The sequence below is a fragment of the Pongo abelii genome, chromosome 1, assembly GCF_028885655.2.
Source record: "Pongo abelii isolate AG06213 chromosome 1, NHGRI_mPonAbe1-v2.0_pri, whole genome shotgun sequence".
Lineage (NCBI taxonomy): Eukaryota > Metazoa > Chordata > Mammalia > Primates > Hominidae > Pongo > Pongo abelii.
In genome coordinates this window covers 176,318,967-176,437,850 of record NC_071985.2, presented here as the reverse complement: position 1 = coordinate 176,437,850, position 118,884 = coordinate 176,318,967, and the positions used below count along the sequence as shown (strand labels likewise).

Genomic DNA, 118,884 nt, shown 5'->3' with positions numbered 1-118,884 from the left:
ACTTCTTTCATGTTGCTTGACTTTATAAGTCACCTTGGTAAACATAACATTTGGCTACCTTCTCATGCTTTGTAAATGAATGCAATGAATGACAGTTTTTATATTTTAACCCTTTAAAAAGTTTGTCAAGGAAACATTTCAGAGCTAAGAACAAAATCTAACTTGGAATCAGTTTCTTCCTTTGGCTGCTGAAGCAGCAGCAAGTCACATAACCTCATTTAGTTTTTCCATTTACAAAATGTGGATAATAACCTACCTCACAGATGTGTGTGAGCAACTGTTTGAAAGCCCTTGTTTAAATACAGGGTTTGTATCCCCACATTCAATGTAAATTCCTTTTTTTTAAAAAAAAAAAAGTATCTTTGATACTGATAGGATGAGTATCTTGATTTTTAGGTAAGATCACAGTTTCACAAATTGTGGTGTTGTTAGGTGACATTTAATATTTCTTGAGACCTCAAGTATTCAAATATCAAACTTGTCCTGTGTTGTAACAAATATTCAGAATCTCTTAAAATGTTGGCTGAAGCTGCCTTAATGTACCAAATACAGCTCTCAAGACTGTTCACAAATATCTGTGGTGGTACAATGTTTTGAACATTTAATGTAAAGTTGTTATAGAACTGTGAACTCTAAGGATAGTATCTTTATTGTTTTAGGAAGAATGGTTGTGTTGTTTGTCATGTATGCTTAAATATACAGTGGATTTTGAGTGCAACAAATAAAACTGAAAATTAACAGCCATTTGGTTGTGTCATGACAATCATAATATAGGATATAATATTTACTTTTTTCAAAAACATCCTGCATTCATTCATTCTTAGCCTACCTTTGAAAAAGAAAAAAAATCCATAGGTTGATACATTGACTCACTGAAGTACTTCATTACATATTTATTGAAAATTTTTTTTAATTGCTGAAATTGGGACCACTTTTTATAATTGGTTTCAAGAAAAAAAATGAACAGACTTCCAGTGCTTTTCTGTTCAAATAAACTCTGAAATTTCAGTTTTGTTTGTTATATACTTTTTGTGAGTGTTAAATGATATGGGAAGGATTTGTCTTTCAGTAACCATATGGAAAAGATGTCTTCCTGAATTACATAGCATTTCATAGTTACAGATTCTTCCTAATTAATGTTTGCACCTTATGAAACTCATAGGTAACAAACACAAAAGAGAAAAGCAGCCTATCTGATTGCTTATAAGCTTTTTTCACAAAATCAAATTAAAGTCTCTGATTCATTTGAAAGCTATTTTTGTTTCTGCTCCATCATTATGCTGGTATTCTGCACGCCAACTAATAGTTACAGGAATGTTGTTAGTGGAAAAGATTGCCTATACTCATTGGCGATTTCACACCATCTTTTTTCATTTTTGTCATCTTAGTTGTACATTATAGTTTTTAACTTGAGTTATTGCATTGGTTTTCTACTGTTGCTGTAACAAGTTACTAGAAACTTAACGACTTAGAATACAAATTATCTTGTTCTATATGTCAGAAATCCAGCAGGCTTAGCTGGTTTTTCTGCCTCAAGTCACACAAGCTGAAAACCAAAGCATTGATAGGGCTGGGCTGTGGAGGAGAATCTGTTTCCAGTTGCATTGAGTTGTTGGCAGAATTTCGTTCCATGCTGCTGTAGGATTGAGGTCCCTGTTGCCTTTTTGGCTGTTGGCTAGGAATCATTTAAAGCTTCTAGAGGCCATCATCATTCCGTGGCCCATGGCTCCCTTCATCTTCAAAACCAGCAACAAGTGGCTTATGGTTTGGATGTCTTCTTCCTTCTCTTCAACTACATGTTTCTGACTTGCTGAGACTGACTTTACTGCCTTCCTTTTCAAATTTTAAGGGCTTATGTGATTAAGTTGGGCCCACCTGGACTATGTGCTTTTTGAAAAACATACTTTAGCCCTCATGAAAAAGAAAAATGCAAGCATATTAAAATCAGGATATACAGGTAAAGATTTCAATTTGCTTTTTCTAAACTTGAAGGAAAAGAATGGATTTGTTTTTATTAGTGAAAATATTTTTTGTTTCCTAAATTGCATAGATAATAGATGCCTCCTATAGGAAATTTGAAAAGTGAAGGAAATTTAAAGAATCTGAGAAAAATCTCACCCATAATAAGAGGCAGCCACTTGTTAGTTTTGTTATTGTATGTTCATATTTTTCCTCTTCCATTTCTTCCCCCTAGAATATACCTTTTAAAAGTTTTGAAGATTTGCAGGAGAGGGCCTGGTCAAGAAGGTTGCTATGACATCTTAGAAGAGTGAGTATATCACAGAGAAACTCAGAAATGGGAAGGGAGGTCTTGGGACATCTTAAGGTTGCTGGAGGGCCTGGCCTATATATCAATGAGTTTATGAGTAGGCCAGTGTTAAGCCTCTGTTACAGTAAAGTGCTTTATTATGCTGCCTTTTATCTGATGATGCCATTATCTTTACTATATTTTTATACAAAATTGAAAGTAAAAGGTAAACTTAGTCTTTCCATTGAAGCTTTATGCTCAATTAGGGTTTCTAGGAGACATATGACATCTGCTTAGAATATTACTGAAGTCTTAGTTACGGTGTTTACATTTTGAAACCTTGCAGATTAATAATGTGAAAAATACAGTTTTGATGCTTTGATTCCAAGAATGGAGGAAATGTGGCTGATAGTGAAATAGAAACATAACTGCATTAAGTATGGATAGAAAGGATAGAAAAACAGTCATTTTTTCTAAAAACCTATACCATATCAATAAATAATAGGTACTGGTTTATATTAGACAAAATCGTTTATACTTTAGTATATGCTATTTAATAGGCTTTTAACCCTGAACATTTTTCTGTCTATGCAAAAGAATTACTTAACAGCCATTCTTTCAAGTCTTACAATTTGAATTTTAAAAATATATTTTTGTTTTCAGCATCTTCCAACTTCAGAAAAAGCCAGGTACAAAAATGACACCACTTATACAGTAGTGGGTATTCAGGATTTTAGACTACTTTTATATTATTACATTATAGCATAACAACTACCCTGTGAAGTAGACAAGATGAGAGTTATTAGCTCTGTTTTTATTATTATTATTATTTATCTTTTTTTTAGACGGAGTCTCGCTCTTTCGCCCAGTCTGGAGTGCAGTGCGTGATTTCAGCTCACTGCAACCTCCACCTCCCAGGTTCAAGCGATTCTCCTGTCTCAGCCTCCTGAGTAGCTGGAATTACAGGCGTGCACCAGCACACCCAGCTAATTTTTGTATTTTTGGTAGAGACAGGGTTTCATCATATCGGCCAGGCTGGTATCGAACTCCTGACCTCAAGTGATCCACCCACCTCAGCCTCCCAAAGTACTGGGATTACAGGCGTGAGCCACTGCGCCTGGCCTAGCCCTGTTTTAATAACGAGGAAACTGAGATGCAAAGAGCTGAGTCAAATTAGAACAAGGGGCCATGTAATGAGGCGGAAAGTGCAGGTAACAAACCTATCTGAATTCAAATTTAGTCCCACTGTCACTCCAAGATTTAAAAGGCTTAATGGCTTGGTGAAGTGGCGAGAGTGATGTGTGGTATATGATTCTCTGTTGGACAGGATTACTGCATGAAAGATTTCTGCTCAACAGTCATATACTCTTCTTGCCCACAGACCATACTTAGCCTTGTCTTCTACAATGCCTACTCTAACAGTTATTGTCCTGGAGAGCAGGAGAGGGCTGCAATTGCCTCTCACTGGGTAGTAGATTTAGTTCAGGGGGTCCAAACAGAGTTTGGTCTCTAGTCTAAGCAGAAATATATTTCCAATCTTTGGTACCAGCCTTAATTTCATCTCCCAGAGAAGAAGTCTCAAAGCCATTCCCTAATTCTCCTTCTCTCTCACCGCTACATCTAATTAGTCACCAAGACATTCTGTTTTACCTCTGTAATACCTCTAATGGGGCTCCTATACCATATATTTCTGTTGCTGCTGTCTTAAGCTGTAATGCCCTTTTGCCTAGAATATTGCAAAAACAATTCATCTCTCTTCTATTATCCATATTGGTGATTGCTTCCTATCCCCCAAATATTTGGCATTTTCTTCCTGTCCCCCTAATAACTGGCATTTTCTTCCAGCTTAACCCTTAAATGACTCCTTACTCTCTAAAGGAAAAGGTACAAGTGAAGTCTGTTACATTCTAGCCCCACCTTACCCCATTCCAAACAAACAGCTCTTGCCATTTCCCACCAGACATTCTACACTCCATTTACTTTGAATTTCCTCATAATCAATCACCAGACAGAGCATGGATCTTCCATCATCTCTGTGCCTTGTCTAATAAATAAACATATTTAAAGACGAAGCTTCAGTGTTACCTTATGTGTAAAATATTTTTAATCCTTTAGCTGTTCCATTCATATATTGTTTAATTATGTTAGTTATTTGTAATAATCTCTGCAGATTTCCTTCTCTAAACTCTGAACTTTTTGAATATCTTTGATTCCTGTCTTTTAGAATAAGCTTGGCCTTTATTGACAAATGTCATTTGGAACATGAAAAGGAAGATAAAAGAACCTAGAAACTTAAAAAAAAAATGGCCTCAATATAAAGAACAAGGCCATGGAAACAAATTCCATCACACTTGTGAAGGCCAGAATAACCCTGCTTAAAGAACTGAGTGAAATTCTTCAGTTTTTCAGCGCCGAAAAAGCCACTTAAAAATTTGAAACTGTTAAATGCATATGTAGAATTTATTTCTCTTATTGACATGCAGTGCACCTCATTTAAAAAACAGAATAGATGTTACAGCTCAGCTTTTAAATTTTTATTTAATTCCATATAAATGAAAGTACATATGAATGCTATTATTTGAATAGTTATTTGGGCATAGACAAAATAATGACAAGCGTTCTTATTTTGGACAAAAAGGTGTTTTAAAGTAATACAGCATATATATTATTTTGTTAAGTACATTTGGGCACTTAAAATGATGGGTGAATTTAGGAATAAATTATTTTTCAGCAAACTATTCCCAAAATAAACAAATGTGGAACAGTATTCATATGAGTTTATTTTTGTGATAAAGTGAAAGGACATTTATACTTTTTTAAAGACTGAGCCATAATTAATTAAGATTATACCTTAAATTTGAGTATTTAAAAGACCTTGGTTACACTGTTTACTGTTCAGAATTAAATTATACCAAGTTTGAATGCACAACATCTAGAAATTACAAATGCTCATGTACTAATATTAGAAGCAAACTAACCATCTGCACAACTGACTAGGTGCCATAAGGCATGATTTCTAACTTTGGATATGGCTCATTAAATAAGTGCTCAAATGCTAACACATACTGTTTCACATTCTCTTGAACTGGCAGTGAAGTAGACACTGAAATAGACATTGAAAGATAACCTTTTAGGAGTAAAACCAACATCTAAATGTTGAGGATTTGTTTTTATTTTTCTCTTTTAAGTTCAGAACGAAAGTTTCCACAGATTCCACCATCTCAAAATTTTGACATGTAAACTGAAACTGATGTAACGCGGGACTAGGATCTTGGGACTAGTTCTGCCTTGTGCAGTCCATAGCATTTGATCTTGATCTTTCTAAGGTGACCAACTTTGATGCCTGAGAAAAAAGAAGAATATGCAAACATTTTAAAATATAGGACAATGAAACAGTTGAGTGCGAGATTTCTAGGGAATTTCTGATCTAGTTTAATATGTTTGTGTTCTTTTAAAATGTTTATAAAGCTGTGTAGAGAAGTTTGATAGCATACTCAGGAGAGACAATAATAAAGTCTCTTCCAGCATAATCCTTATAGAATAGGGCACTGCATGTCTAATTTTTAAAACTTATCCTGAATTTCAATAAATTCAGTAGTCTTCTCTTGAGACTAATGTGTACAACCATGTATTAGGAACTCATGATTTAAAGTATAAAATCGAACAGCTTACTTGAAATCTAGATGTTCAATGAGCACATATCCATCTATAGAAACAAAAGTCACTGTTAATTTGAAAGTTATAGAGAAAATGTTTTTTTAAAGCATTTTAAGATTTTTTAAAAAGAATGAAATGTTATGAAAGATAAGCAACTAAACTTACATTTGCCTTTAGAATTACGACATATCACTAGATTTTGTTCGGTGGTATCAATAACTTCCAATTCTTCTCCAGGACTTATTGGCAAATCAAATATTCCATTTCTTGAATTATTGGAACAGGCCACTGCTGTGTTGATGACAATAATCTCTTTGTCATACTGAAATGAGAAATTACTAATCAGACCATTCTTGCATAGTTGTTATTTTTCATACCAAAATTAATGGAGGATATAATATAGTAACTTCAAAATAAACTCAAGATACTATTGACTAGTTAAATAACACATATGGGAAGAGAAAATAGGAAAGTATACAGTTAAAGGAAAGTCGCTTAAGAAAATAATAGTAAAATGGTGCAATCTCACATTTGTTTGGTATGATTATACTTTCAAAGTGTTTTCACAACCATTATTATTATTTTTTTCTCTCAAGTCTTTTTTTTAAATTATTCTTTTTAGGTATGGGGTACATGTGCAGGATGTGCAGGTTACATAGGTAAATGTGTGCCATAGTGGTTTACTGCACCTGTCAACCCATCACCTAGGTATTAAGCCCAGCATGCATTAGCCATCCTTTCTAATACTCTCCCTCCCTGCACCCTATCCCCAGACAGACCCCAGTGTTTACACAACCATTATTTAATTGTACTAGAATGAGCCCTGCTAGATGAGGTTGTAACATAGGTATGAATTAAGCACCATAGATGGTAGTTAACTGTTCCATTACTAAAACCTCTGTGTAGTGCCTTAAAGCTTATAATATTCTTACATACCTATCATTTCTAGATGACACTCTTTCCATGCTTTTTTTCTGTGTGAGCTTGTGTATTCTTATGTATAGCTATACTACATGTTATTTTAAAGTAGTGGGAATTGGCTGTATCCAGTTGGGGGCAATTCCCAGTCTCCTTTTGTATTCACAGGCAGGCAGGCATTTTGTTAGAAACTCCTGAGAAATTCGATTCCTGACCTTGGGAATCTTTTCCTGACAAACTGACCTATACATCTACAGCACATCACTTTCTAATGCACTGAAATCTGTTGACCACAAATAAATAGTTCCAGAATATGCAGCTTAGATTACAGGTACCTACTTCTCCAAATTAGTGTGACCAAATACCTCCTTTTGCCCAGGATATTGTCTGTTTATAACTAATGTATCTATCTATAACCATTTATTATTATGATTAAGAGTGCCTCCTTCCACTCTTAGCAATGTCCTGTGTTTGGATCATAAATTACAAGATCAACCTATACCAAATGAGATCAGAAATACAAGATAGATTTTTCCTTTACTTAACAAAGTAATCACTTCCTTACTGGCTTTTTTATCCTTTACAGGCCATTGCTCACTGTGAATTCATAGTGATATATTTCTTAAAATACAAATCTAATTGGTCACCCTTCTATTTATAAAGTTCTAAAAACTCCTTATTGCTTTCAGGATGAGATCCGCACTGCTTAGCTTGACATTCGGGGTCCGTTGCATACTGTCATTCCCCATCCCTCTATCTTTGTCCCCTTTACTGAAGCTGCATCAAGCTACATGACAATCCTTGAATACATGCTGTTTACTTGAAATACTCTTATTTCTCTTAACCACTTCACATGAAGACTGTTATGACTGCCATATATAATTTACTGTCTTAACTATACTTTATATCTATTCCAGTTATAGAATTTAATAACATACTGTCTTATCAAATGAAAATAGTAGACAGTCTTATTCATCTTTGTACCCTCAGTGCCTGGCACAAGTGAGCTATCCAATGTTTTATGATTTGAGCTGGATAAAAATTATTGAAATGGCCTATCAAGGAAACCCACTACAGGTAATAAGAATGGAATTATACACATATACAGGAAATGGAATATCTTTCCCACATGAAACAATAAAAAACACACAGACAGGGAAAAAAGGATTGGATGGAATATAAGCGTCTTTCAACAAGTAATTGCCTCACTGTTGTTTTTCAATTAATCAAATAACATCAGGGTTGCAGTAGATAATAACGTATCATAATTTCTAGATATAGTAACCACAATCAGCTTTGGTTCAAACAGGAATTATGAGACAAACAAAATTATGAGAGATTTGTGTACATTCCTATTTTAGTTCATCTCAAAAAATATTTTATGCATGTTTACAAAATGCTAGGCAGCCTTATTCTGCTCTGCACATGGATATAAACATAAATAAAATAACCATTGTCCTCTAGGAGCTCATAATTTAATATGATGAACATGTAATTCCAATTACTTTAATGTGTGATAAGCTAGAGATTGCTCAAGTATATAGGTAAACGGAAGAAGAGTAATTTATTTAATTAGAAGATTTGGGCGAGTCTTCCTGGAGAAGAGGAGATGCCTCGACTGGGTCTTGATAAATGAACAAGAGCTAGTCAGATAGAGAAAAGTGCAAAGGTGTACCAGATTGTTGGAACAGACCAAGGAAGCACTTAGAGGGATGAAATAGCAAGACAAAGATAGAGGTGGAGGTTCATTCAAGGGACAGAACTATGAGAAGTTTGTTGCCAAAGCAGAAAGTGCAAGGCAAAGAGTGGCAAGAGATAAAGCCAGGAAGATATGCAAAGGTCAGGACATAAAGCACTTTCTATGCCATGTTAAGAAGCCTAAACTTTAACCATTTTGCAAGGGGGAATTTTTGAAAAATTTTAGGCAGCATAATGACTATGAGGAGGATGCACACTTTGTCTCTCTCAATCCAGTGTCTAGCACATGGAAGGTGCTCAGTATGTTTCATAGTTAATAATCCTCACTTTGACAATATATGAAATCAGGGAAGTTTGAGCTTTAGAATAATGAAAAAATGTCCCATGGACTCTTAATAACAGAATAAGAAGGCAGAGAGCTTTGGATGCTGCATCACTCATTTGTTCATTTTGTTATTCATTTGCTTGTTTATTTAGGCATTCATTTACCAAACACTGTGCTTACAGTTTTATGTCAGGCCCTGGGGAACAAACTTGAATGAGACAGGGTTTCTTTCTCAAAAAGGACTCAAGAGATTAATTAGTTCAAGATTCACAGACACACACACACACACACACTTTAATACAACTAATCAGTGTTATAAAAGACATGTGTAAAATAGATATATAAAATGTGCTGAAGGAGTAACTTAACCTGGACGAGTTAGGGAGGAGTGGGTGACATTTGAACAGAGCCTTCAAGAACAACTTAGGAGTTTTTCCAGGAAGAAGGAACAGCATGTACAGACATAACAATATAGAAATGTACCAGGAAAAAATAGGAATGAAATGCTGGCTTTTTGTGTCGAAGATCATGTCTGTATCTCAGAGAGGCAGAGGCACAGCATACTTACAGATTTTTTTTTTAAATGAAAGCTCCTAGCTGTTAATATTGCTAATTTTTACCTTCAGAAGAGAACGTACCTTAAACCTTTCTCTAAATAGTTTTTCTTCTCTTTTCATTCTGTTCTTTTCTAAGTTTTGCTTCTTGGTTTTGAAGAAATTTCTAGGAGAGAAACTAGCAAGAAATGTGCAGGTAGGGTAAAACATACTATAATAAAACTCTCAAGTTTCTGAGTCTACAAAGTCACTTCATTTCAGGATAAATTCAGGTATAATTTTCTGTGTGCATAATTTTATATAAAATAATACATACACAAAGTCATGCATCTGTATTTGTGTATATGTACACACACGTATGTAGGTTCACAATACAAATACACACACATATTTCCATTAAAGCAAATTGTCAAACAACTGATCAGGGTAATGCCAATTGCTTTTCCCTATAATTAAAAAAAATTTTTGATGGCAAGATAATAACTTGGAATAAAATCACATTGGTTAAACAAATGAAGGTAAACAAGAAACTTGTCTGAATGAGACTTAGAGATACAACTTTTTTTCTTTTTTTAGGTTTAGGAAATTTATAAATGTTCCCATTCACCTTCAGACTGTTTAATGGAAACCAGTAAGAATAAGTAAGCAGCTTACTTTGTGTGGTTTTCTAAGTTGTTAAACCTAATTTGGGATCACAAGTCTACATGGTTCAATCGAAGAGCTCTCCAGTTTGCTGAATGTTTTGGAGGATGAATACCATTAAGAAAATAAAGAAAGATGCCACAAAACGTGTGCAAGAATTTCAGCACATAAAAATAAATAACCCTACAGAAGAAGCTGATTATACTCTTAGTCCTCCCTCTTGCTCTTCAATTGAGATTTGGTTCTTCTTTTTAGCAGTTTAATGTATTGACAGAAGTAAAAAAGTCAACCAAGTCCTGTTAGTTTTGTTCCTAAGTGTCTCCTACATTTGTTTATTTCCAAGATTACAGCCACTGCCATATTTCAGATTATCACTACTTACTGCCTGAGATGCCATCTTCGCCTTACCTCTCCTTCCTCAAATTCACTGGCATATCTGCCTGCAGAGTCATTTTTCTAAAATTTAGTTATGTCACTCTCTTGCTTAAAACCTTTCAATTTCTCTCTATTGCCAGTAGGATAAAGTCTAAATTCATTAGCATTTTATAATCTGGCCTGATCATCTTTCCAGCTTCATCAGCTGCACATTTCCCTACACATTACAATGTCTACTTGGGTCATCTTAGAAAGTGGGTTATCCTTTTCATGCTGTTATACATGGGATACTGCTATGGTTTGGATATTTGACTCCTCCAACCCTCATGTTGACATTTGGTCCCTAATGTTGGAGGTGGGGCCTAATGGGAGATGTTTGGGTCATGGAGTTGTCTCCCTCATGAATGGCTTGCTGCTGTCCTCTTGGTAGTGAGTTACCACTCTCCTAGTTTCCTAGAACCTGGCATCTCATTTGTTAAAATGAGCCTGACACCTCACTTGTCTCTCTCTCTTACTTTATAGCCGTGTGATCTCTGCACATTCTCCTTCACCTTCTGCCATGAGTAGAAGCAGCCTGAGGCCTTCACCAGAAGCAGATGCCAATGTCATGCTTCTTGTACAGTCTACAGGACCATGAACTAAGTAAACCTCTTTTCTTTATAAATTACCCAGCCTCAGGTGTTCCTTTATAGCAACACAAACAGAGTAAGACAGATACCCTTACCCAACTTCTCTTTAAACTTGCCATCATCTTTGATTGATAAAAGAATAATAAAAGGTTGAACTAATACTTCTTACTTACTGGTAGAATACATTATGGTAGAAATCACTTTAAAAAGATCAAAGAGCACATAGAAATTGATACAGAAATAACTAGCCTTACAGTAACGTTTTCTAATTTACTTGGTTCAGAATAAAATTATACTGTTATATCACTCTGTTGTAAAAAAATAAAAAGGCACTGGAAAATTGTTTCCTAAGAAGACTTATTTGTAGTTATCAACATACTAAAAAGCTTTTTGGGGGGCAGATCAAAAATGTTACTAATAGTTCCTCTCTTGGAATTCTGTTTTGTTATCTGTGCAAATGTATGTAAAAGTATGAAGTTTAAGATGGAAAGGTGCTTTTCTAGTCTGTTAATACATCTTTCTAGCCTGAGAAAAATAAATTACATCAAGTCTAAACTTAAAGAAAATAAACTTACGAGAAGGGCCATCCAATGCCATCCTCTGAATCTCAGACACTAATATCTGGTTTCCTTTGGTGCACCCCAGTAGGACTTTTCTAACAGGTTTCTCAGAGCAGACAGACTACACAATGTTCACATGTCAGTGACTATTTAGACAAATATTTCCCCAAGTCATTTGTTGAGAAAGTACCTCATATCCTGCCCCATGTCCTAGCAATTGAGAAGATGGGATCAGAGAGCAGTAAGAAACCACCTGCCTCAGTAAAAACATCCTCTCACAACCACTTGGGAAATTTAATTACATGAATGCAGGTTAGATCTTGACTCAGTAAAACATTTCCTTTTAAAATTCTAACACTAATTGTAGTCATAACTAGAATTATATTTTAAGGAAATTAGTCTTACTATATGATACCTAGCTTTTTTTTTTCCTCAAAGTTACATTTAAGTTCTAATTGGTGTTTTATTTACGTTATATCTTAGAGAGGGAAGTTCTTACACCTAAAGGAAAACTGGAAATTTGTCATTGTTTGAAAATGGCTAACTTGAAATCTCTCACTTCCTATCCACCAAAAGTAGGGAGGAAGATGATGAAGATACATGTGTATGACACTTAATATTTTTATATTCTTTGTCCCTTTTAATCCTCTCAACTGTACTATGATGTAGGTGTTGTTATTCTCATCTTGTAGATGAAAAAGCTGAGAATCAAATTTCATTACTTATCTAAGGCCACACAGCTAGTAAGAGGTATAAATTGCAGCAGATAAGCTGTAATAGAAGTGCCTCTGTGTTCTCACCTTTCTGATTCTTCAGCACTGTTTTTCTCTTTTTTTCCCTTTGGTGTCAGAAACTTGGGCTTCCACATTTTCAGTTTATCTTCGTCTCTGAGGAGAAATATATTTTGAGCAAGTAAATTAAGACTGAATTATATATTCATGGAACCATCAACATTTCATGGGCAATTATGTTTTACAAAAAATTAAAAAGTCATCTAGAAATATATTTTGATAATCCATGGAAAGGCCATATAGTAAATATTTTAGGCTTTGCAGGCCATTTTATCTCTATGGCAACTCTTCAACTCTACTGTTGCAACTTTATACACAGAAACAAGTGGCAGGCCATATTTGGTCCTCAGGCCATAGTTTGCTGACCCCTGATGTGTGGTAATCCAAATTTGAAACCAGATGCAAGAGATCAGCCTGCTTATAATCACATTTCATCTCCTTTATGACCCTCAGGTTTTTTTTGTTTTTTTTTTTTGCCTCTAAAATGTGAATAATGTAACTGAACTCCATTGTGAAACAAGGCTAAGCCAACTAGCATGTAGCATTAGTGATTCCAGGCAAAAGAGGATTCAGGGAAGGGAGAAGGTATTTGTTATAGAAGGAACTAGTACTTTTTAGCATGTATGTGTCAGGTCTTATGCTAAGCATCTTACATATGTTAACTCATTTGGTTTTCTAAGTATTGCAACAATCCTTTAAACTGATCACTCAAAGTTTTACAGTACAAGGGAGGAAATGGGTGAGCAGAGAGAATGAAATGGATGGTCATAGTGGTATGACCACTTTGGAAAACAAGTTGGCATTTTCTTATGAATTTGCATTCCCTATAATTTGCACTTTTCCCCCTTCTAAGTATATCTTCTAGAAAAATTCCTGCACACATTCACAGGAGCCATAAGAATATCTATGGCAGTATTATTTGTAAGGGCCCCAAATTAGGAACTACCCCAATACTTATCGACAATCGAATGGATAAATGAATTATGGTATACACATACAATGGAATACTATAGAACATTAAAATGAAAGGAAAAATGAAAGATTATATTTGAATAAAAAAAGTTACAGAACTCTATATACAGTGTCTCACTTTCATAATGTTCAAATCCCGAATGAAACAATATTTGTATCATATGTTTGTTAAAACTATTTTTATTTTGAACAAGGAAATGAAAACACCAAATTTATGAGAACAGTTACCTTGAGGGAAAGGATGCATGATGTGTACAAGGGAAAGAGGCCAAGGTATCGGTTATGTTCTAGTTCTTAAGTCGAATGATAGGTTCAGGGCAATTTGTTTTACCATGCTTTACAACTTTTTGTTTTCTTTTGATTTTTACAAATGATTTTTTATGAAAAAGAATTTATCCAGATTCAGTGGTATGCACTTGTAGTTCCAGCTACTTGGAGGCTGAAGTGAGAGGATTGCTTGAGACAGGAGGTCAAAGTGCAGTGTGCTATGATCACGCCTGTGAATAGCCACTGCATTTCAACCTGGGCAACATAGCAAGACCCCATCTCAAACAAAAGAGAAAAAGAATTTATTCTTTACCCTAACTTAATATTTCAGGGTTCTCTTCCATCTTATGCCAATTACATTTCCTGCTTGTAACACCCCTTTCCTGATCATATATGCCTTATGGTCCAATAAAACTTCCCAAACACAAGTGTTTTCCATTTACAGTTATCTGCTCCCCTTCTTACCCCTCCCTTTTCTTTTGTCTTCTTTTGCTCCCAGTCTTCACCTGTCAAAATGTTACCTGTCTTTTCTGTTTCAGCTTGGTACAAAGATTTTTGATCCCCTAAATAACAGTAATGTGTACCTATTCTGAGCTTCCAGATTATCTTGCACATTTTTATAGCAGGTCCTTCTTTGTTAACTAATTTTATCAAATTATGTTTTGGTATCAGGCACATGATACAGATATGAAAGCCACAGTCCCTACCTCAAAGAGTTCCCAGTCTAGCAGATGAGAAAGTCAAGAAAACAGACCATTACAATTCTGAGAAAAATATCTTGATGAAAAAGGGAGTACCTAACTTAAATAGATAAAGTTAGAGAGGGCTTCTTGGAAAAAGTAAAATCTGAATTCAATTTTAAATAACGAGGGATAAAATAGCCAGGCAAAAAACATGGCAAAGTGTGTTACAGGTAGAACTATTCTTTTCTTCTTAAATTATCACCTTCTTGAAGAGGCTTTCCACCGCTATCCATACTTTAAAACCCCTACCAGCACACACCCTATATCCACTCTCTTTCAAAATATCCTGTTTCAAAGCAACCAAATTCCAGTGTGTAATTATAGACTTATTTTTTCATTTGTTTATTGATTTAGTCTCTCTAAGCCCACAGGAGTAGGAATTATATCTCTTTTGTTCACTGCTTTATACCCAACACCTAGCACAGTGCCTTGCACAAAGGACATGTTCAATAAATATTTGTTGAATGAATTGATGAAGTTGGAACAAATGTGAAGGTTTGGAAATGCTGGACAGCATATCCAGTCTAAGGAACTCCAAGTAGTACAGTATGGATGGAACACAGGAATAGTGGGTAAGCAGGAAGAACAGGCGAGGCTAAGAGGTTGCCAGGGGCTGGATTATGAATAAATTTTATGTCTTTCTAAGCAGTTTTGACTTCATTCTGAAAGTGACGGTTAACCACTAAACAGTTTTCAGCTGTTGGGTGGCAGGTGGTCATATTTGCACTTAAGAAAGTTTGGAGAATAAACTGAAATGGAGGTAAGATGGCCATTCAGGGAGTTGTAGTAATCTGATTGCGAAACAATAAGACTGAATTGTGGCTGTGCATTGGGAATGGGAAAAGTGGGAACAGTTTGAGTTATTGGAAGAGAGTGATGGGAAGGGAAAGGCACAAGAGGAAAAGGAATAACAGATAACCTAGGGTTTCAGCCTGAGCAACTGTGTGTCTATTGAAACAGTCACCAACACAGAGATCAAAAGGACCAGATTTGGGGCTCCATCTTCAGTGGATCCAACACTGGAGCACCCAGCTATATAAAGCAAATATTATTAGGTCAAAAGGGAGAGATACACCTCAATACAATAATAGTTGGGAGATTTCAACATCCCACTCTAAGCAGATTATCTAGAAAGAAAAACAGCAAACATCCTATTTAAACTGCACCATAGACCAAATGGACTTAACAGACATCTACAGAACTTAATAGACATCTACAAAACAAGTTACTCATGTTCTGTATAGTAAACATTCTTTTCATTATTAATGGAACATTCTCAAGAACTGTTCGTAAGTTAGGACACAAAACAAGTATCAACAAGTTTTTAAAAATCAAAATCATATCAAGTATCATTTGAGCACAGTAGATTAAAACTAAACATCAATAACGAGGAACATTTGAAACTATACAAATATATGGAAGTTAAACAACATGCTCCTGAACAGCCAATGGGTGAAGGAAGAAATTAAAGATAATACTTAAAAATTCTTTGAAACAAATGAAAATAGAAACACAACATACCAAACTTGTAGGACACAGCAAAAACAATATTAAGAGGCAAGTTTATAGCAATAAGTGCCTACATCAAAAACTAGAAACATTTCAAAAAACAATCTAATGATTTGTCTCAAAGAATTAGAAAAGGAAGAACAAACCAAATCCAAAGTTAGTAGAAGAAAAGAAATAATAAAGATCAAAGCTGACATAAACAAAATTTAGATAAAAAATACAAAACATCAATGAAACAAAAAGCTGGTGTTTTGAAAAGAAACAAAATTGACAAACCATTACCTAGACTAGAGAGAGAGATGGGGTGAGAAGGAGAGGGGAGGGGAGGGGGAGGGGGAGAGGGAAAGGTAAATGGGAGGAGGGGGGAAAGGTAAAGGGAAGGGGAGGGGAGGGGGAAGGAGGAGAGGGAGGGGAGGGGGAAGGAGGAGAGGGAGGGGAGGGGGGAAGGGGAAGAGGGAGGGGACAGCAAGTTCAAGTAAATAAAGTCAAAGTGAAAATAGAGATATTACTTAGAAACCACTGTGAGCAACTATCTGCTAACAAATGGGAAAACCTGGAGGAAATAGCTAAATTCATGGAAATATACAACCTACTTAGATTGAATCAAGAAAAAATTAGAAAACTTGAAAAGACCAATAAAAGTGATGAGATTGAATCAGTAATAAAGAGTCTCCCAAAAAAGAAAAGTCTAGGACTAGATGGCTTCCCTGCTGAATTCTATTGAACCTTTAAAAAAGAATTAATACCAAATCTTCTCAAACTATTCCAAAACATTGAAGTAGAATGAACTCTTCCTAACTCATTCTATGAGGCCAGCATAACCCTGATACCAAAAGCAGACAAGGATACAAAAAAGAAAATTACAGGTCGATATCCCTGATGAACATAGATACAAAAATCTTCAACAAAATATTAGCAAACTCAATACAACAACACATCAAAAAGATAATACACCGTGATGTAGTGTGATATATCCCAGAAATGCAAGGACATATTAGTGGGATATATCCCTGAGCCCAGGAGGTCAAGGCTGCAGTGAATCGTGATTGTGCCACTGCTGCACTCCAGCCTGAGTGACAGAGTGAGACCCTGTTACCAAAAAAAAAAAAAAAAAAACTGAACTCACTCCCAGGGCATCCTCCCTGCACACAACCAGGCTGCTGTTCCTCTGTAGCCTCACACACTGAACCCTGGGCTCACTTGGTGAGCACATCCCCAGAAAGAGGGTAGGTGGCAGGAAAGAGCGCTGGATTGGGGGCAGGCCACCTAGATCTCAGACCTACCTCTGTACTCAATAGCATGGGGAAGTTAGTTACCGTTAGCCTTGATGTTCTCATCTGAAACAATTTAAAATATTTTTTTAAATTATCAAAATAGAGATGGGGTCCCACTATGTTGCCCAGGCTGGTCTCAAACTCTTGAGCTCAAGCAATCCTCCCACTTCTGCCTCCCAAAGAGCTGGGTTTACAGGCATGAGCCATTGCACCTGGCCAACTGGGAACCATTCTAATCTATCATGGAGGGTTACTGTGATAGAAAGGGAAGTATCAGGCTGGGGAGATTTCAGCTCAGCTCATGAATCACTGGCTTCATCATGTGAAGCCGGAAATTCTCTAGCCATCACCCCCTCCATGGTCATATTGATGCCCATCAATCAGACCACCAGGAACATGCCTGCAGTCAACAAAGTTGGGTCATTCAACATAGGCAAGTCAATAAATGTGAAACATCATTGCAACACAATGAAGAACAAAACCATATGATAATTTCAATAGATGCAGAAAAAGCATTTGTCAAAATTCAACATCCTTTCATAATAAAAGCTCTCAATAAATTAGGCATAGAAGAAAAGTACCTCAACATAATAAAGGCCATATATAACAAACCCACAGCTAACATCTTACCTAACAGGGAAAAGCTGGAAGCTTTTCCTCTAAAAACTGGAATAAGACATGGATGCCCACTCTCTCCGTTCTTATTCAACAAAGTACTAGAAGTTCCAGCAGGATCAATAAGGCAAGAGAAAGAAATAAAGGACATCAAAATGGGAAAGGAGGAAGTAAAATTGCGCCTGTTTGCAGATGACATGATCTTATATCTAGAAAAATCTAACAACTTTACCAAGAGACTCTTAGAACTGATAAATTCAGTAAAGTTGTAGGATACAAAATCAACGTATAAAAATTAGTAGCATTTCTATACATGAACAACGAACTAGCTGAAAATGAGATCAAGAAGGCAATCTGGTTTATAATAGCTACAAAAAACAAAAATACATAGGAATAAATTTAGCCAAGGAGGTGAAAGACTTCTACAAAGAAAATGACAAAACACTGATGAAATAAATTGTAGATGATGTAAACAAATGGAAGGACATCTCATGCTCATAGATTGGAAGAATTAATATTGTTAAAATGACCATACTACCCAAGGCAATCTACAGATTCAATGCAATCCCCATCAAAATACCAATGCCTTTCTTCACAGAAATACAAAACACAATCTTAGAATTTGTATGGAATCACAAAAGACCCCAAGTAGCTGAAGCAATTCTGAGCAAAAAAACAAATCTGTATAAAGCACAGTACCAGACTTCAAAACATTCTACAAAGCTCTAGTAACCAAAACAGCATGGTATTGGCATAAAACAGACACACAAACCAATGGAACAGAATAGATAACCCAGAAATTAATCCATGTATCTACAGCCAACTGCTTTTGAGAAAGACTCCAAGAACACTCAATGGGGGAAGGACAGTCTTTTCAATAAATGGTGCTAGGAAAACTGGATATCCATATGCAGAAGAATAAAACTAGACCGCCCCCCACCTCTTACCCTATACAAAGATCAAACAAAAATAGATTAAAAGACTTAAAATGTAAGACCCAAACCTCTAAAACTATTAGAAGAAAACAGGGGAAACACTTCAGGACATTGGTCTAGGAAAAGGTTTTATGACTAAGACCTCAATAGCATAGGTAACAAAGCAAAAATCAACAAATGGGATTTCAGCAATCTAAAAAGCTTCTGCACAGTAAAAGAAACAATCAACAGAGTGAAAAGACAACTTACAGAATGGAGAAAAATATTTGCAAACTATTAATCTGACAGGTGATTAATACCCAGAATATACAAGGAACTCAAACAGCTAAACAGAAAAAAAATTCAATTAAAAATGGGCAAATGAACAGATATTTCTCAAAAGGTGACATGAAAATGACCAATAGTTTATTTGCGTAGAGGTGTTTATAGTATTCTGATGGTAGTTTGTATTTCTGTGGGATCGGTGGTGATATCCCTTGTATCATTTTTTATTGCGTCTATTTGATTCTTCTCTATTTTCTTGCTAGTGGTCTATCAATTTTGTTGATCTTTTCAAAAAACCAGCTCCTGGATTCTTTGATTTTTTGAAGGTTTTTTTGTGTGTCTCTATCTCCTTCAGTTCTGCTCTGATCTTAGTTTATTTCTTGCCTTTTGCTAGCTTTTGAATTTGTTTGTTCTTGCTTCTCTAGTTCTTTTAATTGTGAAGTTAGGGTGTCGATTTTAGATCTTTCCTGCTTTCTCTTGTGGGCATTTAGTGGTATAAATTTCCCTCTACACACTGCTTTAAATGTGTCCCAGAGATTCTGGTACGTTGTGTCTTTGTTCTCATTGGTTTCAAAGAAGATCTTTATTTCTGCCTTCATTTCATTATTTACCCAGTAATCATTCAGAAGCAAGTTGTTCGGTTTCCATATAGTTGTGCAGTTTTGAATGGGTTTCTTAATCCTGAGTTCTAATTTGATTGCACTGTGGTCTGAGAGGCAGTTTGTTATGATTTCTGTTCTTTCACATTTGCTGAGGAGTGCTTTACTTCCAATTATGTGGTCAATTTTAGAATAAGTGCATTGTGGTGCTGAGAATAATGTATATTCTGTTGATTTGGGGTGGAGAGTTCTGTAGATGTCTATTAGGTCAGCTTGGTGCAGAGCTGAGTTCAAGTCCTGGATATCTTTGTTAACTTTCTGTCTTGTTGATGTGTTTAATATTTAAAGTGGGGTGTTAAAGTCTCCCATTATTATTGTGTGGGAGTCTAAGTCTCTTTGTAGGTCTCTAAGGACTTGCTTTATGAACCTGGGTGCTCCTGTATTGGGTGCATATATATTTAGGAGAGCTAACTCTTCTTGTTGAATTGATCCCTTTACCATAATGTAATGGCCTTGTCTCTTTTGATCTTTGTTGGTTTAAAGTCTGTTTTATCTGAGGCTAGGATTGCAACCCCTGCTTTTTTTTTGCTTTCTGTTTGCTTGGTAGATCTTCCTCCATCCCTTTATTTTGAGCCTATGTGTGTCTTTGCACATGAGATGGGTCTCCTGAATACAGCACACTGATGGGTCTTGACTCTTTATCCAATTTGCCAGTCTGTGTCTTTTAAAAAGCAAAGACTTGGAAACAACCCAAATGTCCATCAATGATAGACTGGATTAAGAAAACGTGGCACATATACACCATGGAATACTATGCAGCCATAAAAAGGATGAGTTCATGTCCTTTGCAGGGACATGGAATGAAGCTGGAAACCATCATTCTCAGCAAACTATCACAAGGACAGGAAACCAAACACCGCATGTTCTCACTCATAGGTAGGAATTGAACAATGAGAACACTTGGACACAGGGTGGGGAGCATCACACACTGGGGCTTGTCGGGGGGTGAGGGGCTGGGGGAGGGATAGCATTAGGAGAAATACTTAATGTAAATGATGAGTTGATGGGTGCAGCAAACCAATATGGCACATGTATACATATGTAACAAACCTGCACATTGTGCACTTGTACCCTAGAACTTAAAGTATAGTAAAAAATAAATAAAATAAAATGACCAATAAACATATTTTAAAATGTTCAACATCACTAATCACCAGGGAAATGCAAATCAAAACCACAATGAGGTATCATTTCATCCCTGTTAGGATGGCAATCATCAAAAAGACAAAAAAAAAATCACATGCTAGCAAGGATGTGGAGAATAGGAAACTCTCTTCATTCTTAGTGGGAATATAAATAGTACAGCACCTATGAATAACAGTATGGAGGTTCCTAAAAAACTACAAATAGAACTATCATATGATTCAGCAGTTCCATTGCTGGGTATTAATCCAAAGGAAATGAAATCATTATATCAAAGAGACATCTATGCTCCCATGTTTATAGCAGCACTATATGCAATAGCCAACATATGGAATCAACTTAGGTATCCAACATCAAATGAATGGTAAAGAAAATGTGATAAACATACACACAGCAGAGCACTATTCAGCCATAAAAAAGAATGAAATCATGTCATTCACAGCAACATGGATAGAAGTGGATGACATTATGTTAAGTGAAATAAGCCAGGAATAGAAAGTTAAGCACCACATGTTCTCACTCATATATGAAAGCTAAAAAAGGTTGCTCTCATAGAAATAAAGAGTAGAACGGAGGATGTTAAAGGCTAGGAAAGTAGGGAATAGGGAGAGATTAGTTTAGGATAAAATATACAGTGAGGTATGAGGAATATGTTCTAGTGTTCTATACCACTGATATGGTCAGGCTTTGTGTCTCCACCTAAACCTCACCTTGAATTGTAATCCCCATGTGTCCAGGGAGGGAGGTGACTGGATTGTGCGGGCAGTTTCCCACATGGTGGTCTCATGATAGTGAATGAGTTCTCATGAGTTCTGATGGCTTTATAAGGGGTTCTTCCCCCTTCATTTTCTCTTCTCTCTCTTGCCTGCCACCATGTAATATGTGCCTCTTCCCCTTCTGCCATGATTGTAAGTTTCCTGAGGCCTCACCAGCCACTCAGAACTGCGAGTCAATTAAGCTTCTTTCCTTTATTAATTACCTAGTCTCAGGTATTTCTTTATAGCAGTGTAAAAATGGACTAATACAACTACCATAGGATGACTATAGTTAACAATAACATATTATATAGTTTTAAATAGTTAGAAGGGAGATATTGAATATTCTCAACACAAAGAGATGATAAATGTTTGATGATGAATATGCTAATTACCCTGATCTTATCACTATATATTTTATGTGTCAAAACATCACTATCTACCTGGAAAATATGTACAATTATTATATGTCAACTTAAAAATAACATCAAATAACAAAGAAATAATAACATACAAACCTAGGGAAAAACTAGTATTTTTTTTCCTTTGGAGGATGGCATAGTTCATAGTTTAAGATATAGAGAAGACAAATAAAGGCTTAAAAGTATCCATTGGATTTAACAAAGGAGTTATTAGTGACCTTACCAAAAATAAGTTCAATTGTATAATAGGAAACCTAACTGCAGTGAGCAAGGAAAGATGAATCAAACATGAACAGAGGAGACTTTTATTTTTAACCAATTGGTTAAGAGGGAAAGTATAAATAACAAGTGACTGGAGAGGGAGCATCAAAGTTAAGGATGGCTTTTTTTTTTTTTTTAAATAGAGCCTGGCTCCATTGTCCAGGCTGGAGTCTAGTGGTGTGATCCTGGCTCACTACAACCTCTGCCTCAAAGGCTCAAGCCATCCTCCCACCTCAGCCTCCTGAATAGCTGGGACTACAGGCACATGCCACCATGCCTGGCTAGTTTAGTAGAGATGGGATTTTGCCACGTTTCCCAGGCTGGCCTTGAACTCCTAGACTCAGGCAATCCACCTACCTCTGCCTCTCAAAGTGCTGGGATTACAGGCATGAGCCATTGCATTCAGCCATCTTTTTTGATAAATTATAGTTATTTAGTCCTTGAATACAGAGGTTCTGTCGCATAGTGCTTGCTATCCTCCATGTTGTCGTGTACATTGGAGATAATTTTAAAAATGTGGCATTTTTAAATGCCTTGACTTGAAATGAGTTTCAAGTCTAAATTCAAAAATAAAAAACAGAAACAGACTCAAAACCTCCAATGCCTTTTGTAGTCACCTACCACTTTTGGATCATATATGTTATTCAGTGTTTCCCCTCTTAGTGAGAAGACTATCTCAAGTTGACTTTTCATTCAATCTCCAAGGATCTGAAAAGATGGTTCTGTGATCATAATTAAGAAAGCATCAGGAAATGGGTCAAATATCAGCAGGGATGACCAATAAGGTAAATTACTTACTTCGACTCTTTTTCACTCAGGTCTACATCATCATAGATAATAACTTCCTGAGACTTAAGTTCTAGGGTCAAGACAGAATCAAAATAGTCCATTATTAAGCATGGTTTATATAAGCACTGACTTTCCAAATTATACCCAATTACCTAATTATCCAGGTGCATCTTCAGGTCTGTTTTAGCAAAATCTGATCATAGAATACAGATAGGCTAGAAGAATCAAAGAATAAAAATATTCTCTATTTGGGAAGAAATTCAACTGAAAGCTTAAAAAAAAAAGTGTGATGTCCCAGTATCTCAAAACATATATATTTATATTAATTTGCTTTTACATAGAGTTCCAGAAAAATATGAGTTGCTCAAAGAATCATTTTTAGACTAAGTTCCCATCTTTCTGGAATTGAACAAATATGCTATATACTGCTAGAATAGTGAGAGGTCTTTTCTTAACTCCTAGGGGGGAGAAACAGCTTAATAGAACAGTAATGTTGATTTTTCTTCCATGGTTTTTATTTCAAGTCATTGGCAATTGCTCCTATACAATAATCTTGCATAATGTTGAATCTGACCTTAGTGCATAATAATAATTAGGCATTTTCATTTTAGGATATTCACATTCCTTGGCACTCTACATAGAATTACATGATTTTCATTTGATTCACCACTGAACAAGTTTGAGACCTTCTAGTATAATTATTCATAATTATTCACTCCCTTATTTTATTAAATACCTTCAAATGTGGGTGGGGATACAATGCATGTCTATTCTAGGTCAGCTTTTTTCTTTTAAACACAGACCAACGATATGTTGAGATGTCGGATTTTATCAGGTGCATATAATTGTCATTTGTCTTTTAGTTCAGCAAACTCATATTTATGAAATATAATATACTTTTGAATTGTCAAGTTCGAGTGACAGCCAGGTAGCCACATAGCTAGAACCCCTAAACAAAAATTAACAAACAACAGAACACATGACCCTCTTTTATTGACAAATTCGATGTACTGAATGTGTATTGACAGCCTACTATGTGTCAAGCACCGTGCTAATTTATGCACTATTATTTTAATGGAAAAGCAAACAACACTCCAATGATCCATTCTCAGTTCAGTTAGTTTGCTGGTGGCAATGTGATCATATTCAGTTAGTGTCTTAATTAGGATGAAGGATATCAAGTCCTTCAAAAGGCAGTATGGCAGAATGCAAAATGCATGACTTTCATAGTCAGAGAGCCTGGAATACAAATCCTGGATCACTTAAATATGGTCCTACAGCTTCTCTGAAAAGGGTTGATAATATTTATTTTTCTGGGATTTTAAGAGGAACACATCTGCCCCAGGGCATGGTATATAGTAGGTACTTGAGAAACACTACTCATCTTCTCCAAAGTAAAAAAAATACTTCCATGTGAAACATCTTTGATTTTGGTAGAGCAATTTTTCATCAAATGTGTGAATGCAGGAAGGGTTACCATTTCTCTTTCCCTGCCTCTGAATATACAAAAGCTGAGTACTTTTGGTCTGCAATAACCAAATGGCACTTACCTAAATCAGGCAGCAAAATGGAAAATGCACTGTTGATTGACAAAAGACACAAAAGAGTTAAGGAAAAAAACCATGTTTGGAAAGATGAGCTGACGGATCTCCAATAACATATTGATGATGCTGGATTGCCCTTCTCGCCCTGGTATTCTCTGACTCCAAGAAAAATGGTTTCTCTGGTATTAACAGATGTCACAAGATGTGCACAAGGTGTTATGGGAACACAAAGGAAACATAGGTAATCCAGGTTTGGGAAGAGAAGTTCAGGGGAGGCATTCAAGAAGGGATAATATTTGATCGAATTTTAAGGGAAAACTAGAACTTTGAGAATAAAAGAAGGCTGGAGGAGGGCAGGTACATTCCAGACCATGGGAATGTCATGTTCAAAGCATGGAGGCATGAGACACCATGGCAGTCTGAGATCTATAGCTATGTGGATGGGATGGTAGTGAGAGTTAATTTTAGTGAGAGACAGAACTAGAGAAGTAGAATGGGGACAGCCATGAAGTATTTACTTGCCAGGGTAAGGAACTGGATATTTGTTCTAAACGTAGTATGTAGCCAATGAATAGTTTTGAGAGAAAGGTAATCAGATTTGCATATTGAAAACATTAGCATTCTCATCTGGATCAAATATTATGGGACTGCCGGTTATCATGCCAATAATTTTCTCTCAGAAAACATCTAATCTGCTAAGGCCAGGGTCTGCCTTTGTGCACAGGGTCTCGTTGACCACACTCCCTCTTCTTCCATATCAGGACTACAATTTATAAACCTCATGTTTTGTAGGGTCTCTTGGTAGATCTAGATCCAACTGACAGTTGAACTTAAAGCCTCAAAACTCTGAAGCTTTATAATCAAAAAGAACTTCAGGGTAGAACAACATAATTCCATCTCACTATAGGTAATTACCTTGGACAAATTATTTTAGCATCTTCTGCCCTCACAAAATACATCTCTATGTCTGTATATCTACACAGATGTTCCCAGCCTTACAATGGTTTGATTCCCAATTTTTCTGCTTTACAATGGTGTGAAAGCAATATGCATTCAGTAGAAACCTACTTCAAGTATCCTTAAGACCATTCTTTTTCCACTTTCAGTACAGTATTCAATAAATTACATGAGATAGTCAACACTTTTTATAGACAGGCTTTGTGTTAGATGCTTTTGCCCAACTGTAGGCTGAAGTAAATATTCCAAGCATGTTTAAGATGGGCTAGGCTAAGCGATGATATTTGGTAGATGTATTAAATGCACTTTTAACTTAACATATTTTAGAGTTGCAATGAGTTTATTGGGACACAACCCCATCATAAATTGAGGTGCACCTGAATATCTACATCTATATCTATCTATTGCCTGCAAAGTGTCTCCAGAGTCCCCCTTCCATTATATGCAGGAGAAAACTGGAATGCTGTGGGTGTACAAAGCAAGTGATATGCCCATGGTTGTACATGGAATAAATGGCAGAACTGGTACTAGAATCTAGAATCCAGGTCCCCTCACATCTCTTTCTAGTGCTAGTGAATTTGGAACCTCTCCCAAAACTGGCAGTTAGCCTAGGTTTTCTCAGATGGTCTTTTCCAGGTCTAAGACCTTGCAATACATGAACTGTTCAGCTGAGCAGCTCATCTCCCCCTTCCATATATTGCTGCTCTCAAGGGAGATAAATTAAATATGGAACAGCAGACAAATAAAAACTACTGGGGCTTGTATGGCCCAAAAAGCATAAAAGGACATGGTAAGTAATGCTTAGTGGTAACAACAGGAATAGGATGTTAAGGCTGATGAGGAAAGTTTCCTTTCTGGACTTTGCTTAAGATTTTCCCTCTACCCTCATTTTCAACCGTTTCTCTGCCATTTTTTCAAAGGAGCATGCCACTTTCTCATTAATTAGTCTCTGTGCATGTAGTTCAATCAAAAATTCACAAGAAAGGGGCAGATGATGGCCAGAGCCTTGGTTTTAGCTTCTGATATCCGCTTCACTATTTCCGAGACTGGATGGAGAACATCAACCTGTGTATCTACCAGGTTAATCCCCTCATGGAAAGGGATTTAAAGGGACTTTTTACCTTAAGTCTTCTTTTGACTTGGTTTTCTTTATTTTAAATCTATCCTTTTCTTTCTTGAAGAATTGCTGCAGTCTTTTGAGTGCTTCTTTTCCATCTAAACTAAGAGGAATCACAGGATATAAGTAACATGGCATTTAAGAGAGTACTAGAGATAGAAGGCTGTTGTATTATAAAATCAAATGCCACATGTTCTCACTTGTAAGTGGGAGCTAAACAATAGGTATAGATGGACATAAAGATGGAAATAACGGACACTGGGGACTCCAAAAAGCGGGAGGGTGGGAGGAAGAATGAGGGTTGGAAAGTTCCCTATTGGGTAAATGTTCACTATTTGGGTAATGGGTAGACTAGAAGCCCATACCTCATCATTAGGCAATATACCTATGTATCAAACCTGCACATGTACCCCTGAGTCTATAAAAAAAAAAAAGAACCAGAGGCTTTGTTTTCATGTCCAAAACACATCCCACTCAAGAAAGAGCAAGAAGATGCTTTATTGAATTCTATGCTTTTCTTTGTTTAGATGTGATATGAAGTAGCACACACCAGTCAACTATGAAGTGAGTAATTATATTTCAAGACAAACTACTGCAAGTAGTCTCTATTTTGCAGATTTTATGAAGCAGTCTTCCCTTTAGAGGAAAAGATAACTCAGGGAAATGCACTTTACAAACTGTACTAGAAATATGTTATAGAAAATCCTGGCTCTTGAAATTCTTATCATTGATTTTTAATTTACTGAATAATATAGCAATGATGGTACATTGATTACCCAGCTGATGATTACAATTCTGTCAAATGTCCTTTTGGGGCCTTTAGGGGATAGAGCAAGGGAATGATATACCCACATCATGCCAACCAGCATGCCCAGTTCAGGGTCTCCTTTTTCCCCTTGAACCCTTAAGCTCCTTGCTTTTGACCATTGCTGTTTTCTTTTCCACAACATGTCCTTAATAACTAAACTTGTAGAATAATACCCATCTGAACAAATTTTATTCTTGATAACACTGAATCATACTACATGTTATATTAAGCCCAAATCCCAGAGATAGCCTTACTAACTTACAGAGACACAGGTAAGTCATAACCATTAATTTGTTCCTGGAAAAACAGCTAAAAAATTGAAGCAAGTTTTATTAATATTTACATCTCTTTTATTACTTATTTTCTAACCCAATATCAAAATCATTTACTCTGGGAAATGGGTATTTCTCAAAAGCAAGAACAATGTGATTTAATATGTATAGTATATGATTGTACACAATTACAAGTATCCTATTGATCACAATTGTAATATTACAATAGGTTATCATAACTCTCAGTGTGAATCTTTCCTGAAAGATGATGATGGGAGTTGGGGGTGGTGGTGGGGCGGAGGTGAGGTGGGTCCTCACTTAAACTGTGGCTTTACTAGACTAACAGGAAGTATCATTAGCCTACAAAGCCAAGAAGGAGAGAAACTCACTCTATCTTTGGGTAGTTGTTCATTGTTTTGTAGACATCTTCATACATTTCTTTTCTATTTTCTTCTGAAATTAAAAAAAAAACCCTACTTATATTCATTATAATAGCAATAGTTCAGATTCATATTTAACAAAAAGTATTAGATACTTACTAGATGCTAGGTACTTTGATCTTTCTTTTGTTAAATAGTTTTTACTGAAACTCACCCACATGTTTTTAAAAGCATATGGTAAAAATACTTAAACCTCTATAAAAGTATGTATAAATGAAAATTAAGACTCATTTCCACCTGATTCCAAATTTGAACTGATTTCGTCAAAGAAAGTTGGTTCTTCAATAGATTCCTTCCTTCCACCCTCCCTCCTTCCTGTATTTAATACCTAACAACCAGAATTTACTAAGCATCAGGCATTGCGCTGAATGCTGGGGCAACCATGGAAAATGAGATATATCTTGAATAATCTCTCCCTTCACAGCATGGCTTTCGCCTAGCCCAACACATAAGCTTAACATACACAGATACGCTTTAATTCAATCCTGAAACAGAGTCTAATGGAAAGAACTTTGAATATAAGGGTCAGGATTTTTAGGTTCAAAACTCAACTTTAACACACAATGATCTTAGAGGAGTCACTTCTCTATGTTTCAATTTTCTTTTTAAAATGAGTGTACTGGGTTTAATGATATTTAAGGTTGTTTTTCCCTCTAAACTTCTGAGATTCTAAGAAGATCAATCAGAGTAACATTTGTTTCTCTCCACTCCATTGCTTTTTCTTTTTCTAAAATTTATTTTAAAATCGACAAATAATAATTATATATACTTACGATGTATAACATGTTTTGATAATTGTATATATAGTGGAATGACTAAGTCAAGCCAGTTAACATATTCATTACCTCACATACTTTTTTGTGGTGAGAATTTTAAAATCTACTCTCAGCAATTTTCAAGTATATAATACTTTGTTATTAACTATAATCACTATGTTGTACTATAAACCTCCTGAAGGTACTTCTCCTAATTGAAATTTTGTATCCTTTGACCAATACCTCCCCATTACTTTTTCATTCATGAATTCCTTCATTCAACATATTTTTTTGAATATCTAACATGTACTTGGCATTATGCTAGGGGCTGGAGAAAATGGTATGTATAAAGAAGGTAATAATCTAGGAGGGGAGACATTAATTAAAAAGTCACATAAGTATAAAATTACAACTGTGACAAGTACTATGAAAAAGAAGTCCATGGTACTATGAGATTGTACACCAAGGAGAATATTCCTTGTGGAAATAATGATTGAGCTAAGATTAGAAGGTTAAGAGTTAGTGAAACAAAGGGACCCAGGGGAGGAAAGAGCATTCCGGAAAGGGAGGGAAAAGCATATGAAAATATCCTGCTGTGGGAGCTTGGCAAATTATAGAAGCTAAAAGAAGGTCAGCATAACTGGGTCTCAAAGATGACGATTGAGTATAGTGTGAGATGAGGCTCCAGAGGTCTGTAGGGGTAGGTTAGTCAAGGACTCTAGATCATGTCAGAAGCCAATCTTAAAAGTACTGAAAAGCCAAGAAAGTGTTTTAAGTAAAAACAGTCCTATAATCAGACTTACATTGTGAAAAGATCAGGAAGGAAGTAAATTCACTTTTACCATAAAAATGCTCTTACCAGCATCTTCACGTTCCCGATTCTAAATGCATTTATTAGCACATACCTTGGTATTGCTGTTAGCACATACCTCGGTATTGCTTCTCTTAGCTTCCCACAAATTGGTATTATTAAAATATGAATAATTAAAAGACATCTTATCACTAATCAGCTATAGAAGGAATTCTGCAATTCCTACTGGCAGCTTCAGAAATGTCTTCCTATACTTACCACTATTTGAGGCAAATGAGCTAGAGTAGTTCAGCTTCGGTCTACGGGAGAAAATAACAAAGACCATTTTTGTACCTTTAAAGTCTCATCATATTCATCTTGCTGAAAGACTGGAATGTTACTTACACCTCTTTCCTGGAGTACTCGACATCATCATATATCTCCTCCGAGATGGAACTTGTCTTAGAGACCCCTAGGTCTGGAGTTTCTTTAGCCGACTCCAAAACTTCCAGATACCCACCTGAAAGGAAACTAGAAAACCCCCCTGAAAAACATCTCATCAGCTGCCATCATAAAGTCATTCACACACATCACTGGCAATGGAGGCAAGCATAAGAAAAGGCAGATTAAATGGGCTAAAATTGGATTACAATCTTGGTATGTATGATCCTTGGGCAAGCCACCTCACTTTGTAGAGCCTCAGTTATGATTCTCTGAAGTTGAGGATAATGATGCTAACACTGAATCATGTGGTTCTGGCAAGGATTAAATACATACTTATGAAGGGTGCTGGTTACCTGGTAAACTAGTAACTCCCTTCTTTGATGGTTCTTCCTTTAATCCCTGACCTCAAACTTTGAAGTCTACCAGGGTACATCCCTGGGGCTTATCTCTCTACATCTAGATGATCTTATCCAGTCATGGCATTTCTTAAAGCAAAATTTCTCAGACAAGTTGATTGAGCACATATCAATATATATTATTCATTAATTCATTCTGGAGTTAGCCAGAAGATAGTGTGCCAGGTTAACAAATGTATAGGGATTGTTTGCACAAGTAGATGCTGGCTTACTTCACAGAGTTGTAAACTTGTCATAACCATAAAACTGCCACCTCTTTATCTGTTGGCATAGGTTAATATTTAGGGTATGGGTAATTCATAGCCATATTCAGATATGAACTATTAATCAGAAATAGAAAGTAATATACTTGAGAAATAAACAACAAGCACATTAACTGGTATCTATTAATTAAATGAACCAAGCAATAAGATTTTATCCTCTGACAAGAAGTCAGTGAGTGTGTAGGCCCCAAACCCTCTCAATGAATGTCAGCTCTCAGAGGCATAAGGTCCTGCTTTTTCTCAAGGAGTTATCGGTAAATTTCTCCAATACAGAATAAAGATGCTGAACACACAGTTGCTTCTTAGTCTGCAGCATTTATTTCCTTCCTCAATCCTTCCTTTTGGCTGAAGCAAATGCAAAAGTTTATGGCTTCATTTTAAAAACACTGACGACTCTCAAATTTACATCTCCAATTTAGACATCTCTCATGAATTCCAGATACTTTATCAGCCTTCACACCATTTCCTTTTGGTTGTCTAAACATATTACATTCCAAACCAAACTCATAATTTCTCTCTGCAAGTTTGCTCTTCCTGAAGTTTATTCAATCTCATAAAAGGGGCAATTCCATCCTTTATGTTGCTCAGGCCCAAAACCTTGGAGATATCCTTGATTCATTTCTCTCTGATTTCTCACTTCCAATCCAAAGCCATCTGTCCACTATAGTTTCAAATTATATTCCGATTTCAAACACATCTCAGCAATTCTACCATAGAATCCTCCTCCAAGCTACCACCATTTCTCACCTAAATTATTGCAATAACCTCCTAACCGGTCTCCCCGATTTATCTCAGATTCTATTTTCAAGACAGAAGCCAGATGATTTTTTAAAATGCAAATCAGGTCATGCCTTTCTTGTACTTTCAAAAGCTTTCAGTGGTTTTAAAAATCTCATTTATGGTAAATGCTAAAGTTCTTGCAATGATCTACAGAAGTCCCTTGTTATTTCTGTGACCCCATCTCCTACTATACTCTTCCTCAGTTACTGTGTTCTAGCCACACTGGCCTCCTTTCAGCTCCTCCAACACATCTGGCCAACTTCCGCCTCAGGGATTTGCACTTTTTTTTCTCTTCCTAGGTCATTCATATCCTAGATACACATATGGCTCTCTTCAACTACTTAAGGTCTTTGAAGTCATCTATAAGCACTTTAAAATGGCAACCTTTATCACCTCCACCTGCTTCCTTAATTCTCTTAGCTTGCTTTATTTTTTCATAATATTTACTATTAATACCATTCAATATAGATCTTTTATTATTTATTGTCCATCTCCTCTGATCCGAAAGTAACCTCTGTGAGAAAAGGAATTTTTGCCTGTTTACTGCTCTACACCCCCATTTCCTCAAACGGTGCTGGGCACATAAAAAGCACTTAATATATTTGAATTTCGAATGATTTGAATGCATGTGTCTTCTCACTAGTGAATTTAGTGTATTACATTTATAGTGTTTACTGATATTTTAAAATTTATATCTACTATCTTAGTACATATTTTTATTTGTTCCATTTTTTTCTTATCTTCATCTGACTAAAGTTTCTTCTCTTTCTGCCATTCTGTTTTCTTTTCTATTTGTTTTCTTTCATTTGTTATCTTTTAATAGTTACCCACAAGACTGACCACTGTCCTGACTTCTAATACTAGCAGTACTTATTTTTGAATGTTTTAATAATGGAATAATTTAGTATGCACTCTATGGTGTCACCTACTTTCCTTTAATATTATGTTTGTGAGATTCATCGATATTGTTGCAAATAGTTTTTTTGCTCATTCCGATGACTTTATTCTATTGTGTGAATAGGTTACCATTTATCCATTCTGCTTTTTATGGGCATTTGGCCAGTTTCCAATTTGGGGCTATTACAAAAAGTTTTGCTATAAACATTTTGTATGTGTGTTTTGGTGCATTAAACTGTGCACTTATATTGGGATATATACATAATTGGGATATATACATAAGTACTGAATTGCTAGGTCATATGATATGCGTATGTTTCACCTTAGTACTGCCAAATAGTTTTCCAAAATGGTTGTCCCAGCTTACAATCTCCACAGAGAATGAGAGTTTTAGTTGCTCCATATCTTTACTAACACTTGATATTTTTAGTCTTTTTTATTGTAGCCAATTTGGTAGCAGAATTGAATTTTCATAGCGTATTTGCCTTTTGGATAGTCTCTTTGGGGAAGGGCCTGTTCAATATTTTTCTAATTTCACTATATTTCTTTTATAAAAAATTGATTTCTAGTTTATATTTTCTGAATACCAAGCATTCATAGATGTATATTCCAAATATGAGTCATTTATCAAATATGTATATATTTGAAATATAAACGGTATATGTAAATAATGGAAATATCTTCTCCTACCCAGTGACTTACCTTCTCACTCTTTTTTAACTTTTATTTTTTTTTATTTTACTTTAAGTTCTGGGATACATGTGCAGAATGTGCAGGTTTGTTGTGCTATGGTGGTTTGCTGCACTAGTCAACTCGTCATCTGGGTTTTAAGCCCCGCATGCACTAAGTATTTGTCCTAATGCTCTCTGTCCCCTTGCCTCCCACCCCTGACAGGCCCCAGTATGTGATGTTCCCTTCCCTGTGTACATGCGTTCCTCATTGTTCAACTCCCACTTATGAGTGAGAATGTGTGTTGTTTGGTTTTCTGTTCCTATATTAGTTTGCTGAGAATGATGGCTTCCAGCTTCATCCATGTCCTTGCAAAGGACATGAACTCATTCTTTTTTATGGCTGCATAGTATTCCATGGTATATATGTGCCACATTTCCTTTATCCAGTCTATCACTGACGGGTTGTTTCCAAGTCTTTGCTATTGTAAATAGTGCTGCAATAAACATATGTGTGCATGTATCTTTATAGTAGAATTATTTATAATCCTTTGGGTATATACCCAGTAATGAGATTGCTGGGTCAAATGGTATTTCTGGTTCTAGATCCTTGAGGAATCACCACTGTCTTCCACAATGGTTGAACTAATTTGCACTCTGACCAACAGTGTAAAAGCAGTCCTATTTCTCCAAAGCCTCACCAGCATCTGTTGTTTCCTGACTTTTTGATAACTATCATTCTAACTGGCATGAGATGCTATCTCATTGTGGTTTTGATTTGGATTTCTCTAATGACCAATGATGATGAGATTTTTTTCATATGTTTGTTGGCTACATAAATGTCTTCTTTTGAGAAGTGTCTGTTCATATCCTTTGCCCACTTTTTGATGGGGTTGTTTTATTCTTGTAAATTTGTTTAAGTTCCTTGTAGATTCTGGATATTAGACCTTTGTCAGATGGATAGATTCCAAAAATTCTCTCTCATTCTGAAGGTTGCCTGTTCACTCTGATGATAGTTGCTTTTGCTGTGCAGAAGCTCTTTAGTTTAATTAGATCCCATTGGTCAATTTTGGCTGTTGTTGCAATTGCTTTTGGTGTTTTAGTCATGAAGTCTTTGCCCATGCCTAAGTCCTGAATGGTATTGCCTAGGTTTTCTTCTTGGGTTTTTATGGTTTTAAGTTTTACATTTAAGTCTTTAATCCCTCTTGAGTTAATTTTTATGTAAGGTGTAAGGAAGGGGTCCATTTTCTGTTTTCTGCATATGGCTAGCCAGTTTTCCCAGCACCATTTATTAAACAGGAAATCCTTTCCTCATTGCTTGTTTTTGTCAGGTTTGTCAAAGATCAGATGGTTGTACATGTGTGATGTTACCTTCTCACTCTTTTAACGGTATATTTTAATGAATGTATCCTAGCTCTTCTAATTCTTTGAAGGCTAAAGCAAATTAATACCATTACTCTCTTCCCAAACAATTACCAACCTTAGGACACTTTAATCACATTCTCAATATAAGCACTATGAATGTTCAATATTTTATAATATTTTAATCCTTCCTCAATTTGACATTATTTTGTTGAATTAATGCTTTTGCTTAACTTTTTTTCTTGCATCCACAACTTTCTATCTTTGATTATTTTCCTTCTGCCTGAAGTACATGCTTTAGAATTTCCTTCAGTGCATTTTATCTGGACAATAAAATGTCCCAGTTTTTATTTGTTTAACAACATCTTTTTTTTCTTTCATTTGTGAAAGACATTTTTATGAGACATAAAATTTCAGGTAGACATTTAATCTCTTTCAGCAAAATCGTATTCTTGTTACACACTCTTGAGAACTCAGCAGTCAGAACTCAGTTGTGTTTTTTTTTTCTTTTTGTAGGTGATTGGTTTTTCCCCTTTGTCTGTTTTTAAGGTCTTTTAAGATATTTTCTTATTCTTTAATATTCTTCATTTTGCATGGCTAGGCATAGATTTGAGAACTTTAGGGTTCCTGGCTCTGCAAATTTATCTCTCTCAACAATTTTGGAAAATTCTCAGATAGTATTTGTTTTATCTACTATTTCCTCTTCCTCATTTTTCCAGTATCCTCTTATGGAATTCTGATTTTTCTGATTTTATTGCAATTTTAAGACTTTTCACTTTATCTTCCATGACTTTCATCCTCTCTTTTACTCTTTTTTAAAATCATTTTCCCCTATAGAATGAATTTGGGATAATTTCTTTGGATTTATCTTTTAGTTCACGAATTTTCTCTTCAACTATAGGTAATGTGATATAAAAAGTAATCATTGCATTTTATCAATTTATCAGTTATTTTTTCCTTTTCAAATATTTTTAAAATATGGCTATTCTCTATTCATATTATTCTGTATTTTAAAAATATATTAAACATCTTATGTGTTATACCTGATAATTCTAATGTCTGCAGTATCTCGTAGGTTGGTTCTGCTATCTGTTCCACTGGTTTTCCCTCACTGTGAGTTGTTTCCTTGTGTTTGGTTATTTTTGACTATCAATTGTTAATATTTAAATAATATTTTGAGGGAATTATTTGAAATCTGGGATAAAACTAAATAGGGATTTGGATCTCAGTAAAAATCATCACGGCAAAAGTTAGCTTTGGCATCCATCTCCCAGATTTCCTGGTTACTGCAGGTCTGTGGGTGCTTTTCTTTATAAATCAGTTCTGTGATACTTTATGAATGTTTTAAAAAATTTATTCTTCACTTTGTTTTAGTCAAGAGAGTCATTCATATTGTCTAGTCCACCATATTTTTAGACACTGAAGTTTGATTTATCTTTTCATTCTACAAAATTAAATTGGGTTTCTCCTGTGTGCTCGATACTGTACCAGGTTACAGAGATACAGAAAAAAATACCAAATGGTCTGTGATTTCAAGGTGCCCACAGTGTGCCATGGGAGATAACACATAAATCATGAATTGTAATGTAAGGCATGGTATAATTTTTCAAAATAAAAATAAATGGAAAAGACTAACATAGTGTTGGAAGTTCTGGCCAGGGCAATTAGTCAGGAGAAGGAAATAAAGGTATTCAATTAGGAAAAGAGGAAGTCAAATTGTCCCTGTTTGCATTTGACATGATTGTATATCTAGAAAACCCCATTGTCTCAGCCCAAAATCTCCTTAAGCTGATAAGCAACTTCAGCAAAGTCTCAGGATACAAAATCAATGTACAAAAATCACAAGCATTCTTATACACCAATAACAAACAGAGAGCCAAATCATGAGTGAACCCATTCACAATTGCTTCAAAGAGAATAAAATACTTAGGAATCCAACTTACAAGGGACGTGAAGGACCTCTTTAAGGAGAACTACAAACCACTGCTCAATGAAATAAAAGAGGATACAAAGAAATGGAAGAACATTACATGCTCATGGGTAGGAAGAATCAATATCGTGAAAATGGCCATACTGCCCAAGGTAATTTATAGATTCAGTGCCATCCCCATCAAGCTACCAATGACTTTCTTCACAGAATTGGAAAAAACTACTTTAAAGTTCATATGGAACCAAAAAAGAGCCCACATCACCAAGTCAATCCTAAGCCAAAAGAACAAAGCTGGAGGCATCACGCTACCTGACTTCAAACTATACTACAAGGCTACGGTAACCAAAACAGCATGGTACTGGTACCAAAACAGAGATATAGATCAATGGAACAGAACAGAGCCCTCAGAAATAACACCACATATCTACAACTATCTGATCTTTGACAAACCTGAGAAAAACAAGCAATGGGGAAAGGATTCCCTATTTAATAAATGGTGCTGGGAAAACTGGCTAGCCTTATGCAGAAAGCTGAAACTGGATCCCTTCCTCACACCTTATACAAAAATTAATTCAAGGTGGATTAAAGACTTAAACGTTAGACCTAAAACCATAAAAACCCTAGAAGAAAACCTAGGCATTACCATTCAGGACATAGGCATGGGCAAGGACTTCATGTCTAAAACACCAAAAGCAATGGCAAAAAAAGCCAAAATTGAGAAATGGGATCTAATTAAACTCAAGAGCTTCTGCACAGCAAAAGAAACTACCATCAGAGTGAACAGGCAACCTACAAAATGGGAGAAAATTCTCGCAACCTACTCATCTGACAAAAGGTTAATATCCAGAATCTACAATGAACTCCAACAAATTTACAAGAAAAAAACAAACCCATCAAAAAGTGGGCAAAGGATATGAACAGACACTTCTCAAAAGAAGACATTTATGCAGCCAACAGACACATGAAAAAATGCTCATCATCACTGGCCATCAGAGAAATGCAAATCAAAACCACAACGAGATACCATCTCACACCAGTTAGAATGGCAATCATTAAAAAGTCAGGAAATAACAGGTACTGGAGAGGATGTGGAGAAATAGGAACACTTTTACACTGTTGATGGGACTGTAAACTAGTTCAACCATTGTGGAAGTCAGTGTGGCGATTCCTCAGGGATCTAGAACTAGAAATACCATTTGACCCAGCCATCCCATGACTGGGTATATACCCAAAGGACTATAAATCATGCTGCTGTAAAGACACATGCACACGTATGTTTATTGTGGCACTATTCACAATAGCAAAGACTTGGAACCAACCCAAATGTCCAACAATGATAGACTGGATTAAGAAAATGTGGCACATATACACCATGGAATACTATGCAGCCATAAAAAAGGATGAGTTCATGTCCTTTGTAGGGACATGGATGAAATTGGAAATCATCATTCTCAGCCAACTATCGCAAGGACAAAAAACCAAACACCGCATGTTCTCACTCATAGATGGGAATTGAACAATGAGAACACATGGACACAGGAAGGGGAACATCACACTCTGGGGACTGTTGTGGTGGGGGGGGAGGGGAGAGGGATAGCATTAGGAGATATACCTAATGCTAAATGATGAGTTAATGGGTGCAGCACACCAGCATGGCACATGTATACATATGTAACTAACCTGCACATTGTGCACATGTACCCTAAAACTTAAAGTATAATAACAATTACAAAAAAAAGACTGATAGTTACTTAACGTATGATCCAGAAACTTTATATGCATTGACAAATAGCCTTAGGAAATTAGTAGCAGTATCACCACTTGCACATGAAAGTAAGTACATTTCCCAAAATCACAGGGTTAGTATAGAAATGCTTTATTCCGGATCCTATTACTGTGGTCGTTCTGTTGTTATTGAAGTGTCAACTGAAAGGGTAGCAAAACCAGGAGTGGAAAAAGTGATACCAAGTCACTATGATATTGTTTGTGTCCCTGGATCCAACCATGACTAGACTTTCTGCTAGGTGAACCGCCTTTTCTTTTTGTGTTTAACATAGTATGGTTTGATTACTGTTGCTTGCAATCAAGGGTCCTGACTAACATGCAGGTAAAATGCAACCCGAATAAAGTCAACAAATGATACCACAGTGTATCACCAGTACATGTCAATGATGAGGTGAGCCTAGACAACATGAGCTAGTATATATATAAAAAAAAGAACAAACATTTGCTGAGTACCTATCATATGATATACTGTCAGATTTGGTCCTCATAAAAGCCCTGTGAGGTCCATATTATGATGATCTCTTTTTATAAATGAAGAAATTGAGTTGCAGGAATATGAAGTCACTTACCACACAGCTTACTAAGTATTAGAGCTTAGGTTTGAACTCAAGACTTCTGCTTTTCAATTCAGTGTTTTTTTCCACTACTGCACAGCTTTGTCACTAGGGCAAGTTGCTTGGCACATAATAGATGTTCAATAAATATTGGTAAAATAAATTAAAATTTTGGCCATGCTCAGCTATAAAACAAATTGTAATGATGAAGAGGATCAGAAAGAAATGCAACTTACAGTGGCCTTGGGAGTGCCTGGCCAGCTTTGGGCCCTCAGGGCAGGGATTTGTCTGGATGACGTCAATCATGGCCTCTTGCTTTCCAGCCAACATGTTCCTTCTACCTGTGTGGATGTTGGCCATCTGAATTTTTTCAGGTGTCCCTTCACAGGCATCTACCTAAACATATGCAAAAGGGAGAGTACTGTAGGGCTCTGACTTACCTAATCAGTTCTTTGCTTACTTGTACAGTTTTTCATTCATTCCTCATGGCTAACAATTATTTATCATTTATTTAACATTGAATAATATCTTACTAGACTCTAAGTTTCCTGAAGGTGCATACTATATCCTTCATTACCTCTGAATGTTCAGTGAATGCCTGGCACAGAGGCAGCTCACAGGAAGCAGTCAGATTATAGGGTGTACTGACTATAGGGCAGGCTTTTTATATTCCATATAACTTAATCATCATGATACCTCACGAGAAAAGTATCATCAGTTCTCTTGATAAAGAGTTTAGAGAGGTCGAGTAACTGGTCACTGGTTCCACAGTTAGTAATCTACCTAGGCAGGACTTGACCCCAGAACCTTGTTCTAAGGGGTGCTATGTATTCCTTTTCATTTCCTTCTTTTTGCCTACATTTTGTCTTCCCACCCACCATTCTTCTGTTCCTTCTCACTTCTTTCTTCACTCCCTTTCTCTAGCATTTGTCAAGCACTTACAGAAGGCAAGACAACATGCTAAGCTCTAGAAGTAGAGACAGTTTCTTAACACATTGGTCTTGGAGATAATGCATGCAAATGATTAATTAGGGTATAATGTGATGAGTGTTATTTACAGCAGTATTGCTCACTGTCATGGAAACAGAGAGGATGAGGAGGTTGGTTCTCTTGGCTGGGAGATGGGTTAGAGAAGACCTCGAAAAGCAGATTTTATTAAATTGTATTTTCCAAATGTCAGTAGGAGATTGATAGAGTGGATAAAGGAGTATCTGGCAGATAAATCAGCACCAAAAAAAGGCACAGGGGATTTGGGGAAGTGTTCGTGTCCTTATAAGGGTAGCAAGGAGGCTGCGGTAAGGTAAGAGTTGAAGGAAAAAGATAAGGGAAGACAGCCTGGTGATGAGGTTGAAAAGGTAAATGAGAATGGGGCTGAGTTATGAAGGGTCTTGCATGCAAAGCAAAGAGTTAGGGCTTTATTTCTTAACCATTAGGAGTTAGGCCGGGGAAAACCCTGATCACATTTACATTTCAAAATGTTCTGGATAGACTGACAGGAAGAGACCCTGGAGAGAGAGAAAATTAGAGTATTTTTGGCCATCTAAGTGTTTTATAATTGTCCAATGAGAGAAAGGTTATTGTCCTTCTGACTACAACAGAGTAGACATGAGGATTGACTAAGATAATACATTTGAAAGTACTTGGGAAAAGCTAATGTAATTAATAGATATAAGGAGTGGATTATCCTGAGTTTTGGGTGGGATCTTAGGGAAACTGCCAGAAGAATAAGAGAAGGGGCATTCTTTTAGGTCATAGTACCAAGAATTAAATGTATAAATGGGGAAAAGTGACAAGAAAGTAATGAAGCCAATATTTTACAGAAACATAGTGACCACCATCCTTCAATGTTGTCCCATAATGAAGGCAGCCCCTCATTCACCTAACATATTCTAAATAACATATAACAAATTTTGGAACCCAAACTCACTCCATAAAAGAAGGACGTGACCCTTTGTTAGTAGTTTGAGCCTATATCTGGCTTACGCTACGTAGCCAGCATTGAAAAAGAGCAGAGCTTGCGATTTTTCATGGCTAATATCCTTAGTCATGTATCTATCCTGCCCTCTCATATGCTCCTGATCAAACCATTCCTGATCTCTAACTTGACAGTCATTGATGGCTTGGCTTTCACACCCAGTGCTTCTCCCCTGGCTCCGGACCTTGTCTTTCTTAATTAGCAACTTACTCCATCCTTTGAATTATGCTGTTTTCTGATGCTCTCTGAACACCCAACGTGGTCCAGCCCAGCCTCTGGACCTACACGCCAGTTCAGGCTCATACAGCCAACATGCTGTTTGACTTACCCTACCTCTGCAGATGGCACTGGGACAACTGCATATTAAAAGATAGACACATCTCAAACATGTATCTAATGTGAGCACTGGCAATAGCCCTGATGGTGTCTATTGTTTAAGCCTCCTGCCACCCAACTGCTTTGAAGCAGATGGGGTCAGTTGGATATGGATATACACACATTCATCATATTTAATATTAATGAAAGCAACAAGAATACATTTCATTTTTATGGTAGCTTATGGCTTACGAAACACTTTCTTGCACATTATTTTATCACCACAAACAAGGCAGAATTGGCATGGGAATGGGGATGGTAATTGGGTAGGAATCATTTATTTTCATTTTATAGATGAGGTAACCAAGCTCAGAGAAAAGTCACTCTTCTAAGCAGGGCCTTGGCGCACAATGTTTAGGGAAAATCTCACTCCAGGGTAGTGCAAGGGCAGGGATGGCACCTGAGAGTGGGTACTGCCTTATAGTTTGCACCCTGGGTTTCTTGTTGGACTTAATCTAGTCCCAGCCCTGCTTCTAAGGCCAGCTTCATGGCTAAAAAGTGGAAAATTAGGGGCTGGAGCTTAGTGTCATTGTTACATTTATTTCCTTGATACAATGTCAAATGCCCATTGCCTTTTCTAACTCTGTCTCTCTGAAGAGCTCTCTCAGGCCACATAAAGTCACCCCCATGAATTGATCTGTTATATGTCTAAACTGCAGGAACCGTAGAACATCGGTACCTTGAAAACATGGTTTGAATGTGGTTCCTTTTCTGTGTTTTTAGGTTCCAATTCACATGGCTCTTTTTCCTTCATTTTTTTATCTTCATGTTTAGCACTGAAATGTGAAGAGATACCAGGAAAAAAATGAAGCTTAGAGTATTTAAATGATACTGTACTGTCCAATCCTAAATGAAATGAATGGGAAAAATAGATTTGAACAAATATGAATCATTTATCTTAGATGAAGGGACTAGGATCAGATCAATTATATACACAGGTTCCTTGAGTTTCTGCCTGTTGCAATTAATGCCACAGTGTCAATTCCTGCTTAAAATCTTCTAACTCCGTATTGCCTGTAGGATAAAACTTAAGTTTCATCGTGATCTGGCTCCTACCTTCCTTTCCAAACTCATCTCCTGCTGCTTTTTACCTCCACTTTGGCTTGAGTCTAGACTCTCGTAATTCCTCAAACCCACCACCCTATTTGAGCAACTCTCCATTTTTATTATTTTTCTTTAGACATGCCTTCCACATCTTATACTGCTGGTAAACACAATGCCCTTCATGATATAGCTAAATCATCTTACCTCTGAGAATGCTTCCCTGATTCTCCCAAGCAGTCATACCTTCTCTACTCTTCTAACACTTTGTTCTTCCATATTGTCTTACAATACGTCTATCTATGGATCTATCTCCAGTACCTCCACTTTGCCTTGTCAACCACTAAAAATCAAGGCAGAACTATCTTATTCACATGGGTAACTCCAGCATTAATGCTGTGTAATCCATGGTAGGAATAGCTGGTTTTCGCGCCTCACTTCTGTGTTGTTAAACTTCCATAGCAGTGATAATATTTTATTGTGATTTCCTATTTATTTGGTCATTTTACCCTCCAAGTAGCCCCTCACTCCCAACTACTCTGGCTTCCCCTCCCATCTTGGATCAAGGGTAGAAAATATATTCTATTCAGTTTTGTACCTCAGAATCTAGCAGTGTCTGAAGAGTAAATCTCAATAAATGTTGAACTAAATAATTAATCATTTGACCTGTGCCTTACCATGTGACCAGCACTGTGTTAGTGCTACAAGGTGTTTATGAGAGTCACAAATTTAGGGACAGGCAGGAAGTCAGGGAGAGAGAGGAAGGTAGCCCATCCAGCTAAAGCAGGTTTTCTCCATGATTCAGCACACGTTTTTAGACTCAACCGGGAAATTTTGATATTTGCTTCTCCAGAGCTCATCAACCATGCTTTTAAAAAATATATTAGAATAACTCCAGGGAGAAGGGCTAGAAACAGACTCAAAAGAGGCAGGTAAGAGCACTACTATGTGCCAGGGCATTCCTTTGGACCCAACAAGTGTGAGAGGTACCAGGAACACCAAAAACATTAAAACATTGGCCCTACATACAAGGAGCCCCCAGACAAGAAGGGGAGTAGGGAGGGGAGGATGAATTCGCATGTTAGCAAACTACATACAGTGGCATTTGTGCAAACATACTGTGCAAACAGACCTTACAGTGGTACCACAGGCAAGGGATTGGTCACTTCTCTCTGAGGGAGTGGAATGAAGGAAGGGTTCACACATGAGGCGTGCTTGATGGATTAGTAGAAGCTTGCCAGACTGTTAAACTGGGGTGAATCAATGACTTCAAAGAGCAAAGGCAAAGAGACTTCAAACAGCATAGTGCATTTCAGAAATTGTCAGTTCTTTGGAATTCATGTTATTATTATTTTCCTGTTTGAGTGTGTGACTCTCCCACTAATTCAGGAGATCCTGAAAGCAATAGCAAGGTCTCCATCACTGCCACAGCCCCACTGGTGAGCACATATCTGGCACATGTTGGGTACTCAGTAAATGTTTGCTGAGTGCAGCATGGGCTAGAACAAGATGAGAGGGGGAGGCAAGGCAGGATCATGGATCACTTCCTCTGTACTAGGTACCTTGCAAGGTGCCGGGGAAACTGAACCAGGCTAGCTCAGTTTGGAAACATAGCTGGCCCATAGAGGAAAACTAGTTCAGTCATCAGAAAGTCAGTGGTTGGACAGGTGCTTTTCTTTTTGAAGATAAAACTCACCTAGGTTCTGGATAGGGAAAATTCTTCCAAGGCTGAAAGTAAAGAGGAAAATGGTTATTTTCATAGATCAACCTGAATCAGGCTCTGTTGTTTGGTTACAGATCATTAGAGACTACACCAAAAGGTGAGGGGGATGAAGCCTCAGTAGAGAGCAAAGGCAGACACTGACCACAGAAAGTTCCAGGAACTGTGCAGTGGGGCTGAAGATCAATCAGAAATGAAAACAAGCATTTCTGAAGTTACAGGGCATGCCCAAAGGAATGTATGATGTGACTCAGAAAAATTGTTGTATGCACACCTTTCCCGAAATGCATCAGAAACGTAAATAACTTCTAAATCCTATGAGAAAATATGAATTTGTGGGATTTAAGCAATATTTTACTGGGCAAATTGGTATTCACAAGTGCACAAGTAATGCTGGAATTTCTCCCTTACTCGCTGATCATGTGCCCTGTGATCACTGCTCAAATCTTGCAGGATCTATATTTGGCTCCATTAAAATTACGTCCCAATGATCACAATGTAGCCCCTTATTTATTCAGTGATTATAGATCTGGTGCCATTCATTATTTGGAATCTGTCTAAGAACGCTGAAAAGAATAGAAAATATCTAAGCATCTAAAATGCCATCACAAAATCCAGGTATCATAGCTCATTATACTCTCCTTTGAGGGCAGCCCTACAAACCATTATTCAGAGACTATTGGTTCTTATTTTACACATAATTCTAGCAAATTAGATGCAGCACTGGTAGAATGACAAGTCCGACAGACCTTGTTTTATATCTTTGTTACATGATTTACAGGTTACTAAACCTCTCTGGGCCTTAATGTCATCTGTAATATGGGAGCAGTGATATCCGCTCACAGGGTAACTATGAGGGTTAAGCGCTACTGTCTATGAACAAGTGCTATCACACCAGAGGGACTTGGTACATGTTTGACCACACGAAAAACTCATTGCTAGACATAAAGATTATGACAGTAGAAAAAAAGGGAAAAAAATACAAAAAACTGACTTGTGGTTGTTTGTTGTGAAGGGAACTAGTTCTTCTGCAAAGGCTCAAGAGCATCTCAAAAGAAGAGCATAAATTAGTTGACTCAGTCCCTTATAGTCAAGAATATTCCAAGTCATTAAGAAAGGAAGAGATCAGATTCCACTCACTGAGCTTAAAAATACAGAGATAAACACAAAACATGTATGAGAGTTAAAAGATTTAAAAATTAAAAATAATTGTATGTTTTACTTAAAACAAAATTGGGATAAAATGGGATAAAATTCATTTACTTGGCAAGTTCATTTGTGTAGAACAGTTTATTAGTTGTTGATGTTGCCAGGTACATGAAGCATTTTAACAGGCTATTTCTACTCCCATTAATAGAAATAATAATCATTCATATTTTTCTAGTGACAAAGTGTATCCACAAATGAATAATCCTTACCAGCAAGCATATGAAAACTAAAACAGAGAGATGAAGGATCTAGACTAAATGTACCCAGTAAGAAAAGAGTAGAACCTTAACTGATCCCATTAAAACACTAGGTAAGGGCCTTCTATGAGCTTACACAGTGCTTACATACTGTGTTTGCCTTACTTCTCCCAGATATTCAGTGAAACAAGTATTGGTCCCTTTATTTATTGAGCATCTACTACTGCAGATACAGTCACCACAAGACATATGCTTCCTGTCCTCATGGAAAATACTCTTTCTTTCTTTCTGTGTTTTTTTTTTTTTTTTTTTTTTTTGATACAGGGTCTCAGTCTGTCTACCGCCCAGGCTAAAGTGTAGTGGTACAATATCGGCTCACTGCAACCTCCACCTCCTGGGCTCAAACAGTGCTCCTGCCTCAGCCTCCCAAGTAGCTGGGACTACAGGCATATACCACCACTCCTGGCTAATTTTTGTGTTTTTTTTGGTAGGGACAGTGTTTCACCATGTTGCCCAGGCTGGTCTTGAACTCCTGGGCTCAAGTGATCTGTCTGCCTTGGCCTCCCAAAGTGCTAGGCTTATAGGCATGAGCCACTATGCCTGGCCAAGAATACACCATTTTATAGAGGACACATCTGAGTCTCAGAGAGGTGAAATGCTCTGTTTCAAGCACTTAATAATAAGCTGTTTACCTTCATTTATCTAATTTTCATTCTCACAAGGACCTCAGATGTGAGTGCTTTATTATCCCCATTTTGCAGATGAGGAAATGGACATTCAAGATCACATAGCCAGGAGATGGGATTGAGGCCAGCAGTGATTCTGCTTGGGCCCTAATCAGGTTGCTATGCTGCCTCTAGGTGGCACCTGGCACCATGTCTAGCAGGAGCCCAGAAAGCATGCCCTAAGTGGTCTGAAAGTCAGAATATACAAACCTGGATTGTGCCATAGAACTCTTCTCGCTGGAAGTCACAGTTATTAAAAGCTAGTTAGTTGTCACTGCCCACCACAGAAAAGGGCTATGGATGAATTGGGACCATTTCCTCCCATCCTATCACACATTTTTGTCTCTGACAGTAACAGGCCTCAAAGTGCAGACTCTTAGAAGCTGGAGTCTGGAAAAGCCTCAGAAATAGGAGGAAAAATGAAAACAAAGACCTTTCTTCCCTCTAAAAGATATTACTTTAGAATCAACCCTGCATGCTTATTTTACTTTTAGTTATAATGTTGGTAAGGAGAAACAATACCTTTTGGAGTTCTTCAATTCCAACTTCATAAGTTGCTAAAATAAACATAAAAAATTATTTCAAGGCAGTTTATCCACCCATTTCTTATAGTACCCAGGATTAAAGCAGTTATAAAAGATTCCAGAATTCAGTTTTCTCACCTTTAAGAACATCAGACTATGTAAAGCTCTATCTACAAAGTTTGGGAAATTATGCGGTCAGTGATCATGGTCTTAATTTCTGTGGGGATTTCCAGAATGGAATTTACAGTCGATGAAGCATGTGAAACCATTTCAGTTTCCTGTTTTGGCAAACAGATACACACTCCATGCTTAAAAGAAAGCACTAAAATTTAGTGGCAGCTCAGAAGGCAAACATGAAAGGAAAGGAAAAGGAAAAAGCCTAAATCCCACTTCAACAAAATGAATTCTCTATCATGCCCCAAAGTGCTCTGTTCCACAGCCATTTTTATTTCCTTAAATACAGTTTGAAAACACGAGCACACCAACTAAGGTTGACCTATCTTTTGACTTTTCCAATAGTTCTGTGGATTTTATTTAATGACATGATGCCAATCTTAATTACAGTCACGCATCGCTTAACAATGGGCATCTGTTCTGAGAAATGCATCCTTAGGTGATTTCATCATCATGTGAATATCATAGAACATACTTATACAAACCTAGACGGTATAGCCTACTACCTTCCTAGGATATAGGGTATGGCCTATTGCTCCCAGGCAACAAACCTGCATAGCATGTTACGGTACTGAATACTGTAGGCAATTGTAACACAATTATAAATAGTTGTGTATCTAAACATAGAAAAGGTACAGTAAAAATATAGTATTATCATCTTACGGCACCACTGCTGGATACACAATTCATTGTTAACTGAAACATTGTATAGCACATGACTGTATTAATAAATACAAGTAGTGACAAGAATTTGAGTTCAAACACTGTTCTGCTGCTCCTACATAGGGTACTTCAGACAAATTACTTCATTTCTTTGAGCCTCAGCTTGCTCATCTATAAAAATGGACCAATTGGTACCTGCCTTACAGGGTTAATGGGGAGATTCAAGGAAATAATGTAAGAAATTTGGCCAGGTGTGGTGGCTCATGCCTGTAATCCCAGCACTTAGGGAGGCCGAGGCAGTTGGATCACAAGGTCAGGAGTTCAAGACCAGCCTGGCCAAGATAGTGAAACACCATCTCTACTAAAAATACAAAAATTAGTTGGGCACAGTGGCAGGCCTATAATCCCAGCTACTCTGGAGGCTGAGGCAGGAGAATTGCTTTAACCAGGGAGGCGGAGGTTGCAGTGAGCCGAGATTGCGCTACTGTATTCCAGCCTGGGCAACAGAGTGAGACTCCATCACAAAAAATAAAAAAAGAAAGAAAGAAAAAAAAAAGGAAATTTAACACACCTAGCAGAACACCGGACATTGTATAGAAAATGGCAATGTTTTTTGATAAAATTGCTTGTTTGGTTTTCTTTGCTTAAAAGTTATTTACAAAAGTTTTATCCCTACTGTTAATGAACACATGTGCATAAAAGTAGGACTCCTCCCTCTGTTTTTCTCTTTCTTGCTGCTAAAGTCCTGAAGCTTTAGAAAACTGACTAAACAATATGTTGCATTTCCAAGCTTTTATTATTCTAAACATATAATACACTGATAAAATCAATGAAATGCTAGGTTTTGTTTAGGGACTATCAGCATATAATTGTTGACACAGACCTAAAATTCTACATGGATAATTAATAATATGTATTTCAACTTGGGTAATTGTACACATAATACTTTAAATTAGGTAACTGTACACTTATTAATACTTTAAAAAATACCTGTTTGATACAGTTTGCCCAATATCCATTCCTGATATGAATTTGCTTTCCAATTTTAAAAATAATAATCTCCTTCTTTCTACTCTAATTTATTTACTTGTCTATGCTTTTCAAAAATAAATCATGAGCTCATTTGCTTCTCCTAACCACCTTGGGATGGATATTATTACTTATTCTGTATTAGAAATGATGAAACCAAAGCCTGGAGAAGCCTTACTTGCCGTGGATAGTAAACAAAGATAATACACATTCAATTAATAATGTATTCATAATGTTGTTACTGCTTTTTAACAAAGTGGAGGTTCTTTCATGGTAAGCTAAGCTATCCAAACTTAGATAGGGATTCCAACATATATTCCAAGGTAGGAATATAGAGGATAAAGGGCTACATCCCAAAGGGTCAGAAATGGACTAGGAATTATGACAAGAGCATGTGATCCACAGCATGAGAGTCCTTGCTTACTTTCTGCACAGAGTTATATAACCCTCTCTCTACTGATTGGTTTTATTGTGTGGGCAGAGAAAGGACAAATATCTGAAGATGGTCCTCAGCAACCCTCAGCTGCTAGTGTCACAACACGGTCATGTCTTGGAGGCCTTTTATTCCTTCTCCTCATCCTGTCTATATGACCTTGGAAAAGTCCCATCACCTCTTTTACACCTGGAGGTGAAATGTTTATTACTAACATAATACAAATAATAATTTAAAAGAAACTAACATTTTTTATACTTATAGATAGCAGGCACTATGCCAAGCATTTAAATGCATTATTTCATTTAATTCTCATGACAATCACTACTAATATTCCAATTTTACTGACGAGGAAACAGCCAGCCGGACAAGTGAAGTAAATTGTCTGAGATCACTCAGGTAAGAAACAGCTTGCAAATTTTCTTCCATCCATGGCTTTATTAATTTAAACGGAATGTTATGCAGAAGTGTAAACAGAACTCTGAAGGTATCTCCAAGAATCTCCAAGACTCTTCAAAAAATTCTCTGGGGCCTAGAAGTACAGTCTGCAAAGCACTAGTCTATATGACCTCTGAGGACAATTCTGCAGAGCTTTTAGAACAGCCTGAATCATGTATGCCCAATGCCAAGTTCTGTATAAAAGAGATGAAACCTCACCAAAGGCACCAGTGCTGAGCTAAGCACTAAACAAGGATGGTCTTCCCTGTTTTCTTGGCCTTGTTCAAGGGACAGTCACCCAAAGGCAACAGCAAAAGCCAACCACCTTGACCTCTTTCTCCTTCCTTCCCTCTCTCTCCCTACCTCTTTGAAAGGTATCATTTAGATGTCTCACCTTTGGTGTACAAAAATCAAAGAGGAAAGATTCATTTTAAGTTAACTTTTGTATAAGGTGTGAGACTTAAGCCGAAGTTTATTTTCGTTTACCTATGGCAATTGGTCCAACACCATTTTTTAAAAGGCTGTCTTTCCTCTATGGAGCTGCCTTTACATCTTTGTTAAAAAAAAAAAAAAAATAACAACAACAGTTGGGCATATCTGTATAGGTCTATTTCTGAATTCTCAATTCTGTTCCATCGTTCTATGCGTCTCTCTTTGCCAATACCACATAGTCTTGATTATTATACTGATAATTCTTAAAACTGGTATACTAATGCCTCCCTTTTATTTTTCAAAATTGTTTTTAGGTATTCTAACTCCTTTGCCTTTCTGTATGCATTTTAGGATAATCTTGTCTATATCTGCAAAAGATCTTACTGGGATTTTTATAGGAATTCTATTAAACCTGTGTATCATTTTGAGATAATTGACACTTTTACTGTCAATTTTACTGTGTTGTGTCTTCCAATCCATAAACATGGTATGTCTCTCTACTTATTTAGATTTTCTTTGATTTAATCAGAATTTTATAGCTTTAAGCTTTTAGGCCTTATCATGCTTTGTAGGATTTTAATATAAATACATATCTATTTTTAAGCAATTATAAATGATATATTTTTCAGTTTCAGTATTTGTATGTTCATTCCTGATATACAGAAATATAGTTTTTTTTTGTATGTTTATTTCACATCCTACAATCTTTCTGAAATCACTTATTAGTTCTAGGAGGGTTTTTGTGTGCTTTTTTGGTAAATTCGTTGGGAATTTCTATCTAGATAATCACGCCACTGTGAATAAGATAGTTTTATTTATTCCTTTTCTATCTGTATACGTTTTATTTCCTTTGCTTGCCTTATTGCACTAGCTAGAACTTCTAGCACTGTGTTGAATAGCAATGGTAACAGCAGACATTCTTGCCTTGTTACCGGTAGTAGGGAAAAGCATTCAGTGTTTCAACATTAAGTATCATGATTAGCTGTAGGCTTCCTGTAAATGCTCTTTATCAAGTTGAGGAAGACAATAGAGTCCCCATCTATTCCTATTTTTATGACAGTTTTTTAAGTCATAAATGGAGGTTGAATTTTGTTAAATTATTTTCTGCACACATTGTCTGATTTTTCTTCTTTATCCTGCCAATATGGCGATTTTGTTGATTTTTGAATACTGAACCAGCTTTGCATCTCTGCACCCTTATATACCACGACCAAATGAAGAATAAACCACACTTGATCATGAAGAATAATTCATTTTCTATGTTGCTGAATCCTATTTGCTAATATTTTGTTGAGGATTTTTATGACTATACTAATTAAGGATATTAATCTGAAGTTTTCTTCTTTTGTACTGCCTTTGTCTAGTTTTGATATCATGGTAATACTAGCTTAAAAAAATGTGTTTTCTCCTTCTCCGTTTTTGGGAAAGATTGTATAAAATTGGTATTAATTCATCTTTAAATGCCTGATAGAATTTTTCAGTGAAATCACCTGACTTAGAGTTCATTTTGGGGGAGTTTTTAAACTATGCATTCAGTTTTTCTTGAGAGTTACAGGGGTTTTCAAATTATTTATTTTGGGTGTTGTGGTCATTTGTGCTTTTTGAGGAATTGTTCCTTTTTTTATATAAGTTGTTAAGTTTAAACATGGAGAGTTGTTCATAATATTCCCTTATTATTGTTTTGATATCTACAGGGTCTATAATGATATCCCTGCTTCAGTCTTAATATTATATCTTTTTTCTGTTTCTTTTTCAGCCTTGCTAGAAGTTTATCAATTTTTTCAGCCTTGCTAGACATTTATCAATTTTTTCAACCTTGCTAGAAGTTTGTCAATTTTATTGATTTTTTTTCAAAGAACACATTTTTGGTTCCATTGATTTTCTCTATTGTTTTTTGTTTTCATTTCATTTCATTTACTTCTAATCTTATCCTTATTGTTTCCTTCCTGCTACTTGCTTTCAAGAATTTTTCTCTGTCTTTAAGAAGTTTGATTATGATTCTTCGTGAGATTGCATTTCTTTTAGATTTGCTTGGTTTCTTGAATCTGTTGTCATATTATGTCTATTTTTTTTTTTTTTTTAGATGGAGTTTCGCTCTTAGTGCCCAGGCTGGAGTGCGATGGTGCAATCTCGGCTCACTGCAACCTCTGCCTCCTGGGTTCAAGAGGTTCTCCTGCCTCAGCCTCCCAAGTAGCTAGAATTACAGGTGTCCACCGCCACGCCCAGCTAATTTTTTTGTATTTTTAGTAGAGACGAGGTTTCACCATGTTGTCCAGGTTGGTCTTGAACTCCTGAGCTTAGGTGATCCACTCGCCTCGGCCTTCTAGAGTGCTGGGATTACAGGCATGAGCCACCACTCCTGACCCATATTATATCTTTTGCCAAACTGGGGGAGTTTTCAGTCACTATTTCTCCAAGTACTTCTTCAGTCATGCACTCCTTCTCTTCTCTTTCCAGAAGTCTAATGACATGAATGTTAAATCTTTTGTTATAGTCTCACAATTTTTTGAAGCTCTTTTCATTTTTTTTTTCAGTCTATTTTCTCCTTGTTCAGATTTGGTAGTTACTATTGTTTATTTTTAAGTCATTGACTCTTTTGTCCCTCCATTCTGCTGTTGAGCACATCCACTGACCTTTTTATTTTTTAGTTCTAACATTGCCATTTTTTTTTTATATTTCTCTTTCTCTATAGAGACATTTTATTTCTTTGATAAGACTTTCCTTCATTTGTTTCAAGCATGTCCATAACTATGCATGGGAAAATTTTATAAAAGCTGCTTTAAAGTCTTAGTCAGAAAATTCTAGTATTTCAGCCATTTCAATTTTGGTAGGTTTTTTTTTTTTTTTTTTTTTTTTTTTTTCAGCTTCAGCTGCCGTAACAAAATACCATAAATTGCATGGCTAATAAATAACAGAAATTTATTCCTCACAGTTCTGGAGGCTGGAAGTTCCAAGATCAAAGTGACAACAGACTCAGTTCTGGTGAGGGCCTGCTTCCTGGTTCATAGACAGCTGTCTTCTCACTGTGCGCTCATATGTAGAAGAAGAAAGCAATCTCTCTTGGGATGCTTGTAAAGACACTAATCCCATTCGAGAGGGCTCCACCCTCATGACCTCATGTAGTACTAACTACCTCCTAAAGATCTCACCTCCTAAATACCATCGCATTAGGGGGTAGGTTTTCAGCATTTTAGAGAGTAACAAGCAATCAGTTCATAACAATACCCAAGTGAGAAAACAGCACCTCATCACTGCTGGGCAGAAGTAGGAAGGAGTTTGGCTCTCCAGCAGGCTTCTGCTGATAACATCTTAGCTGGAAAGAGTAGGAGGGCCCTGTTATTACTTCCCACACGGCCTTTGCTGACACTCTAAGGAGAGGGTGGCCTTCTTACTGCTGGGTGGTTATGAAGATCCTTTCTACTAGGTCTCCCCTGACACCATCCTTTGAGGTAGGGAGAAGGGCATCTTGTCACTGCTGGAGGGGAGTGAAAGTCAAAGTTTCTCACATAATCTTTATGGACATTAAGTGGAATTTTATTACCACCTGGCAAGGGTGGAAATCCCAGCTCCCTACTTGGCCTTCTCTGACATCACTCCAGTGGAGGGGTTGAGTACATCATTGCAGCCTGCTGAGGGTAGATGTCCAGGCTCCCCATTCAGCATTGCTGTTGGTGGTGGGCCACATTTTTTTTATGATGTTTGGCTGGAGTAGAATAGTTTGTCTACTAGAAAAAACTAGTTTTGTCTACTAGACTAGAGGTTTTCTGTCTTTCTAGGCTGCCCTTTTCTTGGTCATTTGGCTAGAAAGAGCAGGCTTCAGCTGAAGCTGTTGTTGTGCCCACTGGTGTTTCTGGGTTGCTAACTTTTTTACCTCCAAAACTGACATATTCGAGGCAAGAAGAAAACCAGGGAACTCACCACCTTATCCTTCCCTGGGGCCTGATGTCCCTAGCTGGTCTACCTTCTTCTCTCTACCTTTCAGAGTCATGTAGTCTTCCTATGTTTGTTTTACATACATAATGCCTTGGGCTTTTAGCTGTACTTAGCAGGAGCAATAGGACAAAAGTACATCTGTTCCATCTTCCCAGAAACAGAGGTCCACTTCACTTGAAATAAGCTACTTGCAGTGGGGTGGATTCTAGGGGCCTCACGTGGTCCAGAGAGAGAAGGAGCAGGCTCTGATTGGAGCATCTATTTGGCTCTGTGAATTCTTAGCCTTGTAGAAGGGCATATAGTTGGAATGTGGCCCAAATGGTGCCCACTGCCTTTCTTTTTAAAGTGTGGTCTGTAGACCAGCAGCATTGATATCACCAAGGAACTTGTTAGAAATGCAGAATCTCAGGCCCCACACCGGAGCTGCTGAACCAGAATCTACATTTTAACAAGATCCCTGCATGACTTGTATGAATGCTAGAATTTGAGAAGCCCTGCTCTAAAGAAGGGGTACATATACTCTGAGTATGGGGCAGCACTGTATTTTGGGGGTGCTGGGCAGGGTCAAGAGTTGCTCTTCCTATGGTTAGTATTTTACAAGCCATTTAGGAGACTCTAGACTGCCCAGTCTAAAAGAAAGGCAGTTTTTCTAATAGTTCTCCAACCCCTTATTTCTATTTTTTTTTTTTTTTTTTGAGACAGAGTCTTGCTCTGTCGCCCAGGCTAGAGTGCAGTGGCGCAATCTCGGCTCATTGCAAGCTCCACCTCCCAGGTTCAAGCCATTCTCCTGCCTCAGCCTCCTGAGTAGCTGGGACCACAGTCTCCCACCACCACACCTGGCTAAATTTTTTGTATTTTTAGTAGAGATGGGGTTTTACCGTGTTAGCCAGGATGGTTTCGATCTCCTGATCTCCTGATCCGCCCATCTCGGCCTCCCAAAGTGCTGGGATTACAGGCATGAGCCACCGCGCCCGGCCCCAACCCCTTATTTCTTGAGGGAGAAGAGGGAAATTTCAATAGGTCCTGATCCTTACCTCATGAACTTCCTAAGTATGTATTCCCAGGGAAGTGACTTCCTTTCCCAGAACCTTGGGGTTCTTGTCTATACAATGAAGAAGTTGCACCGGATGATCTCTTTTTAGCCCTGCTTTTAGGGAAGCCAAACTTCCTTGAATAAGAAGTAGCATTAACTTGTGGAAAAAGCATAGAATTTAGAGGTAGCCTGAGCCTGTTTCACATTATAACTCTATTCCATGTTATATTTATGGCCTCGTGCAACTCAGTCTTTCCTGCAGGAAACATTTTCAGTTTCCTGTATCAAACATTAGGGGTGATCAAGCCACTCTATCAGCAGGGCTGTACACAGGGAACCTAACATAGAACTACAGTATCCTATAGTACAAGCTCACTAAATACTAGTGTTTATTCCAGCACTAAAATGTATGCCTTTTATAGAGAACTGGCTGATACTATAGCAGAACAAGGACATTGTAACTTGTAGAAATGCTATAATCTCTGCTCCCTCATCTTTTTACCTGAGAAGGTCTCTTTACTCACAAAAATGTCCCGAGCGTTGTCAGCAATGCCAGAGGCAGGAAGACGTAGCTCTGAGCCAGTGGTCAGATCCATTAAATAAATTCCCTGCTCCTATTCAGACTGAACACAGAGGCCTAATTCTCATGGTCTGTTATCTCACTCTCCACACACCAAGTAACCAGGGAACTTCAAGAAAGACACCAGGAGAAAAGAGATAAAGTTTCTATAGGAAGAGAAGGAAGAAAAATGAATCGTCATATCTTGATTTTCCCTCCCTCATATCTACAAAAGGCAAAGCAGCTGAGTCGATTGGTAAAGGGGAGAAAAGAAGAGGCTGGGAAGGCAGCAATAGCTATTGTGAGATAGCACTGATGCCCAGCTGGATTTGTTTATATTTTTAAGAGACCAGACACAGAAAAAAAAAGAAAAAGAAATAAGATGGTAGTGCAGGATGGCTGTGCATTTTTAAACTTACAGTTAGCTAAAGGGAAAATATCATTTTTGACACATTTTCATTCCACACAGGGTTACACTATTAATTGGCTTAGAAGACTTACGATCAGCAATTTCTTTTGCAGTGCACAGGTTAATGGAGTTGCCAGAGTGTCTCAGATATGAAATTGTTGCCTCATAATTATGTGGTTCTTCAAATTCTGCATTGAAAAGCCTGGAGAAAAAAGGATTACTTAAAATGTAACATTTTTAAAAACACACTTTGAAAGCTTTTTGTATTTTTTCCTCATTAGAGAAATAATATAAGTGTGTCTGGCCAATATGGTGACCTAAGCATATATGGGAGGCACACTACACCTACTCCAAATGCATAAGAATTCTGGATGAAAGATAGCAATGCAAAGACTTGTATAAAGATTATACGGTCCACATAGAAATCAATAAAGCAAAATCCCCAGGTGCCAGACATACAAAGGAAACTCACAATTAAAGATGCAAGCGAGAACTGCAGTCAAGGGACACAAAGGGAAATTGAGACCAGATAAAGAGAAATCTTAATGACTGGGCAGCTGGGGATTTAATGTCTGAGTCAGAAGGTAAGTCTGAACCATAAGCCTCATCTGAATGGGAAACTGAAATGGAGCTATCAGCATCAAGTCCAGAGTTACAGTATGCTGTTCCGTCTGTAAAACAAGTGCTAAACATATCCGTCCACCCTCCCAGGGAACGAGCTTGGAAGCTTGCTATCTGACTATGGCCATAGGAACTGAAAGAGTCACCAATGAGATATCAGAAACTTGAAAACCCAGCACCAAATACAGAGGTGGGGCTTAATAAACAATCTGCCCATTTCAGAGACACAAAGCCAAAATTGATGCTTGAAATTCAAATCCCTCTTGTAAAGGCAAATGTGAAATTATTCTGTAAAGATGCTTCCACAATCCATGACACCTGTAGTTTCCAAAGAAAACAAATTCCCACTCAAAATAAGCTGATAGTGAAAACTGAAAATCATACAAGGAGATGAGCTGCAGTAAGATAGTCAGAAGGTATAACTAATAGGGGACCTAAATAATAGAATAACATGAACGTTAATTTAAAATACATGTGTTTTTAGTATTCAAAGAAATAAAGTGAAGAATAAAAGTCATTAGATAAAAACAAGAGACTGAGGGAAAAGAATGCCCTATAGATTTGGAGAAGGGAGTTATAGAGATCATAAAATATAGTTCTTAAGACAAAAAATTTAATGTAGAGGCTGAAAAGTAGACTAGATGCAGCAGCAGAAGAATTGGTGAATTATTATTATTAGTATTATTATTATATATTTTTTGAGACAGGTTCTCACCCTGTCACCCAGGCTGGAGTACAGTGGCGCAATCTCAGCTCACTGCAGCCTCAACCTCCCAGGCTCAAGCAATCCACACACCTCAGCCTCCTGAACAGCTGGGACTACGGGTGTGTGCCACCACACCCGGATAATTTTTTTGTGTTTTTGTAGAAAGGAAGCCTCGCCACGTTGCCCAGGCTGGTCTCGAACTCCTAGGCTCAAGTGATCCACCTGCCTTGGCCTCCCAAAAGTACTAGGATTCCAGTCATGAGCCACTGGCCTAGAACTGGTGAATTATTTAGATATGAGTACGTTACCCAGAATGTAGCATAGAGAGATAAAGAGATAGAACATATTTAAAAAGAAGAGATAGGGAAGATAGAATGAGAAAGTCCAATATACATATATTAAGGATTATAAAAAGAAAGAAGAAAGAGAATGATGTAAAGGAGTCAATATTCAAATTATAATAGCTAAGACTATTATTTTCCATAATAATAATATGGAAAGTAGTAGAAGAGGGCTATGAAAATTATTCTCAAGTCTTTGCATTATTTACGAGCAGGATAGAGATTTTGATTAACATTAGACTTTGTAAATTATAGATGTCAAAATTTAATTGTAACTACTAAAAAAAATAGAAATAGAATATTTAACTTCTAAACTGGCAGAAGGGAAAAATGCAATGAGAAAGCTTAAATATTTTTTAAAAAGAAGGAAAGAAAAAATGCAATTATAGAAATTGCATAGTAAATCTTAATTGGGAAAAGTCCAAATAGGTCAAGGATTGCAATAAATGCACATAGATTAAGCTATTCCAATAAAGTAAAGAGTATCTGAATTGGTATATTTTTTAAAAGCAGCAGACAAGCCAAAGATTCAAGGTAAATGGATGGAAAAGACATACAAACCAAAGAGTACCAAAGAAAACTGAAGCAGGTATATTAATATTAGACCAACTTCAGTGTGACTGATGAAGAAAATGAGAAAGGGTACACATGAGTGCATATACACCGACACAAATTAGAGATAAGAAAGGAAACAAAACTAGAGATAGTTTCAGGCTTTCAGAAATCTAAGAAAGTGTTATGATCAGCTCTCTACCAGTAACTTTAAAAATTCAGAGAAAATTGGCAACTTTATGGGGAAGTAGAAAATTACCATACCGACTGAGAAAGAAACACAAAAACTAATAGGCCAATAAATCATTAAAGAACTTTTACCAGTAATACACACCTCCACTCTTCCCTGTACCTACCTCCACCCTAACTCACCTCTCTTTTTGTTCTCTACCAAATAGTGTTATAGACAAGTTTTAATGAACTGTTTTAGAGGATAGAAAAACAGGAAAAGCTATGCTACTAATTTTAAGATGATAATATAATTTTGATATTAAGACCACAAAATGATCAAAAAATAAGAGAAAATATAGGCCAATCTCACTTCAGAGATTTTAGCCCAAATTCACTAAATACTGAAAAATGAATTGATCAGTATTAAAAATAACTCAAGAATAACTAAAATTTATTCCAAGACTTCAAGGATGGCTTAACATCAGAAAATCTATCATTGTAATTAATCACATTGTTTCAATAAAAGTGAAAAAGTTATTTTAATATGCAAAAAGGCATTCCAGGGAGATAAACTTTCTTTACTAAATTACCCTCCAACAAATAACATACTTAATAGTAAAGTGTAACAAATAATATTTAGAGTCTATCAGGAACTTTAGCAATAAGAAAAAGACAAACCCATAGAAAATTGGACAAAAGTATATGCCAGTCATCACAGAAGAGTCAAATTGAATAGCTTATAAACTCCTAACCTCATAGTGAACAGGGAAATGGAAATCGAGATAATGAAAACTTAGTTCACATTCATCAGATTAGCTACAATCTCAGTTTGAACATAATACCTTATTTGGCAAGAATATGGAGAAACAGGAAATCTTTACACTGTTTTGAGAGTATGAATTGTCACAACCATTTTGGAGAATAATTTTTCAATATCTAGTAACACTGAAGTTGATTATTTAGTATTGTTTAGCAATTCTACTTCTATGTAAATAGCTTTGAGAAACCTGCTTATATTTACCAACAAATATAGGAGAATGATTACTGAAGCATTATTTGAAATGGTAAAAATTTACAACAATCTGCATGTTCCTTAGTGAGAAAATGCATAAACAAATTGGGATGTGTTCATATGAGGAAATACAATACAGCAATTACGATGAACAAATGACATATACATCAACATAGATAGAATATGAATACAGTGCTTTGTAAAAAAAAAGTTGCAGAAGGATAACATAAGGTGTCATTTATACAAAAATTTAAAAACTATATCCTTAACAGATATATGAATTTATAGCTCAAATGTAAGAATATACTAAATGGATACACTCACAAATTCATGATTGGAGTTGACTCTGCAAAGGGAGAAAGGGAAACGGAATTATAGAGTGAATTCATAATTTTTTCTCCTCTGTACTGTCCACATTTGGTATGAGGTAGTTCCATTTGCTATAGATGCAGTTGAAGGGAACTAGAGTTAGGGTTAGGGTTAGGGTTAAAGGTTAGGTTAGAGTTGAAGTGACTTCAGCTGCATCTAGAGCAAATGGAAAATAACAACTACATCACAGCAAATGTGGATAGTATCAAAGAGAAAAAATTACACATAAACTCTGAACCTTAATACAAATTAGTTCTTAGCATTTGGTAGTCTTCCTGGTTTTTCATTTACATGTGTATTCACATAGTTGTTATCATAGACAGTGAAAAAGTTGGAGTTCTCTCTTTTTTCCCCTCATTTATTATAATCATAAGCACATTCCACCCAATTGTTTTCTCTCCGTTGACTATTTTGCATATTTTCTAGTTTTCTTTTGTGTATATTCTCTGTAATAATTCTAAAGATGTAATAGTTCATTTTGCTGAAAAAGAAAAATTATAAACTCCAATGCATCAGTAACTTCTCCTCTTGTATTTTTGTTCCCTTCCGCCTTCATAAAGTAATCAAGAGAAACTTTCTTAAATTATAGGCTATGCCATAGAGCTCATGCCTCAATGGCCTAACAATCTCATTTGGTCTCTGGTAAATTAATTTTATTAATAAGAAACAATTTGGGGAAAAATTGAAAGATGTCTAATCAATTTCTTAGACTACTTTGGTCAAAAATGAATAAATATCTCATTTCAGATATTTATAAAGAAAATTTTACCAAAGTTTCCAAAAAGGCATCTTTAGGATCAATTGTCTTTACAGAGAATCAGTGCTGGGATTATTGTTAAGAGGAAAAAAGAAAGTTGCAGATGTATTTTAACCTCCTTTTTTGTTACCTGAGAATGTCTTTTACCTTTATCCCTGGTCCATTAAAACTAGATCTGAGATCCACCTTGATTTTATACAATATGGATCAATATAAAGAACTTGGATTGGAGGGAAGAAATAACTCTATGATTTAAATCTATGCTTCAACTTCTTTATTTCCACATTTATGAAAAATGTGTCTACAGGACTATAGACACTATTGGGAGGCAGCACAGAATATGAGACAGACCTGGAACATGGGGTCAGACAGATTTGAGTTTGAATCCTAGCTCTCTTCTACATTCTAGTTATAAAGTACTGGGTAAATACCTTAAGCCTCCATTTCCTGCTCTATAAAACAGTTATAATAAAATCTACTTTAAAGGTGTATTATGGATATTGAATGAAATATTTGCCCTCTGCACATACGCATTCCACAAAAGTGTGCTGGTAATATTAGTGTATTAGAGGACAGAAATATTGTATTTTAAAATAAGTTTTGAGGTTTACATCTTGTAAAATTTTTTATTAGTGGCATAGCATCAGGTTTCTAACTTTTCTTACTTCCTTACAGAAAACCTCCAGTTATTTATATACTACATTATAAAACATTAATGTTTCTTAGTGATATCTTCAACATTATCTGTGTTCAAGAAGCAAACACAGCTCCTTAAATGCAATACAAGTGTTAAAGATGATTTACAAAACCAGAAAATTTCTAATTTTGTTTGGACTCTTGGAAATCCTATCTTCAAAATAAATGTTTAAACAAATGGGATCTCTCTAGCTAAAGCATGGACAAGTGACCTTTCATGGTTGTTTCCACTTGCCATGTCTACCTCTGGTCCACAGCCCTGAAAGGTCCCTGCAGAATCCCTCATTGTCCATTGGAGAATAATTAGTTAACCTCTGTATTAGGCTGTATGCTCTAGAGAAGTGGCTCATGCACCTCATTCAAACATCTGTCCACTTGGTCAAACAGTGAGATTATTAATCACATTAATAGCTACTATTTCTTGAGGGTTTACCATGTGTTAGACACCGTACATAGATTCATTATATGCACCTCTCATTGGCTGTGTGGTCTTGAGCAGTCATTTAGGTTCTCAGAGCCTTCATTTCCTCATAGAGTCACTGTGAGGGTTTAGTGTGGGAATAACTGAATCACAATGTGGAAAATGCCTGACAGGCGAGTTTCCTTTCTTGTCTTCTCCTGTGCCACACTGCATGATGATGACTCGAAAAGTTTAATTGCAAGAAAGTTCCAGAAGATCTAAAGAAGAGCTGGCATTAAGTAGAAAGATTGAGACTTGAACAGCAAAACCTGTTAGCCATACTTCTATATTTATTTTGTTAGGTTGAAAACACAGTTTCTTCCACTTATTATTTCAATGGGCCATGCATTTTGGAGACAGGATGGATAGGAGTAGCTTAGTCAGCATTTGCTCTGTGTAACATTCTACAGGTTCCTGGTGACAAGGGAGTGTGACACCATCTGATTTCTCAATTGTCCAAAGTCCCAAACTGGACAGATTTCTATTTCCAATAAATAAAGTAAGAATACTCTACCCATAGCCCTTCACCCTAAGAAATCCTTCCCTTGAATGAAATGATCGGTGATTAAACTTTTAAAAGTGACATCCGTGCTAAATAAAATGGATCTCAAAATTCATTTGTGCCAGGTTCACAAAAATATATGATGAATTTGGAGTGATTTTTGTTCATAAGCTACTAAAACTTGTTTCGTATACATATTAGATAATGGTTAGAGATGAACAATCAATGAATCAGCAGAGCAGAATGATTCAGAGAAACATAGGCTTCAGAAAGACACAGGTAGCAGTGAATCTCAGCTCTACCAGGCTGTGACCTTGGGTGGGTGGTTCGACCGAAGTCTCTTCACCCTTTAATCCTCTTTATATGAGAATGAAATGATATAATTTATGCCGTGCTTAGTGTAGTGCTTGGCATAAAGCGTTTGCTACTTCTGCTTCTGCTACTACTACTTCCACTTTCACTTTTATACTATTTTCCCTTTTACAATTCTACTACTTGTCCTTCAAATTCTACCACCACCTCCACCACTAGTTCTCCTGCTTCTACCATTTTACAGAACACACACACATGTGTGCATACGTACACATCTTTTTATGTAATATATATTTTCATTTGTGTATATATGTGTTTACATATATATACATACATGTATACATACATACACACAATCCTACCACCACATGTACCATAACCTTACTGTGATGGTTAATATTGAGTGTCGACTTGATTGGATTGAAGGATGCAAAGTATTGTTCCAGGGTGTGTCTGTGAGGGTGTTGCCAAAGGGCATTAACATTTGAGTCAATGGACTGGGAGAGGCAGACCTACCCTCAATCTGGGTGGGCACCATCCAATCAGCTGCCAGTGCAACTAGAATAAAATAATAGACTGCCTGAGTCTTCTGGCCTCTAACTTTCTCCCATGCTGGATGCTTCCTGCCCTCAAACATTGGACTCCAAGTTCTTCAGCTTTTGGACTCTTGGACTTAAACTAGTGGTTTGCCAGGGCTCTCAGGCCTTCAGCCACTGACTGAAGGCTGCACTGTCAGCCTTCAAAAAGTAGGGATACTTTTGAGGTTTTGGAATTTGGGCTGGCTTTCTTGCTCCTCAGCTTGCAGATGGCCTATTGTGGGACTTCACCTTGTGACATTGTGAGTCAATACTCCTTAATAATCTCTCTTTTGTATATACATCTACCCTATTAGTCCTGTCCTTCTAGAGAACCCTGACTAATCCACTTACCAATTTTACTATGACTTCTACTACAACAACATACAACAAATAGAGCTTCTCTCAGCCCTGGGCACTAGGTATTTCTCTTTTCTATTCATGTATATATAACCCAGTTATTTCTACAAAGGACCACAAAACCATGATCACCAAGTAAATGTTATTAAAGTGCCACATAACCTTACAAAATATGCCATCCCCTCTGGCTTTAACTTAATTCTGAAGCTACATTGTCAAACCATTGATCTCCTTCATAAGGCAGGCATGGGAAGGCATGTAAATAATAATAACAGCTGATAATTATTACCTGCCAAGCACTGTTTCAATTACATGTATCAATCTTTGACTCTATGAAACAGATACTATTATTCTTTCCACAATCAGATGAAGAAACTGAAGCATGATCCAAACTCACGAAGTAGTTAGCAGCAGAGATAAGAAGCCAGATATTTGAATCCAGAATCTGAAGTCTTAACCATTATGCTGTATACCATCTTACACAGGGGATGTACCGGTTAAAGTCAAACATGGCATGAATAGATCACACCGTAATGGAAGTCATCAAAGAAAGAGGTCTTCAGAGTATACAGCAAGGAGGATTCCAAAGGACTGATCAGACTATTAGCTAGAGACATAATGGGAGAAAAGTATGTCTGCTAGTGGTATAAAAGAGAAGCCCTCAGATTTCTCATTCATTAAGTTACATGCTATTATTCACTCTTTGAACAAACTACATTCATGTTAATTTTATATACATTATCTCATATAATCCTCTCAGTAGCAGTATGAGGCATTCTACAGATGAGGAAACTGAGGCTTGGAGATATTCAGTAACTTGCCCAAGATAGCACTGCTAAGTAGCAGAGGTGGGCCTGGAAACCAGACCTTCTGATTCCTAGTCCATTGGTTCTCTCCTCTGCACTACAAGTCACTCTAGAACCGAGGGAAAACTGAAAAATGAAAATAATGAAGCACCAGATGATGGTGAAGGTCAAGGAGCTTTTGAGTGGGCTTTGGACGATATTTTTCCAACCTTTGTTAGGCTGACCCAAGAGTTCACAGATCAATTCTTTTATATACTAGTTATTTATATGGGGAAAATGTTATGGGTAAGTTCTTTTTCTTGTCTTTGCCTGACATTGTCACTTATAAAATGAAAAATATTACCATTTAACCTGTAATTTGAGGTTAAGGTGGAACCTGTGGATCAGGGTGAATTTGGGAATGACTTTCTAAAAGCACTTTGTCTTCTAAGTGTTTTAGGAAGTCACACAACAACTAAAGCAGACTCTTTTTTTTTTTCCCATTCATCTAGGAACAAGATCTGATAAAGCAGATTCCTAATAAACCAGTCGAAACTTCAGCAGCATGAAACAAAATGACCACAAGCCCTCATTTTGATCACTAGTCAAATTTTAAAATATCTTTGTTTCAAATTTCAGAGTGTCTTCTTTGAGGTGCACTATAATATCTGACCCCATTTGTTTTACAGAGAGGGAAGTGAGGTCACCCTCTGAACTAGTGGCAGGCTTTTAACTAGGAGCCTGGTCTCCCGACTGCCTGTTCTGCCACTTACAGCATTCGACCTTGATACAGACAAACCCTGCTATTACAAACAAACAACAAATCTCTGCCATTTATTAAGAGCTTACAACATTGGAATTCCACTTTGCTGAATTAGAGATATTTATCTCAATCCTCACAACATCCCTGGGGGAAGGATTTGATTTCACCATTTCCCATATTAGAAAATAGAAGGCCCAGAGATATCAAATAACTTTCCCAGGATCACACAGCTAGTGTGTGGAGCTCAAACTATGAATCCAAGGTTATCTGACTCCTAAATCAATGCCCTTAACTTCATGTAACATACTCCCTGGATCTTTTAATTTTTAATTCATTCAATTTAAACACATTTTAATTATGCAGCTGGTAAGAAAGAAATATTAGACCATTTCTCTGCTTTTGAAGAATTTATAATTTAGACAGGTAAATGAGATACACCCAGGGAAACAGAAAATCACAAAAATAGACTGGATATACTTGAGTCTTAAGCCGAGTGCCGTCTAAGTCCATTCTATTCTTCAGCCAACATTTATTGAATAACTATTAAATGCTGTATGCCCCCTTCCCCATATACACCTTACCACTACACACTCTAATCATGTCAAATTACCCATAGTTCTTGAACACATGAGGTTGTTTCCTGCCTCTTTGCTTTTGTCCACGTTTCATCCGCTTATAATGACCTTATCACCAACATCCTCTGTGCAAACTCATATTTTTTCTCGTAAAATTCTGATTGTCATTATACATGGCCCTTCTATAGTCTATTCTCCACACAGCAGCCAAGATGATCTTCTCAAAATATAATTCAGACCTTGTCACAATCCTGCTTAAGACTTTCCAGAGGCATCCTATGGTTTTTAATATTTTTTTTAAAAAAAGAACCACTAAGCTCCCCACCTTTATGATCTCATCCCTCTCCATGTCTCCAAGGTCCTGTACTACCATTCTCTTCGTCACTCATCACTCTCCAACCATACTGGCCTCCTGTTTACTTTACAAGGATGCAGTGCTCTCTACTACCTCGAAGACTTGGCAAAGGCTGCTCCTGCTATGTAGAATGGTTTCTGTATGACCAACTCTTTCTCAACCACCAGGTCTCACCTCTGTCCCCCTTGGCAAGGCCCTTCTTCAGCCAGCTTTCTCAAACAGCCCTCCTTCCCACCTATTTCTCTATACCACAATACTTGTTGTATACCCTTCTCAGTCACTGTCATAGTCTTGAAATTACTTTATTACTTTTTGAAACTAGTTTAATTTTCTCTCTCTTGCTCTGGGATCTTGAATATCACTTGCTGCTCAGTACCCATTGCCTACAATGTGTCTGGCACTCTTAGACAGGTAGATGATGTCACATCTTTAATTTTCCTCATTGAGCTCCCCTTCTCTGTCAGGTACTGTTCTAGAATATAAAAATAAATAGCAGTCAAGGTCCTTAAACACAGGGTTCTCATGGTCTAGAAAAACATAAAAAATAAATAAGTCAAATGAATATTATCAATCAAAGCATTCATAAAAAATAACAGGAAAATAAAGCAGAATCGTATATGAAATAGATAGCATCTTGGGTGAGGGAACATGTGCTATAGCCAGGAAAGCTGATATTTCAGCGTTTTCATTGCCTCATATCGTATTTGTTATTTGTTTTTCTTCCCAACTAAAATATATACTTGATGAGGACAGATACTTGGTGTTCACTTCCGGCCACATTTCCAGCATCTAGAAAAATGGCTGGCACATAGTTGGAGTTCAATAATTATTGAATGAATAAATAAAAAATGAATTCTGCATGATGAGAAGGAGCCATCAGGTGATGATCTGGGAGAAGATGACACACACAGGAAAATATAAGTACTTCTGATTGGTCAGGGAAGCTTGTTGTGTTTGATGATTAGCCAAAGGCCAGTCCATGGGTGGAAGACAGCAAACAAGGGTGAGAGGGCTTAGGAGAGGAGTTCGGAGAATAACCAGTGATCAAAACCCATAAGAAACCTATAAGAATATATATAGGTATAAAGAAGTATAAGGAAGGATATTCTTGGCCCTGGGAAAAGTACAACATTTTTGAATTTTATTCCAAATATAAAATGGATGCTAAGAAGCTCAATGATTAGTTTAATTAAATAAATATTTAATTCAAAAACTAATGAGTTCAAAGAAGAGGAGAGAAGAAAGGAGAGTGCCTCTCATGTGGGCTAATAAATCAGAACAAGCTTCTTGGTAGGGTGTCACTTTGAGCTGAACGCTAGACCAAGAAGCAGCAGAGGAAAAAGGATCTCACGTGAGTCCCCGCTCTCACATGGCAGTAGCCCTTACTGAATATGCAAGGGCAAAGGAAGTGCTCAGATTGTCCTAATTATTTAGCTTTAATATTAGAGGGATATAATATTGGACATGCAAACCAAGGCAAAATGTATAGAGAAGAGAATCTTGAAATGTTTTATTTACATAAAAGCTAGTGGAAGATGATATCATTCTGTCCATCCATCCTTCTCCCCATCATTTTGTTTATCTGTTATTCCACTGGCCCATCACTCAGTCATTCGATAATTATTGCTTGCATGCCCACTGTTTGCTAGGTCTTGTAAAAATAAAGGTGAAAAATATATATGATCCTTCTCTCATGGAATTTTCAGTCTAATAGGTATCTCCAAAAACACTTCATGGTGGAAAAATTCTGGCTGAGTCAGAATAACGTAGCTGAAAATCTTTAATTTGGTTCTGAGTTCATATCTCAAATAAACTCTGAAACAGGGCAAGCCATGGTTTCTCACCTATAAAATGACAATGCTAACATTGTGTATATTCAATATACTAATACTAATGTTCAATATTCAATATACTAATACTACTAATAATATTGCCATTTTACAGGTGGCAATTAGTATTGCCTCCTAAGATAGTCATTGGTCTAGAATGAGTCTAACAGATACAAAAGGGCCCAGCAATGCTCAGTATGTGGTCATACACAAACAGTAGTTTCTATTCAACCTTACTAAATAAACCTGTGTACAAAACTAGGCCCCAAGTCTGCAACTTGTGATTGTCTGTTTCTTTCTAAATCATGACTTTTCTGGCTTATGATCTGAATGCCACTGAAGAGAAAAAGCAAGGCTTAGTTCCAAAACCTTTCATATTTTAGCTCCACCCTAGGCCAGCCTCCCTCACACAGATCCCTCTGCACAGAAAATGAAATCCTAACGCAGGCGTTCAAGAACTCCTGCTCAAAGCATATCCAGGCTCGATGTGTAGAGCAAGCCATGAGTCTATTAAGCCTTGCCCTCTTTTGTTGTAGGTAAAGTGTTCTTTGAATCCTCAGTAAGGCAGCCTGGGGTGATAGTTGAGAGGCTGTGCTCTGGAGCCAGGCTGACCAGGTCAAGCCCTGGTGCTGCTGATCCAGTTGCATCACCCTGGATGACTTCACTTGACTCTCCGTGGTCAGAGAGTGCACAAAGCACTTACTGTACTTCATGGGTGGTTGTAGCTGGGAGTTCTAAAATGAGAGAGAGGACATAAGGTACAACTCTTTATCTATGGAAAGTGCTCAATAAATAGAAGTTATAGGTGAGAATTTTTTTTTAGGGAGGAATATTTGAAAACAAAAAAGAAGAGAAAAACTCAGTAAATTCACTGCTCCTTGAGAAAAACAGGCCAATCAGTGGCCCTGTTGTATCCCTGAAGTCCAATTAAAAAGGGATAATAAGAAATTATTGAAGTGGCTTAAGCTGAAACTACCTGAATGTTCTGAGTCTGAAACTCTACAGGCAGGACACAGGCTTCAGAAAATTCATTCTCTTCATTCTTTCCTGTAGCGATTAAATGTATCCCAGCATGCTGGGATTTCCTGGCCTGCTTTCACCTCTTGAATATCACTACAAGGAGGCTGTTTTGTTGTTCGTCGATCAGGTCAGGTCTGTACCAGTCTTAATTACCTGAAGTGCAACCATTCAGGAAAGAGCACTGTAGTTGCAAACAATTTTAAAACTAGCCTTAAGTGATTCTGTCGTACATGTACAAAGGTACAATGACATGCTTTTTGTTGTTGCTGTTATTAAGTAGAAAACAAGCTCAAAGTCCTTTCAGGAAGGATTCTTCTTGTCTTGCACTGATTGTGTGCCAAGCACTTCACCTGTGTTAATATCAACAATGATGGGAACAGCAAATAACCTCCATATTGTCCTAGATTCCTCTCTTTCCCTCACATCTCACTCCCCACAGCTGATCCAGCAATTGCTGTTTTCCTCCTAAACAAATCTTTCATCCATCAACTTTTTAATTTCATTTTGACTACCCTGTCCACGTTAAGTTACTTAACTTCTCTGTGACTCAGTGTCCTCATCTATAAAATGGGACAGTACTATCTGCTCCTTAAAATTGTCATAAATGAAATCATGTATAAAGTACTTAGAATAAACACTGAGTGTGTGTTGCTAGTTTTACGGTGGTTGTTGTTAATGGCTTTCTAGGACGTCTTTCTGTTTCCACCTATTTTCCCATGAAATTTATTATTTATACAGCATTCAGAATGATCTTTACAAAAGAAGTGTCAGCTCATGTCACTTCCTGGCTTAAAACTCTCCAATGTCTTCCCAATGTATTTAGAGCAAAATCCAAATTACTTCCACAGCTCACAAGATACTCCACCTCCATTTCCTGAGCTCACTGCGCTTTAGCCAAGATTCCAACCCCTTTCTCCTTTAAAATGTGCTAAGGGTGGTTCTCCCTTTAGTCTTTGTGCCAGTTATTTTCTTTCCTGGGATGTTCATCTCCTAGATCTTCCTTTAACTGGACTGGGTCCTTATTCAGTTCTCAACTCAGAGAGGTCTTTCTTTGATCGATTCATAGTAGATGTACATATTTTCAGGGTAATATGATATTTTAATACATTCATACGATGTGTAAAGTTCAAATCAGGGTGACTGAAATATCTATCACAATTTTCTTTATGTTAAGAACATTCAAATTACTCGCTTCTAGCTATTTTGAAATGTACAATAGATTATTGTTAATTATTGTCACCCTATGGATCTATCGAACACTAGTTCTTATTTCTTCTGTTTAACTGTATAATTGTACCTATTAATCAATCGGAGAGGCCTTTCTTGACCATCCTAAGCTTTATTTCACTCTCAAACCCTCATTATTATCCTAATACTCTTAAATTTTTGTTTATAGTACTTATTACTATGCAAATAAGTACTGTAAATGCATTTTTTTGGTTACAGTGTTGTTGTAATTATCATTATTTTACTTGAAGGCCTTTGATAAGGCATCTATTCCTCACTTCCACAGGATCAGCCACTCCCCACTGCCTGACACAGGTCCTAGAGACAGTCACATGATCTGCCCAGCCCTAGAAGACATTGTGTTTCCCACTCTGCTTGGGGTAGAAACTGCAAAAACACAAATACAAATATATGCTTCCAAGTACTAGGCATAAAAGAAGTCATCGGGAAGATTCAAAACAAGCTTATCAGCTTTTAATAAAAGCTGATAGACTTATTTTAAAAGCTTATGAGGATTTAAAGACTATCATCAAAGTGAAAACACAAAATTAAAAACTTCAAGAGAGAAAATGGTAAACTCCTGAAAATTCACCCATAGACCCTCCCCTGAGAAACACTGCTATCATCTTCCTACTCCTGAAATAAACAGCACCTCCTTTATGTGTCTGAGTCAGATTCCCTGAGTCAGGACTAACTCTGACACTTCTTAGTGGGAGAAAAGCCATATTTATAGCTAATAAATAAAATATTAGCCAACTCTGCTAAGTACTGACAGAGACCAGTGCTGATTGCTGCCCTGGGACTAATCTGCTTTGCTCACACAAATAGGGGCTGCTTATTCAAGAGGGATGCCAGCCAGCTTGGTTTGCATAAAAGAGTGATGACAAAGAATAATCTCCAAAGAGCTATCTCACTGTTGGGAACTAATGAGACATTAATATTTCAGAGGTAACAAGGGATGGAGAGGCCAAGGTTTAGAGAAACTGAGACTCATTGAGTTTCTTTTGTGTTTTCCAAGCTTGATATAATTTATCTCACTTGGCCTTGATGACAATAAATAATAATATTGTGCTCACTTTACAGATGTGTATATCAAAGATCTGAGCTGTTAAATGGCTTGTCTAAGGTATGGAAGAGGGGTTTAAATCTACGCCAATATGACTTTAGAACCTGCACTTGTTCCCTTATACAATGTCACCTCTCATATTTTAGACACAAAGAGGTCCAGAAATGAAAGATGGCTATAGTAAGTGTGCTGGGTTAAGATGATTAAAATATGTATACATAGAAATACAGCTAGAACACAAAGACTCCTGTTTTATACATTATGGTTGAAAATAATGAGAGTTTTAATTTAGAGAAGAATGTGGTTCTTAGATGTTTTAAGAATTGTCACATAAAGAGGGGGTAAACATGATGTCCGTTGTACCAAAGAGCATATCTTAGACACGTGGTTGAGAGTTTGGGTAGGGAGGTCAATTCTTTTTCCGGATCAACTTGAAGGACTTTGAAATAAATAAATAAACAAAGAAGTGTGTGTGTGTGTGTGTGTGTGTGTGTGTTTGTATGCATGTTATTTTATTTTGTACACTGCTATATTTTCAATGTATGTAAGTGTTTGGCCCATAGTAGATGCTCAATAAATACATGTTGAATGAATAAAATTGGCTCTGATGAAGAAAAATATAAGACTCTCCAGGTGTTGAGCTCCTCATCAATGAATTTTTGAAGAGACTAAAGTTCTGACCATAGATTCTTGCCCTTGCTGTGAGGTTATATAATAGCTAAGCAAGGTTTATTGAACACTCTCTAGATGCTAGGCACTGCCCTAAACACTTTAGGATCACTATTTTATTTACCCTCACCACATTGGTATGAGTTAGGTGATAACAACATCATCATTTCACAAAAGTAGAAACTGAGTAGATCTTAAGATGTAGACCTTTAAGATGATTAAAATACGTATCCAAAGAAATACAGCTAGAACACAAAGACTCCTGTTTTATACATTATGGTTGAAAATAATGAGAGTTTTAATTTGGAGAAGAATGTAGTCCTTAGATGGTTTAAGAATTTTGCAGAAGTTTTTTTTTGTTTTAAGGTTTGCAGAAGTTAAAGCATTTTCCCAAGATTACACAGATGTTAAGTTCTAGGGGTTGGATCAAAACCCAGGCTTTCATTAACTTTGTGCTATGTGGCTTGACTACATGAGATTATCAGCACATCCCCTTCCAGTAAGGAGAGCCTACATATACTATTTCTAATCTAATCTCTGAATTGAAGATTAATACCTTGAACATGGATAATATTCTTCCCAAACAAGCGCCAGTTTCCATGGAAGTTATAGCTAAAGCTATCACACATTATGGCATTTACTTGTTCAAACTAACTTAACATTGGCAAGATAAACTCCAAACTTTTTACCAAGTCACTTAATGCATTTTAGGATCCAACCTCATCTCTTATTTTTATACATTAGAATATTTTTTGTCTGTGTATTTCCTTGACTTTAGAGTCTCCTTTTGTCTGTTTATTTCCTTCCCAACCTCCTTGCTTTCAAACATGTTCTATCTCTATAATAAAAATCCATTGGTCTGTCTATCTGTTTGTCCATCTGCCCATTCATCCATCCACCCATCAACTATATCTCAGATCAACTACATGTCAGAACGGTGGTTATATCAGGGAACAATACCCTGCCTTACCACTTTATAGTCTCACAAAAGAGAACACATAAGTAAACCTATCTAATTCGTACCTATTATGCAGGATACAGGCCCTGTTCTTTCATCTGCCATGAAGGTGCCCTAAGTTTTCTGGCCCCTCTTTATCTCTTTTGCCTTACACTCTTTGTGCTATGGCCCACATCATAATCACTGTTTAGTGAAACCTCATTTCAGAGGAGGTTAGCTTCCAAAATCAGTATGAAAGGACAGAACAGTCAAAATGGCCCCTGTAAATCCCTTAGGAAGATGGTGCCACATGGAGACTGACTAATGGGCCATCACAGCAAGTTTATCCTCCATGTTGAAACAGATTGCTGTTTCTTTGATTTAAATGCCAGAGAAGAGGTCAGCTTAGATTAGAACCAATCTGTAGGAAAAACGTGTATCTAGTTAAACACAGCAGTCACCTTACACTCAATCCTACTGAGACGCTCACAATATGAAAGAACCAGGAGCAACTGAGAGCACAGCAGAGGTACACTGTCCCTTCAAACTGTCACACTGGGACCTATGTTCATTGAATAAATGGTGCAAACCATTGCCTGAGCCATTTAGATTATTTTCTCTCTTTCACATAAATGCACATAGAACACATCTCCACTGACCTGTCTTGTGCTGTCATTTAACTCTTTCAAAGGGACAATTAACCCAGGAGTTCCCAGAGCACATGAATTGTGTCTAACACCACACTACCAGTTCCTTGTTGAATAAGATTGTCTTATCAATTCCCTGTTGTAAAAGATCCTCTGTGATGTGGTTCCTGTTTACCTCTACAATCCCATTTCTATACCATTTCTATACTTTCTACACTCTAACTGTACTTATTTCTAGTTTCCACAAATTAAACGTGTTGCTTCACACCTTCTGCCTCTACCTAGAGTGTCCCTTCCCATGCTATGCTGCAAATGTGCATCTTCAATACTCATTTCAAATGTTTCCTCTTCAGGGATAGGTTGACTGGATCAATACCCCATTCTTCACTCCTTCCTGCATCCCTGCTTTTTGCCATGAAACTCTCAGCACCCTCCCACTCTGGTTCTGGGCTTGGCCACATTACTTGCTTGGACCAATAAGATGTTAGCAAATGCAACACAGCAAGGGCTTGAAAAGTGCTGGTGTGATTGGGCTTGTCTTGCTTGTTAGCAGCGACTGTAGAAGAGTGCCCCTGGGCTAGCTTGTTGGATGAGGAGAGACACATGGTGCCAAGTCAAGGTGCCCACCATCCCAGCCGACACAATCCTAGATCAGCCAACTGTTAAGCTTCCCCCCAACATGTGAGCCACCCCAGCCAATATCACAAAGTTGCCTAGATAGCCTGCAGTCTACTGCTAACATATGAGCAAACCCAGCTGACCCCAGCCCAGATCAGCTGTACCCAACAGACTTATGTATGCTATGAAAGTTTTATTGTTATTAGGTAGCATTACTCTAGCAATGGAGAACTGATACTTCTTTAGAGACTTCCCTTACCCTCTCAAGAAGATGTAACAACTTCCTCCTTAGTGCAGCCTCTGAATCTTGTCCTTTCCTCTATTACAAAACTTAACACACTTTACCATTGTAAACATTTGATAAAGGAATAAGTAATATGATTATTTGTTGTTAAGTTTGGATCTCCTTCTAAAACTAACCTTTTTGAGAACAGGAACATCTTTGTGAGGGAGGTGAGGTGTATAATCAATGTACTCATGGCACATCTGGGTTGGAATCATGGCTCAGCAAGTGGCAAACTTTCTGAGCCCAAGTATCTTGAGCTATAAAATGTGAGCGGCAGCAGCAACTGTGCAGCCCTCTTGAGACAACAGAATGAGAAATCTGTATAAAGTAGCCAGCTGAGTGCCTGACACATCAAAGGTCTCAATAGATATTATTTGGTTAAGTGAGTTAATGAACTGACACTTCTATGGCAAAATTCTTAGAAGGAGTACACCAAAAATAGAACATCCTTTATCCCATTACCAATTCCTAACATCACACCAGCTGTCCAGAGCATTCTTTAGCCTCTAATTCGATTTATGACTATGAAGGGTGATGTTTCAATTTACTGAACCCAACTGTGTAATAAAAAAAGGACCTCTGAGGACTATCTTTGCAACTTAACGTCAGCACGTGTTAAATGCAATTTATTTAATCTTTTGTTTACAACAAAAGTTGCAGTTTGTTGCTTATAAATTCACTCCGAGACCCTTCTGAGAAATACAGATTCTTGGTTTGTGCTAATTGCCTGCTCTGGAGCTGGCTAAGTAGCCTCTGTGATGGGCTACGTTCCTATACAACTAAGGAGCATGTACTTACCTCTCTGGAGGCAGGGAGCCCTCTTCCACAGTCACTGCAAGAGAAAGAGTCAGAATGAAAAAGAAGTGTTTGCAGCAGCCTGGTTAAAGTGAATGATGCTTGTGCGATGACTTGACCCCACAGATAATGTGGATAGTGGAAGCTTGCCTGTGCCTGAAACATCCCTTACCTCCACCCCAGCACCCAGGGGATGCCTTTCCCTGCATTGCAGCACTCACCCACATTTTACAGTACAATTTCTTATTTATGGGTACAATCTCTTGCATTAGACTTTGACCTCCTTAAAAACCAGAACCCCTGTGGGGGTTCATCTCTTAATCTCTCATTTCCATCACAGGACATGGTACAGAGATTATAGCTGCTCAATGTTTCTTTCAAATAAACTTGGACATTTACAGAGCACTTCCCGGTATTCCAAGCACTATTTAAGCTGTTTCCGGGCATCATGTCTCATTATCCTCACAATAATCCTAAGAGATCAGTGGTATCCCCATTTTACAGATAAGGAAATTATCCCTATTTTATAGATAAGGAAAATGAGGCTCAGTGATTAACAAACTCAAACTTAAATAGCTAGTGAGTTCAGAAGCTGGGATCTACAAAGCCCATTTTATTGCAAAAGACTTAGTACTTTGTTCTATGTTGTCTGATAAACCTTCTTCTCATTCAGAGAGATTATTTGAGGCCTGAATTATTTAATGTTTATAAAAATCACACTTATCCTTCTTTGATTTGGAGCTGTCCATATCAGTAAGTATACTTATAAGAACCTATCTCCCCATACGGAATTTTCTTTTAGGATAAGACTTAAGATGACTTATAGCAGTGGTTCTCAAAGTGTGGTCCATGGACCAGCAGCATTAGCAACCTCTGGGAACTTGTTCAAAGGCAAATTATCAAGCTCCAACTCAGACCAGCTGAACCAGAAACTGAGAATGGAGCCCAGCAATCTGTGTTTTAATAAGTCCTCTAGGTGATTCTGATGTACAGTCAAGTTTGAGAATCATGAAGTTAGAGTAATTTAACCATGAAGTTGCCCAAAGCAGTTAAAACGAACAGAGACTGCATTAGCTCTCTCAGTGTACCTGCCATCTGCTGGTGCTGATGGCCATAGTAAAACAAATGTTAGCACAGCAGTACATTTTGTCCCAAAGTGTATGTTCATCTTGTGTTTCATTACAGCAAATATAAGCTAAGGCATTTAAAATGTCAACAAGATCAGATTGTGGCAGGAGTGGTGAGGGATGAGAGGTGTTCCTTTAAATAGCAGAAGAAGACACAAAATAGCACAGAAAAACGGCTTCCAAAGATGTTTCAGTTTCTGGAAGGGATCAGAGGGTTGGGGGTTTCAGGCTTTCAGTTAATTACCAAAAGCAGATCACAGAGGCCTGAGGGGCTCCCCCTAAGGATTTCAGGTCAAGTTCACACTGACTTTCTCCCTTTTCACTCCCTCCCCACTTCTGCACAAATGGATTGTGTTGACAACACAGGTTTGCAGGAAACACAAAGGTTCAGTGACTCCCTGCTCAGCGACTTTTTGTTTTCTTCCTCTTGGACAGATTCCCAGTAATCAAATGCAGTGCTCTCAGGGGAAGTGGGCTGGTGTAGGAGCGATAAAGGGCCAATTCCCACAGAGATGTCATTTCATGGGCAAGCTGCCACAGCCTCTAGATGAGAATAAGCAGTGATGGATGTCCAGCCTCACAGAAAAGCAGCAGCGGCATCGTCACCTGGGAGAGGATGTGGAGACGGAGGTGACTCCTGGTTGGCTGTGTGTAGGGCCCTGTGCATTTCCTTACCTTCCCCTTGAGTCTTGGGAACAGCAGCTGGCTGCCTCTGAAAGGCCTGGAGGTTCACGATGGGAGGTCTTGAAGGCTTTGGGGGAGGAGGACCCAGGGAGTCGATGGAGGGCAGTGGCTTTGTTTTGGGAAGGTGGTGATGCCTGATATCTGGTTGTTTTTCTGAACACAAGACAGTAAAAAATGTAGGTTATGATTATTTTCATTTCATAGCTTGTTGGGTAAAACTGGTTTCCTTGCTTCCATCTCAGTCCCGTCCAATCAATTCTCCACCCAACAGATAGAGTGCCCTGATCAATACATAAACCTGATCAGTTGCCATGCTGCTGCTTTAAGGATTTCTTCAGCATGACATTGGTCACTCCATCTCTGCCATTTCTACACCACACAGCACCCATCTGTGTTTCTAGATTCTTTGGCATATTATATGTCTTGCTTCCCCCCACTTAAAGCCCAAATATTTTTCACATGCATCACTGGCTTTTCCATTCTCCATATTTGATTTAGATAGTCTTAAAAAGCTTTCATATATCCAAAATTTTGCTCATGTTTTTCTTGGTTCGGGAACACTATTCCTTTTTTTGGCAAACTTCAATTCATTCTTTTAAGGCTCTGCTCCAATGACACCTCCTCTAGAAAGCTTTTCTTGATTTCTCACAGGAATCAAGGCCAGAATCAACCTCTGATTTGTATCCCCATAGCACATTGTTAATACCACTACATCAGTATCATGGCACATCGGAGGTACTGATCTAGGTTCCCGTTAAACATGGGCTTCTGTGGGTAGGGATGGTGTCGTATTGATCCCCCAGCACAAAGCACAGGGCCTACCTCGTAGGATAGAGGCTGTGACTATTTACTGAAAGGATTCTTCAAGCACTCATGACATGGAAATAATACTGGCTCTATAAAGAGGAATAAGAATTGATCTGGGATTTCCAGGGCTCATAGCCTAGGACTGGCTTCAAGGCTGACTTTGTGATATCTGGGCACCTGTGTCCTGGAATTTTCCAGGAAAGTTCCAATTTTATATATATTTGTCCTCTGCAGTCTTAAATCCAACTCCAACAGAAAGTCCAATATTATATATGAAAATCATATCTGCCCTTTACACTGAAAATAGCACAAAATCTTATGTAATCCAACTGCTTTGATTTTTGATTTATGTAAGACAGCAGTTGACTACATGGGCCATTCATGCGAAAACTTAAGAAGTGGCCTAGCATTTTCCATATACCCCTGGGAGACTTCCTGCTCTCCTCCACAAGCTGGAAGGGAGGGAAACCTTCCTTATTGCTCCACCCACAGCAGGTTACAACCCCAGAAACTCAGGCCCAAAGTTCCTCTCTTCTTAGGCTTGAATTACAAGTAGCGTTGTCAAAAACTTCAGTCATTATCAAATTAGGAAGAAGGCATAGTGAATATTAATTATCACTTACTAATTGGGCTCAGAGTTTTTACCAGGCACTGTGCTAAGTAGTTTACATCTGTTATCTCACTTAACTTTCTCAATAGCTCCATCTGGTAGATAATAAATTCTTCTTTCCTTTCTCTCATCCATCCTTCTTCTCATACATCTTTCTTCCCATCTGTCTTTTCTTCTTCCTCATCCCTTCATCAATAACTATTTATTTACTATATTCCAGGTGTTGTTCTAGGAAGTGGGGATAGAGTTGAGAACAAGAACATGTACAGTCCTACCTTCAGGAATTTTTATTCTAATAACAAGAGACTGATGATAAACAAGTAAACAAATAAACGAGCATTACAGAGATCCATTAGTTCTATGAAGGAAATAAGGTAGGATGACAAGTGCGAACTGTTGATGGTGAGGCAGTACACTTTATACAGAGAGGTTAGAGAAAGCTGACCTTGGAAAGGTTTTTTTGAACTTAGGCCTAAATGCAGCTACAAAAGCTTAAAGAAAAGAGTTTTTGAGGAAGAGGGAATGGCAAGTGCAAAGGTCCTGAGGCTTGACAAAGCCTGTTTAAGGAACAGCAAGAAGTCTAGTGTGTTGACTATGGGCAAGGAACTCGGGGAAGACAGGTAGGAGATAAGTCAGACACAAAACGGGGAACAGCATGCAGGGCCATGACGACCACAAAGCAAGTAGTTTAGATTCTATTCCAAGTACAAACAGAAACCATACAAGGTTATAAGGAGATTCATCCATCCACCCTTCCATCCACTTAATCAATCATTCAATAAATTTTTAGGACTTATTCAATCTGGCCTTCTTCTTGTAGGTGCTAGGGATATGGTAGCAAAAAACGACAGTCCTTATCTTTTTTGTTTTGTTTTGTTTTTTTTAGATAGGATCTTTCTCTGTTGCCCAGGCTAGAGTGAAGTGGCACAATTTTGGCTCACTACAACCTCTGCCTCCCAGGTTCAAGCAATTCTTGTGTCTCAACTTCCCGAATAGCTGGGATTACAGGCACAGGCCACCATGTCCAGCTAATTTTTGTATTTTTAATAGAGACGGGGTTTTGCCATGTTAGCCAGGCTGGTCTTGAACTCCTGAACTCTGCCCACCTTGGCCTCCCAAAATGTTGGGATAACAGGCATAAACCACCATGCCCTGCCAGTCCTTATCCTTTTATAACTTACATAATACTGAGGTGAACCAAGAGCTTGGTGGCAAAACCAAGAGCTTGCCGATAGATTCAGTGTGTAGAATGAGGGAGGAGAAGGGAAATAGAGCATGGCTCCTAAGTTTTGGCCTGAGAAATTAGGAGAATAATTGTGTTGTTTACCAAGACAGATGATTGGTGACAGATTTGAGTTATAAGAGAGCACTCAGGCTCTAAGAATCTATATAGATCGCCTAAATTCATGCAGCTTGTCAGAAGTCGAGCTAGGATTCAGATCCAAGTTTTTCCAAAAGCTATCTCACAAAGCAATTCTAGGAGATTAAGCACTTTACTCAAACCCAAGATTACAATTTAGCGGATGGGCCTAGAATATCACACGGAGAGTCTGGAGCAACATTGCCCAGGTCATATACATAACCACTCTCAGTCAACAGGTTTTAAAGTAGAAAAACATGATGACCCCTCCCTAGCCCCTGTCCCATGGGGATCACATTTGTTACCTGGGGCCTGACTGGGAAGCTCACACTCATAGATGGGCTGGCAGGGGCTGCTTGCCGGGCTCCTCTCAGGACGTGGGTTTTCCCAGCTCTTCCTGATATGTTGAGAAATTACAAAAGAGGGATCTTCAGAGATGTTATGTAATATTTTGGGGGCCACCACGTGCTTCTTGGAAGGAAGAATCTGGGATCCTTTTGTTTCCAGCTTTTTCCTGGGTTCCTCTGGAGTAAGCCCCATGCCTTTTTGCCCTTCCAGATGGAAGGCCTTACTTCCACAGTTGGCAAGGAGAAGGGCTGATGACATTTCACTTTTCTGAGATGAAACCTTCTCCCAGTTCCAGAGTTTGTTTCTGAAGCTATTGGCCACCATCACTTTTTCCTTAGTGATTATCTCAACATTTGATTGAGTCACCTCTAACAGCAGAGAAGCCTTCTGTGAACTTGCTGCAGAACATACAGTAGACTTTCCCAGAGGCCCTGGGGAGTTAGAACATTTTGGAATTTCACTCTTCTGAGCCAACTTGATTTTCTGAGGTTGAAGAGGCTGGGACTCACTACTGGAACAGTATGGTGGGCGGTGCTTGTGGTTGGATGAGAGGGGTTTCCCACTGGCCAAAATGTGAGTTGACTGTGTGCCTCCAATGTCACCCTCTGGAGAAACACCTGTTGGGAATTTAATAGGTCCTGGAAGAGGTGGAGCATCAAGATTTTGAAATTTGGCTCGAAGTTCCTTGAAGTTTCTTACCCCTTCCTAAAGCAAAGAATAATCAAACAAACAAACAAAAACAAAAACAAACAACAATAACAACAAAAACAAGTGTCTCATTATTCCAAGAAAAAAAGCCAGTGTGATTAGATCTCACTGATCTCACCATGTTAAGAGACTGTAACTGCTGATATAATGCAACTGCTTCTGGGCAATGTTAGCCAGCAATGCTATTGTTTATATGAGATAGAATGAAAACACTATCTCTTTCTTAAACACTCCAGGGATGTTTAATTTTCTCACAGCACATAAAGAACACCTATAGATAGTACTATAAAACAGTGGAGAAACCCCTTGATACAAACTTTTGATGGCTCCCCACAGTCTATAAAAATAAATTCCAAACTGCTTTGTACAGAATTCAAAGTTCTTCACAATGCGGTCCCAACTAGCTCAAAAGATGGTAGGATTATGATCTCCAACCACAGCCAAACACAACTACCCTTAAACCAAACAGAACTGTTTACAATTTTCTTAGACCCTCCTACTCTCTATCAACTGGAGTTGGCTTTGTGTTCTTGCCTCACAAAATGCATCCTCATCAGCTTGTCAAAACCTTTCTTGCACTTCACTGCCTACTAATCCATCAATATTTCACCTAGGGAACTTAATTCAATATGCAAAAAAAAAATAACTCCATTATTAAATGGACAAAGGACATGAACAGAAAACCAACTACTGCTTGTTCTCACTTACAAGTAGGAGCTAAACACTGAGTACACATGGACATAAAGATGAAAACAAAAGGCACTGGAGACTATGAGAGGGGTGAAGGAACAAAAGGGGATAAAGTTTGAAAAATTACCTATTGGGTACTATGTTCACTACTTAGGTGATGGAATCATTCATACACTAAACCTCAGTGACACACAATTTACCCATGATTTACCCATGTAACAAACATGTGCCTGTACTTCCTGAACCGAAAATGAAAGTTGAAAAAAAAAAAAAAAAAGAGCTTTCACCTGTGGATGACAGACACAGCTAACTTCTTTCCTGTCTCCCTGGTACTTCCATAGCTTTTTATATCTTGGCTGTTGAACTTAACGCTATGGTATGGAGAAAAGAACAAACTTTGGAACTAGACAGACCTATGTTCATATGAAGACTCCACTCTTTATCCTCTAGGGAAATACTCTGGGAAACTTGATCTTCCCTCTAAGTGCCTTATAAAAATAAGTCGTCAAACAGTATAGCAGGATTAGGGCCATTATAGGTGAAATGTCCATTACAGTGCCTGACACATAGTAGGCCCATGATAAAGAAAAGTTCTTTATAAGAGGCTAGATGACCCTCTTGCATTTTTAACTCCTCTTGGAAAATGATCATGCTCTTCCCTCTAAATTCAGCTCCAATTTGGTATATGAAAATTGTGGTAGTAATGGGAGCCCAATCTTTGCGGCAGAGGAAGGAGCATGACTGGGTTTATACAGTGAGTTGATTGGTGGTCCGGCCAGGTAGGTGTAGGCTTAACTCCTGCTCCATGCTCTGCCTGCTGGTCCTTCTTCCTCCCACTAGACCGCATTAGATTTTGTAAATGTGTTCTGTCATCTTTTGCTTTCACAGGAAGTAGGATAATGTCTAATGGAGCCATTGCAAAAAATAAGAGCCACTATCCTCTCCTGGATAGTCTTAAAGGTTTTAAATTTCATTTACACAGACTATCTCCATGGCAGTGACTTTTGATTTTGGCAGCTTAGGAAATGTTGGGCGATCTTTTCTCACCATATTTACAGTTGACTCACACCTGCCTTCTGAAGATTTTGGAAGTGAGGGAAATTGAACAAGAAGCATGAAGCAAGTGTCCGGGAGCTTAAGTACATGCACTCTCCCTCCTTTTTCATCTCTCTGTTCTCTCTTTATCTCTCTAACACACACACACATGCACAGGCACACACACAAACACACAGCCAGCAGACAAGTTAATTTAACCATACTTTCTCTCCCCTGACGTGGCAGAAGCCAGCACTGGGCATGAAATCAGGAGATCTGAGTGTGAAACTCCACTTATCCATTTTCCACTTACATGTCTTGGGCAATTCACTTCACTTTGTTGAGCCTTATTTTCCTCACTATAAAGTGAAACTTATATTTCTGACAGCAGTTCAGTGTTATTGTAAGAATCAAATGAGATAACACACATACACACCTCAGTGATAAATATTTTTTATATTGTAGTAAAATACACATAAAACATGTCATCTTAACCATCTCTAAGTGTACAGTTTGGCAGTATTATGTAGGTTCACATTGTTGTGTAACCAATCTCCAGAACTCTTTTCATCTTGCAAAAATAAAACTCCATACCCATTAAATAAGTCCATATTCCACCCTCTCATTCTACACTCTGTCTCTGAATTTGACTATTCTAGGTACTGTATAAGAGGAATCATAGAGTATTTGTCTTTTTGTAACTGTCTTATTTCACTTATTACAATGGCCTCAAGGTTTAGCCATATTGAAGCATGTGTTAGAATTTCCTTCCTTTTTAAGGCTAAATAATATATCATAGTGTATATATAACACATCCTGTTTATCCATTCATCCATCAGTAGAGAGTCAGGTTGCTTCCATATCTTAGCTATTATGAATGATGCTTCTATAAACATAGGTGTACAGATACCTCATTGAGATCCTATGTTCAGTCCTTTTGGTTGTGTTCCTAGAAGTGAAATTGCTGGACTATATGGTAATTCTATTTTTAATTTTTGAGGAGCCTCCCTTCTGTTTTCCATAGCAACTGCACCATTTTACATTCTCACCAACAGTGTACAGGGGTTCCAATTTCTCCACATCTTCATCAACACTTTTTTTTTTTTTTTTTTACAATAGCTATCCTAATGGTTATGAGTTTGTCAGTGGTTAATATTTTTAAAGTAATATAATGATTATTTTCAGTTCTTCACTATTTGAAGCCACATGGACAACTACTGTACAATGTTGTTGCTTAGATTTTAGTCTCTGTAGGATTAATTAAGCAAAGCCCTAGTATGAAATAGAATTATGGATTTGATAACCTCCAAACCAAGGTCCTGTGCAAAGAAAACTGGTTCAGCGGGGAGCAAACCTGATTATACCTGGCTCTTTACTCTTTCAACGCATGTTCATTAAGTATCTACATACAGACCAAACATTGTTTTAGACAGTCAAGGGCTCTGTTGTAATGTCAAGGAGAGACAGAAAATAAGCAATTACACAAGAAAATATTAGAGACAAAGTGCTATGTGGAGAATTAAACAGATGATGCAATAGTGACTTGGTGCCTACCACTGATTTTCAGAGCTACAGTAGAAAAGTAATTTCTTCTCTCTAGCTCAGCCATACATCAAATTAAATGTTAGTTTGGGTGATCTCCAAAGCCCCTTCCGGCACTAATATTTAGACTTTATTTTCCTTACAATCGATGGGAAATAGATGTGATGCCTTTGGTTTTTATTATCCATCACCCATAGGTAGAAGTTCAGGTTTGAGGACATGAGGAAAACTGCATGAAGATGGTTTGGGAGGTGGCTATAGGGTCCTTCTGGTTAAAACCATGCTCCATTTTTCAGCTGCTGCAGCTAGTCAATCCCCAAATCCCACTTATCTGAACTCTTAAGCAGCCCATGAGCACTTCCCTTCGATTCTTCCTCACTTACTGCTTGGAATGACTTCTTCATGGTCTCTCTGCTTCCATTCTGAGCCCCTGTAATCCACCATTTACTCAGCTGTTAGACAAACCTCTTTAAAAACAAATCTGATCATGTAAGTCCCTTACATGTTTTAAAACCTTCAATTTAGCACCCCCAAAGCTTTCAAATAAGCTCAAATTCTTTTGCTTAGCACATAAGACCCATCCTAATCCCGACCCTCTTAATGCTCCAACATCACATTGGGCCTTCCCCCAACATGCTTTCTTCCTTCTAGCCTCACTAAATTGCTGACATTCTCCCAAACCTGTTTTGCCCTTTCATATAGCTGTAACTTTGAATGTGCTGCCTGCAATGCTCATCTTTCTCTCTAATTTCTTGAAGTAGCACACTCCTGCTCGTTCAAAATTTAACTCGTGTCATCTCAAAATATTTATTGCTTGTCTACTATGCACTAGGCACTAGGGTTACAAAGATGAATGAGGCAACCCCGACCTTTCAGAACTCAGAAAATGAAGGAGACAGACACAAATTGGTTGTTTTAACATAATACAGGGAATTATTAAATATATGGCACAAAGTCTGTGGAGGGAACATAGAAAAGGGGCTTATGATGCAAACCCTGTTGCCAAGCAGGTTTCCTAGAGGAGATTCCCCAGCTTAAACAGTCAGCCAAGCAAAGAACAGAGGAAGGCAGCCCAGAGCATGAACACAGAAGGCACAACCTTGGAAACAGCATGATGTACATGGGAAGCAGCAGCAATTTCACATAACTGAAGCCCCAGTGCATGGTATACAAGGCTGGAGAAGAAAGGAGAGGCCAAGTCTTAATGTTATCAGGCTTAATCTTCACGGTGGGTGAGGAACTACTGATGGGTTTCCTGGTGAGCAGCTAAAGGCAATTTCTAACTGATTCCTCTTTCACGACCACTCTAGGTAAAGCAGCATCTCTCCTTCACCCTCTACCTACCTTACCCTGGGTATACACTGGCTCATCCAACCCTTTCTTGTGAGCCTTCCCCTAGCACAGAGCCTGGGAAGCTTGGAACTACTTGGAATTCCAGCTCTTTCATCTGGAATTTTGCCCAACAGAGGTGTCCATAGCTTGGTAAATGAGCCCCTGAGGGTGTCGCCGCTCAGGGAATAGCATGTGCTTTGGGGAGCAGCTGTGGCAGAGGTTCCTGTGCTATGTGGTGGGTAGCAGCATCGATGGGTTCACATAGGAACCACCCCATTCCCTTAGCTCTAGCATCTAAGCTTCTTGCAAGTTCTGGAAATTCCTAAAATAACTTCTTGTAAATCCTTTTCCATTCATATTTACAATAACAGGTTAGATTATCTGCAACGACAACAACAAAACACACTGGCCCATACAGCCTGGTTTGTTTTTCTTTATAGCACCTTTCAAAACCCATCAGATGGTCTGTCTCCCTCCATCAGAATGTAAACTCTTTGAAGGTGGGTACTTTGTTTGTATTTCAGTATTTGCCTACTGCTGTAGTGCCAGTGCCTCAATAAAAATGTGGTGAAGGAATGAATCCTTAATTCACTAGTCTTTCAGAACCCCTTTAAGACAGGGCCAGTATCCTATTTATGTTGGTATCCCCAGCAGTGGCAGAAGTGACCCACAAAATCCTTGGTGAATGAATGAATCAGTGAACAGATATTTAGAAAAGTTAGCTGGTTCTCATAATACATGAACCGTAACTCAGCAGAATCTTAATTTTTTCCTGTGTCATCTTTGTGAAAGCAGATTAGAATGCCCACGGAAACAAATGATCTAATTGCTATCATGTCAAAAGACAGCCCTAAAAATAGCCCTGGAAAATAGCCTGGTACTTTTGATTTGTACTGGGCAAGCCTCAAATACCCATCTGGGAAGTACAGGCCAAAACAATTCCAGAGATATTGTGGGAACAACCTAAGATAAAAGACAGTGGTGTCCTCTAAACAGAAGAGGTTTATCTCTTTGATATGGAAATTAACCAAGGAGGAAGCAGCCAAGAAAAACAAAGACATTGCTATTTCAGAAGAATGGAGAGACCAGAGTGAAATAGAAGTCTGAATCTCAGCTCTTTAAGTGTGGCATTGTTATATTTAGATGAATGTATTTAGTCACTAGGAAAAAAGACTCCATCAAACAGATGTCTTTTATTCAATGTTTATGTTACAGGAATCTAAGGAATAATGATAATAATAACAATAACAAAAATGGGCAAACACGTAATATTACCATATACGAGGCACTGTTCTAAGCACTTCATATACATTCACTAATTTAAACCCATGTATTCTCAGGATACAGACAAGGATAGTGAGGCATCGAGGGCCTATGTGACTTGTCCAAGGTCACGCAGCAAGGAAGGGTCAAAGCTAGCAATCAAACTCATACAATCTGGCTTTGGGGCCCATATGCTCTATTCTGGACTCCTCTAACCCAAGAATTTGCTTGGTGGGTCTGGAAACTCTTTTGGCCATAATTTTCTAGAAACAAGCTAATACCTGATCACATGAGCATAAATGCTGTAACCTCCTCTTCTTGGGAAGATATTTTCCCCTTTGCTAGTTGCAGAGATAACTATATTTTTTTCTATCCTCATCATCCTTAACAACCCTTATATATGACGTCTGAATTAATTTCCACAATAACCCCACCAATTAGGCAATTGTTACTGACCCTGTTTTATGGATAGACTAACAGAGAGGTTAAGTAACTTTCCCCAGTTTACATAGTTAGAGAATTTAAATCCAAGTCTGTGTAACTCCAGGACTGCTTTTATTTATTCTGCAATAAATATCCAAATATATTGACAAATATACCTTTCTTATAAATTTAGCTCCAATTTAAAATTCTTCTATTAATTCATAAAAATATCATAATCAATTTTGTATATGTCACATTTACTTTAGAAATTATGTCAAAAATGTAGCTCTAATCACACCATTGAAACAAACAAAAATCCCAGGAAGCCAATTTGCATTGGCTTTTAAGACACTTTCTCAGACTTTTTATTTATTTATACTGACATGAGCAAAAGATTTTACTTAATATAACTGGCATAGTTTTAAAAATTTTAATAAATTACATGGCCATTGTGACCATGTATCTTGGGTTTTTCAAGATAGTTTTGATTTAATGTAATTTAAAAGGTGGTGGGAAAATTCAGAACCAAATAACAAAACTCAGTGTTATACCCTTTCAAAGTAAGTTTGCAAATGATAATAAATTCTGTGTCAAATCACATGTTTTGATCTCTGCTTTATAAAGCATGGCACAGACAGCCATTTCATCCTCTCCTGAGTTTACCCTGCTGCCACGGGCTGCTAGGTAACCCTCTCTGTGTCACTGCTTTCTGCCTTACATCTACAATGGCATTCATTGCACAGCACAGCAAGCTGCCTTGGACAAGGACTGCAGGTGCTCGATAAGTTAATAGTGGCTTGGTAAGTGAATGCGGTCATAAAAATATACATAAAGTAAGTTCCAAAAGGAGAAGATACTATTTCTATGCACATTTCTTAATTGGAAAATAAAGGTTAACTCATTTCTGAATGTCTGCACGTTGCTAACTGTTGCCTTCCACAGGGAGAAACAATGGCAACGTCAACAGCAATGGTTTATCACAAGTCTGAACATTCCTCTGTGGTAAGCAAATCCAAGAGCCTTAAGGAATATGTAAACTCAAAATCCAAGGCAAAGAGAAGGCAGCAGAAGCCAAGAAATTACGAGCCCAGGAAGAGAGGCAGTAGTAGCTGTCAAATCCTATCTAAGATGGAAAGAAGTAAAAGTCGATTAAATATAGCATCTGAGTCACCCTTCATGACTAAAAGGGCTTCAATTCAACCTTCACTACTATAAGAGGTATAATAATGGTGAAACTGTCTGTATTCTTGGTACCAATGATTAATTCCTATGAAGGGATAGGAACAACAGAACTGAACTGACACCGTAGTTGTTAGTTAAGGTTAAAGCTTTAGGTTAGAAAGATTAAAAGCTTCCTATGTAAAGGCAAAAAATAATAAAATAAAATAAAATAAAATCATTGCACCTCCATTATCTGTCAGGTCACACGAGTACTTTTCACCTCCAGGTTGGGTATGAGCAAGAATACCAGCTCCATTAAATGTGTGACCTTGAACAAGCTACTAAATCTCTCTGCATCTGTAAAATGGGGCCAATAATACTCACCACACGGGGTGTAAGGTTTCAGTTGAGTGTTACAAAGTCCCTTAGTGCCCAGCCCCTGGCCAGTGCTCTTGGTGAGACTGCGCCTCCTCTAGTTGCAAGCACATATGCCACCTGCTGTTCCTCAGCCATGACACTGCCCACTGCAGACTGCAAAGGCAGCCCCAGAGTCTTGATGGTCCTAATACACCACATGCTTTTCCTCACCTCAATACCCCGTGCATTACCACTAATGCTGCCTAAGCCCCCATCCTGAGTGGTAGGCAATAGTTAGCCAATGACTTGTCTTGCCCTAAAACATAAGGCCAGTGAGACTTACATCCCCATTTACCTTGGTCACCATGAGAAAATGAAGCTGGTCAGTAACAAAGGGCCTTATTCCCCGCAGACCTCTACAGTATCACCAATTGAATCCCATTTCTCACCCTTCCCTGACCACCCTAACCCTCAGTCTGCAAAATTCCTCATGTCCTCAAGCTCTTCTACAAACTTGCCCTCTACCTTTTTGCTCTAACTCGAACTCATCTCTCTCCTGAAGAAATGGCTCTTCTTGTGCTCTCCCAAGCGTGGCTTTCTTCTTCCACTCGCGTCTATTCCTGGGTCAGAAAGTGGAGTAAAGTGTTTTCTTAGCTTGTCACTGCTGCTTTCAAATTATTTTTTCTTCCTCAATGACACCAACTCCTGCAAAGGGCCTATCAAACTAAACCTACTGCTTCCCACTGATGTCTTCCACAATATTCCTGATCACTCCCTTTTATTTATTAAAGATTTAAGCACCCAGCTCACTCCTCTCTCTCTATTACTATTCTCATGACAATAAGCAAATTCCAAATCCATGCAGATAATCCTTCCAACACTTTGGCCTCATTTCTGATGATCTCATCTTTCACCCTACTTTGGGCACTAATTTCCACAGATACACCTTAGACCCTGCTATAAGTAATAAATGAACCATCTCCACCACATCAATTTCAAGTACCCTACTCCTGGACACCCCCTTTCATCTTACCCACTTGCCTTTTCTGATGCTCCAACTCCAGCAATGCATTAGCCTCATGGGCCTTAACACTGTTTCTCTATTATCCCATCCCATCTTCATTTCCCTGTGTACCCAGATTGGGTTCCATAGACCATCGTGAGAATCAGTCTCTGGAATACATCTTAATTCTTGCCTATCTCCCACTCCACAGTTACTTGGGTATGGATAAAAGGCATGAAATGTGCCTAGAACTCTAACCTTGGTTAAACATTCTTCCTACTCTTTATTTGTACCAGAGGCAGAATTAAACCCAGGGTAGCTCCTATCTACTTTGCAGTTTTTAGGGGCTGGAATTGTCTGTTAGAGTGGGAGCATGCAGAAACTTGGAGTCCAAGTGAAGGAGTTAGGATTTTATTCCATAGGCAATGGGGAGCCTCTAAAAGTTGTGAGCAGGAGAACAACACAGTGGGCAACTCCTACTCATTCAAGTCTCATGTAAGGCACTGCTTTTCCAATCCTCCTGGCTTCTTCCCCATCTGGAACAAGTACCTCTCTCTGCTTACTTCTGTTTTGGTGCTTATCACATTCTATCTTATCATAACTACTTATTGGTCTGCTTCTCCCACTAAACCTCATCTTTTTCAATACAAGGACTATGCCTTTCCATCATTGTATCTTCAGCTGATAGCTAGGCTGGAGCAATTCAAAACACTTCATCCCCATTTAGAGAAGGTAGTTATGCAAGCAATTACCTAGCTATAAGTACTGTGCAAGGTATCAATGAAAATATAGTGAAGAATTAGTTTAGCTTGGCCCATTCAGGAAATCCTTCCCAAAGGAAGTAAGATTGAAGGATGAGTGAGTTTCCATTGTAGAGAAAAGGGCTATCAAGACATTTTAGGCTAAAGGAACAGCATAGACAAGGCATGGAGGTGTGCAGTTCCATTGTATTTTCAGATTGGAGCAGCTAGAGTATAAAATGAGTGGAGCAGGAGGAAGAAAGCCATTATTCTTCCCAGGAGCCTTCAAAAGTTTAGGGACTTCAAAGCCTTCATTCAATGAAGTAATGAAGAATCTCAGTTGCCTTTTCAAGGCAATAAGAAAGGAGGAAATATTTTGGTGTGGGGAACCCTTCGGTGGATTTAAGATCATATCACCTTGCACTTTGTTGTCTGCATCTGCCTACACTCCTTGTCATGAAGGCCTTTCTGTCCATCCATCACCAATTACAGAGCCATTAGAACTTTCATCCAAGAATTCCAATAGTACATTGACATCAACACGATCATCTTCCTAGCATCAACATGAAAATTTGTGTGTTAGCAGCCTCTCTATAAAACCTCTTCCATCCATTTCTTCCCCTGCACAAGACCCCAGTCTTCATGTCTTCCTTTTTCTTTGAAACATTGCTTGGATTCTCTCAGATTTAGTTTCAGCACTAATTTATCTCTACAATCCCTACAAAATCCTCTGACCAAGTATACTTTGGAATTCAAATTTTTTCCAATTTTAGAAAGGTAATATATTACAAATTCTGTATATGTAAATCCTAGTGTGGTCTGAGACAGCATGCAGTGATCAAACATGTTACCATTTCTATAGGAAAACATATTAATGTTCATATAATGCAAGATAAATAAAGACGATAAATTGTCTCATGTTGGTTCAGGCAGGCTTTTGAAACTAAAAAAGTTATGAAAAATTAGTGGGTTTCAGAGCTTATTGGATTTTGGAATTGTGGGTAACGAGATCATGAACTTTTCCCTATCCACTTCCTCACATTTTTTTAAGAAGGAAGAAGAAAAAGCAAAATAATTATTCAGCTCCAGGCATAATCAATGGTAGCTGGACTGATAGTTATTCCCTGGTTCAGCAGGTTGTCTTCTGCTGCTTAGATTTTTGCAAACATTTTCTAACTGGTAACCCAGCCTCACACAAAAATGTCGCAGGGATCTGATGGCTCTAAAATACAATTCCAGTCTAAAATGTCACTCTGTTTAAAAAAATAATATAGTGTTTCACAAGTATCTATCAGTTAAAGTGCTAATTCCTTCACCTCCTTGATACGGTCCCAAACCACCACCACACGGCTTTATGTTGCAGTCACGTGGAACTCCTGGGCTCCCTCTAGTGTGGGCCTTGTTTTCCTGCATCCCATCACAGCCCACGCTTCACCTGCCATCTGGCATGTCCAGAATGTCATTGCACGAAATCTACTGCCCAAATTTTACTCATTCTTTTAGGCACAGCTTACATGCTTCCGCCATCAATGGCCTCTTCAAAACTTAACCTCTCTCTCCTCAGACCTCTTCTAGCAATGGTTCTTAATCCTGGCTGTGCATGGGAATATCCTGGGGACTCCTGAGCCTGCCCCACTGAAACAGAAGCTTCGAGGAGTCCATATTTTATAAATAACCTTGAGTGCTTACTGTGTGGCCAGCTCAGCACCTGGTCCAAGGAATAGATTTGAAAACATGTCTTATAGCACTTCATCTGCAAATCTCTTTTGGTCTTATGCCCTTTGCCACTTTCCATATCCTACTACAATTATTCAAGTAGATGCTTCATCTGCCCTATATTCCATGAGCTCCTTGAGGTCAGGTAGAAATACATGCTCACCTTTGTGGAGCCTACAGGTTCAAGCATGAAAATTTACTCCTAGTAATACTCAATAAGTATTTACCAAACTAACGGCAAACGAAATGAGTGAATATATTTCTGGAGTAATAACCTCCTGAGGGGATGATCTTTTGAAAGGCTTTCTTTGAGAACTACAAATTAATTTCATGCCAATGATGCATCTAAAGCGCAGGTTCAGGCCAGATGCAGTGGCTCATGCCTGTAATCCCAGCACATTGGGAAGTCGAGGTGGGCAGATCACTGGAGGTCAGGAGTTCAAGACCAGCCTGGCCAACATGGTGAAACCCCATCTCTACTAAAAATACAAAACAAAAATTAGCTGGGCATGGTGGTGCATGCATGTAGTCCCAGCTACTCGGGAGGCTGATTGGGGAGGATGGCTTGAACCCAGGAGGCAGAGGTTGCAGTGAGCTGAGATGGCACCATTACACTCCAACCTGGGTGACAGAGTGAGACTCCATCTCAATAAATAAATAAATAAATAAGGTGCAGTTTCAATCATGCCACTCCTCTGTTTAAAACCTTTCAATGGCTCCTTGTTACCTTGTTGGTAAATTATATATTCCTTAGCCAAACATGTAAGGTCTTCTCTGATCTTTTCCTGTCTACATCTCCAGCTTCACTTCCCACCACTTCCTGCCTCTAACTCACCCCTCCAGTAAATCTGAACTTGCCTCTGTGCATCTGCTGTTGCTCCTGCCCAGAATGCCCTTCTACCTTTTTTTGCCTGGCTAAACATATTCATCTTTTGAGATTTAGCTGAGTTACCAATCCCTCCCAGCAGCCTTTTCCATTTCTAAGGTTGGGCCAAGCGTGTGTACTTGCTCCATTTTAGTACCTTCTGCTTCCCTCTGTCTTTCCACTTATCTAATTTTATTGATTAAAGTGATTTACATATGTGTCTGCTTTACCACACCCCACTCGCACATATGGATCAGATTTTCTTTTCACTTGTGCTTCTGTCACTGTGCCTAGGCACACAGAGAGTAGATGGACAATACGTGTCCTTTTGAATTAAACTGAGAAGATTAGAAAGCATTTATTGTATATTTGTGGGTGGGGTAACTGGGGAAAAATTAGGAGTAATTCTAGATAAAAGAAAATGAAAGGTGCTTATTATGTTAATGCATTTCCAGGCACTGCACATAGCAGCATGTTTATGTTGTCTCAATTACCATAATCCTTACAATTGGCTTCTGTGCTGTGCCCCCTGAAGATGGCAAAAGTCAGGATCAGAGCTTTCTGAAGCTTACCAGGACACATAGCAAATGAGTGCTAAGCCAAGATCTGAACCCAGCCCTGACAACAAAGCCTGTTGATATGGTTTGGCTGTGTCCTCACCAAAATCTCATCTTGAATTCCCACATGTTGTGGGAGGTACCCAGTGGGAGGTCATTGAATCATGGGGGCAAATCTTTCCTGTGCTGCTCTCATGATAGTGAATAAGTCTCAAGAGATCTGATGGTTTTATAAAGGGGTGCTCCCCTGCATGAATTCTCTCTCTCTTTGCCTGCTGCCATCTGTGTAAGATGTGACTTCTCCTCCTTGCCTTCTGCCATGATTGTGAGGCCTCGCCAGCCATATGGAACTGTAAGTCCATTAAACACCTTTTCCTGTATAAATTACCCAGTCTTTATCAGCAGCATGAAAATGGACTAATACACCTGTGGTGTTTTAAAATCAACTTTATGCTATACGACATGCCTTTTCCTTAATAACAGTGTTTTCCCTCATCTTTTCCAGACTCATCCAACAATTATTTGTTGTATTCCTACTACAAGTAACAGAAATGCATGAGGCAGACACAGGCCTTGCTGTCCTGAGGTTCACAGTCTCATGGAAAGGATGGACACATAAACAGACGATGACAACACCTTGAGGTCCCTGCTGTGATGGAGCAGTACCAGAGGTAGGACAGGGAACACCTAACCAGACTGGGGACAGAGAGAACTTTCCAGAGAAAGTGAGACAGATATAAAGAACAAATAGGAACTTGGCTGTCAAAAGGGGGAATGAGATTATATTAGGTTGGTGCAAAGTAATTGTGGTTTTTGCCATTGAAAGTAATGGTAGAGGAGATGGCATTTCAAAGACCTAAACCTGAGAGTCTGGCATGTGTGGGTTTCTGGAGTGGGGAGTGTGGCTGAAATGTGAGATGGGAAGGAGAAATAGGGCTAGGGTGGCCCCTTGAAAGGTCTCACAGGCCACTAGAAACAAACTTAACAACACAAATTTACATATTTATGGTTCAAAATTCCTGCACAGAACATACTGGGAGATCATGAATATCAAAATTATATTTTGCAACCTTCAATTCCCCTCACTCAAGGCACAGGCCTATAGAGAACCCCCAAAGCAAAGTGAAAAACAAAGGGAGATAACTATTCATTGCAAATAAATGGGGTTTATGATGTCTTTTAGGAAATCAGCCAAAACCGAAAAATACTATGGGTTGATATTGCTTCAAGATACTAAAACTTAAGCAACATTTAACTGCATTTTGTGGTGAGGGTAAGGGTTTCAGAGGAAAAGTTGGGCCATATATACCCTCAGGTGCCAAGTTCAAAATGTAGCTTTCAGCAAAAGGCTCAAGTTTAACTTAGTTGGCAGTCTGGGGATCACGGCCTGAAGTCAGAATTTATGGTCTCTGCAAACATGCCAAGTCCTCCAACAACCCAATTACAGCCTATCCCTGATTACATGCCCCACACTCACTCAGCATCGCAACTTGGGGCAAGAACAGGAGGCTTCACTGGAAACTGCCTGCCAGGGAGCTGGAAAAACCAACCACAGAGCGTCCTTATTTGAAAGGGTTTCCTGCTCTCCCTGCTGCCCTCTCCTGCTGCAGACAGAACAGTCACTCAGTGTCTTTTAGGTTTATGACAGTTTTATTTAAAGTGCAATTTAATGAACACTGAAAAAAGAAGGGTTGAATAACCTCTTTGAGCCACTTTATTGCTTTTACTCCACAGCTATGATGTAAACTCCTCAGCCGATGTGGCCATTTTAATTTCTTAGATTTGTTTTCTATATTAGAGTCCCAGCTGCATGAAGAAACAGTAAAAGAAATCAGAGACACCATTCTAAATGCATTTGGGGCAGGTTTTACAGATGTTAGATGTTTTTGCTTTTTAAAGAAGATAAAGGAGCCCCTGTCTGGTTTTTTGTCTATTCAGGACCCTATTTCTCCAATAATAGCAATGGAAGTCATTTTTAAGATCTGGAGTGCCAGTCATTATCATCATGCTCATCATTATCGCCTCCGCTACTTCTATGTCACCCATTACCACACCCCACTAATTACTGAGCTTGCACCACTGCAGTAGATGCAGTGCATCTCCAATTCAGAGACAGAACCTCAGATTCTTCTAACAACCCAGCAAGATTGGTAAGCGTTGGTATTCCCATTTTATAGATAAAGAAACTGAGGCTTGGAGAGAAAGTAAGTTTGGCTTAGGGATTGAAAACCATGCTCTGGACTTTGGAATCAGATGTGTGTGTTTGGATCCCTGCCCTTTCATTTTCAGCTAGATGATTTTAACTTTCATTCCCATCAATAAAATGGCAACAATAATAGTATTTACTATATTGCCAATTAATTCAGACAATCCAAGTTAAGTGTGAATCACAGTATTTGGTACATAGTATATTTTCTAGAAGTGTTAGCTACTTACGATTATTATTGTCATCATTATTATTACCGGTGTTGTCAAAGTTTGCATTGTTGTCAAGAGGTAAGTTTGGATTTAACAACGAGGTCGGATTCCAATACTCCAGACTGTTTTACTATACCACACTGGGTTAGGCCCTTTTCATACATTATTTTGTTTACTCTGCCACTATACAGCATTAGAGAAGTGATGAACTCCATTTTACAGATGAAGAAATTAAAGCTGGAGGGGTCAAGCCAACTTACTTGCCTAAGATCAAAGAGCTAGTAAACAGCAGAACTACACCTACTGACCTCGATCCCCTAGCTCTTTCTAGCATACTCCTACAGTCCCAATTCTTGGCTGCAATCAGTCAAGAAATGCAACTAAAGGGTGTTTGAAAGACCCTTTATCTGGGACAAAATGTTTTCAGCCAAAATTGATGCTTGACAGCCTTTCTGCTTTCTAAATATGTATTCTTCTAATTCACTCAGTAAACCTCAGGATCTTCTTTACTCCAAGAACTTACAAAGCCAGACCTTCTTGTGAGAAAGGTTTACAGCAGCAATTAGTTACACACCAATACCTGACAAAGACTCCTGGCACCAGCTCCCAATTTCCTTCACCTTGGGAGGTTGCCAGCTGTGAGGGGCCAGCAACATATTCTGCAGCCCAGCTGGTTTCTTAGGAAAGAAGCATCCTTGGCCCTTTGGAGGAAACCATGCACTGATGGCTTTAAAGAGAAACTGTACTGTATGCTGTAATAGAAAAGCATTAACTTGGAGAGCCCTGAGTAGATCTGTATTCTAAGGCAGTCATGTTATATCTCATCTCCATCTGTGAAATGGATATGCTGGTTTACAGCAGAGATTTCGCTAATGATCCTTGCATGGAGAAGAAGCTGAATGATGGTAATCTCTGTCTAGACTTCTTGCCTGCCTTCTTCATTCATTAGCTTAATCGATAAATGTTAATCCTCTATGTTAGATGTGAATCCAAGCTACCAAGTTGTACATCTATTATGTTGTTACACACACACATACACATATATAGATATAAATATAGCATACAATAGTTCTACATCACTATTCACATTGTGATCACAGAGACCATTCACATTCGCCACCATGTGAACAGACCTATTGGAGTTGTGCAACTCAGTGGCCTCACTGCAGACTTCAGTGGTGATAGTTGTGAACAAATGTTCTCTGTTCTCACAGAACTTTTAGGCAAATGGGTAACTTTAAAGGTCTACAGAGATCATTCATTCAATTACTAGTTCAGTGCCAACTATGTACAAGGTAGTGTTCTAGACATGTGAAAATGCACTGTAAATTGTAAAACATAATACAAATATATTATTAACAGCTATTTTCCTCTTCTCTCTCCCTCTGATTTTTTTTTCTCTACCTCCAGTCTTACCTCTTCTAGTTCATCCACTTCACCAGATTCGCTCTTCTTTTATTCCCCCTTGGGTTTCCTAACATAGTGACCAGAGCAGAGAAGACACCGTGAATATTTGCTGAAGGAATGAATGCCTCCATGCTTTTGCACACATGTCACTCTCTTTCCAGAATGCTCTTACCCATGTTTATTGTCGAAAAATATTTGTTTTACTTGACTCAACCCAGCTGCAAGTCCCCGACGAAACTTTCCATCAGGGATGCAGTGAGGGGTGGCCACTCCCTGTGCTCCTAGAGCTCCTGTCCCTGCTCCATTGCAGTGTTTATTACATTCTAATTGTTTCTTTACATTTTTTCCCCTTCCTCCCTAGACTAGGAGCAACTTCAAGTGCAGCAATAGGGTTAAGAACATGGGCTTTGGATTTAAAAGTCTTAAGGTGAAATCCTACCTCTCCAAATTCTGGCTCTGTCACCTTTACAAAGCTATTTCACTTCTCTCTTTTCCTACTTCCTGATCAGTGAAATGGGGATACAGCTTTTCACATCCTAGGAATGCCATAGACATTAACCTTGGGCTGGTGCCTGACACAAAGCAAACCCACGATAATGATATTTTGTTGAAGATAGTTGTGATGTGGATAAAGAGAGAGGAGAGAAAGGAGGAGGAGGAAGGGGAGAAGGAAGAGAAAGAGGAGGGGGAAGAGGGAAAGAAGGAGGAAGAGAAAGACAGTGATTATCATGATGATCGTGGTGATTTTTAGTGATGAAATGACTGTGGCAGAGTACATTTTCAGTAAATATGTTCAGAATTAATCAACCTGATATTTTCAGATGGAAAAATTGTATCAGTTCTGTTAGGTGGCGTTTTAGTTTCCAGTAATAGAAATGCTCCAATTTTGCCTCCTTCTTCTGCACTCACGGACAAGAACTCATTCCATGAAGTTTTCTTGGAGTTTTCACTCCAGTCTGTACCCCTTGGCTCTAGTCATTCTGTGAAACTACCCTATGAAGTACCCTCTTCCCCTCACTCCCCTCTGTTTCCCACCCAGGCAGCTAACAATGCTAGTACAGAACAAGGGGCATGGGACCCACTCTGTAAACATTTAGTTCTGCTCTGTTTAGACTTAGACTCAATTCACACACCCATTTTCCACTCCCTCCCAGAGGCTACATTTTCTCTCAGCAAAATCTGAAAGATATCGAAGAGAACTTTAGCAAGACTTTTCTTTAAATAAAGGCTAAGGAAACCAAATGGAGATGGCCTTGAGTTGGTCATATGGGCACTGGGTCAGACCTTGTTATTTAGCTGAGAAATGCCAGTTTCATGTAAAAAGCCAGAATAATTGAAGGGCAAAATGCATCAGGCACTGCTGCCTGGAACGCACAGCTTAATGGAACGTTAACAGAGATTTTTCTTTGGGTTAATTAACAAAAGGAAATAATAAGACTCTAATGTCAGGTGATGTTGTCATTTTTCTGATTTTTTGGAAGGGAGTTATATTTGGAATACATTGCCCCTTTCCACAATCCTTCACATCCTGTGTGTTTCTCTATCACTGTATTTACCATCTTTTATTATCAATATCTGTTTACTTTTCTGTTTCTCAGTAGATGGTGAACTCCTTCAGTGGATATCATCATCATCAACAGCAGCAGCAGCAGCAAGAGTTAACACTCACTGAGCACAGATATGCACCGGGCATGATTCTAAGTGTTCTCTATATATTAAATCATAGAAGCGCTAGGGGAGGGACTGTCATCAGGCAGGTAGAATCAGAGAGGTCAAATAACTTGCCAAAGTTCACACAGCCAAAAAGTGGTAGCACTGGGATTCAAACCCAAAAGCTGAAGGTTTAAAGCACACATTCTATAAGAGTTCCTCTCTCTCAGAAACTCTAGAATAGTGGTATTGTATCCAAGAAATTCAGCTTCAAAATGCATTTTAAAAGTTTTTCCTTTCTTGCTTTCAGCCTTGAAACACACTTTAAAACTTTCTTTCCCTCCCTTCCCACCTGACACTCCCTTGCACTGCCAGCTTATCTAATTATGTGCTTACTTAGAAATTCCAGGGGCTAATCTTGAAACAAACCAGCCCATGGCGACCCAGCTGTGAAATTCCAGAGATTACCTCCAGGCAGTTTGTCAACAACCCAGCCATTGTTGAGATGATGCCAGCCCTTGCTCCAGGTGGACCATGACTCAAGACAGTCACTGGAACAAGACAGGGTTGTCACAGCAAGTACCACAGACTATGTGGCTCAAACAAGAGAAATGTATTGCCCTACACAGGCATAAGTGGCAAAGACCAAAGTCAACCAGAGGTCTTGAGACTCCCAATCCAATGCTATTTCATCCAAACCACAACTTGGAGAAAAGGTTGTTGTAATGGACAAAAAAGAAAAAAAAAAAAAAAGCAGCAACACATACTTTTGGATGATTTTTTTAAAAGGGTGTGGAAGGTGGTTCTTCTCTGTTAATCTTTTAAAAGTTTAAGTGATAATGCTGCTTTGTTTTTCTATATCGACTTTTCAGTTGTTAAAAACCTTTCCTAACCATTTTTTTTTTCTTTTTCTTTCTTGCCTAAGATTACACTCTTGTCTTTGAGGTAAGCCATTGGCTAATTCATCAAAAGTGGAGGGTAGAGGGCTCAGAAAGTGGTTTGAATTTTGATATCAGCTCTGCTACAAATTTTGGATTGGAGAATTTTGATTATATCAAAAACTACGAATATTAGTCTAGGATTTTATTCTTTTCATAGTACTTTCAAATACATTATTCTATATAATTTTGTAGACAAATAGTTATTATTAGACACACCTAGAGATGGGAAATCTGAAACTCAGAGAAGTGATTTGCTCAAGGTCACATTTCAAGTAGATGGCAGACGTAGACTCAAATTCAGGTTTCCAGTTTAAAGATTTTTTTAAAAATCTCTGTCCTATATGCCATTCACCATCACTATGGTAAAAAGAACCAAACTAATGGTTAGGAATGGGGACTCTCGAGTTAGACACAGTTTGAATTTGAATACTGATTCTACTCTATCTGTAAAATGGGGAAGATGATTAACAGTAACAATACCATGAAGAGTAATAAGTAAAACCACTTTTTCCAGTATTATGATACAAAATTGCTTAATTATTATTTCTGAAGCACTTTATTTGTAACTTCTCTGTATTTAATAGGTCTTAACAAAATGTTTCATTATTTTGATGAATCTTTAAAAATCTCCCCAGGGGCTTGTTATTTCAGGTTTTACAGATGTGAAAAGCTAAAACCCAGAATTCAGTGATCAGGGAGGAACACTGACCATGGTCGCAGGATCATTTCTGCGCATTTTCCATGCTGAGGGGCAATAAACACTTCTCAGATTTCTTCTCTGAAGAGATAAGCACAGCTGTCATTTTGGGAAAGGTCAAAATAACAACATGATATAAAACACTTCCCAGGTTGATGGGGGAAGGGTAGTGCACACAGTTATTTACATAAATTCTCTCGTTTTATTTGCTGATACGGTTCATTTATTAGTTGCTAGGATTGTCACAGCAAGTACCACAGACTATGTGGCTTAAACAAGAGAAATGTATTGCCTTACAGTTCTAGAGGCAAAAGTCCAAGATCAAGATGCTAGCAGGGTTGGTTCTTTTCTGAGGGTTGTGGGGGAAGGATCTGTACCAGACCTCTCTCCTTGGCTTGTAGATGGCTGTCTTCATGTTCACATGGTGTCTTCCCTGTATCTTCACATTGTCTCACCCCTGTGCATCTCTCCAGGTTCAAATTCCCCAATTTTATAAGGACATCAGTCATACTGATTAACTCCTACTCATGAACTCACTTTAACTTGATGTATTAGTTCATTCTTACACTGCTAATAAAGACATACCTGAGACTGGGTAATTTATAAAGAAAAAGAGGCTTAATGGGATCCCAGTTCCACATGGCTGGGGAAGCCTCACAATCATGGTAGAAGGCAAAGGAGGAAGGGAAAAGGCATGTCCTACATGGCAGCAGGCAAGAGAGTGTGTGCAGGGAAACTGCCTTTTATAAAACCATCAGCTCTCATGAGACTTATTCACTATCACGAGAACAGCACAGGAAAAACCCACCCCCATGATTCAATTACCTCCTGCCAGGTCCCTCCCATGAAACATGAGGATTATGGGAGCTACAATTCAAGATGAAATTTGGGTGGGAACACAGCCAAAACATATCATTTGATCTCCTCTGTAAAGAACCTGTTTTCAAATAAGGTCACATTCTGAGGTGCTGGGGGTTAGGACTTCAACATGAGTTTGGGAGGGGTGGATGACACAATTTGACCCATAACAGTCCACCTGTTATTACTATAAGTTATTGTTTGTAGAATTAACTGTACTTTGAGTTCATGGAGCTGTTCTAAGCTCTTTAAATGTATTAATTTATTCAAACCTCGCTTGACTGTTAAGATGTAGGTACTATTTTTTCCTTTATAAATGAGATAACTGGGACACAGAGAAATTAATTAACTTGCTCAACTCTGAACAACTAGTAAACGTGGAGCCAGAAATGTAAACCAGTCATGCTGGCTCAGAGTCTGTGCTTTTAAGCACCAGGATTTTCTGCCTCTGTGAGCAAGACAAAATCCTTGCTCTCTGGGATCTCACAGTCTAGACCTGGGTCTGATCAAAGGTCCTGGGGTCTCTTGCAAGGCAGGGAAAGACCAATTGTGGCCAAGGGGTAGGGAAGGTTTCTCAAGGAGGTGTTGTCTGAGCTGAGTCATAAATGAAGTGATGTTCAGCACTCTGAAGAGGAGAATGTGCATGCAGATGCAGCAGGCTAGGAAACTGGAACATGAGGGATGTGGTGCGGGTGAGGAGGCTCGAGTTAGAGTATACAGGGCAGGCACCAGAGTGCCTCGGCTTTATCATCCAGGCCACAGAGCTTGGGCTGTACTCTGTGGGCAATGGGGAACAACTGGAGAAAATCTGGCAGTAGACTGACATGATCAGATTTTCCTTTTAGGACCATTTATCCCCAGGGGAAATGTGGGTGTGTGGTTTGGAGAAGGGAAGATTTGACTCCATGGGAAAGTAATGCCAGGCTAAATGCTGAGGTCAGCACTGCTGCATAAGGCTGGCTGAAAACAACATCAGCCCTCCAGTAGTACAGGTCACTTAATGTGTCACTGTCAAGGACTAAACAACACAATTCAAGAGGACTCTGTGGTGCAGCATCTCAGCAAAGATGAACAGGATGTGCCCAGTCTTTTGGACTTGTGACTAATTGTGTGATTTTTCCTTTTCTCCTTCTCAGAAATTCTCCCAGAACTCACAAAAAGCCTCACCCTAAATTATCTGAACTTAACCCAGGCCCAGTCTACTCTCCCAAGAACAAGCTAGTTTAAGAGCAGACCATCCTCATAGTACAGATCCTCTCAGCAGGTCCACTTGTGTAGACGTTACTCTATCTTGTGACTTATTCCTTAAAAATGGAATTATTCATGAAAAACCCTCCAAAATTGCTCTTGAAGCCTACATGGGGTTTCACAGACATTTAGACCTGGGTTCTGTCAAAAATAAGCCATGCGTGACCTTGGGAACATACTGCCATCACAGAATGTCAGAGCATGACAAGACCTCAGTGATATTTAGCTGGACCTCCCATCTTAGAGGTGAAGCCTCTCAGTGGCTGTCTTGGCTTACAGGATAAAGTATATATGGCATTGAAGGCCTTTCAATATCCAGATCCTATTTGCTTATTGGGATTCCACTCTGGATACTCTTTTTTTAAACTTTCTGCTCTAGTAGCACCTTGCTGCCAACTATCCCCAACTATACCCTGCCATATTACCCATCTCTGCTGCTCCACCCATGCTCTCCCTTCTGCCTTCTCCCCCTCCTTCACTTTAGCATTCCCTGATGAAATGCCACTTCCTTCTCCTCTGACATTCAGCTAAGACACCAGCTTCTCTAAGGAGCCCAGGATGAACCCCACCGCTTGTCAAGCATCCATTCTCAGTGCTTCCATCAAAGCTTGTGCCTTCCTCCATCAATCTACTTTTCATCAAATATGAAAATTGTATGTTTCCTTGACACTCTTCCCTGCAAAGGTGAACAACTAGATGGGATCTAGGTCAGGGCCCTTCTCAGAAATTCCAAGATAGGGCCTGAGAGTAGAGTCTACTGAGGAGATCTGACTCTGAGTTTACCCTCAAATTGAACAAGAACATTCATGGAGCAGCCACTGTAAATGGGGCACACTGGATAAGTCGTTATGAAGTGTGTTGGCATTTTCTGCCTCTGTGGCTCAAATTTCCCTGTAAAATGGGAGTTTCCAGACTGGTTGGTATTTGAGAACTCTCCCACCTCCTATATTTTATAATTCCATGACTTGTGCAAATCACTTATAAGAGGCAAAAGTAAACTTAAGTATATTTCAACTACAACTCCAATGCTCATTCATCAAAAATTTGAGCCCCATTTTGTAAGCTCCCTGACTGGCCAGTTCTCCCAGCTCAAAAATGCTACAATTCTCCCTTGTAATGACTGTATAACTAAGTGAAAACCTACCTGGCCCAGGGCATGCACTAGGCTATACCTCTGATTTAGGAAAAGAAAAACCCATCAACCTTTTTGTATAGTGTCTAAGCTATACAATAAAACAAAATTCTATAGGGTTCACTTCAACCTTATGTCTATGGGGAGAGAATGACTTTTTAAATAACTATACAGAATGAAGGATATATCTAATTGTCCTGATATCTGTTAATGAAAACAAACCACCCCAAAACTGAGTGGCCTAAAACAAAAGGCATTTTTCTGTATTTCACAATTTTGTGGGATAGGAATTTGGATGAGGCTCAGCTGAGTTCTCCCTCTGTTCCACAGGGTGTTGATAAAAGTCATTTGGCTGCATCTCACCAGTGGCTGGTCTAGTCTGGAGGGTACTGATTTTAGTCTTGCAGGAATGGCTAGAAGGCTAGGCTTAGCCGGAACTGTCAAGCAGAATGTCTACATCACGTGTCTCTAGCCAGAAAGTATTGGGGTATAGATTACTCACATGGGGGCTCAGGGCTGCAAGCGTAAGTGTTCTCATAAATGAGGTAGATGGGGTATGACCTTTTATGACACAGTCTCTGAAAGCACAGAGTGTCACATGTACCACACGGTATTGGTCAGAGTAGTCATGATTTCAACCGAGGGATGGGAACATGGGCACCATCTCTTCATGGGAAGATGTCAGAGAATGTGAGGCCAAGGTTAAAATCCCCCATATAACACATACTACAGTGCTATTCTAGATAATGTAGATATATTATCAATATGATACCTCCTGCCTGGGCCTCTTCCTTGAACTCTAAACCTGCCTATGTAGCCCCCCTAAACATATTGCTTCTAAAACCAACTCTTAATCTGCTTTCAAGCCTGCTCTGTGTTAAGTCATCTTCGTAAACCTTGATTCCACTCTTCCAGATGTTCCAGCTTTACAACTTGGAGTCATCAATAATTTTCATTTTTTTTCTCTAATCCATTAGTAAATCCTGCTGACCCTACCTTTAATCTATTTCCAGCATCTGACCACTTCTAGCCACTTCATTGCTAAGACTGGTCTGAGCCACCATCCTCTCTTGCTTGGATTACTGCAATAATCTCCTACCTGGTCAGCCAGCTTCTGCACTTTCTGTTTTCAAAACAGTAGTCAGATGATCCTTTTAAAATGTAATTTGGATTGTGTCATTGCCCTGACCACAATGCTCAGGTGGCTCTCCATTTTGCTCAGAGGAAATGTGCAAGTTTCAACAACGGCCTCCAGGGCCCTATATCATCTGACCCCACTCTCTCTGAACACTCTCTCCTTCACTTCCTCCAGCTCTAGTCATTCCTTGAACACACCAACAAGCTTCTGCCTCAGGGCCTTTACATCTGCTATTACTTCTCTGTAGAATGTTCTTCCCCAAGATATCCACACAGCCCATTAATTCCCATACCTTTTTCAAGTTTCTGCTCAAATGCCACCTTCCATTGACACCTTTCTTGAAACGATCTCATTGAAAATAGCAGTCCCTCTTCCTGCCTGACCATCCTTATACCCTTCCCTGCTTTGTGTATCTACATTGCACTTACTGCCATTTGACTCATATATAGATTTGTTTGTCTTCTCTCACTAGAATATGAGTTTTAGGAAGGCAGGTATCTTCAACCGTTTTGTTCACTTCTGCATCTGCAGCACCAAAGCAGGACCTGACCACACAAACCATGTCCTCAATAAATATATATTGAATAAATGAATATTTTGTTAATTTTAAAAAACAAAACAAATCCTTCTTTCAAGATGAGAAACCACTCTTATTTCTCTCTTTTTTTCTCTCTCTGAGCAGTGAAAGTTATATAAGCATATTAGCTTATCCCATAAAAATGTGATTAGCTAACAAACATGCTCTTTTGTACATTTTTGTCTAATTTGCCTAACATTCTTCCTGCCATCCTATTGTAATCCTTGCTAGTGATGCTTGGCTTATAGTTGGCACTGACACATGTAAGCTCATGTCCCAGCTCTGCTGCCAGTGGTATGATACTGAGCAAGTGATAACATTGTCAGTTACTTCATCTACAATAAATGGGGCAATGGCATAGACCGCACTGTATTGTCGTCAGACAAACTGAAATAATGGATGCCAGTGCGGATCCTGGCCCATCAGAGATGGGAAAAATGTAAGACAGTTTCCTTTTCTTACATGCACGCTAAATCTATTCAGCCTGGCACTTTCCTGTCAAGGAGGAATTTCTTAAAAGTTGCTAAGTGGTATGATAGAGGTGGGGGTGGCGGGGAGAACTCAGAGGAGGGAGAGGAAGTCATACCAACATGCCCCTGCTCACCCCTTTCCAAAACTCAGCTATTTGGACTGGAGTGATTTGCCACAGAGAGAAAGATGCCCTTTGCCCTGAGACAAAGGGGAGCTTTTCCTGACCAGCAAAAGCTAAAATGGATCCTCTGCCCTGATTTAAAACCAAACTTGTGGCTGAGAAGCCATATGATTCATGGGAGGAAATGACTTGACTCCAAATGTACAATAAAAAGTATGGAAGCAACACGCGCACACACACGCACACACTCGCACACACACACACACATACACACACACATATGCACATCAAAAGAAACTGACTTACTGAAGACGGAAATAGAGGAGAGTGGAGAATTGGAGAAGGAAAAAGGAAGACGTGGTCAGTCAGGCAAGACGTCTCCAACTGTGCCAATCGCACTCAGCCATCCAAGGGGCAGGGAATGCTGGTGTGGGGCAGGATACTTTTCCATACATCTCTATTTATACAAGCACCTCTGATAATCTCACAAAGGAGTTATTGTACCAGTAATTCTCTTTCATGAGTGAGGGACCCAGGGCTCAGGATGACGGACACACTTGCCCCAGGCCACACAGGTAACAAGGAGCAGAGCCCAGTCTAGAGCCACAAGCCACAAAAGAGCACTGCACAGCCGGCTTCCTAGCACCAAGCATTGCTCTCTGACCAGGAGGCCCGCTAATCACTGCAGAGGCCGGGTACAGTCCACAAGGGCAAGTAAACACAGAGAGAAGCCAGCAGGAGCTTCAACGGAGGATCTGGGAATAGGTCAGGAGTCCAGCTGGCTGGGTAGAGCTAGGCCACATGCTGTCATTCCTCAGCACCTCCTGTCCCCTCACACTCCAGGTGGCACAGGACGTGGCACACTCCTCTTCCCTCCCACCCGCCATGAGCAAAGCCAGTGTGAGCAGAAATGCACTGGCTGACACCTGACATGTTTATTCCTGCCCAGGAGGCAGCAAGCACAGGCAGTTTTTCCCCAGGGCTCTCAAGTGGGAGGAACTTGTCCTGCAAGAAAAGACACACAGAAAGCCGGCAGCAAAGCCGAGACAGCCTTACCCCTTCCATTGCTTTCCTCCAAGGCAGAGTCGGGGAGACGAGCCCAGCCTCTCAGAGCTGGGTCCTGGGGCCAACAATCCGCTTTCCTCTGTCTCTGCCAGCCAGGGAGCAATCACTTCCCACAGGACACACCTGAGCCCAGACTCCCCACCTGCCCCATCTGGGCCGAGGCTCCTCCCTTGCCTGGGGCTGGTCCAGGGCCGGCCTCCATCCTCCCAACTTGGCTTAGACCAGCACCTGCAGGGGGCCGGGGAGAGTCCTCCGTCTGCAGTCCTGCCAAGCCCACCTTTTCTCAGCAAGCGGCTCTTCCCACTGCTCCCCTCTGGCTGGTCTGACAGTCACTCACTCTCCAGGGCATTTCCCTTTGTGCCCAGGCAGGAGGAGCTGCGAAGGAATGGGGATGGCAGGCTCCTGTTAGTACAGACCATGCGGGCTGGACAGTGTGATCCCCGTTAGTAACAACCTCCGCCAGCTCCGCCCCTGCAGACGGCTACTTAATTTCACAAACCCTTTCTCACGGTCAGGGAAAACAAAGCCCAGCAGGACAGCGTGCCTAAGCCCACAGGGGGATTTAGTGGAGGCCAGAAAAGGAGCTAATATAAAGGAGCACCCTGTTTTTGGCCGGGTATTTATTGAGGCATTTGGATTCCCATTTTAAAAGGTGAAGAATGGCGGGGTGCAGTGGCTCACACCGGCAATCCCAGCACTTTGGGAGGCCGAGGTGTGTGGATCACTTGAGGTCAGGAGTTTGAGACCAGTGTGGCCAACATGGTGAAACCCTGTCTCTACCAAAAATATTAAAAAAATCAGCCAGGTGTCGTAGTGGGTGCCTGTAATCCCAGCTACTTGGGAGGCTGAGGCAGGAGAATTGCTTGTACCCGAGAGGCAGAGGTTGCAGTGAGCGGAGATCCTGCCACTGCACTCCAGCCTGGGGGACAGAGTGAGATTCCATCTCAAAAAAAAAAAAAAAAAAGTGAGGAAACTGAGGCTCAGAGAGATGGTAACACCTGCCCATGGTCACATAGGCAGTAAGTAGAAGAGCCAGGGTTGGAACCCAGATCTGGCTGACTCTAAAGTGATTTTATTTTGCTGGGGTTATTTTGTTTGTTTGTTTTCCTCACAGAGCTGGAGATGGAAACCCAAACCTCAGTTGCCAGTTTTGGGGCTTGCAGCTCTCCCAGGGTTGGGGATGGGCAGAGTGGGTGGCCTGTGCTCTGCTTTATGTGTAACCGGTGTGACTTTTCTTGCTTTGTCAAGTTCTTAGAAATCTTCTCCTGTCCTGACCAGGGAGAGGAGGGGTGGAGCACAGGTGAGGAGACCCCACCTGAGGGCCATTTCCTCTAATGGGTGATTCCCAAACCTGGCTGATCACCAGAGCTGCCTGGGAATCTATAAAAAATACAGGATTCAAGGTCCAGACAAGACCCTGCATCAATGCTTCTGGCCCAGGGACTGGCAGTTTGGATTTTATAAAAGCCTTTGAGGTCTGTGTATTTTAAACTTTATTAATGAATGACTCACAGTAAGATGTACCTTTTACATCCTTCCTTAATACACGTACACATCAGCTAAAAGAAAAACTCCCCAAAGCAGTACTCACTCTTAGTGTGTGTAATCGTGCCGATATTTTCTATTCTGTTCTGAGCCATGACATGCCATTGAATTAAATAAATGGTAGCACTTTCTTGACTTCATGACTCTCTCAGTTTGGCCAACACTGCTGTGTAGACTCTGCTCCCAGTCAGTTGGGGGGCCTATTTCTGAAGCTGAAGGGGACCCAGGCCAAAAGTAATCTGTAACTTTCCCTTAGCACTCTGGTTCATACTCCTATGTGTATAAGCTTGTAAATAAAACAATGGAGGAAGCTCTCGGGAGAACTTGGAGCCCTCCCCACAGTCCCAACTGATAATTGGGCTGTCAAATTCCTTTTGATCCTAGTGCAAGGGCTCCCCCTAGTGGCCTCAGGCCAGCCTACACTGGCAGAGGGGGTGGAGCAGGGCAGCAGGACTCTCATCTCCGCCTTCCTAGAAGGGCTGGGAGGTCTGCGCATTTTGCTTTGGTTTCTGGCTAGTTACAGTGCTAGGTCCTAGGCACTGATCATTGGTATCTGTTAGGGGTGGGTACTGTTTTGCCAGTCGGCTTAAGAGCTATGACTCTTGGAATGGCAGAGGATCCCTTGCTGTATGTCTTACGATCCTCTAGGTGCTAAACTCAGTTTCCCTACTAGCTGTTGGTCTTGGGAAAGTCAACTCTGAGATGTATGTTTCTCATCTGTAAAAGTAAATAAGAGTCTGGCAACATTGGCTTAAGGACTAATGGCCATGGGAAAATCTCCTGATAGGGTGGCTTAGCAATGAGTAAACACCAGTAATGTCAGTTCCTCTCTTTCTTTCCCCTCTTCTCCTCAATGGTTGGTGGCTGTGTCATTGTCAAAGTGCCCATGTAGCACTTGGATATATAAATGAAGTGGTATCATTTTATTTCCCTGTAATAATCCCAGTTTTCTCATGGGCCCGCATCCCATAAGTGGCAGATCCTTGTATTCATTTGCTATAAGGAGAACCCATACATGACTACATGGGAGGGTGAAGGCAGAAGAGGTGGGTACAAAGTGCAGACATTGTGGGGACAGTTTTGGATGGGAAATTTGAAGGTTGACCTAAGTTGCAACAGATATCACTACACCTTATGAATAAATATTTCAATTCAGTAAAGATGTATGAAATCCTGCTATATCCAAGGTGCTTTGGTGACCTCCTGCTAGCTTTAGGCCAGGGCAGATCTTACTGGCCTAAAGCCAGGAAGGTTTGCTTAATCATGGATAAAGAAATGACTGACTGAGCACCTACTGCCTGCTGGGATCAGTGCCCCAGACTTTGCAAGCATCACTTTATTTAGTCCTTATTATGATCCTAATTTTCCAGCAGAGGAAACTGAGGCACATACAAGTTAAGTCTCCTCTTCAGGTAACACAACCAGTGGAAGATCAGAGACTTCAATCCAGGAAGGCTGACTTCAGAGACGATGCTCACAGGTGCTCTGTTTGCTTCTATTTAAATCGTAGAGAAATACAGAATCATAAACTCACAGCATCAGAGAGCTTGAAGGGTTCTTTGAAGCAGTTTTTTCCAAACTCAGTTTTGAACGTAGTCTGTGAGAAAGCTTAGCAGATACTCAGGCTGAAGTTTGGCTCAAAATCTTCTAGATGTTACTAGTTGTTCAAGCCCCTAGTTCCAGTTTGCTCCTCTGCGTAGCAGGGATGACATGCCATACTCTCCAAAAAGGGCCCATCCATTCTTTGGGGAACTGAGCAGCAGAAATCAGTATTTCCAGCACATTCTTAATGTTTCCAAACCTTACTTTCAATCTCAGATTCTGCTTGGAGCTCTGCAGTGTCTCCTATTATGTTTCAGTCACTCCTTTCTTAGCAAACATATTACCTACACTTTGTATCATAAGCAATGGTGTGAAACAGAATACCCTGATGTAAAAAAAAAAAAGGAGCGTTTAAAACAGATCTGAAAATGGGAAATCATGTGCCCTCACCTCTTTCTAAGGTAAACTTTGAGCATTGTATGTTATATGATGACAAAGCCAGACTGTGTAGATTGATTGTCAGAGTTAGGCTGGTGCTGCTAGAGTAACCTATTATTAATATTAAAATTCTTATTGGTTAGATTAATCATTTCTGAGGATTTCCAGCACAACATGTAATTTATTTATGTATAATTTATATCCTGACTGCTTTCAAAAGGGAGAGAAGGAAAGATGAAAGAAGTTAAATTTATTGAGAGTCTATTGTGTAGCAGGCTACACAATTGCATATATTTTCTTCTATTCCTAATGACAATGTTGTGAGATAAGAGGTGCTATCTCTGGTTGATGAATGAAGAAAGTGAGGCTCAGAAAGGTTAGGCAGATGTCCTGGCCATGCGGAGAGTACAATTCTGTTTCTCCATCTGAACTCTGCCCTGCCCTAACCCATTGCTCTTTCCTCCATTCCATGGCAGCTGCAAAAGGGGTTGAGGGAGAGGATCGTTAAAAAAACAGGTAAAAAGGATGATTTGAAAGGAAGATAATAGCCATGTAGAAGACAGGGCAGGTGGGAAGCTAGGAAGGGATGGATAATCAGGACAGAAACATGAGACAATTCATATACCATATACAGTTATTTAAAGATAAAATATTTAAGGATAAAATGCCTAGAATTATCTTGGAGGTGTGTGGGTTCAAGAAAGGTCTTGCTTCCATTTTACCAGTTTTTGAAAAATGTTTAATCCAGCTGGTCTCTCCTTTGCCTTGAAGGAAGCTCGCATCTCAATTTTGTGCTCGTCTAAGTAAACAGCTTAATAAGTGTGTAATAATTTAGTAAGAGCTTTTTTGAAGTATGCTAAGCAAACATGACCAAGACAAGTTGCTTTTCTTTTAATAGTCTTTTAATAAGAATCTCAGCACCTTCTTTGAGCCAGGTGCTGTGCTTGGAGCTAGGGATGTAGCAACCCTTTTTGTTCTTGTAAAGAAACGGTCTTCCCCCACTAATGCCAGTTACATTATGTATGCATCACTCAGATGAATTATTAAGATGTTTTCTGATATGCTTGTCTTGTTGAGATCAAAGGAACACCATTCCTCTGTGGGGAGAAGATGGGGCTTGCCTGGAAATAAGAAATCTTTTCCAATGTCAATCACTCCCGTGTTCCATCATCCAGAAAAGTGAGTCTTTAGACAGAAAACTCAAGCAGGGAACCCCCATCTCTCTTTGGGTTTGTTTTTCTTGGGTCTGGACTTCAAGGCATAGACATATCACATGAATGCAATGTTCAAAGGCTCAGAGTACTAGGATGTAGCAGTGGTAGGTCTCTCCACAAAATCCACAGGTCAACTGGTATCTTAGTCTGTTTGTGCTGCTACAGCAAAATACCTTAACTGGGTAATTTGTAAACAGCATAAATTTATTGCTCACAGTCGAGGAGGCCAAATCAAGATGACTGCAATTTTTGTGTCTAGTGAGGGCCCCATGTCCGGTGAGGGCCTGGTCTCTGCTTCCAAGATGGCACCTTGAACACTGCATCCTCCAGAGAACAGAAGGGCTCAAAAGGGCCCAGCTAGTTCTCTCTGGCTCTTTTATAAGGCATGAATCTCTTAAGCTTCAGCATAAATTTTGGAGGAGACACAAACATGCAAACCATAGCAATTGGTATGTGACTTATGTCTCATAATTTAGGTAGCTGATTTCATATATGTTGGAAAGTTCTATCAAAGTCTAAGAGTTTGAACTGTTTCTCCTTATGAGGAGTTGGGGAGGCGGAGCTTCTCTCTCACACTCTTGCACACTCCCACGCATGGACTTAAGGCAGGTATGTGCACATCCCAGTGTTTGCAAAGGCATGGCTCCTGCTCTCAGGAGTTGCTGTTTCCGACTCTTTGTCATCTTGAAAGCAGCCCTAGGGATTGTACCTCCTTTTCTGCTTTAATGTCTATTTTTCTTCCTCATGTAGCTACATTTACAGAGTGGCCAGCGGCCCAGGCTCACACTGCCAAGAGCTGGTGTGACAGCTTAAAGGGAGGTGGGATGTGGTAGGCCCCACTACCATGGCTCCATGTGACAGATCTCAGTCGGCTAGCTCTGAATGAGGATGCTGGATGAGACAGGCCATTTGGCCTTTGTTCAGATTGCAAGGTAAGAGTCCTTTGTCATCAAAATGAAGGGCTCTTGGGAAAGGAGGTGGCCTGTGTCAATGAGATCCTGTTTCCCACTGTCTCCTAGAGCAGAAGATGCTACTCAAGCCACAGGGGAACAATCTGCATGCACATCAGCCAGGTGGAACTGAGCATGGAGGTCAGTGTATTCATTCAAAGGCATCTATCGCTGTGGCGGTTAATCACCTATGTAAACATTTGTAGAACTGAATGACCTCATTTGACGCTCACAGCCAGCTAATAAAGAAGGCAGGGCACATAATGAGTCCCCATTTTACAGATGACAGAACAGCAGCTCAGAGAAACGATTTGATCAGGGCAGGATTTGGGGAGTGTGGCATGTGGAAAGAGGAGGAGGGAGTTGGGAGGTCTAGAGAAGAGTGCTATAAACAAGCAACAGAACCTGAAAGCTCCACGCTTGATGTGGTCACCCTGCTCACTTGCTCCCTTCCTTTCTCTTGGCTCCCACCTGCATCCTGCCCATGCCCACATCCATGTCTCTTCATCCATTCAGGAAATGCTTACCTAATTTCCACTATGGTCTAGGTTAGACCAAGATACACAGTGGGGAACGAAATTCACACTGTTCTCACCCTACGGAACCTGTAGTCTAGTTAGGGTGTAAGGCACTAAACAAACATCTGAACCATATGAGTACTCATACCCTCAACTGCTATGAAAAAAATAGGGAATAAAATAACAAGGCCTTCCACTTTGTCAAAGACAGTCATGAAGTCTGGTCATTCCTGAATGTACTTACTCATTCATCCAACACATATTTATTGAACATCTACTCAGTGTGTTGAGCTAGGCTCTGTTCTATGGATTGAGGACTCACAGTGACCCACAAAACCAACTACCTGCTGCATTTCTCCCTTGGGTGTTTCATAGATACCTCAAACTAAACAAGGCCATAATTTAACCAATGATCTGACCCCCTAAACCTGCTCCGAGCAGCATCAAGCTCATCCTCTTTCTTGAGCAGAAAACCTGGACTTTCCTGACTCCCATTGATCCTTCACTTCTCAAGTGCAGTGGACTACGCCTCACTCAACAGCATTCAGTGAGCATGCCTGCTCAGCATGCATTCCCACAGTGGGTGCCTGATGGTCACTGGCACAAAGTAGGCATAATCTTTGCATCAAGGGAGTGAGAGTCTAGCTTCACCTCAGGAGATGACTAGACCTCAGAAACATCTCTTCAATCAATGTGGTTCTCTTGTTCCCCTCTATAGGGGGTTGTAGGTTTAGTCCTGGGAGAGGTACCCCCTGCTTTCAATCCCCCACCTCACACCAAATGAGTCTTCTTAGTGTTACCTGATTGATCTTCCCAAGACAAATCTGACCATGACACTCCACCATGGAAAACATCCTCTAACTCTCTAATGCCTACAGGAGCAAGTCCAAATCCTTCCCAGGACATACAAGACTCTTTAGAATCAGCCCTTTGGTGCTTTTCCAGCCTTGGCTCCCATCACTGGGCTCCCTATACCTGCTAGACTGAGTTTCTTCATTTCTGAGCTCTCCATGCTGCATCTGGCCTCTGGATGTTGGCCTATCCCGTTTTCTCTACCTGGAATGCTGTCCCTTGCATACCTGTTACCCACCTGTGCCATGTCCCTTAACCTTCCAGAGCTAGTGCCAGTGATGCCCCTGCATTGAGCCTTCTCTGATGAAAGCAGAAGGTAATTTACTCAGTTCTGTATTTCCACAGTTCCTTCATCATTCATCCCATAATTGGTCTTGCAAAAACAACACTGGTTTTATTCCTATCCATATGGTAGCCTCTGTGAGTCCTTCATAAACTCACCACCCTCCCAAGTATTTCTGAGGATCTTCAAAGGCAGTTTCCCAAGGGCCCCCAAGTCCGACTGTCAGCTGGACCCATCACGAGTGGCATTCACCATGGTCTTTCTTTCCAGCTCCAATCCAGGGCCCACAAAGCTGCTGGGGGAATTTCACTACTGCCACCAGAGGCCATCCATTATGACAACACCAGTGTTCTTGTGTGGGCTTGCATCAGACTAGGCGTGAAGAACTTCTGGTGCATAAACTCATTTTATTTTCACAACAACTGTGAGTAGGCACTCACCCCCCATTTTACAGATGAGAAAGCCAAGACCCAGGGAAATGAGGGTCACGCAGATCAGGTTAAAAGGCTGGTCAGTGGGAGGGCTGGGATTTGCCTATGGTCAGCCCCATCCAGAACATGTATTCTTACCTGCTGTGCATGGGCCATACACTGAGCCTCTGGACTCCAGCTCAGCTAACCACCCTGCCTTTGTCCCTCTGCCCCTGTGCCTGTCTCTGCCAAGTAGGCAGTGGGGTCTTCAAAGGCAGAAATTGGTTCTTACTCATTCTCTACCCAGCTCAGTGCTAACCCTACAATAACTGGTTTTTTTTTTAGTAAACATGTTACCTTTCTGGTGAGATTTCATTCAGTGGGATTATTTTCCTTTTCTCATTTTAGGTCTAAGCTTCTTCTCAATAGCTGGTCAGCCTCATTTTAGCCAAGCCTTTAGAAGGACCAAAGTGATTTGAGAGATGTATGGGTCAGGAAAGTGTAGAACCACCCTCCACTGTAGTGGGAGCGTTAACTGCTGGCCATTCCCAGATCCCTTTTAAAGGCCTGGTTTCTATTCATTTGGCCTCCAGACCAATATGGAAATATAATAATGCTCTGGGCAGCATTGAGGAGACCATGTGGCCATGTGCTGGCCTCATGCACAGGGGAGCATTTCCGCAGCCAGCCTGTTATCCAAATCTTCCACTTTGGCCATGAATGTGCATCTTCTCATCATGTGCAAATTGCACTGGGCTCTAGGAATAACTGTACATTGGCCTCACTCTGGCTAAAGCCACATATCAGACCTGAAGAGCAGAAGGATAATGGATCCTTTGCCATTGTCCTAAGGGCCCCTGCCAACACTCTCAGTTTTTCTGGATTCTCTAACTGTTCTCATTGTGATGATCTCACTCCACACCCAGTATCTCACCATCTGTCAGTGACACAGATGCTATGCAGGACTTGAGTGTGGGTTAACTTGAACAAGAGGATTGGGGTTGGGGAACCTAGTTAGGAAAAGTGGATAACTTTCCCAGAGCCATGAAAGTGTCTTGGAAAGTGTAAATATAAACATGATTTATGATAAGTAAACATATTTCTCCATTCACCCATTCACTGGTTTTATTATTAAACCAACCATTCTCAGGAACTCCTGGATGGGGAGATGAGCTGATGTATCTGCCAGGGTCCAGTTAGGAAAACAGAAATCGTTCTACATATTGGAAGCAGGAAATTTAATATGGACAATTTGTTACACCAGGAGAGCTGTGAGAATACCCAGAGATTAGCAAGAGCTGGGAGCCACTAAGCTACAGGGACAAATTGGAGGTGGTGTCATTAGGGTCTAGGAGCTAGAATCACTCGGAGGAAGCGTGAGAATCAGTAAGGGAAAGTAATGGCCACCTCTACCTTCTGAGGCTTCTAGAGAAGAAAAGAAGTACCCTGGCTTCTTCCTCCCTCCTGTCCTTCAGTAGTCTCCTGTGAGTGCCTTCCATTGGCCAAGCCCAGGCAGAAGCCAGCTAATGCAGAAGCCTGAGACCTGCAGCCTGTAGGGGTCAGAGGTTCTGCCATATGAAGGAGAACAGGGCAGGGCTGAAGAATCCATCTGTGGGCAACCTCTTTCATGGCAGGCATAAAGGATACAAATAATACAAGAGAAAACAGTAAGTACCATAATTGACTTTTCTTAAGCCACTAGATCAAAATAGAAAGAGCAATGGCATACTTTTTTGTGGAGGGAAAGGGTTCAGAAAGCTTTTTGGAGGAGATAACATGAGCTGGGTCTTGATGAGGCATGAAAGTTTGACATGAAAGCAGGGAGAGGCTGTTTCAGAAGAGGCAACAGTATGATCGGGGCACAGCTTCTGGAATGCGTCTGGCATCCTCAGGGAGCAGACAAAACTCTAGCTCTGGCAGAAGTGCAGGGTGTGTCAGGAAAGCCATCCCAGGAGGGAAAGACGAGGATGTGTAGCTGCAATGCGGGCTTTGAATTGTGTGCTGAGGACTTCAGATTTAGCCTGTAGGCTGGGAGAACTCTGCTGCAGGGTGGCTGAAAGAGGGTGGTCCAGATCATCTTGGATGTAGGGGAAGAGTGTGACACCCTGCCACCTTCCTGTGTCTCCTTCTCCTCCCCGCTGTTCCTCCTCCTCTTCTATTAAGCAAATGGAAAACTCATGCACCCTCCTGAGTGTTTGCTCTTCAACGTTTATTCTAATGCCGGGATCCAAAATATTTTTATAATTCTCCGTGGACAGTTGCCTTCGGATCCTAAGACATGTTATTTAAGAAGACAAATCTTTGCTTTGGATTTGCAAACATGGATTCAGTTGTGGTTTTCTTTTCTTCTTTTTCATTTTTTTGAAACATTACAGGGGCTTGGGAATTAAATCAGATGCATAATTCAGTTGATCAAGCCATTATGCTTTTTGTTAAAATTGAGGCATAATTAATACGAATTGAGCTGTGGCTCAAATATTCATTGGAATATGAAGTTCACCTCTCCAGGTGACTGCTCAGAAGAGCAGTACTCATTCGAATATCTAAGTAGTCTGTTTAAAAACCGGTCTCATGATTTTATGATTAAGTATCATATGATTTACCTTAGGCATGAAGAGCAGAGGAGAAGAACAATCCCTCCCATTTTTACAGCACCTTATGCTTTCTAAAACACTTGCACAAAATCAAAGGACAGTACAAAGAAATAAAGAGGGAGGAAAAGCAGAAGAGCAAGGAAGTAAATTATTCTTACAAGACTTTAAAAAAAAAAAACACTGCACTGTCAAGAGAGACAGGAAGTCAAAATCTGAGCATATTTCAAGAAGTCAATATCTGAGGATATTTTAGGAAACTCATTGTCAGAGGTTAGGAAGTTGAAACCCACAGTGTCCAGTTAACTTACAGATTTCTGAAAGGTTAAATGACCATTTTGAGTGATTACAAAATAATATTCACCATCTACTCCTACAACTTCTTTCTTACCTCAAGGGAAAAAAACATAGCAATTGTGGCACCCATTTTTGGTAGACTCGCTAGAATACACTTATCCCTGCTCCCCTTTCCCTCGGCTTTAAAACATTATTAAAAAAAAAAGTGTGCTTTCATACTTCCCCACTCCCATTTAAATCCCTCTGTGAGTTAACGAAAAGCTGGTTCCTCCCCCTCCGTCCCTCACCCCCTGCCTCCACCAAACAGATCCCACCAGCCCCAGATGTGGGAACTGGTTGGCAGTTCATCAGCACATATTCTCCATCTCAACAAAGGGATGGGTTCAGTTGTAAGCATATGATCTAAGCCAGTCCAATCAGGGGATTTTTTTCTCGAAATATTGGGATGGGGTTTCCTCTTGCCCTTAAAGCTCACTAGGAACATGTAGCAGCAGGAGCTGCTGACAGCCATCTTTGACCATCAGGGGAGTCAGGTTAAGAATGAAGCTTTACCAAGCAGAATAAAGAGTGGTCCTTGAGTTGCTGGATGGATTAAACCAGGTCTAAGGCTTAATCTAGGCTTGAAGTTTCCAGCTGTGGAAGCCAATAAAATCCCCTTTCAGTTCGCCCATTGGAGTTGGATCTTCTTTTTCTTACAAATAAAAACCTGGGTGATAACCACAAAAATACTCTTCCAGTATGAAAATATTGCTTGTGTGAAGCACAATAGCTTTTTTTTTTTTTTTCTTTGAGACGGAGACTTGCTCTGTCGCCCAGGCTGGAGTGCAGCGGTGCGATCTCCGCTCAGTGCAAGCTCCGCCTCCCAGGTTCATGCCATTTTCCTGCCTCAGCCTCCCGAGTAGTTGGGACTACAGGCGCCCGCCACCACGCCCGGCTAATTTTTTCTATTTTTAGTAGAGACAGGATTTCACCGTGTTAGCCAAGATGGTCTCGATATCCTGACCTCGTGATCCGCCCGCCTCGGCCTCCCAAAGTGCTGGGATTACAGGCGTGAGCCACCGCGCCCGGCCTCACAATAGCTTTTAAACCAGCATTTATTCAGTCCTGATAGATGCCGAATGTTTTCACATACACTGTTTTGTTGATTCTTTATATATTTACCCTATCTTTAGATGAGGAAATGGTGGCCCAAGGGGATTCAGTGACTTCCTTTAATAGTCAGGGTAGTTGAACCTGGCTGCTCTAACAAACAGTCATCATATCTCAGCACTTTACCATATATATGAGTATTTCCTGCTCACATCACAATCTACTGAGAATTAGGTGGCTTTCCTGGGTGGGTGTCCTTTAGGTGATGGTTCATGGATTTGGTTCACCTCCCTTGTGTGATCCTGACGTTTTGGAATATTTTGTTTCCATTGGTGTGGATTTAGAGACAGAGTGTGTGAAAAATCTTCAGGGAAGCTTCAGAGGTAAGGCCTGGAAGTGTGGCATCACTTTTGCCCACATCCTACTGTCCAGAATCTAGTCG

General features: G+C 39.0%; 1 protein-coding gene across 2 annotated transcripts; it reads right to left on the bottom strand.

Moving 5' to 3' along the window:
- Positions 1 to 4,664: 4,664 nt before the first annotated feature.
- FYB2 (FYN binding protein 2) lies at positions 4,665 to 114,334 on the bottom strand. Of its 2 annotated transcripts, XM_054534158.2 has the most exons (21): positions 114,011 to 114,334; positions 106,705 to 107,088; positions 79,556 to 80,303; positions 76,465 to 76,626; positions 74,666 to 74,699; positions 55,749 to 55,858; positions 46,552 to 46,586; positions 43,875 to 43,906; positions 41,817 to 41,913; positions 39,024 to 39,183; positions 30,094 to 30,232; positions 29,968 to 30,008; positions 28,093 to 28,156; positions 26,628 to 26,726; positions 24,556 to 24,584; positions 23,015 to 23,075; positions 12,407 to 12,493; positions 9,485 to 9,578; positions 6,071 to 6,227; positions 5,921 to 5,954; positions 4,665 to 5,591 (listed from the first exon to the last, which is right to left on the bottom strand). In XM_054534158.2, the coding sequence occupies exons 2-21, from the start codon at positions 106,711 to 106,713 to the stop codon at positions 5,570 to 5,572; spliced, it is 2,214 nt and encodes a 737-aa protein (XP_054390133.1). In that variant the 5' UTR covers positions 106,714 to 107,088; positions 114,011 to 114,334; the 3' UTR covers positions 4,665 to 5,569. The 2 variants fall into 2 exon arrangements, with proteins under 2 accessions (XP_054390133.1, XP_063568273.1); XM_063712203.1 differs by lacking the exon at positions 114,011 to 114,334 and having other exon boundaries at positions 106,705 to 107,130.
- Positions 114,335 to 118,884: the final 4,550 nt, after the last annotated feature.

Coding starts and splice junctions, on each gene's coding strand:
- FYB2 (XM_054534158.2), bottom strand. Junction 24,585..26,627: donor AAGTCAAAAGAAGACTTAAG/GTAAAAAGTCCC, acceptor GTCAATCAACAG/TGCATTTTCCATTTTGCTGC. Junction 6,228..9,484: donor TATTTAGAGAAAGGTTTAAG/GTACGTTCTCTT, acceptor TTCTCATTTCAG/TATGACAAAGAGATTATTGT.